Below are 144,179 nucleotides of genomic sequence, written 5' to 3' on the forward strand. Positions count from 1 at the left end.
AATTCAAATCTAACACTCTATTCAGGTGCATCCGTTTAACTGGTGCAAAAAACGGACACAAACAGATGTCCATCCATTCACATAGACATCATCATCCTTTTTTTGAAGGACACAAAAACGTAGTATACCATACTTTTGCGTCTGTCTAAAAAAACTGCAGAGACTGACCCGTTTTTTTTTAACATTGATGTCTATATAAACAGATGACCATTCGTTTGCCTCAATTTGCGTCCATTTTTTACATCTATTAAACCGTCTGCTAAAGGTATGCAAAAAAGTGACTGATGGAGCCTGGGGTCATCAGGAACTAACGTAGATTTCAGGTATATTAAGGCCAACTTTTTGGCATGAGTTACAGTAAATTTTTGGCCAATTTTTCGCCAATGATGCTCCACATTTATACCAGTAAGGTTCCATTCAGATCACAGTTTTTACATCTGTTTAACAGAAGCAAAAAATGGATGCAAAAAACAGACTCAAATCCAGATAGATGGTCAGTCGATGACATAGACATCAAAGGTAAAAAAAAATTGTCCTTCAAAAAAGGGACAGAAACAGATCCATTTTTTTTAAGATTGATGTCCATTTGTGTCCATGAAATCCGTTGCATCAGCATAAAAAAATCAATTTGGGTCCAGAAAACCTCTTTAACCTCTCATGTAAGAATAGAAGCATTGTAGGAGTTTAGCTAAACAATTTGGTGTGTTTGGGAACATGCACCTGCAGAACTATGAATGCAGCTCTGGATTACAACACTTGCACTCTATGTCACACCTATAGGATATCCTCAGGTATCACAATCACCATGGCCACCACACATAGATATGAGTAAAATGTGAATATATGAGGGTCACTTACTTGTATGTAATATCATTATGATCCCACTTTAAATCTCCCTCGAATGTCTGAAACTTTCCCACATCTGGGACGCCACATCGGGGGCTATTCATGGCCTTCATTGTTTCTGAGTCAAGTTCTCCAGTTTCTTTAAGTCCCATTTTCTTCTGCATTTTGGTAAGTGCCTTCTGCAGGGAGTTATGACTTGAGTCTCCTTGAGACAGGGCCAAATAACCATAGCGTGAAAGATATTTCTGTGGAGAAACCGAAATGTCACATAAGGACCTTATTTATAACATAGTCAAAAGACATGGTATTGAGTAGCCATATGGCGAGATAAGCAAGATATGGCTTCGCTTTACAGAGAGGATATAGAGTAGCCATAGGGCGAGATAAGCAAGATATGAACAAAGTGGGTATAAATTACATAGGATATCAAGATAGAGATAAAGGGGTGTAAAGTGGTAGAGGGGAATATAGTATTGGTGATGTCATGTATAGAAGGTGTATATAAGATATGAAGGGTATTTTACCTCCGCTGTCTCCAGGTCACTTAAGTTGCTCCTTATGTCCGATGGGAATATAACAGATACAGGTTTAAGGTTAGATGTTGGAGCCGAATGACTCCAGGCACACAAGGTGCCAAGAAGAAGCAGTACAGCCAGCATTCTTAAGGTGACAACCAGCTCCTTTTCCTTCCTTGCCTCCTTTCTGCATACTTCTGTTTATCTCCACTATATATACACCTTATTGGCTGAATCACTAAAACCTCAGACCACAAGATTGTAACACATGGTATGTAAGGGGCGGGGGAGCAGTGTGTCACACTTGCACACTCGTACGGATGGAGGGGAGGGCTGTGTAAGTGTGTCACACGGAATAAAAATAAAAACTACAGACATTTCATCATTGTTGTGTCAATAGAGTGGAGTCACATCCTGTTATGTATGCAATAAACACACAAAATACACTAAATCTGTTAAATCCAATTTGTAATACCCTATATGGGAATTTTAACGAAATAGGGTAGAATCCCCAATTCTGGACCCCCATTGATTTACCAGCCTGGAGACAAGTTACAAAAACTTCCCATAATATGGAGACCTGGAAACTGAAATGCTTTATTTCCCATGCGATTGCACTATGTTTCCCACATGGTAATGTCTTATGTGGATATGAAGATGCTATAGGGGGTCAGAGATCAAGGTTTAAGAGATAGGATGGGGACCTCTACCCGATTTAGCCCAGGGGCTTTAATCCAATACCAAATTCTGAAATTATTTTAGGTGGCTCAGGCATCATATAATAGGGATTTTTCCAGAACATAATACGTGATGATTCCCCCATTGTCTATGTACTGGGACCCCTTCTGGTCAGCAATGAAGTGGCCACAGTGCACTATGGGAATGGAACTCGGTTACAATACCAGGCACAGCCACACATGTATTACAGGGCTGTACACACAAGAATCAAAGAAGCTTTATTGGCAAGTCCGAATAGATATTTGGCATTGCCAAAGGAAGTAAGGTGGGGGGGGGGGAGTTGGGGTTGGGGGGAGGATGGTGGGTACTGAAGAAAACATGGCACGTACAGGGTGTGTACCTGGATCAGCTTTGACCTGTAGGAAAACCCAACAGCAGTTGTTCAATTCCTCTATAGCATGACCATATGGGCAATATAGTATAAATAGTTCCCATAGAAGTCAATAGGCGGTCTCTGTAATGCACAGACATGTAGAATCCTCCATATAGAGAGATGCCCTTTGCAGTAGTTTACCGCTCAATCTTATAGGGGTTTTCTAGGCTTATATGACTGATGTCCGATCCTTAAAACAGGTCATCAATCAAAAATGTTTTCTATATGGCCGTGCTATATATATAGTAGTTGAACGTTTGCTTTGTGGATAAGCAGTCTGAAGAAACAGCGACATTCTTTGTACACTGCTTCTGCTTCACACGGGATGTAATATCATATTCATTTCTCAGTCCCATCCAAGTGACTGGGGCTGAACTACCAAACTACTGCTAACACTGGGGAAGGTAATGAAGGAATGGTGACATGGCTGTGAGGAGGGGGCTATGGACAGTATGTGAGAAAGGAGGGCTATGGGGAGCAGAATATGTGAGAGGCAGAGAAGTAGTTATTGAGAAGAATTGAGCAAACTCTGAATTTGAGGTCCCATGGTCTCAATGGTATCTGCAGGAAGCAGAGATCTCCTATTTACACAGCAACCCATGCTAGAAAAAAAAGAGGTCTTACTGTGATCTGATGACTTATTGAAGAAGGTGAAAGCATAATAAGACACTGTGAGCAGACACTTATTACTACTGATGGTCTGGACCATTCCTTGGAAAATACAATCAGAGGAGTTTTCTAATCCACTGCATTTCTTTAAGGAGTCTCTATGGACAAGGGACATATCACTTAGAATGACCTATTGTACTGATGTGAACCCTATTTAGATCATTGCTCTTTTTTCAGGTCATATCTTAATAAAAAAAAAAAGAATCCACAACTTATTGTGAGAATAGAAGGAATGTTACAAGGCTAAAATCAGCAACATCCAACCACAAAGACCCTTACTCAGCAGCACACAACCATGCACCCCCTTACTCAGCGATACATAGCCACACACCTTGTCTCAGCACTACACAACCACACTTCTGAACTCGGCGGCACAAACACACAATAAGAGATGTAAAAATCCTGGCGAAAAAATTCCTGTCTGCTGAGAATACAGAGCACATCCCTACGTCTGCTGAAATATAATTGTCAGCGTATGTGTCTCAAGCGGTTTCATCCTGTGCCTGTCAATGTCTGTCTACAGATGTGCCAATCTGGGTATGTATATGTCAGACCGTATTAATATATACAATGTGGGTCAGTGTAAAGCAGTGTGTCTATGTCTGTATGTCTGACAAGTATTAACATCCCTGCGTCTTGTGTCTTTATAGTAATTGTTGATCTTATCTAGAAGTTGGCTAGAAGCAGATATTGTCTAGCATAAGAAAGTGGTATAAACTACTTAAAGACATACATACTATAGAGGTGTTATTTACTAGAGGACCTGAAGCAAGGCAGCCCAAATCAGGTTGCCCCATATTACTTCCCCCTTAGCAAATAAGGGAAGATCAAAACAACCCAAGTTCCTTTATTTCTGCAAAAGATTGGCGAGAGGAACAAAAACATGTATGGTGACATGAACCATGCCAGCAGGAGGGCTACCACTTTCTATGTGACCTTTCTCCTTTGTGACCACTCATGGTGCTACCTGTGCTTTATCACGTGGCTCTTCTTTTTCTTTGGTCAAGTTCCAAAGTCAATGTAAATCTAGTGGATCTAAATGAATGTGTGTGTGCCCATGGTCTTCAAGAGTGGGGGCTCAACTCTGTGGTCTACCAGGTAGGAAGAACCTGTGTAGGACTTCTTTCTTCTGAGGAACTGCCCCAAACTGTAAACACTGGTGTGGCTGCAGTTAACGTCAGCATCCCATGTCCTCCAGGTCTCAACAGCTCAGGAAGCTGAGATAGGGAATTTTCTTTGTGGTGGTCAGCACCAGACACCTCAACCATGTTATTTTTTAGACTAGGAAGTCATCAGTGACCACCAGCCCTTCAGTGTAAGAACCTCATTATCTCAATATCCTGTGGTCCTGATAGAGTGACATTTGATTTGCAGAAGGAACTTAGGTCACCAAGGTCAACTGCAATTTTAAGTGAAGTAAAGACCATCATTTTCAACTCTCTTGGAACATCTCGGAGGCTCTTGCAAAAAGGGGTCACCTCTTATCACCCTGGAAGAGTGGGTAAAGCTCCTGTATCCACCAGACTCCCAGTCATATTATGGTTGACTTGGGCACTTTATGTGCTAGTCACATATTTTGTACCTTGTCATAAAAGAGGACATGTAACATCGCAAAGGGAGCGGTGACACCTCCCAAATTTAAAAAGGGATGTGGTTATGGGAAACATTTTCTTACTGTGCTCCAAATGTGACAGCCCCTGGACACTGTCATGGAAAAGTTGGATAGTATGGTAAAGTCAGGGGTTGCCTACAATTGTCACATTGAAATCTCTGTTTATTCTGCCCTTAGGAGTCCAGAGGGTGGTACTACTTAGGCACTGACATATATCTTTATATACATACTCTTACAAGGAAGGGTGTCAATCACTGAGTAGGACCGCCCACTGGACTCCTAAGCACAGAATGAGCAGAGATTTAAAGGTGGTGGGAGGTCAATCCACTCAGCTCCTTGTGGTTTATGGTTGACCATAGATCAGACTGTGTTTTCAATATAATAGATTCCCTTTCAATAAAGTCTCTCTATCATGCTACGCTACCAGACATAGTTGGATTGTAAATAGCACAGGTACAAGTTATGACAGGTGACGAAAATCCTTTCCAGCCCTCATAATAACAAAGTAATCAATCACGCTGAAAAAAAATCACCCTATTAACCGGAAACAAACATAGCACAGGTACAAGTATGGGCACGCAAACCGATAAGTTACCCATTAACAGTAACAAACAGAAGAGGGAAATCCCTCGTAGTGACAAAGTAATCAATCACAATGAACGTCTGCGGAAATGAAAACGCCATAGGGTGTGAAACTTACCATATGACAGACAGACTGTCTGGTTACTTTCTTTACTTTCACTTATATGAACACCTTCTTAACAAAATATAAAGAAGGCAAAGAACTAATAATGAATGATGTCATTGACGAGCATTAACCCCCAAAATGAGAAATGACTGTATGTATACATATTAGATTTATGTCATCAAATCCTATTCATTTATGTGTATGGTGACCAGAGAGACCAGTCAACCCCCTACTGTATGTATATGTTGGCCAGCAGGACAAGTCAACCATCAAATGGGAACAATAACCAGCAGTAGGACGAGCCAACTAATGTGTATGGTGACCAATGGGACCAGATAACCATCTGATATGTATAATAAGCAGCTTGATCGGCCAACCATCCAATTGGTAGGGGGAGTCATGGGACTAGTCTACTTTCTAATGTGTATGATAACAAGCCTTCTATGTGTTTGATGACCAGTCAACCATCTTGATGTATGGTAAGCAGTGGGACCAGCAAACCATGTAATACATATGATAACTAGTGGGACCAGCCAACCATCTTTATGTATGGAGACTAGAAAGACCAGTTAACTTTCTAATGTGTATCAGGACCAGCCAACCATATAATGTGATTGGTGACCAGTAGGACCAGTCAACCTTCTAAGGTTCATGTTAATCAGAGGGACCAGCTAACCAACTATGTCTATGATGACCAACAAGACCAGTCAACCATCTCTGTCTATGGTGACCCCCTGCCTCTCCACTAACATATGATGTGAGCGAAAAGAAGGACTGGGCTGTTGTATTTCAACATCTTATCTTTTTTTGTTGCCAGATGGATGAGCCACCACCATGGATATCTGACATCAATCTATTCCTCTTTTCCAATCGAAAACACATGACCTCTTGGCGCACCAAGATTCCATGTCTATGGGAGAGTTGAGAGCTATAGATGTCTTCAGAACAAGTGTTTGGACAGCAGCTATTGAAAGTGTATGGTTCATTTAAGACTGGCCAAATATCTAACATGACCAACCTAACTTACCATCAGATTGTTGAGCACCGTATTGACAGGTCATTTGCATAAAATCTGAATACAGTCAACAGCCATTTGGACAAACGTATCTCTTCTGTACAGAATTTACACACAGCCAAGACAGCACTATTGTGTGCAAGTGCAGGATATCTTCCATGGTAACCACCAAGAACATTCATCTTGTTCAATGCATTTTGGTAGAATAATTAATCCATACATTGTGAAGAGAGCCTGAGATTACAATAGATTCTTAGAGGTCACCCTGGGTTTCTTTGTGATCTCTAAAGGAACTGTACATTTTTTGCACAAATCTAAGGCTTTTCTTTCTGTACACAAGTGAAATCAGTGGAGAAGTTCCTATTGAAGGATGGAAAGAACTGGAGATCAGATGGTGAAAGGTCCTAATTAAAGAGGTTGGACCAGAATCAACATTCATGGTATAGGTAATGAATATCTGATCTTGGGGATCTCAGCTGATCAAGAGAACTTATGACTGTATTGGGGTGGTAGAAGAGCACATGTCCTATTGCTCCATTCAGAGCCTATGGTCTACTGACAATGACAAGGCTCAAGAGGACCCTTGTTCTAGCAACCGGTGAACATCCCAGCAGTGGAGCAGTGCTACCTCTTCAAACAGCTAATATTTTGGAAATCCACTGTCCTTAATATTTCCGACCAATCCTAAGGACAGGTCATCAATATTTCAGTCTTCAAAAATACCTTTCATGAAGGAAAACACACCCAGCCAGGATTGAAATGGGTTTACTCGATGGTAGTTTTTAGGGTTTTTTTGTACTGCAGCCCGGTGCTTTCCTAGTGATGTCACATCATACTACCATAATAGCCAATCATGAATGGTATGGTCCTGTGATACTACGTAACAACCAGTTGTTGGGATCATGTCATGTGATGTCTTAGTATACGCGATTTTCCAAAATCCCAAGAAACCCTTTAAGCTACCTCTCCAGGAAGAATTATCTGACAAGAGTGCTTATGTACGCTCTGCACTGTCTGATCACAGAGTGCCTATTATCTCTAAGCTTGTCATCTCTCCCTATCCAATTCAGATCTCGCTGTGTGATTGTCGAGATGGAAGCTAATTGGATTTAGTCTATGGATGGCGTATATATATCTAGGCAATTGATACTGTTGGTACTTACATAGGAATTCTGCAAAAGAAAAGAACACAACGTGGTTATTATAAGCACACCATCAAATTGGGTCACATGTACTGGGGGGTGAGAGGAGGTCACTTTTAGACCCTATTTTTTCATTAGGCTTATACACAACTATGCAGATGACTTACGCTGAATTCATTCCGAACATATACCTGGATTGCCCCATTCACTTTAAAAGGGCACAGAATTAATCTTTGGACTCTCTTTGACCTGCTTTCTGTCTGTTTCCTTTTCTGTCTGTTTCCCGCTTTTTTCACTAGTCAGCATGGAGTAGCAGCAGAAAATCATGACTTTCACTCCGCCTGAAAATATTTATTCAAACATAAGTAGTTAAACTTTTTGCAGCATTTCAAAGTTTTTCTCTAAGCATCTTAGTGGTGACATCTATTGTCTTGATCGGTTTCCCATGGACATGACCATGAATGGAAGAACTCTCTATGGTCTGGTATCAGCCATGATTTCCTTAGGCTGGATTCACATGGGAATTTTTGGACCAGATTTTGACATGGAGGCCGCCCCAGAATCCGATCCAAAAAATGGCTAGCAGTGACTGGATCCTGGTGCAGTGCACCAGCATCTAGTCGCGGCATTCCACTCCAGATTAGGCCCAAAGGAATGGGCCTGGTCGGGAGGGGAGTGACGCGCTGCGGACTCTGCGGTGGATTTTGCCAAGGAATCCATGGCAAGATAGGGCAGGTCGCCTCTATTTTCCGTGAGCAGGAAGAAAGCGCTCGCGGAAAAAGGAAGTGAAAGGCTGCCATTGAAGTCAATGGGAGGCGTTATTTTGGACTGGATTCTGAGGCGGACTCCGTGTCAAAATCCGGTCCAAAAATCCCTTATTGTGTCAGAGTTATCTTCTTATACATGTAGTGTCCCTGCCTGATAATCTGTGCACAATAAGGAAATCATGGCTGTGTTTCCGAAAAGCCCCAGACCGTAGAAAGTTCCTGCATTCATGGTCATGTCCATGGGCAACTGATCAAGACAAAAGATGTCACCACTAAGAAGGTTACAAAAATTTTTTAAAACTCTGCAATATTTTTAATCATTGCTGCAAAACTGTAAAAACTGCTTTTAAAGAGTCCATGTTTAAAGGACATTTTCCATCCACGTGTCAAATATTTTTCATCCTTTTCTTGGCCGTCTCACCGTTTTTATGGTTCGCTTGCAATCCATCTTTAAGGATCTGAAACGAAAACAGATGAACTTCTTTGCTCTCTTTTGACCCAATTTACGCTAGGTTCACACTTGCATTTGAATCTCCAATGACAGAGAGCCTATTCACTTACTTAGTTTTTACCCGAAGACACCCTCGGATTCTATAGACTATAAAGGAGTCCGACCAGTGTCCATCAGGTTTCAGTATAAAATGTCCTTCTCCTTGATTTTAGGTGGAATCTGTGGCGGAGTCTCCTACATAGATGTGAAGCTAGCCTAACTGATCAATTGTTAATGTTAGATGGACGTTAAGAATGGACCCATTGACTAGTATTGGTTCCATCAGGAGGTGAAAAAGTTCATGTCCGTTAATAGATGTATGAATATAACCATAGGCTTTCATTGTTTGGGAAACTGCTGTCACTGTCATGTGCATGAGGCCTAAAAGAGTCCCCAGGAAGTGACGGCATACTGAAAACATGAACTATCAGCCCGATGTGTGCTCTTCATTGTGATATAAATAATTTGGGATTTCTTTTAGATGGATATCTTATACCAATGAATAGAAAAACACCATCAATTTTTTTTAATTATAATAAAAAAATTTCTGTCCTATGATATTTCCCTTTAAGAAACAATCTAAATGTAGAGAAATAGAAGGTAGGCGACTGTAGTAACCAGCTTTATATAAAACGCAGGACAGTCTCTGTTTGTTCCATGCCGGCCGTATCTCTTTTCTAATTATAATCTGTCTGACAATGTATTTTTGTCCTGCGTCTGTGTTGGACATGGTTGAGCTCTGCAGGCAAAGTAGGAGCTGTAGAAGAGCGTTAGAAGGTCAGATGTGACCAACGGGCTGTCCTTTCTACAACTCTACCCTACAGGATTTATTTCCTGCATTTGACAAGACAGTATGTTCGGATTCATTCCTGCTATTGGTTGCACAATCCCTAGAACCTGGTCACATTGCGTGTTATTTCACACTACCTTGGCATGTCCAACAATATGGCAGTTCTCTAAAAAATGACTGCCGGAAAATAACAGCAACAAACGTAATTTATTGTGGCAGCTGTGGCCGTACGTAGGTGACTGTCTCCTTAAACCAGCTTTATTGATGCAGGAGTGAGGACCTATATGGAAATTATGTTATTCTATATGCTGACTACTTGGCTTGTCCTGACTTCACCCCGGTTAGCTCATCATGTTTTGCCTGATACATGTCACAGACTCATTGTTCTGTAGCTACCCATATTTTGTCTGACCCTTCAGTGTTGGAAGAATATGCAAATCTGACTTCCATGATGTAATTAGGAATCCAGTGCCTCAAGTATGCACACCAATAGACGGCGCTCACTGAGAACGTGCAAGTCTATCTTCCATGATGTAATTAGGAAGACAGAGTCTCAGTCAAGAAATTCAATAGAGGGCGCTCCCTTTAACATCATGCCGACCTTCTCAGAGGCCTTTGTTTGCAATGATGTCGGGATTATAACAGATACAGTCTTCTCAGCCAAGGACAGCCGTTTCGATGTATTTGCATCTCATCAGCTTGGCGCAGAGAGGACTGATCTGGCAGAGGTGAGAGGCTTAGACAGGGTTGAGGGGATATCGTCACTCCATAGGAAGAGACCACCATATAGGTGTGTGGAGTCTTTTAAGCCATGAGCACTCCACTGCAAAGGAACATGGGAAGAATATGCAAATCTGACTGTCTTCCTAATTGCATCATGGAAGACAGACTTGCACATTCTCAATGAGCGCCCTCTATTGGTGTGCATACTTGAGGCACTGGCTTCCTAATTACATCATGGAAGTCAGATTTGCATATTCTTCCCATGTTCCTTTGCGGTGGAGCACTCATGGCTTAAAAGACTCCACACACCTATATGGTGGTCTCTCCCTATGGAGTGATGATATCCCCTCAACCCCTTCAGTGTTGTGAAGCAAAATCTTTCTGACCCCTGCCGGTTGACATTTACAGCAGGACCACTCCTAGAGGAAGCAACATGGAAGTCACTAACTTATGCCACTGGTTCCATACCAGAGGCCACTGATCAGTCTCACCAGTCATGTGAGCCGCCTGCTTCTATATATAACGGACAGGGGACAAGACCATACAACGAACCCCAAGGGACAGGTGAGTATGACTTTTCTTTGTTTTACACCACCCTGGCCATCCTAGAGTTTTCTGTAATTCATGGCCGACCCCTTTAAGGTGGCCATTACATGTCTGCCAGCTGAACCTGCCAACTCATTTCATGAGGTCATTTCATTCTCCTTTATGTTTCATTGGCATGAATACCCATATTTACTTTGGTCGCTCTGAATACCAATGCGGTCCCATGGCGGCCCGGCTCTGTTGCAATACTTGGCATGCTTCTAAATGTCTTACTTTGGATAATCCTGGGTAAATCATAATTCATATCCAATTCATTTGAGAAAAATGGTTGTGAGAATAAAACTGCTTCTGTCTGAATGAAAACAAACAGGTTTTTAGACCCATTTTCAAACTCGGTTACTGCGTAGGAGTGGACGTGATGGCTTTATACTTCATGTGCTATCTCCACATTACATGCTATGTCTTCTGCTATCTTTCCAAGGATGCTTAAATCTAATAGAACCAAGATAATGAAGATACTTACTGTCATTACATTTTATGTACACAGTTTGCAAATGACCCATTAACAGGCCTCCTGTGGATTAAGAAGACGGCTGCAAATCCACCAGAGAGAATAAAGTCACTCTGCTTCTGCCCAATATAGAAACCGTAAAATCTTGGCATTAAGAGTTGAAGTCTCATTTCTGAATGGCGTACTTCTCTCATCATCCTTCCTTTTCCGTCTTCTCCAACACTGTAAAACTAAGAGTTCATTTATTGGTTTTATGAGTCCTTTTTCATCTTGTGCTTACCGGTAGATAGATGTGATGTATATAGATTTATATAAATCTGTCCTAACTCTATGACCACACATGCTTTGTTTCCTAAATGGAGGTCCTGACCAAAAGGACATCCTATAATATTGACCCAATAGGACATTAAACTGGGGCAGCTTGAGAGGGACATTAAACTGTGGGGTCAGCTGGTGGGGACATTAAACTGGGGCAACTAGAGTGGGGAATTAAGGTCCCTTTCCAACTGTCCTGTTTAATGTCCTCCTCCAGCTAGCTCCTGTTTAATGTCCCCCTCCAGTTGCCCCCAGTTTAATGCCCCCTCCATCTGCCTCCAGTTAAATATCCTTCTTTATCTGCCCCCATAGTTTAATGCCCCCTCTATCTGCCCCAAAGTTTAATGTCCCCCTCATATCTCCCCCAGTTTAATGTCCTCCTCTATCTGTCCCCCCTGTTTATTGTCCACCCTCCTTCTGCCTCCATAGTTTAATGTCCCTCTTCATCTGCCAGGACCCTCTTCATCTAACGTGAAAAAAACACTGATACTCACCTCTCCTTGCTCCTCTGCTGCACAATTTTCAGTCTCTTGTCCCAGAGTGTTCAGGGAGCTGCAGGCGCGTTGTGAGTGATGTCATCACATCGTGCCTACAGCTTCTGGAGCCGGAACACATGGGGGCACAGTGTTGAGGTGGGGGCTGTCCGTTCCTGCTTCACCACAGCATTCAACTCATCTACATCCTCTCCAGATGCAGATGAGTTGAATCCAGGACATACCTCCCGCCGACCATGACAGTGGGAAAGGATCGAATCTGGGACTGTCCCACTGAATCTGGGATGGTTGGGAGGTTCCGGCAGTAATTATGATAAATTTGGTGGGGCCGATGGCCCTACCCACTGTACTAGCTTGCAAGACATAATAAATCTTGCCCATTAAGTCTGACAGTGAGAGGCACACTTATGCCTCGTTCACATCAGGACCCGCATGAGGACCCCTGAACAGAATACAAATGTAATTGCAAGCACTGTGCTGTAAAAGCACATGGACCCCATAGACTATAATGGGATCCATGTGCGTGCCACCCGCTGCCTGCACGAATCATGTGGACAGGAAAGTAGATGGGGTGCGTTTGCTTTTACTGAACCAGCGCTTGCACTTGCATTCGGTATTACGTTCGGGGGGGTGGGGGTCCGCATGCGGACTCCCCTGGACGGAATCCAAACACTGATGTGAACGACGGCTTACGCCAACCCCCCTTCTTTAATGGTTTCTATGTCTGTCAACTCAGACACAGTGAACATGAAAAGCAAAACAGGAACAAGTCTTAGTCCGCAGTTTAACTTGTAAAACAAAGTCATCTACAGTCATTAGTTCTGACTAATAATCCTGGGACTTTCCTGATGATTGTGTCCCTGGATAAACCCTACAAACTGCTGCATTACTAGAAAGGAGCATTAATAGAAATGAGCATACAGATATCACACCAATGGACATGAGTATCTAATCATAGTAACCCGCTGTGACACGCCTTTTATTCTCCAAGGTATTCAGAGCCCTCCGTACCTTCTGAACCATCTGCTGCTGTGAAGGTAGCTTTGGCACCAGAGCTCTTTCTTTTTTCAGGCTGACTGCCCCAGAATCCTAAGTGCTATTGGTTACTGCTAGATATGGAGGAACCTCTCAGGAACTTTTTTCTGTTCGAACCGTTTCGGGATCAGGTGGTTCGTTTCCAAGATTTGTTTAGGTTCAAACAAGTTCAGTATGAACCACACCTTAAATTAGCTTAAAACATAGTGTAGAACATTGTCAGGGCTCCTAAGAACCTATTATGAAACATAGTGTAGTACACTGTCAGGGTCCTAGGAACCTATCTATAAAATATAGTGTAGAACACTGTCAGGGCTCCTAGGAACCCATCTATAGAACATAGTGTAGAACACTGTCAGGGCTCCTAGGAACCTATCTATAAAACATAGTGTAGAACACTGTCAGGGTTCCTAGGAACCTATCTATACAACATAGTGTAGAACACAGTCAGGGATCCTAGGAACCTATCTATAAAACATAGTATAGAACACTGTCAGGACTCCTAGGAACCTATCTATAAAACATAGTGTAGAACACTGTCAGGGTTCCTGGGAACCTATCTATAAAACATAGTGTAGAACACTGTCAGGGCTCCTAGGAACCTATCTATAAAACATAGTGTAGGACACTGTCAGGGCTCCTAGGAACCTATCTATAAAACATAGTGTAGAATACTGTCAGGGCTCCTAGGAACCTATCTATAAAACATAGTGTAGAACATATAAGGGCTCCTAGGAACTAATCTATGAAACATACAGTAGTACACTGTAAGGAGTTCCAGGAAGTCATCTATAATACATAGTGTAGAACATATAAGGGTTCCTAGGAACTTAACTATAAAACATAGTGTAGAATACTGTCAGGGCTCCTAGGAATCTATCTATTTATTATGCTTACTTATATAGCGCCATCATATTCCGTAGTGCTTTACAGACATTGACAGTCACTGTCCCATATCAGGCTCACAATCTACATTCCCTGTCAGTATGTCTTTGGAGTGTGGGAGGAAACCGGAGTACCCGGAGAAAACACACGCAAACACGGGGAGAACATACAAACTCCTTGCAGATGTTGTCCTTTGTCCAAAGCTGCAGTGCTAACCACTGAGCCACCATGCTGCCCACATCTATAAAACATAGTGTAGAATACATTCAGGGCTCCTAGGAACCTATCTATAAAACATAGTTTAGAAGACTCCTTGAAACCTATCTATTCAATTTCTAGCTTTCTAAGGCAAAGTGAAAGTGTATTTTGTTCAAAGAGGTGTAAAAGAGGTAACGGAAGTTGAGTATAGGATCGGAAGAGAACCCAGAGTATAATGCAGTGGCCATTTTAGTTCACAAGACACGAATCTACACTGAAGAAATTGGAATTTTCCAGTCCATTGAAGGTTTTCCACACCAAGCTCCCCTAGCCATGACTTTATGTGGCACATTGACACTGGAGCAGAAAAGGGCCTTCCCCAAACTGTTTCCAGACAGTTGGAAGCATACAATTGACCAAAATGTCTTGGTATGATGAAGTATTAAGACAACCCCGTAGCATTATCTCTCAACCAATCATTTTTACTGCTGACACAATGCAGTCAGGTAAGTAATGTTCTCCTGGCATTCACCAGACCCAGACTCATCCATCTAACACACCAGATAGTGAAGTGTTTATTCATCACTCCACAGAATGTATTTCTACTGCTCCAGAGTCCATTGTGCATTGTGTTTTACACCCTCCATCTGACATTGGGCATTGTGCTGGGTGATGTAAGGCTTGCACAAAGCTACTTGACCGTGGTGGAAAACAACACTATTAACTTCCTGGGGCACTGTTTGTTCTGTTGGTAATGTCAGAGAAGGTTGGAATTCTGCAGTTATTGAGTCGGCAGAGCATTTTATGCACCATGTGCCTCAGCAGTCGGCGCCCAGTTCTAGAACTTTACATGGTCTACCTGCACTACACGGCGAACAAAATGGTATTTAACAGGGACAAATGCAAAGTTCTACATCTGGGTAACAGAAATGTAAAAAACATATATAGTATGGGAGGAATAGAACTAAGTGATAGCATAGGGGAAAAGGACTTGGGCATAATAGTAGATCACAAATTCAACATGAGCCAACAGTGCGGTGCTGCTGCAAAAAAGGCTAATAAAATTCTGGGATGTATTAAGACAAGCATTGAATCTAGATCAAGAGAGGTTATTATTCCGCTGTACTCTTCCCTGGTCAGACCACACCTGGAATACTGTGTACAGTTCTGGGCGCCTCAATTCAAGAAAGACATCGATATATTGGAGCAAGTCCAGAGAAGAGCAACCAAAATGGTGGAAGGTCTGCAAACCATGTCCTATGAGGAGCGGCTAAAAGAACTGGGATTGTTTAGTTTGCAGAAGAGAAGGCTGAGGGGAGATTTAATAGCAGTCTACAAATATCTGAAAGGTAGTCACAGTGCAGAGGGATCTACCCTATTCTCATTAGCACAAGGAAGTACAAGAAGCAATGGGATGAAACTAAAGGGAAAGAGATACAGATTAGACATTAGGAAAAACTTTCTGACAGTGAGGGTAGTGAGAGAGTGGAATAGGCTGCCACGGGAGGTGGTGGGCGCTCCATCAATGGAAATCTTCAAGCGGAATCTGGATAAACATATAGCTGGGATGATTTAGGAAAACCTGCACTCGCAGGGGGTTGGACCCGATGGCCCTTGAGGTCCCTTCCAACTCTACCATAATAAAAAACAAAAAAAAAAAAAATGATAAGAGCTGGGGATCAATACGTCTTTCCATGTTGTGTGGTCTGTAGTAATTTGTTACACAATTATTTTGACACCGACATCATGTAATAATGTGTAACATCATGCAGTAACTTTACTAACAGTTTGGATTATGAGCAGAGACATTGCTCTATGTGTAATGTTTCTCAATGGAGTTTGAATTATCTTGTGACATGGGGGCTTCTCTTTATGGGCAACCTGCCTCATCCATGGGCAGCATGAAATACTGACCCACATTATACAGAACTATATTTGAGTTTGAGACTTCGTGCACTGGCAAATGTGGTCCGGAAAACCTGTGGCTGGGACTCTGATCTATGAAGCTAGGAGTCCTTGCCTCCTTGCAGGTCTACTGTCTCATACAATATACAGTATGGACAGTAAAATGGCCGAGAGGTCACTAGATCAATATGATGCAAGAAATTCTGGTTTCCAGAGCACATTCAGTCCAGGAAATATGGACAATACAGTCAAGACTTTCCAGATTGTATTTGCCCATGTACTGGCCATTTGGATAAAATGTCTATTGGGCAGCTTCTCTTTGACTAACCATTGACAGGTCTCACCCTATACGTAAATAATGGAAAACTTGTCAGAGTTCAGGAGTAGGAGGTAAGCATAGATCTTTGCTATTTGGAAGCCTGTCATGCTGCCCATCATTAAAGCACCAACAATCTACTGCCAGGATCCCTTTAACAATGCTGTCTTCCATAATTTTTGCCATCTTTCCCTATTTGCACACTTTGGAGCATGGCTTTTTGTGTTGAATGCCCTCAGAGCACTCGCTGGTTCCAGAGGGTCTCACTGCTAGTACCATTGCTAGTACCATTGGGAACAGCTGTTATTACTGGAAGGCCACAGTAAAAACATGAAACATGGAATCTGTTCAGATTTTCATCAGGATTTGCGTCAAAATTCTCTGCAAAAATTTTGATGCTGAAATTATATATTGTGTGTCTATACCCATAAAAATCAGTAGAAATCTGGATTACAAAGAACCAAACCAACCTCTAGAGTTAGGCTGGCCATAAGACTTTGGATGGCTTCCATACAAAAGATCCCACCATCAACATCAACTTTGTCTGCAAGCAATGTTCACAGCATCTAAGGGAGCCTTCACACGGAGTAAACACGCGTGTATTTTTGCAAAATACACGTGTAAAAATACACATTTGTGCAGGCCTGGCTTTGCTGAAGGATGCTCAATGAACCCAATGTGTATTTCTCTAGCTTCACTGAAGAACTGTGCCAGCACCTGGAGTACAAGTACATATACCCCTTGGTCTATAAGGACCTGTGGTTGGTTTAGTGTCCCAAATCAATCTGATATGTTGCCTTTAAGTGCCAGAAAGACATTCAGGAACTCCACAGAGTCCAGGGCCTGGTATTGTCTGCTGCCTCTGCACCCCTATAGCTACACCCCTGGAACAGTGGAATTGTAGTAGTTTAGGAACTCACAGCATCATAACTCACTATGTTGCTATGAGTTCAGCTCAGATTGGCTGCAATTGGTCCAGTTAAGCCAGCCATCATATGGATCATCACTGGCGTAACTAGGAATGGTGGGGCCCCCCGCACAAACTGCATTCCAGCACACAGTATTATACCCCATAGTGGCCCCTTCACACACTATTATGCCCCATAGTAGCCCCTGCACATATTATTATGCCCCAGAGTGGCCCCTGAACACAGTATTATGCCCCATAGTGGCCCCTGCACATATAATTATGCCCCAAAGGGGCCCCTGAACACATTATTATGCCCCAGAGAGGCCCCTGAACACAGTTATTATACCCCATAGAGGACCCTTCACACACTATTATGCCCCACTATTCAGACCCCATAATACAATGATTGAAGACCCAGGGGAGGATACAAACATAGGAAACAATGTTACTTACCTCTCCCTGGCTTCAGCGCACTCACTCTTCAATGTTAGTCCAGATGTCACCTGACCCAGGCCGGCGTCGCAACGCATAATGAACCTGGTCTGGACTACATGACATCTGCGACATCACCAAACAGGCCCAAGCCTACCAGAGCACAGGAGAGGTAAGTAACAGTGATTTTTATGTTTTTATGGTTTTTTTCACTTCCCCTGGCCCAACGATAATTATATTCAGGGGTCTGAACCCCCCCCCCTTCCCCCTGAATATAATGATAGCATTGTTTGTGAGGGTCTAGGACCCGAGGACTCACTTACCAATCCCCGCTCCTGATCACAGCCGCATCTGCAGCAGTGCTGGGAAGCGCTGGTGGCCGTGAAAAGGGGATCGGTAAGAAAACAGGACCTGGAGTAACCCCAGCAGGTAATGACCTAAAAAAGCAAACAAAAGGGGCCCGCCAGGGCCCTAATGTCCCAGGCCCTGTGGCAGCCGCTACCCCTGTAGTTACACCCCTGTGGAGCATATTTTTTCACCCGTTCATGTCTGATTTAGTTCGTTAATATGACTAAGTGAGAGCAGTCTGATAAGTGTCTCCTCCCAATACTTCTATGTAGTCTTGTAATTGGGTTTTGTAAGAAACAGGCTAATACTACAGGGTCAGAGGAGGGCTGGAGTAAAGCAGGTGGGCAAGAAAAAGTTTTGGCAGCTATCAGAATATATGGATATATAACGTTTCCTTCCACCTTGCACGCTCTCCCCACCGCTGCCTTACTCCAGTCCTCCACTGACCCTGTGGTTTTAGCTTGTTTCTTAATATTCTTGGAACCGGCTAGAAAATGAGCATGTCTTGTTGAGAAACAGCTTTCTGAATAAGACAGGAAAAGTGCAATAGATGTCACTGTAAGAGTGTGCCAGCCCGTTGCAGTGTGCCAACAGGTGTTTATACTGCCCATAGAAATCCACCGACGACCTGTATAACCTCCAGGAGTTGCAGCCGACAGGCTCAGGGAACTTCTTCATTTGAAGCTGATTCATGGGGATTTTTCCCACTTATGGAAGTGGCCGCACTCATGGGAAATGACAGGGGGAAAAAATCTAATTATAGTAATGAGTCGGAGAGGGCTCGAAAGAATTAACATCTGCCGTCCCATCAGAGCTGTGGGAGAAAATGTTGCAACGCTGTGATATTTTCATAGGATTACATTTAGTTTTTTTAGCTTTTTTTTCCCTTTTGACATTGATAATGTTTATAAAACAAGCACAAAGGGAGATTTTTGCAACACAAGGATTTTCGGCATTACATATCCCTTAAGGGAAAAAATGAAAACCAGTTTGCTAATACTGTATGCCTCCCATCCTCATATGTAAAGGGGCTTTCCAGATTTACATAAAAAGATTGACCATCATATAATGACAATTTTGCAGCTTTCTAATATACAGGATGGGCCATAAGTATGGATACACCCAGATAAAATGGAAGTGGTTGCTGATAACACCTTATCATTTGTGGCATATTACTACATGGGAGGGGGGAAACATTTGATCCCCTTCCCATTGAAAAAAAGTAAAGGTGGATCCAAAATGGCGGCTTTACAAATGGCCGCCATGGGCCCAACCCGGCCTCAAATGTTTCCTCCCTCCCATGTACTATATGTCACAAATGGTAAGGTGATATCAGCAATCACTTCCATTTTAACTGGGTGTATCCATACTTATGGCCCATCCTGTATTTAAGCTGACCATAAGCCAGGGTTGAAAAACTATCTCTCCCTACTGTCCCATACATTGGCGTAACTAGGAATGGCGGGGCCCCGTGGCGAACTTTTGAGATGCCACACCCCCCCCCCCCCCGACCGACGCCAAAGACCTCGACCAACCGACCCCCTCTCCCCCCCCCCCCCCGCGCATTTCTGCGCACACTATAATGCTCCATAGTGGCCCCTGCACAGTATTATTCTCCATATTGGTCCCTGCACACAGTATTATGCCCTATAGTGGCCCCTGCACACAGTATTATGCTCCGTAGTGGACCCTGCACACAGTATTATGCCCCATAGTGACCCCTGCACACAGTATTTTGCCCTATAGTGGCCCCTGCACACAGTATTATGCCCTATAGTGGCCCCTGCACACAGTATTATGCCCTATAGTGGTCTTTGCACACAGTATTATGTCCCATAGTGGCCCCTGCACATAGTATTATGCCCCATAGTGGCCCCTGCACACAGTATTATGCCCCATAGTGGCCCCTGCACACAGTATTATGCTCCATAGTGGTCCCTGCACACAGTATTATTCCCCATAGTGGCCCCTACACACACCAGTATGCCCCATAGTGGCCCCTGCACATAGTATTATGCTCCATAGTGGTCCCTGCACACAGTATTATGTCCCATAGTGGCCCCTGCACACAGTATTATTCTCCATAGTGGTCCCTTCACACAGTATTACGCCCCATTGTGGATACCCATGAACAATCATTATACTCTGGGGTCTTTTTAGACCCCAGAGTATAATAATCGGAGAGCCAGGAAGATAAAAACATAAAAAATCACTGTTACTTACCTATCTTCCGGCTCCGCTGCATTCACCGCCACTGTCGGCCATCTTCAGTGACATCCGGGACGTCGTGTGACCGGGGGGCTTGTGTCGCGACGCATATGGACGCAGGACCCGGTCATGTGATGTCACGCAAGTAGGCCCGAAACATGCCCGGAGTGCGGAGAGGTAAGTAACACTGTTTTTTATGTTCTGTTACCTCTCCTGGGTCTCCCGAGTATAATAGTGCTTGTGAGGCCCGCGGCGTCACTTACTAATCCCAGCCCCTGCCAGGATCGGTAAGTAACTCCAGCTGGTAACGGCCTATTTAAAAAAAAAAAAAAACGCAGCGGTAGCGGCTGTCGCCGGGCCCATAATGCCCCAGGCCCTGTGGCAGCTGCTACCCCGGTAGTTATGCCACTGGTCCCATACATATGAATGAGTGATAAAGAAGCCAGAAAAAAAATTATATAAATATACACTATAAATATACAACTTTTATTACGGCACATCAGTGTCATAAAATGCAAGTTGAAGAGTGAGTTCCACAAAAATAAATCACTATATCAAGCGTATGTGAACGTGGCAAATGATTCCCTTACAAGCACATGGTTTACATAATGCACCTTAAAAGACGCCTTGAAAAGATAATTGCAAAGCACATCAATATACAGTAAATCTTAATGTCAAGTGCGAATCACTAACCTGGCATTATAATCATGTATTCAGCAGCTTGTAAAGCTATAAGTACTGTATACAGGCCGACATGACCCTACTATTATATTGTATATTCAGTACATTAATTATTCATTGTACATAGAGGCTTATAACAAGATGGATGTCTACCAGCGGCATCCTGCTCCTGATTAGGCCCGAATGAATGGCCCGAATCTGCAGGAAGTCTCGAGACGCAGACCCCGCGGCTGAACTAGCCGCAGAATCCAGGGCAAGAGCAAGCAGGACACTTCTTTTTTCCATGTCCTGCTGCAATCTCTGCCTCCCATTGAAAATAATTGGAGGCGGATTGCGGAAGGAAGAAAACTGCCCCCAAATCCACGGCAAATTCCTCCGTGTGAACAGACCCTTAGGCTGTAAAAACACTGTGATTTTGAAGTCGCCTGCGACTTCCATTGAAGTCTATGGTAAAAAAAAGTTGCAACCTGCAACTGAAATCCAACAAGTTTGTATTTCCTGCGACTGTTACTTTGCAGTCACATGATGTCATATATCAAAATATGACATCACAGAGATATATTGAAATTTTTGTTGTCTGAATTCTGTGCAACATTTTGGTGCAAGACACTTATAGCCCTTGAGGTTGTCCAGGTATTGGACCAACCCCTATGTAGCCTGGTGAGTATATTTTTATATTTTATACCTCCCCCAATTCCTGGACAGCCCCTTTAAGGCTATATAGCAGGGCTTAGGGAACCTTTGGCTCTCCAGCTGCTGTGAAACTACAACTCCCAGCATGCTCCATTCACTTCCATGGGAGTTCCCAGAACAGCAGAGCCAGTATGCATGCTGGGAGTTGTAGTTTTGCAACAGCTGGAGAGCCGTACGTTCCCTACCCCTGCTATATACCGAGGCTCCATAGTAACATGACACATATATAGTTGATCAGAAAAGTTGAATTACAATGAACTGATTGAAAAATAGTTTTGTAGAAAAAGATTTTAGTGTATGTGAATGGTGCGAGTCCAGGCAGTCTGACTCAATGACTGACAGCCTTCCCTATATGCCTGCTAGAATTACCATATGAATTCCACTCCAATTAACATATACCATGCTCTTTCTGGCGGTGGCATCTGCTGGCTTCTTTCAATTAGGGGATCTGATAGATGCCCTTTTTTTAGAGGTCTGTCGTCATGACAGATCCTATTATAGCTTGAACTACCTGCTGACTTATGCCGCGGTACATTATAATATTGCATCAATGATAAATCTTAAATAGCGGAGTGTGGTATTCTACATTCAGATCATGTCTGCGAAAGCAATGGTGAAATGTCAGAGTGGAGCACAGCTGCTGAAGGGGTCGGTCCAATACTGGAGCTCTGGTAGGCAGCACATAGCGAAGTCTATGGAAATAGAAGCCCCCGCTGGATTACACAGACATTTAGTAAATGTCTTTTATGAGAATATCTAAAGACTCCCCATACACTTGGGCAGGATCATCTGTGGTCGGAACTTGATGGTCGGTATTGGGGAAAGAAAGGGTCGTGCATGCTGCACCCCCTCCCATCCCCAGGAAGCTATAATGAGATACAGCTCCTATTCTCCATATTCCTGCACACACTGTTATGCCCCATAGTGGCCCCAGTGTACTCCTCACAGATCTCTTCAATGTTGGACCAGACATCACCTGACCCAGGCCAGCGTCGCGATGCATAATGAGGTTGGTCTGTACCACGTGATGTCACCAAACAAGCCCAAAGCCTTCCGGAGCAAAGGAGAGGTAAATAACAGTGTTTTTTATGTTTCCTCACCTTCACTGGCCCAAGAACCATTACACTCTGGGATCTGAAAAGACCCCAGAGTATAATGATAGCAGTGTGCTGGGGTTCGCGGGCCTGTGGCCTCACTTACCAATCCCCGCTCCTGATCACAGCGTCCGCAGACGGGGAAGCATAGGCAGCCATGAGCAGGAGTGAGGATCGGTAAGTAAATAAGGTCCATTACCTGCTGAGGTTACTACAGTAGGTAACGGCCTATGAAAAAAAAAAACCCATCAGGGGTCCACTGGGCCTCCTAATGTCCCGGGCCCTGTGGCCCCGGGAGATATGCCCCTGAGTCCAACCTGTTCTTTATCTATACATTGTACTTAGGCTAACTTTTTCCCACGATTAAATTAGAATTCACTTGATATACCATGAGCTGAGTATGTTTGTGTGACTTCTCAATTTCTGATATTTGATTTTAATTTCTACAATATACTGTACTTAAGAGGGAACCATTGAATAGGGTCAGCCTCCTTGCAGGACTTTTCTCTGCACCGATTATAAGCGGATTCTCCTACAGAGACTCCATCACGAGTGTGAGTCAAGCCTTAGCTGTGAGAGACCTCATACTCATATCTGTTGAAGAAAGAGCAGAACATGCGAGACTTGTGGGTGCTGTTGTGCATAAGACCAGATTGTCCTTTCCTGTACAACTTCCATCTACACATTTTAACAGATTTTCCATTCCTCTTTCCTTCTCTATCTGGGCCAAGACCATCATGAATACTTGTTTATGACATGTCTGTGTCCATCGTTCCCATCCCCAGTCTGTGCCCCCACATTGGAATCATGCCCTCTTTAGCACCACAGCCTCCACCCCCAAAAATTCCTCCTTAACTATTCGCTAAACAACTGATCTTTTTGGCATTCAAAGGTTAATTTTCTCATTTCTGACGCTGGAAGTCTGTGTATCACAATGAATGTCATCTGAATGCATTCCGCTATAAAATCGGTCCTCCCTTGCCCTGCACCCTTCATTGTGTTCGTGAGGCCTTACTGTGGTCAGGGTGACCGTTGGATCCTCCTGGCTTATGGGCCTGGTAGCAAATGGAACCCATATACTTACACTTGTGCTTATGGACCCCCTAGGGCCCACGTACTCTCTGCACCCCTTTTAATGCAACAATGTATGTTGGTGGGGGGTAGTCTGTTATAAATTGTAAAGACATAAAGTCCACAAATACGTTTCGAGGCCGACAACGTGCGTCTCTTTCGCTTCTTTCCCTTGTAATACACCATCTCATAAGTTGACATTTATTCTTATAGTGTCTCCAATGACCTTGGGCTCAATAGAGCCACCAGGACGGTCACAAGTCGCGCATACGCCATTTATTTTATTGCTTTGTTGCTTACGACGAACGGTCACATAGTCACCACATTGAATAGAAAAACCTCTTTCCACTAGGTTTGACAGAATACAGAAATGTATAATTAATATAATGAAAGCCTTCCTGCCCTGTATGCAGCATGTAGACCAATCCTACCCCCCTCTAGGTATCTAAGTGCTTTCTGTGTGCATTAAGTCACCCCCTACTGTATTATTTAACCTTCCTTGCCCAAATCAATCATGGCCGCCGCATACCAGTGACGTCAGCAGGTAGGAAAAGAAACCAGCTCAGAGGGCCCTGCGTTATCCCTCCGCTACTTAACGAAATATAGTGCCAAATATATTCTTAACCAGGAGCTTTGGAGAATTCACTTAAATTATTGGAAATGACATAAGACATAAAATTAAGCACAATACATAGTGTAGGTAAGAAGAAGAACCGTGTTTACTAGAGATGTAGTTCCGGGCGGAGTGATCTGTTGGTGCCCTCGAAGGTGCCGGAGTGAACATCGCAACAAGTCCCGTGTAAAGCGTGTAGCTACAGTAGGCGACATTGGCGGTAAAATAGCGTCGAAGAGACACCTGGAGGAAGGTATGGAGGGGGCTTTCTTTATGGGGTAACGTTTGAAATCTGTGTTAGTTTTATTTCTGGATGGTTGCAACAAAATGGCGGTTAGAGGCAGGCAGTGGTGGGGCAGCCCCGAAGGAGAGGACCCCGGGGGGAGTGAGGGACTGTGGACGGGGTTATAGGAGAGATGGTGTGAGGACTGGAGAGGGAGAGCAGTGTGATGGACCCTGTGGGGAGACATAGAACGTGGGACCTGGGGCTGCGGCCTGTGCACGTGTGGTTATGGCGGGCTGGGGCTGCGATCAGGCCGTGCTGGGAGGTGTAGTGCCCGGAGGGGAGCAGGCTGGACACCCCCTTGGTTACATCATAGGGATAGGATCCTGAAGAGTCCCCTGTAAATGGATCATCTTGACCCAAAATGTCAGCCCCTCTAGGGGGGGGGGGGGGGGGAATACACTAAATCTACACCCTTGTGGTTCTACTTTGCACAGAACCGCATGTGGCATACTGGCTGTAGTATGAGAAATCCACCTAGTAGCCCGCTGCGTTATTACGGCTGCGGTCACACCTGCATTGGTTTTGTCCGTTTTTCTGCTTTCTTGTAGACACAGAACAGGCTAAACCTACAGTCACACAACGTATGGTAGTGATGGCGACATTTACAGACCAAGTGCCCAAACTGCAACCCAAAACCCTATAATTTATCACAAAGTGCCAACGCGGGAATTTAACCTTAAGGGCCCCTTAACACGGAGTTTATGCTCGGTGTATTCTGTACATTTTACACGTGTAAAATGTAGTTAGCCATTGAGTTCAATGGCATATTCATATAACGCGCGTTACCTACATTTTATACGTGTAAAATGTACAGAATACACAGCGTGTAGACCGAATTCACGGAGCGTAAACTCCGTGTGAAGGAGCCCTAATACTGTGCGGATCCACAATTGTGGACAATTAAGGACCCCCCAAATACGGTCGTGTGAAGGGGCTTTAATGAGCTTTCTGTATAGCAAAAAACTTTGTACTGCATTTGGTACTTTTGAACAATTAATGCTCACTATTTACATTGCCCAGATCTGTTTTATAGTCACCACGCAATGTTTTTATGACCTGTAATAATATCACATCTGCTATAAAACAGATACTGTGTGATAGAAATAGTAAAGGGTCCCCACACAGTCCAATCTGCTCCACAGTGAACCCCACACAGTCCAATCTGCTCCACAGTGAACCCCACACAGTCCAATCTGCTCCACAGTGAACCCCACACAGTCCAATCTGCTCCACAGTGGCTCTTACATGTCACTTGTTTATGGTGGAAAAGATCTGCGGTTGTATGAACTTGGCTCCTGCTATCACCTGATTGGTGGGATACCCCATATATCTAAATCCTGAAAAATCCAGTAATAAAGTGGCAAAACCTTTCCTCCCATATATTTCAATGGGGGTCAGTGACTGATTCTTTCAATGTTTATAACTCCTACCTATCCTTATGTGGATTCCTCCTAAAATTCCTATAGGGCAGAAAAGGTTAAAAATAGAAACTGCGTCAAAAACATCGTACAAGCAGATGTTTGTGGTGTATTCATGCAATACAAGTCATCGGGTCTGGTGTAAGAGCCTATACACACTACTATAGTCCTGGTTGAAGAAGCCGAATGAATACCAAGCACAGCGCAGTAACTATAAGGGATGTGCTTGGTATTGCAGATCAGTCCCATTTACTTGAATGGGACTGAGCTTCTGTTGTAACATATGACTAATAAATCTCATGATAATTCAGGGAAAGGGCCATGGCCCTCATAACCACCATAGCCTTTTCAAAGAGCTGGTTGTGAGGGTCCTGGGATGCCTAAGGATTTGTCCTCAATAAATATATCCCTTAAGTCTGCTGTATCTTACTTAGCACCCTTACAGATGACTGTATACTAGGTCAGTGTACTGTTTATGATTTTACCCGAAGAGCACACTGACCCGTTCGTTTCTATGGCCTGTACACTACCATGAATTACATGGCCACGTGTGTGCGACGTAAAACATGGAGCAGGTCCGATTTAGCGTCCCTACTTCCACGGCTCCTAGTCATTAATAGAAGGGGGAGGGGATTGTTTCCGATTACTTCTACACAATAAAGGTTTTATTATAATATCAAACTGCATTAATGTGAATGCGAGCTCATTTCCATGTAAAGAATGGTATTCATGTCATTTCCATCTCTGGATTCAGCAGCCATTGAAACTCGCCTGCTCTTCTTTCCAGGAGATCGGGAGCTTACGTGGCAATTTCCTTTCCAAAGAATAGCATGATAAAGTAATGGCTTTAGGAAAAGAAGTGTTATTAGTATAAAAATAACCCATACGCCGCCGCGGGGAAGGGGATAAGGGAACGCTAATCCCTGGATGAGGTTTCCTATCTGTATATTAATGGCACATTTCTCATCTAGACGGGGTTGGTCGGACTTATAGGACTCGTGCACCCATAAAGGGACGTCTGGTGTCGCACATCTGCCCTATTACACAGGCCGGGTGGTATCTGGTCTGCAGGAGGGGAAGCAGAAAACCCATTTAGGCTACTGGTGAATTGGTACATGGATGTCCATATCGGACCCGTGTGTGGCCAAAATCAGCCGGTTTGTGTTGCGTGTTTCACAGTCCATTTCGCGAGTAGCTTGCCTGGGTATTGGGTTGATCTCCATGACCAAACAGCAATAATTCACCTGCTGTGGGCACTAAACCTGCAGAGCGAGACACCTTACACTGTGGGGTGTTCCTACAGTCTATAATTGGGATTTCTTTATATTCCATTCACTTGCACTGAGTTAACCCCTGGTGATCGTCTTGGCAAACTCGCATATCCATAGGGTAGCGGATAACCTGCAGGTCAGTGAGGGGTCTGAGCCCTTAGACAAAAGCCCAAGTCCCCTGAAAAGCCCCCGTTTTGAATAAAGTGTCGGTCGGTCATTCATTTCAATGGGAGCACTTAAGGTAACCAAATACTGTACTATGGAAGGTGATCACTTACTTTTGTGGAAAAACCCCTTTAAGGGAATTCTGTAAGATTTTATAGATGGCACTGATCTGTATGGGAAACGTTTAAAAACTTCATGGTGGCTGGCTAGGATGTGTCCAAAGGCTAGTTGGTCTTGTAATGGGGTTATCACAGAATTTAAGGACCTTTCACCATTTTGCCCACAGGCAGTTCTATATACTGCCGGAAAGCTGACAGTGCGCTGAGTTCAGCGCACTGTCGGCTTTCCCGATGTGGGCCCAGTGTCAAGAGCTTACGGTGCCGGTACCGTAGCTCTTCTATGGTCGTGCTGTGCTGTGAGAGCCGGGAGGAACTCCCCCCTCCCTCTGCTCGCAGTACTCGTCCATAGACGAGCATTATCAGGGAGGGAGGGGGGAGTTCCTCCCGGCTCTCACAGCACAGTGCGATTGGCTGTGCTGTGAAGAAGGACGTCTGACCATAGAAGAGCTACGGTACCGGACCGTAAGCTCTTCACACCGGGCCCACATCGGGAAAGCCGACAGTGCGCTGAACTCAGCGCACTGTCAGCTTTCCGGCAGTATATAGAACTGCCTGTGGGCAAAATGGTGAAAGGTCCTCTTTAAAGGGGTTTTCCAGGCTAAAAATATTGATGACCTATCCTAAGATAGGTGAGGTTCCGACACCTCCACCGATCTGCTTTTCTCAGCTGCTGATACAGAGAGAATTGAGCAGGAAGCAGATAGTGCTGTTCTTTGCGTAGTGGCCAAGCTAGGTACTGCAGATCCCTTCCTATTCTTTTGAACAGGAGCCAGGCTGCAGACACTCAGCCATTACACTGAGAGCAGCGCTATTTGCTTCCTGCACCATTCTCTGAGGGTGCTGAATGTCAGACTCTCACCAGTTTAGTATTAGGGACCTGTCTTTAGATTAGATCCTCAGTATCTTTAGCCCAGAAAGCCCTTACAAGGCTAATGCCCCATGAAGCAGACCGCAGTAAAGAAAAAAAAAAGCGCTGCAGGAAAAACCGTGGCGACAATGCATTGAGATTTTACCTGAAGCGCTTCAATTACACCTATAGCAAAACCGCCGGCGTTTCCATACGTATAATTGACATGTTGCAATTTCCAAAACTGTGATAGTTTTAGAAATCGCAGTGTGAATTTTCCTGTAATGTGTGGATGGGATGCAACTTTGCAGGGACTGTTAAACTCCACGTTTCTTTTTCTGCGGTGTTTTTGCTGCGTTTACGCCTTGTGGGGCCCTGGTCTTACACCTAGCAGTGAATACTTGGCCAATACCACTATAATATGGCCATATTTGAAGAGTGTTTATAATAGTCTATGGGAAACCCAGACATATACAGTCCTATGAAAAAGTTTGGGCACCCCTATTAATCTTAATCATTTTTAGTTCTAAATATTTTGGTATTTGCAACAGCCATTTCAGTTTGATATATCTAATAACTGATGGACACAGTAATATTTCAGGATTGAAATGAGGTTTATTGTACTAACAGAAAATGTGCAATATGCATTAAACCAAAATTTGACCGGTGCAAAAGTATGGGCACCTCAACAGAAAAGTGACATTAATATTTAGTACATCCTCCTTTTGCAAAGATAACAGCCTCTAGTCGCTTCCTGTAGCTTTTAATCAGTTCCTGGATCCTGGATAAAGGTATATTGGACAAAAAATTCAAGTTCAGTTAAGTTAGATGGTCGCCGAGCATGGACAGCCCACTTCAAATCATCCCACAGATGTTCAATGATATTCAGGTCTGGGGACTGGGATGGCCATTCCAGAACATTGTAATTGTTCCTCTGCATGAATGCCTGAGGATTTGGAGCGGTGTTTTGGATCATTGTCTTGCTGAAATATCCATCCCCGGCGTAACTTCAACTTCATCACTGATTCTTGAACATTATTCTCAAGAATCTGCTGATACTGAGTGGAATCCATGCGACTCTCAACTTTAACAAGATTCCCGATGCCGGCATTGGCCACACAGCCCCAAAGCATGATGGAACCTCCACCAAATTTTACAGTGGGTAGCATGTGTTTTTCTTGGAATGCTGTTTCTTTTTGGACGCCATGCATAACGCCTTTTTTTTATAACCAAACAACTCAATTTTTGTTTCCAAAATGAAGCTGCCTTGTCCAAATGTGCTTTTTCATACCTCAGGCAACTCTATTTGTGGCGTACGTGCAGAAACGGCTTCTTTCTCATCACTCTCCCATACAGCTTCTATTTGTGCAAAGTGCGCTGTATAGTTGACCGATGCACAGTGACACCATCTGCAGCAAGATGATGCTGCAGCTCTTTGGAGGTGGTCTGTGGATTGTCCTTGACTGTTCTCACCATTCTACTTCTCTGCCTTTCTGATATTTTTCTTGGCCTGCCACTTCTGGGCTTAACAAGAACTGTCCCTGTGGTCTTCCATTTCCTTACTATGTTCCTCACAGTGGAAACTGACAGGTTAAATCTCTGAGACAGCTTTTTGTATCCTTCCGCTGAACAACTATGTTGAACAATCTTTGTTTTCAGATCATTTGAGAGTTGTTTTGAGTAGCCCATGATGCCACTCTTCAGAGGAGATTCAAATAGTAGAACAACTTGCAATTGGCCACCTTAAATACCTTTTCTTATGATTGGATACATCTGGCTATGAAGTTCAAAGCTCACTGAGGTTACAAAACCAATTTTGTGCTTCAGTAAGTCAGTAAAAAGTAGTTAGGAGTATTCAAATCAATAAAATGATAAGGGTGCCCATACTTTTGCACCGGTCAAATTTTGGTTTAATGCATATTGCGCATTTTCTGTTAGTACAATAAACCTCATTTCAATCCTGAAATATTACTGTGTCCATCAGTTATTAGATATATCAAACTGAAATGGCTGTTGCAAACACCAAAATATTTAGAACTAAAAATGATTAAGATTAATAGGGGTGCCCAAACTTTTTCATAGGACTGTATAACCCTATTGAGAATCATTTTTGGTGGCCTGTCCCCCTATGTGGACAGAGCCTTTGCTCGCAGCTTTTTTGCATGCTTTAGTCTGACATTTTCTCATTTTTGCTGGTAAGTTGCCTCACTTGGATATCCTCTCACGGTCAATGTTGAAAGCACTTCTCTTAAATGTTTTTTTGGGAAGTGGTTTCTAGATGGGGGTATAATGTAACAGTCTCTTTCACCACTTGTTGTGAAGTATATTTAGAACCAGGGCTGGGTTTATGACTTTGGGTCCATACAATCTTTGCTTCCTAATGTTCATCACCGCCTTATAAAGCGATTACTGGCTCTGTATACGTTACATTTTTTGGCAAACAATCGATGCACCCATGCCGCCATACACATTGCCAGAACAGGCATTCAAAGGACAAAAGATCTTTCATGTAGTAGTCAAGTGGACCATAAATAGTCAAAAACTAGAAACTACATAGAAATTTACGATACCCATAGTTGGGACCTATTGTAGTTGCCTGAATGCGACCTTAGACTAATATACTGTATAATATATTCCTATACATGCATATAGTGTAACTAGTGCAATACACAGTTGCTGAATATACTGTAACTTCTCTGTAATTTCCAGCTATCTGCAGGTTGCTTAGCAGCTGCTTGTATTTCTGTCTGGGTGACCACCCATCTAGTACATGGACTAGTAGGTACAGACATGGTGGCTAGTTCTATGACCTGCAACTTGAGATCCTTCTGATTACTCAAAGGAAGACAAAACTAGAAAAAGGCGGAAAAATATTAAACAAGAAAAAGTTCTGGATGAGTAAAGATTATAAATGATGTGCAACTTGTTTACTGAGAGCGAGGCGTCGGGGCAGACTTATCAATACCGTCGTAACAAGAAAAAAAAAATCATTACTTTAAGCGACGTCTGAAACATATTTATTAAGATGCCACATGGCGGAAGAAAAATGTGTCTGCACTGTCACTTTTTGTTACAAAGTTGCAATTGTGACAATTCCTAGTATAATATAGGAGCTGCGCTCATGTCGGGTGTAACCAGTTTCTAATTTGCGAGTCCAAATTCTGTTGTAAAATATCGATTAAAATCTAGTGTGAACAGGTATAAAGGATAAGTGAGCTCAAAAAATGTATTGATCAGTCATAGAATAGAAAGTGATCGTCATCATGTCGCGTGTCATCATCAGGTAATGTAAATATTAAAGGAAACAAAGTATTGTGGGGGGAGGGGTTGTTTGTTTTAAAGATAATGTCATCCTTAGGGTAAGTTCACACAGAGTTTTTTGCAGCGGATTTTGACGCAGAATCGGCCTCCAAAAACGGTTCCCATTGACTTCAATTGGGAGGCGATCGCTTCTTTTTTCCGCTAGCTGGTAGCAGAGAAAAGAAGCGAGCTGCTCTATCTTGCCGCGGCTGGCTCAGACGCGGCGCGAGGCTCCCTCCTAATTGGGCCCATTCTTTGTGGCGAATTCAGAACGGAATGCCGATATACTGCACCAGTTTCCCGTCACGGCTAGACACGCGGAAGTGTTCACATGTGGAATGCAAATTCTGCCACGTGAACATACACTTAAAGGGAATGTGTCTATTTTTTAAACCAAGGTTTTATGGGGCGCATATTTTTAAAGAATTTTTTTAGTTTATTTTTCATTTTACATTTCACTATATATAAAGAAAAAAAGGACTATACTCTGCAAAATGTAGCTTTTTTTTTTTTTTCTAAATGTAGTTTGTGAGCCCCATATAATGTACTTTTTTTTTTCTCCTATCAGCATGTCTTTGTAGAATGGGATGAAATCCATGCAAACGCGTGGAGAACATACAAACTCCTTGCAGATGTTGTTCCTGGCAGGATTCGAACCCAGGACTCCAGCGCTACAAGGCTGCAGTGCTAACCACTGAGCCACCGTGTTGCCCCCAAACTTTTGCTTTTATCATTGAAATCAATCCGATGGTGGCTCCTTATGTTTAGAGGGGTTGACCAAGACCCAAAATGTTTTCTACAGAATAGGTCAGCAGTATCTGATCATTGGGGGTCCAACAATTTGTTCCAAGTGAATTAGAACAGAGCTGCAATTCCTTGCCCCACCACTATGAGTTACAGAGCTTAGTGGTGGTGCCAGGAAACTGTACCTGAATAGGAGCAGAGTTGCTTCCAGCGCCCAGTGGCAGCCGTATCAGCTGATCGGTGCCCAATCTAGGTGTTGGACCACCACCGATAGGTTATCAGTATCCAAAATACAAAGGGTCTTGGAAGTCATGAAAGGCGCTCAATCTTGATCTCCGCTGCCTGCAAACTTTTCACTGCAGCAGTCATTCTGGTATGGAGAGTTGGGGACCACAAGGGAATTAACATGTTGATGTGGGAGAAACCCACGGCCATCCTCACCTCATCTTAATACTCCATGATTCTCCTGTTTGTCACTGCCAGACAGTAGCTTTGGGTTCAGTCTGAATTTATTGATATCACATATTTATTTATTATACTTACTTGTATAGCGCCATAATATTCCGCAGCGCTTTACAGCCATTGACAGTCACTGTCCCATATAGGGCTCACAATCTACAATCCCTATCAGTATGTCTTTGGTGTGTGGGAGGAAACCGGAGTACCCGGAGGAAACCCACGCAAACACGGAGAGAACATACAAGCTCTTTGCAGATGTTGTCTTGGGCGGGATTTGAACCAAGGACCCCAGCGCTGCAAGGCTGCAGTGCTAACCTCTGAGCCACTGTGCTGCCCTATTGCACATATTGTACTATACTTTATATAAATGAATGCCAATATAAAATAGATATTAATGTTTCTTTGTGGGACTCTGGTAATAAGTACATAGTGTTTCATACCTTTCTAGACTGTGAGTACATCTTTGCTCTTCCTTACTGTTCGCTCAAGGTTGATCTATTCCCTTGCAGCACCTGAATGAGGTTTACTATATTTACACCTGTCCTTGTCATCGGACATGCTGGGATGGAGGGATTGCTGGGCTGGCAGCGAGTCAAGAGTCTGGACCTGGCTCATTCTGCTTATACACCAGAAGTGTAATTCAGCTTTTACTGGTAGCATAGAGTTCTCGCTTTTTATCTGCCTGAGATTCTAGGGCTGTTGCCTAAAATTCCCGGTTACCCAACCCAATGGCACTGGACCTCTAGGGTCATACCCAGCTCTCCCGACTCATAATATTGGGGAATAAGGATCATCCATGTTGATTTGCTTTACTTGATCCTTAATTTACCACCACTATTTTTAGGATTGGTTATTAGTATGTTATTGGTGGGGGTCCACACTGGGTTAAGAGACCACAGCATTCAGTTGAGCACTGTGGTCTTGTTACTGAATACCAAAGACAGCACTGTATGTTGTGTAGGTTGCGTACATGGTATTGCTGCTCAGCCCCATTCACTTAAATGGGACTGAGCTGTTGCTGTATGAAGTGACGCATGGGAATAGGTCACAACGCTTGTGAGAGCTGCAGCCTCTTCATACATCTGATCCGTGGCGGTCCTGGTGTTGGACATTAAAAATAGGCCATTAATATGTAATTCCTGGAAATCCTCTTTAGGATAAGGCTCCATGTTATAGAAATTGTAGAAAAAAATGCTGTGTTTTACAGTAGAAGCAAAGTGAATGAGATTTTGTTTAATCTCACCCACATATTGCAGAAGGAAGAAATGTTCATTTTAGCTGTGGAGTCGCGAGTGGTTTCCCTATAGATTTAATAGGGGAAGAAAAATTCTAAGAAAAAGGCAGCGAAAACTCAATGAAAAATGCATCGGAAAAAAAATCTGAGGGAACTTGATGAGGGCGAAATTGTGATGGCTAAATAACTGGGTCGGAGCGTCTCCATAATGGTGTAGTCTTGTGTGGTGACCTCTATGTGCAGTGGTCCAGGAAGGACAACCGGTGGATACCAAAGCTGATAGAAGAGTTACTGTATAGAAATTGTGTAGTTGGTCAAACTACTGACTCCAACTCTTCTATTTCTCTGCAGACTGACTCCGAATCTTCTATTTCTCTGCAGACTGACTCCGACTCTTCTATTTCTCTGCAGACTGACGCTGTCTCTTCTGTTTCTCTGCAGACTGACTCTGACTTCTATTTCTCTGCAGACTGACTCTGACTTCTATTTCTCTGCAGACTGACTCTGACTTCTATTTCTCTGCAGACTGACTCCGACTTCTATTTCTCTGCAGACTGACTCTGACTTTTATTTCTCTGCAGAATGACTCCGGCTTCTATTCTCTGCAGACTGCTCTGACTTCTGTTTCTCTGCAGACTGACTTGAGACTTCTGTTTCTCTGCAGACTGCTCTGACTTCTATTTCTCTGCAGAATGACTCCGGCTTCTATTCTCTGCAGACTGCTCTGACTTCTGTTTCTCTGCAGACTGACTTGAGACTTCTGTTTCTCTGCAGACTGACTCCGACTTCTATTTCTCTGCAGACTGCTCTGACTTCTGTTTCTCTTCAGACTGACTCTGACTTCTATTCTCTGCAGACTGACTCTGACTTCTATTTCTCTGCAGACTAACTTCGACTCTTCTGTTTCTCTGCAGACTAACTTCGACTCTTCTGTTTCTCTGCAGACTAACTTCGACTCTTCTTTTTCTCTGCAGACTGATGCCGACTCTTCTTTTTCTCTGCAGACTGACTCTGACTTCTATTTCTCTGCAGACTACCTTCGACTCTTCTGTTTCTCTGCAGACTGACGCCGGCTCTTCTTTTTCTCTGCAGACTGATGCCGACTCTTCTATTTCTCTGCAGACTGGTGCTGACTTTTCTATTTCTCTGCAGGCTGACTATGATTCTTCTGTTTCTTTGCAGACTGACTCTTCTATTTCTCTGCAGACTGACTCTGACTCTTCTATTTCTCTGCAGACTGATTCTGTCTCTTCTATTTCTCTGCAGACTGACTCTGTCTCTTCTATTTCTCTGCAGACTCCGGCTCTTCTATTTCTCTGCAGGCTGACTCTGACTCTTGACTTCCTAAATCGCTGACAGCCATGATCTGTCAGAAGCTGTAAAAATTCTCCAACTCATTAAAAAGCAAACGATTGCTTTCCTAAATATGTAACAAACTATACATGTAATAATTATACAATAATAATAATCCTATAATATATTTTTATTTTCCTATATATATTCTAGAAATGATCCTTTTATTTTGAAGGTGGAGTCTCTAACTGTCCGTCTCCAGCTAAAATTGGCCCCGACTCCTGAGGCCTGCTGGCTCTGATAGGAAGGTGCCGGAATTGGCTGCATTGCAGCTTTGTGTGTAACCATAAGGTATATAATATTAGGTTTTAATGTTCTGGCTAATTGGTGTACACGACGCAAGTCTTATCTACATAGTGTCCATTAAATGTCTTAACAGTGGGATTCTCCCAAATAAGATACGGCACCATTTGTATAACAAGGTGCCAGCCTTTTACTCTCGTCGTGTCACCGGGGAGTCTTGGCAGTCCTGGGCTTGGCACAAGGCTTGGTGTTAAATCTAGCTTATAATTCCCATTTATTCCAATGCTGGCAGCCGTGATAACCATAACTGCACGCAGCAGATGTCTAGTCATTTCTATAGCTTCACAGGGGGATGTGACATTTAGACAACCAGCTTTTTCGTCTATCACTTTTCCCTTCTACCTATTATAACTATCCGGAGGTCTGATGTTTCGGTGACAAGTGTCAGCATGCCGGGGTATATGGGAGCGGAATGATTAATAAGCCCAATAATAGCTATTATTACAATGGGATGAAAATGTGACGATCTTCATTGTTTGGGAACCGGCATGGCAGGGTTAATTGATTTTCGTACTCTGCCTATGAGGTTCTCTATAATCATTTTCTATGGAGCAAATTGAGAGTCTTCTTCTTTATTGTCTTTTGTTATTTTTTTTCTTTTTTTCGGGATTACATCATGCTGAAATTTTCCAAATCAAGCGCCAGCTAGGCATGTGTCTGCTTCAGTATTCTAGGCTCGAGAGCACATATGTCCAAGAGCTGAGCGGTCATCGGTGTCCATGGACGAGCAATACATACCGTATATACTCGAGTATAAGCCGACCCGAATATAAGCCGAGGCCCCTAATTTTACCCCAAAAAACTGGGAAAACTTATTGACTCGAGTATAAGCCGAGGGGGGGAAATGCAGCAGCTACTGGAAAATTTCAAAAATTAAAATGGTCAGAGTTTTTGGGTGCTGGGAAAGGGGAGGGGGTGTTTTGGTTGTCTGTTTGCCCCTTCCCTGAGCTTGAGGACTGGGGTTTTTCCCCCCACTTGGAATTCAGTCTGGCTGAATATAGGGGATCTGCAGTGCTCCTATTAACCCCTTCCTGACAGAAGAGGAGCACTGCAGATCCCCTATATTCAGTAGACCGGGCACTCTCAGACACAGGGATACCTAATGTGTATGTGTGTCACAGTCATGTTCTACTGTTATATGTATTCTAGGGAAAGAAGGGATTTAGAACTGTTATTTATTTGATATTTTTTTATTATATATTTTTTAAAGCTTTATATTTTCACTATTTTATGGGAGATTCTATACATTACTATTGCGGCTAATCATAAACGCACCCCCCCCCCCCAGGGGAGCCGAGCCGAGGGGAGCTGAAAAATTTGGCTTGTACTCGAGTATATACAGTACCTGCTGGCCATCTACATTTAGATATCACAGCTATTTGGAAAGAAGACAAACGCAATGTAAACATGAAGGTGGAGCTTCAGTTTAAAGGGAGCCTGCCACCAGAATCCAGGAAATCGATCCAGCTCTGCAGATAGATAGGTCAGGGTCACCTGACTCATGGGATGTTTTCCCCTTGTGAATCGCTGCCAATAGGTAAGCGGCAACGCCCTCATTGTTCCAAAGAGATCATTTGCACATTGAAAAAAAACGTGATATCTCAGCAATGGAGGCAATGATTCACGTGACCTTATCCTATCTATCTACAGGCCTGGGATGCCAAAAATGCCAAATCTTTCACTAAACTTGCAAATTCTTCATCCAGTTCCACGTTGGCCAGCCAGTCTCCTTTCATTTCAATGGCAAAATCTGCCAAAAGTTCGATCAATATGTTCAATAACTGTTTACCAGATCAGAGCAGGCAACCAAAGTTATATTTTCATCGTGTACAAAGTAATGAAGAAACCAGATGAAGCCACCTTTCCAATCTAGACGCGAGATGGACCCGAGGACCCCTGTTTCCAGTGGATATTCCGTAAATATCCAAGATGGTAATAGCCCTAGCCGAGTTCCTCTAACACAGTGGTTCAGTAAAGTTGGCCATAAATGTTAAACGTAGTTGCCGTCCTGTCTCCCTCCTCAGTAGAAAGAGGGAAGAAAGTCGGTGTCAGATCCCTTTGGTGGTGGCTCATCAACGCATGTTGAAATCCAAGATAGACCCTTTTCTCCCCAGACATCTGCCATCAGCTGGGGGGCTTCCATACACATTAGGTGTTTGGCCTATGTCTTTACATTTATCTAATGGGTATGGTCAGCTTTATTTTTTTCTGAATCCCCCATATATATTAGATGGTCGCCAAGTCCTGGTGAAGTTATCAGGTTCACACTGTACACTTGTAATGTGTATGTTCATCCTATGGTTTGTCTACTAATATCACCATTTTGGTACTTCTACGTCAATGGTGTATAGTGGTGGACGTAAAGTTGACTAGACTACAAATACTCATATTGGTGTCTGATATAGTGCGTGACTGCCATAACTGAGTAACACAAAATATAACGCAAGTTAATATTACATCATGATCACTGGAAGGATGAGAAAAAAATTTCTCTCTAATTGTTACATAAGCAACAAAACAATTGCATCACTGGGCCGGTGGGAAAAACAGGAAAGCGTTGCAACATTACATGATGCAGAAGAGAGACCATCAGAAACCATAATGCAATATGCCAACAATCTTTTACATAAAAAAACTAAATTATGTGATTTATCATATTACATATATGTTTCGCACCTTATTCTCTGGAATTTTGTTAATTTACTAGTTCCGGCTTGATATGAAACAAAAGCAACTAAAACGTACTAAAGCATGAATATTAGGGAACATTTCACATATACAGTTCACATTACTAGTGGCCTCAATGGGATACCCACCAATATTAACATGGACACCCAATAGAGTATTTGCACATGGGTTTTGTAACCCAGACAACTACTTTAGGCTGAGGCTCCATGTTGTGAAAATGCAGCTTTTTTTTCTCTTTTGTTGCAGATTTTCCTTAAATTTTTTTTTTTTTTTTTTTTTGAGCCAAAGCCAGCAGTGGATTGAGTAGAAGGGAAAAGTAGAAGGCCCAGTTCACATCTGCGCCCAGTCTCCGTATGGGCATTCTGTTCACCTCTCTGCATGAAAAATGTGGAGAGAAAAGTGCTTTTTTCTCTGCTTTTTTCCGAAACCGAACAGAAACCATGTTGACCCCATTATAGTATATGGGGTCTGTGGTTTTCCTAAGGTAACCACTTTTTTAAGCGGATTAGATTTGCATTCTGGGCGGGGGGGTTTGTCTCCAAGCAGAAACCTGAATGCAGATGTGAGCCGGCCCTAAGAGCTTCCTATATATTTAACTTTCCTATTGTAGCCATTCTTGGCTTTGGCTCCAATAAACAGCAAAATCTGCAACAAAAATGCTGCATTTCCACCATGTGGAGCCTCAGCCTTAAAGAGGATCTTTCACGTTCTCGGGCACATATGGAGTAATACGCCGCTAGAAAGCTGAATTCAACGCACTATTGGCTTTCCCATTCTGTGCCCCGCAGAAGAGCTATTGGTGCTGGTACTGTAACTCTTCAGTGTCAGAAGGGCGTTTCTGACAGCCATGACAATGTGCGGTGAGGAACGCCCCTTCCCGAGTACTAGTCTATGACCGTGTATTGTCGGGGAGTGGTGGTGGGGTTTTCGTTCCTCACCACCGCTCCAACTGCGGTCTGGTATATGTGTGGAAGAGAAAGTATTATGTCAGGGGACATAAAGATAGTCATACAATACCCCTGTCTTGATATATCCCCCACCAAGTGTTCCAAGAGATATACTTTGCTATCACCGACCATGCATCAGACTCCTGAGGAGGCAGACTGTCAAAAACAGTCAATGACTGCAAAAGACCTGCAGTAAGATTTGGTGGCAGCTGGTTCTGAGGTTTCAATTGACACAGGAAGGTGCCTACTAAACATTAGACCTTCCACCGGAGCAATGGTCCCAAGCATACCTCTCTCTTCCCCCTGAAAGGTCACTGTTGTTTGATGTACAGAGGCGTCAATACTCAACTCATCATGCACCATGGTTGATTCCTGATCTTCCTGACATATGCACAGAAAGCAAAAGCAACTGGAGACATAGAGCCATATGGACAGCGCATGCGCCAGAATCGGAAGTGCAACATCACAGTGCATGTACCTGGATTTCGGAGAAGCTGCTTTACTAGGGTTCTGGAGCTGATTTGGGGTGTCAGGGCCTTCTGGCAGGCTCCCTAGTCATCACTACGTAGCATTATGCTGTAAACTGTGCTGGATGCGATTTGGAAAAAAACATTTACATATAGTATGAAAAAAAATAAGGAGAAGGTGCCGCAAATCTCAACCCTGATCTCCTATGTTCAGTTTCTTGGCTTTGCTTTCTTGCGGTTTCTCAGTAAAGGGCAACAGACAGTTTGTGACAACTTCCTCTGCCCCCTCCCCTCTCCCTCGTCTGCGTTCTGTCATTTTTGTTTGGAAGACGTTACTCTCTGAATGCATGCATAAATGCCAGTAGCAATTGCCATATTACTTGCTCCAGTGAGGTGAATAAAATTTCATCTGCAAAAGCCAGTCGTACAACCGTCGAAACGCACAGCGATGGGGAGATCCGAGCTCGGTTCTGGCCAGGGCTAATGGAGGGCTTCGTCGAGCATGTCCTGTTATTTAAAATGGGAGCGTTTTGGGGTCTGCAGCTCCTATTAACACATTAACAAGAACATTCTCGATGGAGAGTCCCTCGGGCTGGTTTTCAGTATCGGCTCACTGGTGTGTACACAATGGCTTTGCACATTGCTCCTTTTTTTTTTTCCAAGGCATCTCTGGGAGACATGTCAGACGGGTCATACATTGGTGACATTTTATGTATGCATTTCTGGATTCGATCCTTCGCCTCTCACATTCCAGTTTTCCTTTTTTTTTTTTCATTTATTTTTATATAATATTTATTATTTATTATATTATTTATTTTCTTTTTTCACTCCTTGGTGTTTTTCGGTCCTGGATGATTCAGCAGCTGTCTAGAATGCCTATTAATATACAAAAGTAATGTTTGTAAATATACGGTAACGTTTCGTTCAGACATGTATATAGATTGAGGAGGGGTGGTGACTTTTTCTGAGTCATACCTGCGCCCGGATCACTTCCTCAGCAGTGATTCACATACGTATTGGATAGTTGTCACAGAAAACCAGTCACCAGCCATCATTTTGGAAAACCCCAAGGACTATTAGATGGATAGGAACAAAACTGTCTCGGCCCTCTTCCGGTTTTTGTCATTTAAGGTAATAAATTGATATAGTATGTCTGAAAGACAGAGACAAGTCATTTATGTCCACATATCCTCAGGGTACAACTTTCTCCAGACCGTTTCCAATCCTTCATCAACCTGCGTAAACCTGACAGATCTCGTATCTGTGCCTCACAGCTATATTGTAGGTAAAAAAAACAAACCTATTAAACAGTACAAAGTAACTCATGATATACCTACAATTTATACGTATATTTATACACCAGCCAGTCATGACCACTGACTAGGTTCACACTAGCGTTGCCTCTCTTTTGTTCAGGTCCGTGGGGGGGGACCCTAACAATGGAGAGGCAGCCCAATAAAGCAGCAGTAACACTTGGAATCCGATGGATCTCATTGACTATAATGTGTCCATCATTATACACAGTCCAGTCACATTAATGTAACCACCTGTCAAAATCCAGAATAACCACCTTTGGCAGAGCGGACCGCTGCGAGACGTGCAGGAAGAGAGGGGATGTTGTGAGGATGTTCACTGGGATGTTGAGCCATGCCGACTTCAGTGCCGTGGCCAGCTGCGCTAGGTTACGCGGTTGAACATCCATGGCGCGATCCACCAGAGTGAAGTGGTCCCACAGATTCTCGATTATGGCTCAAGTCCGGGGAATTTGCTGGCCAAGGGAGTACAGTAAACTCATCCTGGTGCTCCTTGAACCACGCACGTACACTGCGAGCTTTATGACACGTCGCATTGTCCTGCTGGTAGATGCCATCATCCTGAGGAAAAACAATTCACATGTAGGGGTGAACATGGTCCGCAAGGATAGATGCATACTTGTATTGATCCACCGTGCCTTCTGCGATTGGTTATTTAACGTTGACATCAAAAGTAGGCGGTGGTCACATTAATATGACTGGACTGTGTAAAACATGGCAGACTCTGCAATGGAGACTCCGGAGCAGATGTTAACGTCGCCTGGAGGGAATAACCATGATAATGGCGTGCCAATGGCAAGGAGTGGGATATATTCAGTAGCAAATGAACACAGTTTTTGAAGTTGATGTACTGGGTAGTATAGGGATGTGAGCCACTTTAGAGTCTGACTGATGGGGTCAGAGGATCTCGAAAATGGCAGGTCTTGTGGGGCGTTTATAAAGTTGAATACTGGTCAGTGAAGCCCAAATTGACATTTTGATCCAAGAACAAGACCTTAGTGTTCCTGGTTTTCGGTTATTACCTACTAAAAGAGGCCCAAAGAAGGACAAAGTTGAACCAGATTGCCAAAAACGTTAGGCCGGGTTCACACAGGGCTTTTTGGTCCGGAAACTGAGACGGGTAGACAGTATACTGGCAACCAGTCATGCACTCTGCTCCGGATTAGGCCCAATGAATGGACCTAGTCAAGAGGAGGGGGTGTCTTCAGGCGGAATCGCGAGGCGACTGTGCCTGAAGAATGAGCATGTCCGTTCTTTTTTTCCGGGAGCCGGAACAAACCACTCCTGGAAAAAAGTACCGACCAGCTCCCATTGAGTTCAATGGTAGCCATCTTTTTGGTCAGGATTTTGAGGCGAATTTGGCCTCAAAATCCTGACCAAAAAACTCAGTGTGAACTCAGCCTAAAGGGGTTTCCCATGAACACAAGTTCCTTCATTCATGGATGTCTTGATAGGTTGCCAATAGATACAACAGACTGTGACTAAGATAATTAGTGAAAAACTTGAAAATGCTACAAAATTTGCAAAAATGATTAACCATTAATTGTATAGAAACGTAAAATCTATAGAGACCTCACCTCACAATTTACAGAACATACAGGATCTGCTATAGTATAATGTATTTGCACCATAATGTATGATATATATGTAATCTCAGCAGTTACAAACTGTATTGCCATGGTACTGTATGTCAGAGAGTGTGTGAATACTTTCTTAGACTAAGATCTGATGGTTGTATCTGATTTTGGGCTTGGAAAGGTCCAGTTATATAGACCTGAAACATCCCTGTAAACCTAGAATAAAGAGTCCGTTTTCACTCTTGGTATGATTGGAAATCCTGTAGTGATGCCACTTTTTGTTTCCAGATTAAGTAGTTATTATTAATCTATTATTTTTATATTATAGCACTTATTTTGTTCACAGGTATTCCTCATGATATCGCAATGCAAATGCATGCTCAGTTTGTCTGTGTTATCCTTTGGTAGGGTGAGGAGTCTTTCTACTGCAGTTAAAGGGGACCTCTTATCACGGCTACAAGCACCACCTCATTGTATCCCTCAATAGATACCGCTCCACTGATTCCTGTGCACTTGGAATTTTTTCTGTATCCCCCACCATTCCTGAGCAATCATAGCTGTAAGTTTCAGCACAGTTAGGCTATCTGTCTTGGGCATAAAGACGGGTTGCCAGCCTGACAGTAGAGCACATAATTGGGCTGAAACCTACAAATATGATTGCTCAGGAATGGTGGGGGAATAGAGAAAAATGCCAACTGTGCAGGAATCAGTAGAGCAGCAAGTATTGCTGTAATAAGTTGGATTTGATAGAGGTGGTGGAAGGTCATCTTTACTCCCCTATTGGCATACGATATGCCCAATCCTCCTTGTAATAAAGCCATTTTGCAAAATTATGTACTCAAGTTCACATCTTGATTATAATTTTTAAAAAATTGCTATATACTTTTATTTTGTTTGTACACAGATCCGTGGTGCTGAAATGGAGAAAGATTTAGAAGTAGTAGAGCAAACAAGCAATGATGGAGGACAAGAGACTGTTGTTGCGTTAATGGGTGAAGATACCACCAACCAACCTACACCTCAGATGCCTTCAACACTACAAGAAACCAGCAATACTACAGATATATTTAAGCTAAATCTAAGCTCCCATGGACTCGATAGACTGACTTCAGATGAAATTTCATCTCAGAAGCAGGAGTCTGGAGACATTGAAGCGTTGGAGTCAAGGGATGATCCAAATGGACAGCAGAGAGACATAGAAGAATCTGGATCAACCCAGGAAAAAGAGAACAATATGGAGCACAGCTCAGATAATACTGGCACAGATGGCTCAGTATGCAAGGACACCAGTGAAGGTCCAATAGATATGAGCACAGATGTCCAAGCAGAACAGGATCCTGTCACCGCAGAAACTCATAAACTTGATATCACCCAGTGCCTTCAAATAGTAAACCCAGACCTAGAAGACAATACGGCACATCTGGTTACGCAACATCTCAATGCGATACAGATGGAAAATATGGATTCTAATAGTGTTCCTCTAAAAGAAACCACTGATGAACAAATCCACATGGACACGGCAGAGACATCTGTATCTAATGATACAGATAACCCACCTGACACAACCATGCAAAAAATCCCTAAAATTATAGGTGTACAGGAGGTTCAGGACCCAAACTCAAATATTGTGCCAGAGACTTATATGAAGCAGAATCCAGAAAATGTGGATTTTCAACAGTCTGCACTGAATCCAAGCACCGTCAACATGGCAGATGCTGCCGGGAGGCAGAACACAGACATCGTGGTAGCCCCGGTGCCAGATGTCACCATGCATCATGACTACACCGTATGTCCTATACTATGGTTTGGATTATAGCTAAAAGGAAAATAATGAAATAAAGATATTTTGTGACTAGAAGTTGTTGGAAAAACTGCTATATGTTAAAGGGGTTTGATAATTATATATATAGTACCCTTCCTGGTTTCATGCATAGGTCTGGGTATCGGGCCACGGCTGTGCAGTTGGTAATACAGTCTTCTGCCATTTCTGCTTTTGCATCCTCTGACTCCAACTCCTAGTCCTTCAAAAATGGCTGAAGTATAATTTCACGACTCCGACTTCCCAGCCATGTACCGCAAAGGATATTAGAGTGCCGAATGGAAGCTGTATCTAGTTATACAGCCGCTACTGTCACGTCCAAAATGCCTCCCAAACCAATAATAGTGCTGTATAGGAGCCTTTAGTATAGGTAGAAACATTTCTTTGGGGCCACAAATGCAATGCAGAGATGATCATCTTTTCATGAATATGCAAACCGACCTGCAAGTGCACCAGGGGCGGGGCCTAATTGGTGAGATTTACCTGCAGACATTTGTGCTGACAAAGGCTATAAATATGTTTCACAGCTACAGGAGGCTGCGAATCCAGAGGGGACCCAAAGCACTTGCAGCTATCTGTTGAATCGGGCCCCGCCCCCAGTGCACTTGCCAGTTGATTATGATCTATACATTGCTTCCTTGGTTTGTGGCCACACAGGTATGCTCCTGCTCCTATTAAAGGCCCCTACACCGAATTACCATTGGTTTGAAAGCTATTTTGGACCCTACAGACTCCCTTTAACATGGAATAGCTATTCAAATTTGGGGCATTTGAGTACCGCCTCCAAACGGGCATGACTTGGTTTGGGGTTTCCATAAGTCTTGGCCATTTTTAGATTCTGAAACTGAATTTGCCAGGATTGTCTATGAAAATTTGGTATGTGTTCATGTTACTTTGGCAACGTTAGATTTATGAACAGTTCTTGTCTGCTTATATTTACTTATTCTTTTTTCTATTTATTTCCATTTTTCCCCATGATGTTTGATATCAGGAGGCAATATCCAGCACACAGATTCTTCCTTGTCAGTCTGAAGTCTGCTCGGTACCTGGAGTATGCAGCATATGTCAGTCAGTCCTTACCCAGACCCATCGGCCAGTCCTCATACCTTCTGAAGTCCAGGCAACTCCCTATCCAGCCAGCGCGGCCGTGGACCGAATTATACATGGCTCCATCAACCCTCAGCTTATTCAAGGTAAGAGAAGAGAAGTAAATTTACATATTTGAGTCTTTTTACCGTCTATCTGTTATATGTACATTTGTTGTGCCATGACTCAGAAGAATTTGTTCCAAGTGTACCTCAAGCTGTCAGCCTAATGGTGTCCCCGTATGAACCCTGCCGCTCTGTAGTGCAATGTGTTTATTTAGGATTGGCCTCTGCGACCTGAGCGCTCAGTGAGGAAGGATTTGCATGCATAGCATACAAAAAACTCCAGATATTGTGGTGAAAAATCACTTAACTATTTCCCATCAAAACCAAAGGCTAATGATGAGGTGAAGAGGAATTCTGGCCAGACTCTGCCTTCATGGAAACCTTGGCATCTTGCACAATGTGTGATGGCCAGGAAAAGTTGCAGATAAATAATGTTTTTATTGGACATGAATTCATTGAAAATATAATATTGTGGTTCATGATGTGTAAAGTTTAGGCAGGTTGACAAGGTCAGTCTGAAAGAAAATTGGGCTATGGGAATGGGCAGCATGAACAGGTAAGAGCAAAATATAAGCAAGGTAAAAGTAACAGGTAAGGGCAAAATGTAAGCAAGGTAAGAGTAACAGGTAGGGGCATAATGCAAGCAAGGTAAGAGTAACAGGTAAGGGCAAAATGTAAGCAAGGTAAGAGTAACAGATATGGGCAAGATGTAAGCAAGGTAAAAGTAACAGGTAAGGGCAAAATGTAAGCAAGGTAAGGGCAAAATGTAAGCAAGGTAAGAGTAACAGGTAGGGGCAAAATGTAAGCAAGGTAAGAGTAACAGATATGGGCAAGATGCAAGCAAGGTAAGAGTAACAGGTAAGGGCAAAATGCAAGCAAGATAAGAGTAACAGGTAAGGGCAAAATGTAAGCAAGGTAAGAGTAACAGATATGGGCAAGATGTAAGCAAGGTAAGAGTAACAGGTGAGGGCAAAATGCAAGCAAGGTAACAGTAACAGGTATGGGCACAATGCAAGCAAGGTAAGAGTAACAGGTAAGGGCAAAATACAAGCCAGGTAAGAGTAACAGGTAAGGGCAAAATACAAGCCAGGTAAGAGTAACAAGGACAAAATAAACAGGAAAGGGCAAAATGTAAGACAGGTAAAAGTAACAGGTATGGGCAAAATGTAAGACAGGTAAAAGTAACAGGTATGGACAAAACGTAAGCAAGGTAAGAGTAACAGGTAAGGGCGAAATGTAAGTAAAGTAAGAGAAAAATATAAGCAAGGTGAGAGTAATCAGTAAGAGTGAAATGTAAGGAAGGTAAGAGTAACAGATAAGATCAAATATAAGCAATACATCAAAACATATATAATAATAATATAGATACAAACATACGGTAAGCACTTCCAAGATCAGATGTGGGATGGAAGATAAAGAAGGAAGTGAGTGACTGAGCCCTGATCTCAACATCATCCAGTCTGTCTGGGATTACATGACGAGACAGAAGGATTGGAGCAAGCCTACATCCACAGAGGATCTATGCTTAGTTCTCCAAGATGGCGGGAACAACCTCCCTGCCGAGTTCCTTCAAAAACTGTCTGCAAGTGTAGCAAGAACAACTGATGGAAGACTAAGAAGAACGGTCACACCAAGTATTGATGGGATTAAGAGTTCTCTTTTCTTCATTCAGTATCCGATCGGTGGGTGTCTTAGGCCTCGTTCACACAGGGCACGGGACCGTGTATTTTGATTCTGATGTGGGAAGCCGCCTAAGAATAGGACCAAAATGCGCCTGCCGTGACTGTTGGAAGCTGCAACAGGCTTCCCCCTCTGGAGTAGGCTCAAATGAATGGGCCTAGTCTGGAGGGTGCTATCACGAGGCGGACGCCAGGGCGCAATCCACCTGAAGAAAGGACAACTCGCTTCTTTTTTCCGTAAGCCAGAACATACCTCTCACGGAAAAAAGGAAGCTAGCGATCTACATAGACCTCTATTGTGAGGTGGCAGATTGTGAGGTGGATTTGGCATCAGAATCCGCCCCTCTTGACCCATATGAACGAGCCCTTTCTCCTCAAAAAATACACAGAGAATGGAGCAGGAAGCAAACAGCACTGTTCTCTGTGTAGTGACTGAACCAAGTCACTGTAACTTAGCTCCCTTTCAAGTAAATGGGCTGATTTGTTGTAACTTTTTTATTTGTAGGTATAGTGTCTCTTTAAAAATGCCAGGATCACATGAACAGCCACATGACTTGGGCTAAGCAGATACTGTCAGAAACATTGTAACTGTAATTTAATCATTTGTCAAATATGTATGTAGTAAGTCAGATTAATTCTACATTTCAGGCTGCATTGTGACAAGCACCGAAGGCAGAAACTCCGAAATAACCCAGTATCTGATCCTGCAGGAACCTGAGGGCGGTAAGGAAAAATATACTCTTTGCAGAACATCAAACACACTCCCTGTTAAGAAGACCTTTCACCACCTCCACCAATTCCACTTCTTTATATCCTTAGGTGCCGCTCCAGAGATTCACATTGAAATTTTTTCCACCATTCCCATCCAAACATTTCTGTTAATTTCAGAACCCAATATGCTAATTGGGCTCTCTTCTGTCAGATGGGCGGGCTGCTCTAGTCCAAGACCGCCCACCTGATCATAAAATACCTAACTGCCATATTGGATGATGGAACTAACAGAAATGATTGCTAAGGAATGGGGGGAGGGGGCACTAGAGAAAAAAAAAACCACTGCAGCGGATTCAGTGGGGTGAGAGTTGGAGTTCATGGTTGTGTGGAAAGGTCCTCTTTAACTTTGGTTATATAAGTAACATATGTAGAAGTCTTAAAGGGATCCTATCATAGAAACCCTTTTTTTCTGAGTAACACGTCGGAATAGCCTTAAGAAAGGCTATTCGTCTCCTACCTTTCGTTTTCTTCTCTGTGCCGCCATTCCGTAGCAATCCCACTTCTTGTCGTTATGCAAATGAGTTCTCTTGCAGCACTGGGGGCGGGCCCCAGCGCTCAAACAGCACTGGGGGCGTCCCCAATGCTGCTAGAGAATTCTCCAGCGCCGCCTCCATCTTCGTCTGCACCGATTGCTCTGCCGAAGGCCTGAGGCCTAGAAGTCGGAAACCTTCACCGGAAGAAGAGGATGATGAAGACGCTGCTGGAGAGAGTTCTCTGGCAGCATTGGGGACGCCCCCAGTGCTGTGAGAAGACTCATTTGCATACCGACAAGAACTGGAATTGCTACGGAATGGCGGCGCGGAGAAGACAATGAAAGGTAGGAGACGAATAGCCATTCTTAAGGCTATTCCGACGTGTTACTCAGAAAAAAAGGGTTTCTATGATAAGATCCTTTTTGTGGTACAACTTGACTACTTTTTTCTTTTTAACTTTTCTCCACTCTATTTCGTGCAGTGTATCAAGAAATTTTCCACTGCCCTAGTTCCATTAACAAACAGGCTGTTTGTGACGGATCTTGTTAGGAACACTTTTAGTATGTATGGCTTCTTTTGTGTTCAGGAGATTGCACCATCAGATAATGACCTAAATGATGTTTTTACGTTAGAAATATTTAGTAAGAATTCTATTCCGTGTCTCTGTCTGTCTTTAAAATAAATTCAGAAATCTTAGATTTTTCACTCCGGCCATTGAGCCCCATGATAGATTGACTGTCATCTTATCTCCATCACCGACAGGATTACAGTGACGGTTGTCCTTTATATGAGGATTCAAGGACCCAAGATGGAAATAACCTTCCTAGGCCAAATCGTGGATCGCCCAGTTAGGGTAAGGAGCCGCGATGGGCGATCCACGATCCGGCCTAGGAAGGTGATTTCCATCTTTGATCCTTGCATTTGTAACAAACATATCCTCCTTTGTGGGGAAATGAAAATTCCTGCTGCTCATCAACACTCCCATAAGGATTTGTGGTTCCAATAACTCTGTACTGGTCACAGAGGATGCCCAAAAAACTCTGTCATAGAACAGCTACAGGTTAATGATTGTATGCCAAATGGACCAAATCTCAGAATGCTCAGTCAAGTAGGCCGCCCCCATAATGAGTTCAATAAATAATACATAATTTAAAAAACTAAAACAGATTAGAAAAAATAAGCTTTAGTATCTTGTTTTAGTACATATAATACACTAGCCTCTGCCCGCGTCTTCGTCTGCATGTTGTTGGCGCCATATAATGAGAGTGTTGTTGGTGTTGATGATCTGCCTGCTCCAGCGTTTCGGCAGCTGTCAAGCTGGCCTGCCACTAAACTCGTTCCTTGCATTGTGCCCGTGATTGTTCTGGCATCTCAGCAGCTGGCTGGGATGCCATATAATGAGCATATTGTTGGTGTCGATGATCCACCTGCACCGGCGTTTCGGCAGCTCTCAAACTGGCCTGCCGTTGAACTCGTTCCTCGCGCTGTGCCTGTGATTGTTCCAGCATCTCAGCAACTCGCTGGGATGCCATATAATGAGCGTGTTGTTGGCGCCGATGATCCCCGTCAGCTCCGCTTGAAGAAAACTCTGTGACTGTCATTGTTTTAGAGTTTTGCAACAAATTAGATTTTCTTTTTCCCGGCATGTTTAAAAGTAGCAAACTGCCAATGTGGATTAAAGACGTCAGCCTGGAGCAGATCAGATAATGTGCAAATGCATGTACACAATGGACTATGGGTTAATATGTGTTTACACAGAGAGATAACAGACCTGGGACCTTAGATAAGCTGCTGCAAGAGCAGTGTAATATAGTATGTGAACATAAATTCATAACAGTCGTGAAGCCATGTCATTTACCGGGATAAAAAGTAGCCTATGTGTTAATCGAGGTTACAATCTATCTATGTGCCAAATTTCATCCAAATCCGTTCAGCCGATTTTGTGTGATTGAGGAACAAACACACAATAATAATAATAATAATAATATTTTAATACATTAAATCATCATAATAATTTAAAAGTGATACATTTCCTCTAAATTGTAAGACAGCTTGTCAGCTTGTTGATTGTTTCCAGATAGGATCATGATCTTTTGTCTTCGACAAGGTAAAGACAAACTAAAAATTAGATCTCTTTCCAAGATACTACATGAATGTCCAGCACACAACTTCCTCAAGATACATGGTGCAATTTCAAAGCGTAATTTCACCAAATGCGAGAAATTTATGGTTTTTTCCCTGTGGCACAATGTTTGGACGCAAATTGGTTTTTTAAGTCCGATGGTATCCAAGTGTATTCCGTTATGCATTTACCGCTATTGAGGCATCCAATTCATTCTGTTCCAATGAGACTGAACAGGGTAGGACCTTCTCTGTTTTCATCTAAATGGGCCCTCAGATGCAATACTCAGACGTGTGCATGGAGTCTTAACCTTCTTGTTACGTGTATATGAAACATCCATTTTAATTGTTTTTCCAGCCCCCGCCACTTACCCATTGACGGTGAGTCCGATTGCTGTTGGAGAGAGATCTCCGTCGCGTTCCTCTGGTGCTCCTGAAGTAACGTCTGACTTGGAAGCTCTAGAAGGGATGATGGAAGTCGTGGTGGTTCAGCAGTACAAGTGCAAGATGTGTCAATACAAGAGTACGTCCAAGTCCACTCTCCTCCGCCACGTGAAAGAGCGTCACGTCCAGTTAGGTAATGATGTTATATATATTTCGGTGTACCAATTGTTCCCTTTATGTTTGGGTCCTGGCACCACTTATATGATGGAGTCTGTGATACAGAGAGCTGAGGGGCTATCACAATGAGCTCGCGGCCACCTCAGCACCTCTTCTGCTCTCCCTTATCACAGATTAAACTATTAATAAGAATTGAATGACCCTTTAAGACTGCTTAAGAAGTTTAGTTTTTTAGCTTTATGTTTTGTTGCACATTGAGACGGCACAGTATCGCTGAAGCCAGAAGACAAAGACTGGCAGGGGACCAGGGATACGTCAGCACGGGAGCAGCCAATGACTGAATTCTGCCCTATTTTATTTGGGCAATAATTATGCTAAGAGCTAATGCCGGCTAACGCTTTTTCATCTGTTACTGTGGTAACTTATGGCTCCCAAAGGGAGGTGGTAGTCTGAAACCTTCAGCCTATCCCCTGTTTGCATCTATTATTTGACGTCATCGCAGTCCAATACAGGAAAGTGAAGGAAGAAGTCAGGCAGATTCATTGTCTCACTACTAGATAGCAGAAAAAATAGTTACAGATGACCAATATTAAAACCCCAGACACGTAGGGAAGGACTGCACGGACTCCTGTCCACTTTTAATCTTCGATATTTTAATATTATCTAATAGTTAGACAGTCCAAAGTTAGACTGCACAGTCTTAAATAGCACCATATTTTTCAGTGTCGATAAATCTGAATGTCTAGTCTAAGTTTACACAATGCACCAGAACATTGCACTTGATGGTGTTTCTTAAAGGACTTTTTCACCGTCTAATATTGATGGCTTATCTTTAGGATAGGTCATCAATATTAGATCTGTGAGGGTCTGACACCCAGGAACTTCACAGATCATATGCTGTGAGACAGCACAGCCCCCAGTACGGTTTACGTGTCAGGGGCCTTGATACTTACTAACCATACAAATGAGACTGTCCTGCAGTACCTAAAGCTGCCACTACACTTTGTACGGTGAGTGATCCGCACGACTTCAGGAATACAAAGAGTCTCGGGAGACATTGACCCTTTCAGATCAAATATCCCAGTATTAGGGTGCGTTCACACGGAGTAACGTGCCGCGTGACCTGGCACGTATACGCCGTGTGTGATTTTGAGCGCCGTATACGCCTGGATCGTATACGCCGTGTTATTTTGCGGCCGTAAAACCAAGGCCGCAAAATAACGCGGCGTATACGAGACTAACTCCCATTGTAATGAATCAAAATCTCACACGGCGTATACGTGCCAGGTCACGCTTTATGTTACTACGTGTGAATGCACCCTTAGAGAGTGGATTTAGCCCTATAAGTCATGACCCTTCCACTTAGGCCACACCCCTTGGCTCACAATGCATTGTGTCTAAAGCAACTCGTAGTTGTGGTGTAAGACATGTACGTCATTTTTTTGTTTGTTTTTGGCTCAAATTGCATATTTGGCGCATTTCCATTCGCCAATTTACCCTATTGTGCATTAAAATGCAGGCACGGCACATTTCAAATATTGACCTACGAACTATTCTGTCTCCGTTCTTTATACTTCACGCTGTACTGCTACATAACCTGGCAGGGCTTTATTTTTAGCTGCCAATGGCAGGTATTAATCATCCCTCAATGATAAATGTGGGGCTGCGCTGACGATCCTCGGCCCCTTCATTTTCGGTATGGGAACCGTATATTTCATCTTGCTTTTTTGTCTTTTAGTCAATAAAGATGAAAGGGCAGTTCGCAAAGTGGTACGACCTAGAGAAGAGGAGGAGGAAGAGGAAGATGATATTATGGATGCCGGAGCAATAGATGACCCCGATGGTAAGACACCTTGTGTTCTCCTTTGAGGTTTTCTGCAGAAAATTATTTCGCTAAAGCAGTAACTTACTTTTATACGGATTATTCTTAGTAGGGGTGACATTTTTTGTGTGCAATACCATATGTTAACATGTCCTTTCTTCCTTGTCTACAGATGATAGCGACTATAGTCCAGGAGAAGATGTGGTTCGCAATAACCAGTTTGAACCCACTACGGGAGCTCTGGCAAAAGAAAGGCCGCGCAGACGGCCTGGGCGTCCACGCAAGATTCCACGCTTGCAAGGTATTCCATGTTAGTACATTTTTTGGGTAGTCACAGAACACCATACATGTTTCATAGGTATAGTCCCATCTGCACATGTCTCAGAACCCGTTCCCTGACTCCTAATCCGCTCGGTGAGTTGGTTGCTGCATCCGGGTGGAGAATGAATGGAGAGCGCTGAAGACGTGGAACCCACATCTATCTGACATATATGGTATAAATACTGAGGATATTCTGATATGTGTAAGATGGAAATTCCCCTTTAAATAGAACCTATACTCACCCATTAAAATCACCCATGATTTATTTTGAGATATAATATATTTTATATTATTATTCATTTGACACAACTTGTTAAGAGACTTAAAGTTCTGTGACACCAGGTAGCCTGTTATGAATGGTAATAAGCGTTCTCTTCTGACCTCTTGGTGCAGACAAAGCCAAACACCTATTTTCTTTTCGTAGCTCCTGAAGTGGATATTGGTCCTCCGCCATTGCCTACAATGGAGGAACCAGTGGAAATTAATGTCATCCTCCCTGACTTTGACAACAAAGATCCCACCACTTGCTCAACCCAAGAAGAGCAGAAAATAACTTGCCGACCACGAGGTCGCCCCCCCAAACACTTCAGAGGGCGAAAGTATCATCGCTATAGAAGCCGAAGGTGAGTGTATTGTAATGCTGTGCTACTAATTTTGCTTTGCAGATGTACATTCAGCCATATACAGTGCAGGGTCTGAGGTTGTCAGTGAGACATTTGCTCATCTTTAGTCTTCTGCCTCTGTGCAACAGGAGCCAATGGCCCTCTTGCTGTTGCTGAAATACCTTCCTGCCTTCCATGTCCTCCCTCTTTTTTTACACAGTGGCATTTATAGGTCTCCAAATTGTCTGAGAGCAACTGCCCCATAGACTGGACTGCAGTACATTGAATTTGGACTTGGCAAACAGTAGCTTGCCATTGACTATATGGCCAACCCTATTTTAGTTAACGAATATATTTAGCAAACTCTCTTTTGATGTACAGTATATATAATAGTTGTGGTCCTAGAGAGACTGGTCCTGACACACCTACGCCCCCTAATGAGCTCCGCTCTGGACCCCCTCCAGTTTGCCTACCGGCCGGGCATTGGTGTGGATGACGCCATCATCCACCTTCTTCACTGAGCTCTCTCTCACCTGGAGAAACCCGGGAACACTGTGAGAATAATGTTCTTTGATTTCTCCAGTGCGTTCAACACCATTTAGCCAGGGCTACTGAGGGAGAAGCTGAACCTTGGTGTTGTGGACCATCACCTGTCCAACTAGATCCTAGACTACCTGACAAACCGCCCTCAGTATGTGAGAGCCCAGGACTGTGTGTCTGACACTGTGATCTGTAGTACGGGGGCACCACAAGGTACAGTTCTTGCCCCATTTCTCTTCACACTGTACACTGCTGACTTTAGGCACAACTCATCTAGCTGTTACTTACAGAAGTACTCCGATGTCTCTGCTATAGTAGGCCTTATCACTGATGGCGACAATAGGGAATACAGAGACTTAAACCGGGATTTTGTTGAATGGTGCCAGCGGAACCACCTCAGGATTAATGCTGGGAAGACCAAGGAGATGGTGGTGGACTTTAGTAAACGGAGAAGTGCTCCGATCCCGGGGGAGATCCAAGGGACGGGTATTGGGATAGTCAGAACCTATAAATAACTGGGTGTGATCCTCAATAATAAACTAGACTGGGCTGATCACCTGGAGGCGCTGCACAGAAAGGGCCACAGCAGACTCTACCTGCTCAGGAGGCTGAGGGCCTTCGGAGTCCGGGGGACACTTCTTAGGGCCTTCTTCAACTCTGTGGTTCCTTCAGCCATCTTTTTCGGTGTGGCCTGCTGGGGAAGCAGTATATCAACCAGGGACAGAAATAGACTTGACAGGCTGGTTAGAAGGGCCAGCTCTGTCCTGGGGGGACCCCTGGATCCAGTACAGGTGGTGGGTGACAGAAGGATACTGTCTGTGGTGACCTCCTCACCCCATGTATGGGACCTTGATGGGACTTGGCAGCACTGTAAGTGACCATCTGCTTCACCCCAAGTGTGAGAAGGAGCTATCGCAAGTCCTTCCTTCCAACCGCGACCAGGCTGTATAATCTACATCAGACCAAGCGAAGATCACTCCGCACAGAAAACTGAATGATTATGATTATGAAGTCTTCCTTCTTTCTTCTTCTGTTCCTTAGCTGCTATGGACTCCTAGTATATCTTCTCTTCTCAACTTAAGTGTGTCTACGTCTGTAATATATTACTGTGTATTATCCTGTACCTGTATTACTATGCTGCTGTAACATGCCGAAATTTCCCTACTGTGGGACTATTAAAGGATTATCTTATCTTATCTTCCAACCATTTTTCCATTGTATGCGCTGTCCTAATTCACTTTCTTGACAGCTTGACACATACATAATGAATTATGATGGCCGTAAAGGGGTATTTATTTACATCAGCAATAAGTGAGGTTAAAGCATAAACTGTATCCATTTTTGGTATTAACCTAAAAAATGATTGATTCAGCTTACCAGCGAGCAATAATGTGATGTGATTGGACCTTTAAAGGGATAATCCACTAGTTTAACAGTATCCCCTACATACAGGCTAAGGGCTGTAACCCTCATCGATCACCAGCATAATGGCCCCTCTCCCCTTTCTGATTGAAATAGCAGGTTGGACATGATAGCATGTTCATGATACACGTTTGCTACCAGTACTCATGGTTGGTGTGGGTCTCTGTGGTCAGACTCCCACTGATCAGACATTAATCCTTATCCAGTAACTTTAAGTTGCCAAACTCCCCCTTTAAAGAATACATCCTCATAGATGCATTATATACTGCTAGAAAGCATAATTGCTGGGCTGTGAGGATTTGTATTGTTAGTGGGGGGCAATCTTCACTGTCCCCGATGACGCTGCGCTGTAAGAGCCACTTTCTGACAGTAGGGTGATGGATACAGCACCGATATCTCCAGCACCGGGCACATACCGGGAAAGCAGCACTGAATTCAGCACACTGTACGCTGTCTAGCGGTATATAATAACACACATCTGAGGACGTGAAAGGTCCTCTATAATAAACCATGCCTTATCATGTGTACACATTATAGACTATATAGAATTTTTGGTATCCTGACTGTTTGTGCTTGGTCTTCTGTATACACAGGTATTATAAACCGCCAAGTAAGCCCCTGCTCCGGCCTTTCATCTGTCGAGTTTGTGGCTCCAGGTTCCTTACACAAGAAGATTACTCTTTCCATGTAAACTCGCATGACAGCAATGATCCTCAGATGTTTAGGTGCCAACAGTGTAGTTACCAGTGTCGAAGATGGTCTTCTCTGAAGGTGAGTGCCCCCCCCCCATATTTCAGTTTATACACACAGAGGTGTTTTACGTTGCGTCGCAATAGTTACTTCATAACCAAACCTATTAGTCTCAAGGACTAGGGTCCTGTTCTCCTGTACATGAATGGGGAGATCTGTCAGAGGTAGCTATGTAGCAGTTCATTCATGCAGACAGGAAAAGGAGCCCTGTTCTTAATATCAGTGGGGTCCCAGCAGTCAAATCCCAGGGATCAGCGTGATATACCCTATAGGTGTGGAACAAAAAACACAGGGGTTTTCTGTTTTTCTGGGCAAGGGGATAATGTTGTGCAGCCGAGGGGGAAGCTCCTGCTGCAGCCAGTTGTCTTACAGTCATACACTGGGCAGTGAGGAAAAGGGCTATCTCCCTGAATGGTTTATCTCCTCGGACACACAGAAAAAATGTCTTTGTATATTTTTCTATTTTCATTGCAGTATCAGGGAGATGAAGGGAGGGTGTGCTGGGATATTTTGGAGTATTTGTCAACTTATAAAGCCAGGCTACTAAGCATAAGTCATTGATCAGACGCCATGACGAACGCCCAAAAACTGGACCACATTCGGGGTCACGACTATAAATATTCTTTATCTGAAGTCTAATCTTTTTTGTGGACTATTCTATGTTTCTTCACTTTATTCTTATTTCCTATAAGGAACACATGTTCAACCACCAGGGAAACAAACCGCACAAATGTGACCAGTGCAACTACACAAGTGTTTACAAGAAGGACGTGATAAGACACTCTGCTGTACACCAGCAAGAACGGTAAGTTCTCAGCCGCCATATTGGTGTTTTACAACCGTTTTAGATTCAGGGCACCCCTGGGGGAAAAAAATGGGGCACCCCTTACCAAATACTTATCAAACAGCTGCTGAGATCTGCTCACCACTAGATATACACAACAGACTACGGACTACATGACATTCCTGACACAACAAAATGAAGTCGTATATGTGTTTTGTAGTTATTTGCTTGTGCATGTGCAGTAAAACCTTGTATCGCTCGATGACCTTTACATGCAGGATTTCAGTCACTGCCGCCTATTAAGAGATGGAAATATTTTGAGCTAAATAATTTTTTTTCACCGATTCAGCAGATTTTGGCTCTTTAGATAGACTTCATTTGGAGTCATTAGAAGTGATTTACCAGGAATAAAATGTATAGATTACAGCAGCGATGCAAATATTTAACCCATAAGTGTACAAGGACTGATATTCTATCATAACTATAACGTCTTCTTTTCTTCTTTTTTTTTCAGAAAGAAGAAATGTTTAATGGTAAGAATATGATTGTTACTATATGTGTTCTACTACTTTTTGTCTGGTCCTAACACACTACACCTTTAGGCTAAGGCCCCATGTAGCGAGCTGCAGCGAAAAACCGCGGTGGAAATGCATCATGGTTTTTCCTGCCATGCGTTTCTCTTCAAGAGTCTGCTTACGTCATCACGCCTGCATCGGTGCAGAGGTCACACTCTGTAGTTAGTGTAGGCCGCGCGGTACGATGTGAATTTGCACAACCAGCTGAAGGCAGCGATCGCTCACTGTACCGGATTCCCCGTTAGTGGGCGGTCCGCTTGATTGCACGCGTACCATAGGTTCACCATCACTGATATAGTCTATGACCCTCCAGTACTGCTATATATTTTGCTATACATTTTCAGGATAGGATTCTTTCTTCGTTTTAATTTAATCTCCTGTTCTGCTTCTTCCCTACAGATTACAAAAGCCACCACCTACCCCTGCCCCGTATGTAATCGTGTATACACCATGCAAAAACGATTGACACAGCACATGAAGACGCACAGCACGGAGAAACCGCACATGTGTGACAAGGTACCGTACACATATCTGCAGTTGCTGCTGTTTTTTAGATATGTAACTTTTATTTTTCCAACCATCTTGCTGACACGTTTGTGCCGTCTTCTTGCAGTGCGGTAAAGCCTTTAAAAAACGATATACATTTAAGAATCATCTTCTGACTCATCTGCACTGCGTGGAAGAAAACAGGTAACATATCATTTCATGTTTCTCTAAGTGAGCGATTGTCTAATCTTAAAGGGGTTGTCTAAGAGTTTTTATTTATGGCCTATCCTTAGAATAGACCATAAATATCTGATCAGTGGCCCCTGAATGGATTCGCTGTCTGGGGCCACTTTTAATGCTTGTACTATACACTGGCTCCATACCTTGCATGGCCATAAATAAAATTCCTGCAAACCTCATTAACCCATTCTCTCTATATAACAGCAAATACACTGTTGGAGGCAGCACAGACCCTTATCATTTATGCCCTTGGATGCTACAGTAGTAGCATCACATTACAAAATATAAGTAGTTTGACAAAGGGGAGGATTTCTGGGTCACCCTATTGACTATGTTACATGTTCACAGAGTGCCAATGGGTTGCTGTGACCTAACAATTGCTTCCAGGTCTGCAATCTTAGTGCACGTATTAGGCCCTGCCAGAGGTCAGTAGGATATTAGGTTGCCTGTGAGCTTTACACTGATAAGCATAATAAACTGGAATATAAGGGTAAAGAATCAATCACGAGCTTGGATGGTTAAAGGCAGTCTCTTACTCAAACCCAGCCTATTAACCTAGCCCACAGATAGTTTAGGGGAGTGTTTTTCCCTTGTGAGTCTATGCCTCCATTGGGGAGATATCACCACTCTTGTCAGTATACAGATGAGCTCTTTGGAGCAACCAAGACATTGCCATTGCTCCAAAGCAATAAGCAACAACACCCTTGTTACTCCAAATAGCTTATTTGCACTTGGGCAGAGATAGATTTTTTTTTTTTAGAAACAATCTCAGCATGTTTGACTTGATATTGTCTGAAAAGGGGTAGGGTTTGTGCCAACCCTGACCAAACATAGGCAGTTCTATGGCGAGTCTTAAAGGGATCCTATCATTAGATACCCTTTTTTTCTGACTAACACATAGGAATAGCCTTAAGAAAAGCTATTCTTCTCCTACCTTTAGATGTCTTCTCCGTGCCACCATTCGGTAGAAATCCCGGTTTTCTTCAGTATGCAAATGAGTTATCTTTCAGCACTGGGGCGAGCACCAGCACTCAAACAGCACTGGGGGCGTCCCCAATGCTGTGAGAGAACTCTCCAACGCCGCCTCCATCTTCTTCAGGAACGGCCTCTCTGTACGTCATCTTCCACCGCTGGGTTCAAACTTCTGCGCATGCGGCCTTGGGCAGAGCTGACTGCACATGTCCACAGCCATTTTTTTTTGTGGCCGTGAGAGTAAGCAGTCACAAAAAATGGCCGCTGGCATGTGTAGTCGGCTCTGCTAGAGGCCCGGTGGCAGAGCCGACTGTGCATGCGTAGAAGTTTGAACCCTGCTCCAGAAGAAGATGCAGAGAGAGGCCGATCCAGAAGAAAATGGAGGCAGCGCTGGAGATTTCTCTCGCAGCATTGGGGATGCCCCCAGTGCTCAAGATAACTCATTTGCATACCGAAGAAAACCCGGATTTCTACCAAACGGTGGCACAGAGATAACATTTAAAGGTAGGAGAAGAATAGCCTTTCTTAAGGCTATTCCTACGTGTTATTCTGAAAAAATGTAATTTTAATGATAGAATCCCTTTAAATGCCTGGTAAGGTGGGCGGACATAGCCTAGTACAGCTCTCATTGGTTTCTGCCAGCCCTATAGACAGAATGCAGCCCACTGCTACATTATGTTTGTAATGAATGTATACAATGTACATGTTATGGTCATACTCCAGTACCCAACCACAAGACACTGCCCACTTGCATTCCATTCAGTTTAGTATAATATGACATTTCTGGTCACTGCTACACACATATGATTCGCTCCTGGTTTCCTGAATGTGCCGTACAGCAGACAGCAGAACGTAAACAACAGCTGGAGAGATGTAGGATGTCTAAGGTCTTACGAATAGCTGAATTTATCCACATCGCCTCATAATCAGCCTAAATCCTAAATCGTACAATCACACATAAGTCCTAAAAATAAAAATGTTGGATGAAAGGTTTCATGATTTTTTTCACAACACTTTGAGATGCTTCTGCTTATTGAGGAGTCAGAAAAGGGGTCGGTTGTGAATATGCGGAAATACATCTGTATCCCCCCCCCAAAAAAAAATCACAATTTTTTTTTTTTTTTTTTTTTTTCTGTTTTTGGGAAAGCTGAATGTTTTTATTACAACTCCTACAGAAGTTGCCACCCTAAGATACATTAGCAGTGGGGTACAGTATAACTTCGGACTGGGATAAATTTGAGGTTTTAGAAAGCTAGGTACAACCATAGTGGTTGCCATAATAACTTTGTTACTGGTTGTCTATTATATCTTGCTCTGGGAGAGCTGGGTGGCTAGAATTTATTTTCTCATTCAAATAAAAAGTCTTTTTGTTGGGTTTCGGCAGGAGATGTCCCTTAAATCTATTCTCCAGGCTCAAAATATTATCCCAAGGATAAGTCCATTTCGGATTTGTGGTGGTCGGACACCCAGCATCACCAGTGATCATCTGTTCTCAGTATAACTGATACACAGAGAATGGTTCGGGAAGCAGACAGCGCTGTTCTGTGGCTGAACTGAGTCACTTTGACTCAACCTCTTTCAAGTGAACAGAAGCTGATCTGCACTACCGGATCTGGCCACTACAGAGAGAACAGTGCTGTCTGCTTCCTGCTCCATTTTCTATGCATCAGCTGCTGAGAACAGCTGATCGGTGTGGGTTCTGTGTGTCAGACCACCTCTAACTGTAGGATAGATTATTAATATTTTTAGCCCGGAAAACCCTGATTATTCTGGTTTTATTCAGTTTAGTGGGGACACATAGGCACCATTCAGACTGGCATTTTTATACACCAGTCTTTAATTACAGATGGTGACTTATAGTCACCTATAGCAATCATCGTTGGTGTAGGGACGAACAACAGCTAAAGAGGTTGTCTATGAATTACTTACTCTCCTGTTCCTGACAGTCCATTGTGTGGCCCTGATCCCCCTTTCCCTCGTTTGCCCGGGCTTGTCGGCCTGGAAGTGGGGAGGGTGACATGGCTGCTAAACCTGGAGATCAATGGCCATAGTGCTTGCTGTAAAGGTACCAGTGATGTCACATATATCACTACTTCCATACCCAAATCCACTGAGGCCAGTGATTGGTCTCAGCAGTCACATGAGCCTCCCCACTTCCAGCCCGACAAGTCCAGCCCCACCTCCCCCACCCCTGAATTTGCTGTATCATTGACAACACCTTTAATTTACCAATAAGGGATAAGTGTCTGATCCCCGGAGATCTATCTGCCCCGAGATCCTAGACCCTGAGCGTCCACAGTAAATGGGATTGGTGGTGACCACCATTTTATTCACTTCTTTGGGACTTCTCACATGGCGATCTCTATTAGAAAAAGTGAATGAAGCCGTGGTCAAACGTGCCCACCACCACTCCACCCACATTGGGGTCTGTGTCTCAGGGAGTACACCCTTATATCCTATCCTATTATCAGTAGGAAAGCCCCGTTAATATGACCCCCATACACAGGGTATGCTGCTGACCAGGATTTTTCGGATAAGATCTTTAGTGAGGCGACCAGTTGTGCTGTTCCTAGAAGAGGCGGATTTGTTCCTACGGCTTAGACCCACCTGGCATAGACTTGGCACCTGCTCTGTATGATTATACCAACATCAGGTTCTAGCTACAGAAATGACAAGGATGAAGTAACCTCTAGCCAAACATTCCTTACATAAAAAGCTGTCATGGCAACCGTGAGGGGCCGCGTTCATTTCCAGGCTCCTCTTCGTGTTGGGCTTGAATGACCTTCCTCTTGAGAGCAATGACTACATCTCTACCCAGAGTGCTGGATTCATGGCGCCTGGGAGAGGTAATAGAAAGTAGAATGTGTTTTGTTTTTTTTTTTAATCTATTTAAATTAAAATATAAAATTTAGCTATTATTACGTTCTCCTTATGGTATCTTTACGGCTAATTCAGACAATCTTAATGGGACTGCTTTTTAATGTCTATATCAGGGGTAGGGAACCTTCGGCTCTCCAGCTGCTGTGAAACTACAACTCCCAACATGCTCCATTCACTTCCATGGGAGTTCCAAGAAAAGCAGAGCAAGTATGCATGCTGGGAGTTGTAGTTTTGCAACAGCTGGAGAGACATACGTTCCCTACCCCTGCTCTATATTATGGTTGCATGCCCTGGACTGACCAGGGGTCTCCTGGTTAGGGACATATGCAGGGGGTGTTTTGTGACAGCAAAGAGAGCTTGAACTGAAGTAGATCTAAGGCCGGGTTCACACGATGTATTTTGGCATGAAATGTGGCACATAGACGGCGCGGGAGCTTTTGCGGGCCGTATACGCTCCCATTGATTTCAATAATCCCAATTTCATTGATCAGTCCATACTGTCATAATGATCTCATTTCCCCCCCCCTCCCCCTCTAATTTACAGCTGTACTTTCTTCTGGCCGCCATTGTTTGCTGTTATGGTATTTTTGTTCCATTTATTGATTAATATGTGTTTTTCCTGCCTTATTTAATGTGATTTTAGTAATGTGACTGTTTCGTGGAATGGATCATTAACTACTTTATAATGGATCGGCCTTTAAATATTCCCTTATATTAAAGGCATCGATTTCCTGTCCGCGGGCGGTATATTTTTCCGATTATTTTTGATATCTTCCTGGTGCACACGACCTTGGATTTCGTTATTCTTAATATGTATTGACCACATATCAATGACTATTTATGTTGTCTGGGGTTGGTGTCGTGCTGTATTGATCTCGCTGTTAGTTTTGCTGTCCGTGTCAGATCATTTTTGCAGTTTTGATTTGGTTAAATCCAGCATATCACATATCCGTGTTACTCCTGTATAACAAGCGTGGACCGGCTCTGTGATATCTGTACACACGGGAATACCGCAAAATGGGATTATGGGCTGTCCATATTCCTTCATTACTGCTGTCTGTTAACCCCTTAGGTGGGCTCTGGATATGTGAAGTGCTGTAATCGTATTGCTTCAGAGATGGGAGAATAGTGGTGTATGAACTTGTGTACTTTCTGCTGATCCTACACCATTGAGGAATGACAGCGATCATATCTGAAGGCGGCAGAGCTCTCTCGGTGTCACGGTTTCGCAGGATGCCGCCCCCACCATTCAAAATTCCTAACATGTCAACATGACATATTGTTTTTTTCAATATTAAATTGGAAAGACTCGGGCTGCACGGCGACTTTGGTAGCACGACGTGAAGATCGCAGTGTCACTTTGTGACATCACATCTGATAAATGTCAATGTGAGACATGCAGTGTAACACAACTGCAAAATGACAGCTGCAAAAAGTCCTCATTGTCCAGCATAGACCTTGATGTAAGAGAAGTTGTAGGTCAAAAAGTTTAACAGCTAAATCTCACTTCTAATACAGTCGCACACGGTAAGTTGCAGACGGGTCGCATACATTTGTCGCTCCCGCCATGGCCCTGCCCACATTCTTCAAAGGATGGGTAGAAATATATATATATATATATATATATATATATATATATATATATATATATATATATATATACACTCACCGGCCACTTTATTAGGTACACCATGCTAGTAACGGGTTGGACCCCCTTTTGCCTTCAGAACTGCCTCAATTCTTCGTGGCATAGATACAACAAGGTGCTGGAAGCATTCCTCAGAGATTTTGGTCCATATTGACATGATGGTATCACACAGTTGCCGCAGATTTGTCGGCTGCACATCCATGATGCGAATCTCCCGTTCCACCACATCCCAAAGATGCTCTATTGGATTGAGATCTGGTGACTGTGGAGGCCATTGGAGTACAGTGAACTCATTGTCATGTTCAAGAAACCAGTCTGAGATGATTCCAGCTTTATGACATGGCGCATTATCCTGCTGAAAGTAGCCATCAGATGTGGGGTACATTGTGGTCATAAAGGGATGGACATGGTCAGCAACAATACTCAGGTAGGCTTTGGCGTTGCAACGATGCTCAATTGGTACCAAGGGGCCCAAAGAGTGCCAAGAAAATATTCCCCACACCATGACACCACCACCACCAGCCTGAACCGTTGATACAAGGCAGGATGGATCCATGCTTTCATGTTGTTGACGCCAAATTCTGACCCTACCATCCGAATGTCGCAGCAGAAATCGAGACTCATCAGACCAGGCAACGTTTTTCCAATCTTCAATTGTCCAATTCGAAGAGCTTGTGCAAATTGTAGCCTCAGTTTCCTGTTCTTAGCTGAAAGGAGTGGCACCCGGTGTGGTCTTCTGCTGCTGTAGCCCATCTGCCTCAAAGTTCGACGTACTGTGCGTTCAGAGATGCTCTTCTGGCTACCTTGGTTGTAACGGGTGGCTATTTGAGTCACTGTTGCCTTTCTATCAGCTCGAACCAGTCTGGCCATTCTCCTCTGACCTCTGGCATCAACAACGCATTTCCGCCCACAGAACTGCCGCTCACTGGATGTTTTTTCTTTTTCGGACCATTCTCTGTAAACCCTAGAGATGGTTGTGCGTGAAAATCCCAGTAGATCAGCAGTTTCTGAAATACTCAGACCAGCCCTTCTGGCACCAACAACCATGCCACGTTCAAAGGCACTCAAATCACCTTTCTTCCCCATACTGATGCTCGGTTTGAACTGCAGGAGATTGTCTTGACCATGTCTACATGCCTAAATGCACTGAGTTGCCGCCATGTGATTGGCTGATTAGAAATTAAGTGGTAACGAGCAGTTGGACAGGTGTACCTAATAAAGTGGCCGGTGAGAGTGTGTGTATATATATATATATATATATATATATATATATACTTCTACATTTATACTTATATATTATATATATATATATATATATATATATATATATATATATATATATATATATATATATATATATATGCTTCTATATTCTATGTCTGCGGTGATGCCCCCACCCAGCTTGAACTTTGCCCCACTACGGCTTCTTCTGTGGTATAACTACTGGCCTCTGCTATACTACTCCTATATACATAGTCCCTGACCAAATCTACAAGCATATTGTACTGATGTCAGACTAAAACACCATTACCTAACGTTTCTCACATCTATTGTTCTCTGTTTCGCAGGTATAAATGTGAGTTTTGTGAGTACATGTGTGAAGACCGAAAGCAGCTCCTGAACCACCAGCTCACGCACATGAACGACAAGCCCTTTAAATGCAACCAGTGTAAATATCACACGTTCCGACAGGACTTCCTGCTCACACATCAGGCGACCAAGCATGCAGGTAAGCCTAGTATTACATAATACAATACATAAGTATTACATGGCCATGTCTTAGGTTTCTAGATTTATCAAGGAAGATGACTTTCTTCGCTCTTGTTCTTAGCTGGGAAGCCTTTTGCCTGCGAGTACTGCCATTTCACCACCAAGCACAAGAAGAACCTGCGCTTACATGTTAAATGTAGACACGCGCAGCTGTACCAAGAGTGGGTGCAGCGCCACCCAGAGGAAGCGCCATGCCGACGGCGGCCCTTTTTTTCTCCCCAGCAGATTGAACAGCTCAAGCAACAGCATGAACAACCAGCGGTCCAGACTCCAGCGACACAAGAAGCAGAGGTCAGTGATGTGCAGGCCATTATGTCATGTGTATGTCTATATGACCTGATAAGTGGGGCCATGCCGTGTGCTCCCCAAATGCATAGTCTGTTTCTGACTGTATATTGTACTACATTACTACCTTTTATATATTCAGTGTTTGACATCACTGCTTAAAGGGATTTTCAGGACTTTTTAATTGATGACTGATGCTTTGGATAGGTCATCAATTGATGATCCGTAGGGATCTGACATGCAGGATCACCACTCCCCATGTCATGTGATGCAACCTTTGTTGGTCACATGGTCTGATCGTAGCTCAGTCCCTTTCATGTAAAGGGGCTGAACTGCGACTATTAAGCACAGACGCTGCGCAAATGTATGATGCTGTGCTGAGTAAGTACTGAGGGGACTACAGCGCTGACCCAAACCCAGCAGCCTCTTCAAACAGCTGATCAGCTGGGGGCCAAGGCATCAGACCCCCTTCTGCTCTTTAAACTAGTGTCTTAAATTTTTAAGTCAAGTGTGAAATCCTATTCCTGTTGAATTAATGGTTGAGTTCTCACAAAAGTCCATTATGGTAATGGGGCAGCACGATAGCTCATTGGTTAGCACTGCAGCGCTGGAGTCCTGGGTTTGAATTCCTCCAGGACCAACTACATTTGCAAAGAGTTTGTATGTTCTCCCCGTGTTCGCGTGGATTTCCTCACATGCTACAAAAAAAAAAAAAAAAAAAAAAAAAAGACCTACTCATAGAAAAGTGAAAAATAAAGGACAATTATAGAGGCAACAGAAATGTGACCGGGATTTTTCCTGTCTTCATACAGAATCCCCCCAGAGAGCTTACCTATCACATGCTGCACCAACCTACCCAGGACGGAGGGCAGACACAGAATACACTAGAAGCTGCTACCATAATATATGAACAAGGTGAGACTTTGGATCATTTCTTTCCATGCTGCATGGGTTAAAAAATAAAACCTTTGCAGTATTCACTGTCATCTGTACGGTGGTATAGGCAGAAATCCAGTAGTTTACCCTTACTGTACCCCCTTTTCTTGTAGGTGGAGAAGGTGATGAACTGGCAACTCAGGCCGCCCTAGATCTGCTCTTGAACATGAGCGCCCAAAGAGATGGTCCCGGAGGACCCTTACAAGTAGGTTTACCTTAGATGTCATGTATAAGTACAGGGTAGAGTCTAGCTCTATATGAAGGTTACATTGGAAGGTATAGTTAACCCTGAGAATTCATTTTTCTTATTTCTGCAGGTGGCTGTAGTAAAATCTGCACCATGCATTGACGGCCAAGAGGCAGAAACCTCTTCTCAGGAACCTCAAATGGCTCAGGTTCTAACATTGCACATGGATGAAAGACAAGTGGCAGAAGTGCAAGAGGCTGGGTATGAAGAGGCTGGCATGCAGGAGGCAGGGTACGAGGGCACCGTACAGCAGATCACCATCAATACAGCCTTCACCACTGCCGAATACAGCCTGATAAATGCAGACAACATGCAGGCCCCATTGTGCAGGTACACCAGAGGCTCATTGGGGATGGGAATGGAAAATGTGAATGGCGGTGATGGTAACCCATATTCTTGTGGTTTCAGTGATAACGAAGCGCCCACTAGATCTCCACATACGCTATTGGCAGAAAGTGTGAAGGACAAGAATGCTGTACAGCTCCTGAACAAGCCGCAACAACCACAAGTGAGACCCCATACTAAGTCATTTGTCATTCTTTATTGTATTTCCAAAAGGGGTTGACCCATGAAAAAGATTTCTCAGCTATCTGTGGGATCGGTCCTATATATCTGAACATGGGACATCTCAGTGCTGGGTGCATGGAGTGATAATGGGACTGACGGAGATGGCACCAGGGTCTTCTCTATCTGTCCTATGGGAGTAAGTGGAGCTGTGGTCCCACATTTGCACTACTACTCCTTTCACAAAGTAAGGGGCCCCCATTGTGTCATTGCTAGAGTCCCAGCGATTCAGTGAATAGGTTATAAGTGCTCTTTATGGGGTAGCCACTTTAATAACTTTTCTTTTTCACCAGGTTGCCTCCAACCAGCCCGCACCTACAACCAAAAAATTTTCCTGTAAAATTTGTAATTCATCCTTTTGGGGCCGTGCGGAAATGGAGAGCCACAAAAGAGCCCACATCGAAGGGGGCAGTGGATTTAAATGTCCGGACTGTGGGAATTTCTTTGCTGAAACCTGGGCGGATGTCAGGGTAAGACTTTAGGACTGTACTCCCAGCAGCCTGGCCGTCTGTCCCGTTTCTTTGTCATATTTGTGTTTTCAGCTGCTATTCTGCTGACTTTCTTGGACTTGTTTGACTTCCTGCTAGGATCACATGACTCTTCACTCTGATCTCCGGCCTCACCGCTGCAACCAATGCAGTTTTGCCTCCAGGAATAAGAAAGATCTAAGCAGACATGCAATGACACACACCAACCACAGGCCACATTCATGTCACTTGTGTGGACAGAGGTAGGACATCCAGATTTAGAACATCCTCTCGTTGTATTTGTTTATACACATTCCTTCCTCTTTTTTTGCCTCTCTCCTTATGACACAACTCCTTTGGTAATGTACAGTATACAGGAGAAAGCAGTGAACTCCCATAAGCATATTCCATCTAGCTATGTCTTATAAGGTAACATATACGTGTTGGCATGGATCCCAGATGTCTTCAATGTTTCTGATTTCTTGCAGATTTAATAGGAAAGGTCACCTAAAATTCCATATTGAAAGACTACACACTGGAGCAAATGTAGAGCAGCCGCAGCGAACAGGTGAGTGTAAGAACCAATGCATACCCTTAAGAATTAAAGGGTCTTCCCGGAATTATAGGATGACCTATCCTTAGGATAAGTTATCAATGTGGATCGGACACCCACAGGTCAGCGGTTTGAATAGGGTGTGACACTTACAAGAAATGTCACCTTTTCCCGGGGCAACACGGTGGCTCAGTGGTTAGCACTGCAGCCTTGCAGCACTGAAGTCCTGGGTTTGAATCCTGCAAGGAAAATAAAAAGGAGAGAATTGTCACCTTTTCCCTGTCACATGGTACATCGATAGCACAGTCCCAATCAAGTAAATAGGGGCTGAGCTGCAGTGCCAAGCAAAGACCTGACACCGTTTACAGTACTATGCCTTGTGTATACGCTGCAGCCTCTTCAACCAGCTGATCTGTGGGGGTCTCATGGTGTTAGACTGCCATCGATCACATATTAATCACCAATCCTGGGGATGTGAACAGTAGGGGAAAAAAACCTCTAATTATAGACATGGGATCAGTCATCAGTATCTTGGATCTTGGCCCAAATCCTGTGCAGATCAGCCCTGTTCCTATTCAGGTGAATGGGACCAGAGCTGCAGTTTCCCAGCACCACCACTACAGTATCCTTTGGATGGGAAATCAGTATAAAATATCGTCCGATCCTGGACAACTCCTTTAATAATGGAATGTTAATATTGAAAGATTCAGGTACATTGCGCCTCATTTGTCACTTTTTCTGCAGAACTTGCATCTGTCCCGGGCCTGGACGAGGAGCACATATTCCTGGCTCAGGAGGAAACTGTGAGCAACCAGGTTAGACTGTGCAGCATTGATGTGCTTTATGATAAATTGCTCTTCATACCCCTTTTTGCGGTGTTTGCAAAATGTATGAATATATTTTACATAAATTTTCTTGCAGGTCATTTATTGAGTAGAGACTGGTGGGAAACTTGTAGCCATTGGAGGTAGTTTTTTGGGATGCTGCATTATAATGAGAGCTATAGATGGTTGGATAGATAGGAGAATGGGTGCTTAGATGGTTAAACTCGTTGCAAGTGACATTTTTACGTCACCCTTCGCCACTGCTCTTAAAATAGGCTGGGCCAGTGGCTGCACCATCTTCACACCAAATGGTGGAGGATATACCTGATTCACGATGAAATCTGTGCGAATCCTCTGCTATTGCGGGATCATCAAGACCGCTGAATAATATGCCAGTCTTGATGGATCTGCCCCCAGTACCAGAGAACTCCTTTAATACAAATACTTGTAGAACATTTTAAGGTTTTAAGATGATTTTTGTACACCGCCCATGCCTCCAAAACCCATTGATTTATGTCAGTGAGCCTGGGCCACAAAATTGGCAGGTTTAGGATCCATCCTGAGTTTTGCCCCAAGCTCAAGGCCCCACAGACACAGGCCTGTGATAATACACAGATGAGTATACACAGTCAGAGGGCTAGCCATGAAAAAGATAGCTAGCACACTGACAATGCACAGTTGTATGCATGGGGTTCAGGGGTGAACCTACCCCTTTTGCCCCCCGAGGCGAACTACAGGGACTCCCCCGGAGGAGGGGGCGAAGCGAAGGGGCGGGGCTTAGCGCCATTCGCAGGCAGAATGCAGGCACGGAGGGGACCTGCTCTCTGCCTGAGCGTGAAGGGAGGCTGCTGGAGCAGCGCTGTTCCAGTGGCCTCCCCAAACCACCGCTCGGTGCTAAGCCAGTCCAGGACAGCTTGTCCTGGACTGGCTTAGGTAATCAAAAATGCCGCCCTCCCTGGGGTCCTGACATAGCGCCGCCTGAAGCGCTCGCTTCAGGTCGCCTCATGGGAGGTGCGGCGCTGATGGGGTTACCAGGTTATCAAAAACATGTCTACTTCCTCCCAGGCACTGCACCTGCCCATGGCTTCTGTCTGGTATTTCCCCTCCGCTCCATTGAAGTGAATGGAACTGAGCTGCAGTACCAGACACAACCAGTGAGATGGAATGGCGCTGTTTCGTGGAGAAGGTAGACGTGTTTTTCTTATCCTTGTCCTTTTTTGGTAGATATTTTGAGACATACCTTAAGTTTGGTCAGATTTCTGTCATTATGAGCCTTTGTTCTTATGAAATGTTCCCCTTGGTCCCAGATCTTGAAAATATTATTTTGGTCTTGTATTTTTAGGAGGATACAGCTTACATTCAGGAAATCACGACTGCAGATGGACAGACCCTACAGCAGCTGGTAACCGCAGATAACCAGGTAATTTGTGTATTACAGGAAGCTGTGGGGCGCCCCAGAGCAGCGCCTATCCCTCATCTGCAAGTTTGGTGACCCTTAAATACGTCACCATTCCTGACATGCCTGCTGCCCATAATATAACAACTGTGGAACATCTTTTCTTGAACTCTACGTTGTGCGGTTCCTCTGTTATTCCTCCACGAAATATTGAATAAATTGACATTCAGGTGTTACCTGTCGGGAGGTGTCACTGCACATTGGGCCGCTGTATAGTTAGGGACACAATCCTTTGGTAAGGGGAATGGTAACACTCAGTGGTTAATCTATTGCTACGTTTTTAGTAGGAATTACAGAAGAGCAGCATGATGCCGAGTTATACGACTTATGCACCTCTTGCTTATAGTTTCCCCCTTCCCCAATATTCTTTTAACCTGACCCTGTTATGTGCTGGATCTCTATTTGACTTCATGAACTTGTCTGACAGTCTGTGCTGACAATACTCCTGTCTCTAGGTACAATACATCATTTCCCAAGATGGAGTGCCTCACTTGATTCCACAGGAGTATGTTGTGCTCCCCGAAGGTCACCATATTCAGGTAAACTGTTCTATCACGGTATTCCTGTGTAGTCTTGTGAATATTTAGGATGATAACCTTCCTGAAGTAGTTTGAGGTTCCATGCATTGTCCGTGTGCTAGCCATCTTTCATGTCTAGTAGACTGACCCATTACGTTGTAGCGGCCCCACGTGGACGCACGTCTGTGTATTATTACAGACCAAAACTCAGGACAGGTCCTGTCCGTATACATTGGTGTGCATGTAGGCTGAGGCTAAATGTTGCAAAAAAACTATGGGTATTTGGCACAGATTTTGCTGCGTTTTTTTGAGCCAAGAGGAGCAGAAAGGAGGAGTAGAAGTGCTTGCGTTTTATTTGCCATTCTTTTTAAAGTCACTCGTAGCTTTGGCTCAAAAAAAGGCAGCAAAATATGGAACCAAAAATGCAGCTTTTCTGCGACATGTGGCCTCTACCTTAGGCTGATATCACACATTCAGCCAGCGCTGCTTAATCCAGTCATCTTATCTACTTTTCTCTTACAAGGATTTTCAAGGGCGTGGGTGTTGCTAGAAATAGCGCCACTCGTTTTCATGGGTCATGTTTGGTACTGCAGCTCAGCCCATATCATTAAATAGGGATGAGCTTCAGTTACAGATCAAACGGTGCTTTATATGGAAAAAAGAATCAGATAAAACTATATAAAAAAAAACAAAATCCAGTCTGTCCATCATCCAGATTTCCCAGTCTAGAGATCCGCACTCTATGGATCATATAGCGTTCTATTCATGCAAATTTCCATGCTGTAGACCTACCAAAATTTGATGCCAAGATTTATTAAAACTGTTGTTTTGTACACCAGTCTTAATAAAGAGCCCGACAGGGACAGGACATGTCTAATTTTTTTCAAGAGGCTCTGGCCATTTCATCGAGCGCACACCCATAGGACAGAATGGAACTCTATACCAGTATATTTTCTGTATGACTCTCTGGCATGGGGTATAACAAGTATGTCGGGTGCAGACGTCAGTGCCCTGCATCATCCATGCTCATGAAAAGTGTTGAGCGATGCGCAAAGTGGGGAATGTGTGGCATAACAAAGGGCCATGTGTCAAATGTGCACTAGACTATCACGCATGGCGTAGATGTAATAATAAATTTCCTACCCTGTGTGAACATAGCCTTAGCTATCCTCTGTGTCCCTTTCCGCAGGGTTGTCCTGACTACACTACCCTGTTTTTTTTACGTTTAATGTGTGTTCTGCCTATACTTTGCTTTCACCACCATGTTGGTACAAATAACCTTAGTCTTACCTTTCTGCTTCCTTTGACCTATAGGTTCAGGATGGGCAGATTACTCACATCCAGTATGAACCAGGAGGACCGTTCATTCAGGACCCGCAGGTGACTATATGTCTTCTTTAGCACTTGTGGCGTTCCAGTAACCTGGGCACCACAATAGATCTGGACTAACCTACCCATCCTCCATATTATTAGAGCACTAATGGGCATAGCCTGGTTCAGTGAGCCATGTCTTCTAATAAAGGTCAGCAAGGGAGAGGCAGAGGGCCCGGGGCAAATTGTTAATTAATGATTGGATTTCTCCTCTCAGCAGATCCACTTTGTGCCCATGTCACCCACGCAGCAACTTCTGACTCAGGAACAACTTGAAGCTGCTGCCCACTCTGCCGTTACAGGTTAGCAGCCTTGTAAGATACATGAACATGAACATATGTGTTGTATTGACTTGACCCTAACCCTCATTTTTCGTCTTTCAGCTGTGGCAGATGCAGCAATGGCTCAGACTGTCTACACCACCGAGACCGAGCCGGCCCTACAGCAGGAGATACAGTACGATGTGATCACCCTGGCAGAATAACGTCAGACCCCGGATCTGTGTTCGGACTTCTTTGATGTCATCGGTCGGCACAATTATACTTTGCGTATTTACGTGGCATCACTTTGCCTGCCGGGCGGATGAATGAGCGCATTTCCATGGGTCCTACAGAGCAGTGCTTTGATATTCTGTGTCATTCATTCCTTGGCTTCTCTCGGCGTGCCAGCAGTTGTTAGCTTCGCTCAGTGCGCGTCGAGCAGAGCCCTTGACAGTTGCTGAGGAAACGTCAAGCGCGGCCTCCACTGCCCTGGGCCCGATCATCGCCAATGTTTTATTTCTCTGATGCAAGCGTTTGCTTTCTGCTACTACAGCCAACATGGAGACAGACCGGGGTCAGGAACAATCCCATGCAGTGATCAAAATACATTTTACACTACAATTTGGCCTCTTCTGGTGCAGAAACTGGTGTCTGATCTGTGATTTTACTCCCTCTTCTCTTATCAGATTAAAGGGATTAGGGCAGATTTTGGCATTTAATCCCCCGAGTACAAGGATAATCATAAAATCGGGTAATCCTCTTCCTCCTTTTTCCTCTGCAATAAACACTTGTCCATGGCATCTGGCTACACATTAGCCATTGAAGCTGACCTCCACCCATTGCAGATAACAGAAAACAGCCTGCTATATTTTCTGTCACAGGCGACCTTTCTGGTGGGAGGGGGTGCGGGTAGGAATTCTCTCCTCTCGCCCTGCACTGCGGTCGGGTTTGTTTTGTTTCCTGCGTCTCTATCAATTTGTCAGATGTTGTCGTCCTCTATTCGATAAAGGTGTGCCAAATGAGAATCTTCTTTCCGCACCTGATCCCCCGCCGAGGTCAGCGGAGTGTTGTCAGGAGAATCCTGCGCTCTTCATCAGCATCTTAAACTACCTGAGTCAGGACTACTCCGTCAAAGGCGACAGCGCTCATCCAATCCGCATCGGGGCCTTTACCAGTCTGTTGACTACAAGCCAAGTGGTTTCTGAACTTACAATGGATAGAAATGCTGAAACGTCTAGCAGGAAGTGACTGACCTACACGGATTGATCAGGGTATTTTTCTGGAAATCAAGGACCTGGATATTTATGGCTCAAGCTATGAACTTGGAATAAAAACAATTTATTGAACAAAACGTTCCTATTCACATTGGTGGATAGATTGTACTAAAACTTCCTGATACCAGGGAATCCATATTATTTCAATAGAAAATGACAAAAGTAAAAACTGGGTGTGGAATTCTTTAAACATACAGTCTAATGGAGAAAAATATGTAAGACCGGCTCAGAATGGGTTAAAAATAACTCCGCTACTCTAATTATGACGTCTGCCTGGGCCCCTGCTGGTCTCTACTTCCTGGTCCTGTCGCAAAGCACTGGAAGCAGCTGCTCAACCAATCACTAAAAGAGGCGGGTCCACACTGTGACCAATGATTGGCTGAGAACTGAGAGGGCATATCGTATGTGTGGAGACCAGCAGGGGATCAGGGAGGTGAGCACTGGGTCTTTTTTAACCCTTAATGACTATTTTCACATTTATTGACAAGCATAAAACATAAATTGTGTAATGACAGAACTATATGACCCCGTATACTTTCTAAAAGCTGGATGATTTATGCCGTTTACATCATAGTGTAAAGATTTGTGAAAAAAATATATGCATAGAAATTATTTACTACTGAAATTGCGGAGACTAAGACCAAGATCAGACATAGTAGGGGAGATTTATAAGGGCCAGCGGATTTCAATGCAGGATTTCATGTCTCCTTCAATGGTGGAGGGTGTACCTGATTTTTGAGGAGGTACATCCTCTGCAGGGGCCGTGTGCTGGCATCGAAATCTATGTTGGTTCCTATGTAGTGTAGTTCATGCATCATGTACATCAATATTCTGATGTAAATGATAATAAATGACCCCACCCCCTTGGTATGCCCCTTTTAGGAAGGTGGTGAGGGCAGTGTAAGGGGGACGTATACGCCGTATACGCCGCACGTATACGCCGTGTGAGATTTTGAGCGCCGTATACGCTCCCATTGATTTCAATGGGAGCCTGGATCGTATACGCCGCATTATTTTGCGGCCGCAAAATCACAGCCGCAAAATAACGCGGCGTATACAAGACTAACTCCCATTGAAATCAATGGGAGGGTGTACTCGCTCAAAATCTCACACGGCGTATACGTGCCAGGTCACGTGGCACGTTACTCTGTGTGAATACACCCTAAGGGTGCATGCACACTACGTAACGCCGGGCGTGTATGAGAGCCGTACACGCCGGCGTTACAACAGGGCTGCCGAACACTTCCCATTCACTTCAATGGGAGCGCTCGTAAACGCCGCTGTTACGAGCGCTCCCATTGAAGTGAATGGGAAGTGTTCGGCAGTCTGCTGTAATGCCAGCGTGTACAGCTCTCATACACGCCCGGCGTTACTCAGTGTGCATGCACCCTAAGGGTGCATTCACACTGAGTAAATGCTAGCTTATTTTGTAGAGTAAAATTACACTTGTAAATTTTGCTATCCCATTGACTTCAATGACATTTTACAGGCGTATTTTTTACAGGCGTATTTTTTACAGGTGTATTTTTACACTTGTAAAAAAAATATAATTGGGATAGCAAAATTCACAAGTGTAATTTTACTCTACAAAATAAGCTAGCGTTTACACAGTGTGAATGCACCCTAAGGGTCCACTCACACAGAGTCTTTGGGCGCTGAATCCGTGTCAGTATCCACATGGAAAGAACGCCTCCCCATAGAGTTCTATAGGTTCCGCTCGCTTTATTTTTCCACTCACAGACTTTCCGCTAGCAGAAAAAAAAGCTTCCTTCGGGCGGATTCCGCAGATTCCGCCTGCAAAAACCAACACAGTCAACAGGAGACAGAAAATCCATGTCGTGGATTTGGGTGTGCTAGCAGTTTTTTCAAGGTCCATATACTGTGCTGGAGGGGAAAAAGAACAAAAACTAAAAAAAAAAAAGCTTCAAAAAACCATTTCCTAATTCCTGAAGCGGATGTTTTCCTTGCCAAAAACTGTGAATGGAGCCTCAAAGAGAGAAAAAAAGGACTGTTTAGGGGGGTTGGCAAAAAGTGTAGCTATTTCTTGTCTTAGACTACCATAGGAAAAACCTTGTCAAATGTCTTGGTATTTGCTGCAGGTTTCTCTATGAGCCTCTTAGTCTTTTGATTGTGTTCCCCAAGTGTTTTTGTACTGTAGGTTTAAGTTGTTATACATATATCAGGTTGGGGTCCCCGGCCCCCCCTCATCTGCCCATATTTGTGGACAGTGACACACGAGGTGCAGAATGGGAGATGTGGCAGATATATGGCATAACAAAGAGACTTGTGTCACACACATGCAACATTATCCCCCAGAAAACTGGTTGAAATGGGATGATAAATTCCCCCATTGTGTCCAGAAATGCGGGGGCGATTATATGTGCAGCTATTCATCTTCTCACTACTGCCCCCTATATGTGACAGATGGTATATCACATCTCAAAGAGCGTATATCCTTCTTAACTGGTGAGAAGGGGAATACCATGAAGGAGAGTTGTCAGCCTATGATCTTTCTTCCTAATGTCACTTGCATTGTTCACCCCTACAGTTTTCATGTTGACAGCGGGGTGTTACCATTTTCCCTGTCATAGGTAACAAACTGGTAACACCCAGTTGTCAATTTATTCATATATTTCTAGGAAGTATAACAGAGGAACAGCACAATGCAGAGTTGTCACTTTTTTGGGCCTACTCTTGGTGTCTAGTGGTTTCCATAATGATGTCATGTACCCGGGTCACTGCTGAGGCCTGTGATGCTTAGTGTGCCCAGGTCCATCTGGAGGCCCAATTACAGGCCTCAATGGTGACACCGGATGCATGAGGAGAGCACCAAACGCAGTCAGGAGGCCCAAAAGAGGAGAAGGAAGAAGAGTATGAATGGGTTTTTTTTTTTACTCTTTTCCTTGGCCTCCACCGATTATGTTCTGAGGTCTGAAGAGACCACATAGTATAATAACTTACCACAATATAGATTGTATAAGAGATAGAAGATGCCTGATGGAGGTATTTACTAGAGAAGTGTTAGCTAACATTGCCCTGCTGTAACCTTCATACCTAAAATCATTCCTTCTAATCCACACTACTTAAAGGGATCCTATCATTAAAACTCAATTTTTTTTGTCCCTACCCTTAGATGTCTTCTCCGGGCCGCCATTCGGTATAAATCCCAATTTTCATAGGTATGCAAATGAGTTCTCTCGCAGCACTGGGGGCGGTCTCCAGCGCTCAAACGCCACTGGGGGCGTCCCCAATGCTGCGAGAGAACTCTCCAACTCTCTCTTCAAACTTCTAGGCCTAGGGCAAAGCCCACTGCGCATGCCCACAAGCCACAAGAAAATGGCTGCTTACACAGTATTGTATTGCATATCGAGGAAAACCAGGATTTATATGGAACGCGACACGGAGAAGACATCTAAATGTAGGAGAAGAATAGCCTTTTTTTAAGGTTATTCCTACGTGTTAGGGACAAAAAAATTGAGTTTTAATGATAGGATCCCTTTTAAAGGAATTCAGTGTAGAGACAGGGAAAATTGCTTTAAATTACTGTACATGTAATGGTGTCATCTTTAGCGTCAGTTCACATGTAGCAGACTTGTTACAGAAATGTACGCCACTGAATATCCATTCGTCTAAGTGGGTTATATGTACAGCATAGATATAGTTTTGTGCAAGTCGCGTAAACTTTTGCAATGTGTGAATTGACCCTTAGTCCTCCTGCTCATAGGGAAATTCATTTGTATGTCCCCAAACATGTCAGTGTATTTTCCTGAAGCTGTGAGCCCAGGGCAAAACTTAGGACAGGTAGAGACTCTGGGACTGTAGACACACAAGATACATACCGATGTCAGCCACGTGCCGTGGTTTATCTCTGGAATGACAACACCGTCCCCTTAAAGTCAATATGAAGGACCTGCCATTTCTGACACTTCATGTTTCAGAACGATTTTCTAATCTTGTAATAAAATCTAAGAAATCGGCATCACCTCTTCTTAGACCTCTGCATTGTGCCGTTCCTCTGTTATAGGCCACAGACGGCAGGTAATAGAAGTGCAGGGGTTTGCAATATACTGAAGGGCAGTAGTATGGCAGTATATTGTATGAGCGATCAAACCACCTAGGGGTTAAAACCAACAGGGGAACTAAAAATAAAGGTTTAAAAATGTTTTAAAAGTTTCAAGTCACATATTAAAAATAGACAAAAAAAAAAGCCCAAACGCATTGGAGGGATTTATAAAGATTAGTGTTTCCTATGGCGAGCGGGACACAGTACAACATTGTGGCTACTAAATTCTCCCCATTAGGTAGCCCCACATATATATATATATATATATATATATATATATATATATATATATATATATATATATATATCATATTTTTCCAATACTTGGGAATGTAGTAGCACAAAAAAAATTAAAAGGTAAAATTGTTTTGGCTCAAAAAAATTTGTATAGAAAGTGATAAAAACATCAGATATGGTATCAAAAAATTGTGGATAGTTCTATACACATATATATTATATATATATATATATATATATATATATATATATATATAGCATATATATCTAATTTTTTATATTTTATATAAAGTTATTTAAGAAAATGCTATAAATTTGGTAACCTTACATCATTTTTGGTGCATGGCGAATGCTGTATGATGAAACCCATAGAATATTCCCAGTCCATTATACAGAACAGTATATAGTGCCATTAGAAAGTACAGTTTGTTCCACAAAAATAAAATGGTCCAGGTCCTTACAAAGGACCTTCCAGGTGGGCAGACAGCGGCGGTGTTATATACTGCTAGCAGGCTGAGGGCCTCTACTACGTAATGTATGGTCTTACCATGTACATATAATTATCTACCTCATATTTATGTATATTCTGCTTTGTAATGTAACTATATGAATGTCACACAGGAGGGATGGCATAGAGAAAAACTCAAGGAAATACACGGCTGCCTAGTAAGGATATCAGTGCCACCAATACCTTACAATCCATGATGGCGGCCATCAGATGGGCCATACCATACAGTGTGAATGTATCCACCCTGGGGCATAAGTGATGGACACATCTGGAAGAAAGGTTCTAAGATCTAGGTTGGCCACTAAGCATTGGATAGGTGTCAGCCACATCCACCAATTTCAGCGTCACCAGCCAACCATCTCGTGTGGTGGCCTCTTGACTCTCCCCATGGCAGATATTGGGGGGGGGGTGATAAGGATCGGGGTGTTAACCTTCTGGATCTTTTTTTAGTACTCCAAGGTGTCTGGCAGTGTCCTACTTCTCTTTCCCCCCAATAAGAACATATACTGACTTGGCAAGGCCAAGCATTCATGTGTATGGGGCTGTTGGGTGAAGTAACTGCTGGCTCCAAGCTATCTAATATATATGGCCGGCCTTTATCCTCATTCAGATGGATGTAATGTATTCACATTCGAGTGTCTGTTTTATATCCTAAGGGTTGTCCCATTAAAGACACTTGTGGCACAGCACTGGGGGTCTCCCTGCAATGAGGAGAACGTTCAGACCCCCATGCAATCTCCATGTGAACGAAGTGCCAGTATACTTGCATGACTAGAGCTCCATTTACTGCTATGGGGCTGCCGGGCTGTAATCTTGGGCAAGCAAGTGCATTTGGCCTTAATTCACATGGAGGCCCTGGGGCGGGGGGACACTCTCCATCACCCTTAGGGGGTAAGTGTCTTAAATTACCAGACCTAACATCATCTTAGATCCCTACTTCAGGTCAGGTGTGCACCGGGTACGGATACTAAACTGTAGCTGGGTGAGGCCTAAGGCTTGTACACATGTCTGTGTAATGGAGCTATAATATGGCGCCCGTAGGCTTCTGTGGGCCCCTATTGTACCTGTGTAGGTCTCACATTTCTGTATAAATCCAACAGGAAGAAATTATCCATTGGACGTGCATTATGGGAATGATTCTAGGGGAGAATATATGAAAGATACGGTGCACTGTATGGCGGCACACACATGCCCAGGGTTATGGGTGTCTCTGTATGACCACTGGACCGGTATTATTGTCACATAGAGAACAATAGAGCCAGATTTCATTTCCTTGAAGTGTTATTAGCCCATGGCCTTGGTGTCCGATGTATTCACACGCATGCTTACACGTCATACATTCTGCAGGTTGTCAGTGTCTATATGTATATACTTGTATATAGTAAGGAGCTATATGTATGTGCCTAAAGCAGGTCTCTGTATAGAAGCCATAGAGAATGGGCTATACTTATAACCTCTGTACGGCGGTATTAAACTGATTTATAAGACACTTGTGTTGTGTGTTATATGCCTATCATACGGTTACGGATACGGTTTTTTATGAACAATATACCAAATCTATCACTATATTCAGCCTAGACCCTCTAGGTTTAGACTAACTTTATTTAAAGGGAGTCCGCCAGCTGCTTCATGCCTAAAGAAACAATAACGGAGCAAGATAGCTAAGTTTAAAGAGGAACTCTAACCAACTCCATTTCTTCGCATCCTTCATTGATTTAGGCCCAGTTGGAGTTATTTCTCTAGACCCTAGTGTTCCTGAGAAATCGGGGATCTTCGTTTCAGTATCCAATGTGCCAATTAGACTCTCTTCTGTCAGGTAGGTGGTCCTAGACTGTTTCACTCCAGGACCACTCACCTGACAGTACACAGCCTAAATAGCCTACTGAGTACTAGGACTAACTGCATTGATTGCTCAGGAATAGCGGGGACTAGAGAAGAAAATTCTAACTGGGCCAGAATCTGGAGCGTGGTCTATGGAAAGATGGAAAGAGTCAGAGTTGGTGGAGGAGGTGAAAGGTCCTCTTTAAATACAAACCCTTGTGGTCATTGATCGAGTTATCGTTCTAGAGAAATGTGGCCCCCAGCAGATCAGCTGCTCTGGTGTTGGGCTCCATGCACACGACTAGTTTAGGTCCATGTCTTATCTGTTATTATGGCTAGCATACAGGACCAGTCATTTTCATGGCCCCATAAAATCATCTGTAGTTTTTATGGATCCCAGTGGGGGCCAAGGGACCAAACTGCAAAATATTGAGCAGGCCCTATTCCTGTCCAGTTTTGCAGATGGAGCAATAAGGACATTGCAGATGGTCCAAAGAGACAAAAATGGTGATATCTGGACAAAGGAGGCAATGATTCATAAAGGGAGAACTCCTCTTTATTCATGTGACCCTAACCCAGGGGTGGGCAATTAATTTTCCCATGGGGCCGTATAAGAAATTGAAACTATGCTAGAGGGCCACGCCATGGCAAATTTAGCTCCACCCACTTCTACGTTGACTCCGCCCATTCCCAATCATCTTTTCATGTGCCCCCACACAGTATAATCCTCCTACAGTCACCCGTACATTATATGCCCCCACATTGTAATGTTCCCTTCCAACTGCCCCACAGTATTAAGCCCCTCTCCTGCTGCCCCAGTATAAACTGGTGGAAACTAGAGGGGACATGAAACTGGAGCAGCTGGAGGAGGAGATTAAACAGTGGGGGTAGTTGGAGGGTGGCAATAAATTGACAGCTGGAGCGGGACATGAAACTGGGGGCAACTAGAGGGGGACATTAAAATCGGGAAGCTGGAAGCAGACATTAAACTGTAGGGGTAGCTGGAGGGTGACATTAAACTGGGGGCAACTAGAGGCAGACAGGTCCCCCTACAGCTTCCTCCACGGTTTAATGTCCCCCCAGTCTGTGCCCTCTTCATCTACCCCCAGGTTTATGTCCCCCCCCCCCTCCATTTCTCCCTCAGTTTCATATCCCCCTTTATTTTCCCCATTTCATGTCCCCCCCCCCCCTCCATCTCTCCCCCAGTTTCATGCCCCCCCCTCCATCTGCCCTAGTATAACATTCCCCTTCCATCTCTGCCCCTAGGTTACTGAGACACACACACACATATATAGACAGACAGACATAGACAGACACACATATAGACAGGCACACATATAGACAGACACACATATAGACAGGCACACATACAGACACATAGACAGGCACACATACAGACACATAGACAGGCACACATATAGACAGGCACACACATATAGACAGACACACATACAGACACATATAGACAGACACACATACAGACACATAGACAGGCACACATACAGACACATATAGACAGGCACACATATAGACACATAGACAGGCACACATATAGACAGGCACACATATAGACAGGCACACACATATAGACAGACACACATACAGACACATATAGGCAGGCACACATACAGACACATAGACAGGCACACATATAGACACATAGACAGGCACACATATAGACAGGCACACACATATAGACAGACACACATACAGACACATATAGACAGACACACATACAGACACATATAGACAGGCACACATACAGACACATATAGACAGGCACACATATAGACAGGCACACACATATAGACACACACACATAGACACATATAGACAGACACACATATAGACACGCACACATAGACACACTCTCTCTCTCTCCACCCTGCAGCTCACCTTACATCTCTCACTACTTTATGACACGCTCCACATCTCCATCTTCGGCCGGCACTAAGACACGCCCCCTAGACACGCCCCCATAGACACGCCTCCCTAGTCAAAGCTGTGCGGGCCGGACTGAATCAGTCAGAGGGCCGGATATGGCCCGGGGGCCGGACTTTGCCCAGGTCTGCCCTAACCTGTCTACCTCTGGGGTCGGAGGATATTCTGGGTGCTTTAAGCCATTACTAATTAATCTGCCCATTGCTTATGATGATCGTACAACACTTTAGGGTACAATCCAAGGTTGTGCTGATAGAAAACCACACTTGTGCGATGAGGTTTTTAGATGCTGCCGGTATTGATTACAAAATTGTGCCCACTTGATAACCTTTATGACAAGCTCCCCTATGGCACATGAGTGCACTTTATGGCCACCTAGGGCTGTCACAAAATGGGGTTGTACCCGAATTCTCACACTGTTTTCATGTAAAGGGGGCTTCCGTATTCAGGACCCTTATCAGTTATCTGGAGTGAAGTGAAGTAACAGATAGTCCCTCTGGAGGACCTGACATGTCTATATATTAGAGGACCAGGCAAGCCGAACATAGTCCTCAGGTATGCCCTACATGGGGGGAAGAAGAGAGTGAAAATAAATTAAGAAAGGTAAGGAGAGGTGCGAATGGCATGGAAATAGTCAGAAGGGAGTGGTATAGAATCGGTCTCAACAAGCTTCCAGGAAGGATGGTGTAGAGTAGATGAATATCCAGCTGGAGAAAGATGAAAGTCCTATTGTTACCTTAAATCCTAGATAAAACGGCAAACGATTGACAAGGGATCTGAATTCTTGTGGAGCCCTGGAATTGGGACAAAACCAGGTCTTCTGAAATGAGTCACCTGTAACATGGATTGAGGCAGTAAGGTCCACCATTCACTGCACCTTCTGGACCCTGCTGAACTAGCGTCCAATGGTCAGCATGGAAGGCTATCTCCACAGTGCAGGAATTGTTGATAAGGTGTCAAACCACAGATCTCCGGTATATAAAAAGAATATGATGCTGAGATGAAGTAGAAAGAGGCCCAGACTGAAAGGCAATGGTGGAATTGGATCTGTTAGCTCAAATTTGTCTTCAAAAAGGAACAAGAATTGAGTATTTCCAGCCAAAGTAGTGCAAAGGTCCTTGTCCTCCTCAGTGGGAGACTGATGACATTAGGGAATGCAAGTGGACAGGAACCTATACCACCTGGTCAAGTTTTTATAGCCTCTTGAACTCCGGACAAGAGACAAGATTTGTGCATGAAAAGACAGAGTCTGCGTATTGGCTTGGGGTCAAGTCAGCTTCCCCATCCTGAAAGAACTTGGGGAATGTGGTCAAAGACATGAGGATATTATATGGCCAAGAAACCATGGTGGATTGGTCCCATCGAAGTGCATAGTAATTCTAATGGAACGGATACCCTCACAAACTCGCTTGCCAATTTGAAAGTGGCCAGATAGTGGTTGCGCTGGTACAGCTGCCATGTGGGCAATGGCACAGGATCAGTACTTGTCGTAAGTTGCAGCGTATTTATCATCTTCCATGCGGTCCGTCTAGAAACGTGGACATCCTGAATCTATTGTGGGCGAGCCAAGTTCTGAGGAAAAGGTCCGGTTCTCTAGCATCAGGTATTTCCATTTTTTGATCCATTTCTTTTGATGGAAATTGTCTTCTTTTTTCCTCAGGATCAACTAGGAATGGATTTGGGAAAACAGATAAAGCACGGACAGAACGCGGCTGACGTCTATGTGCTTTCCTTTCTTTTTATTTTTCTCAAGGATCCATAGACCCGCACGGCTGAGACAAGCAGAGAAATGGGAGAAAAAAAAATAGAGCATGCATTATAATGGGCAGAAAAATCATTCATAGGACAGAACCTTTCTACATGGACCCCGTGACCAGCTTGTCCATGGTCACCAAATACACATGTTCCCACATGGTGTGTAGATAACAATGAGTTGTATATCATGAGGTCTGCGGGGAGCTTCAGGTAACACTTTTATGTACTTAAGCCATTATGCAGAATGTACCGAGATGTTCTGACCTTTGTTTCCCGCACAGCGAGAGCTGCTTAATGTGAATGTCCTATCCTCAAGGGGATTTATTTATAGCTCCCACTTCAGCCACAATACTGCTCTCCTTTACATAATATCAAATATACCCGTAATCTCTGACTATATTTTAATATATTTAACATGCTTGCAGTGCCCTTGATATCTACAATAGGCTGAATGCCAAGGGCCAATATGTGCCAAGGGAGATGAAAAGTGTCTATTCGGTGCATTTAGAAATTCAGATTTTTTCCATGCACCATTCTACACCTGGCCTAAATCCTCCATGTCACTTATTGATGCTAGTATTTATTGTTGCAGATGGTTGGTACTCATTGGCTCCAGCTTATTGGACCGGACTATATGGTGATTATGATGGATATAAGCGTACTTTTCACCTCCTCCAAAAACTCCAATTCTTTGCATTCTTTAATATTCACAGCTCCACTGATTCCAGCACAATTGGATTTGTTTCTCTAGCTCCTACCATCCCTGAGCAATCAGTGCTGTTAGTTTCAGCACATAATGTTGTAAATATGCTCCCTACTTTCAAAGGGAGTGTTCTGGACTGGAACAGACTGTCTGGGGCTGCCCATATGACAGTAGAGAACCTAATTAGCATATTGTGTGCTGGAGATAAAAACACATATTACTCCAGAATGGTGGGGGCAAGAGAAAAAATTTCCAACTGTGCTGGAATCAATGGAGAAGCGACTAGTAAAGGATAGAAAGAAGTGGAGGTGGAGAAAGGTCCTGCTTAACAGACTGAGTGCAGGAAGAATGGAACTGTCTCAGACTACCCTGTGCACATTGGGTCTCATTTATTATTGGTGGGTGGGGGGGGAATCTGCCGTTAGCAAAAACTCATCATATTCCATTAGGCTGTGTTCATATGTGCCTTTGTGTTGAAGTGTGCTCTTGCTGTCATTGTGGAAAACCATATGATGAGGAGACTTTACCAGTGATCTGAGACTACCAGAGCACAGTGTGCATAGACTAGTCTGAGGCGCTACAGGTGAGAAGCAGTTAAAGGGAGTCTATCATTGGCTCTGCCTATAGCTGTCCATGTGATATTTTGCTCATGGGATTGGTAGCAGAGCATGGAACTCAAGACCTCAATAAGTTAATATAATATCTGATAAGTAGTTGAGGATTATATGGATGTGTTCAAGGTACTGTGCATGAAAAATTGGTGTGGGGAAAAATCAGATTGGGGTGCAGGGATAGAAAAATGTTTTAAAGGGAGTCTATCATTTCCCCCAGCTACTCCCATAGTGCTGTAGATGCTGTAAGCAGAATACAAACTATACCTTTGTTAAGTTTCAGGTCCCCAGGGATGCATAGAAAAAGAACTTCTATTCTTTATTCAAATGAGGATCTTGGAGCACAGCTGGAGTTTTTTTTACTGAGCACTGCTGCATCATCACTAAACACGCCCATCCTGCATTCAGCTCCTCCCCTTGGGCAGTGTTAGTTGATCCTCACACTGCCCAGAGGGAGGAGCTGAATGCAGGATGGACGTGTCTAGTGATGATAAAACAGATATAGTAAAACAAATGTCCTTCATTAAGGGTCAGTGCACACAGAGTTTTTTGGCACTGATTTTGACGCTAAATCCGCCTCAAAATCAGCCTCCAAAAAAGCCTCTCGATAGAACTCTATTGGGAGGCTTTTTTAGGCTGATTTTGAAGCGGATTCAACGTCAAAATCCGCGCCAAAAAACTGTGTGTGCACTGACCCTAATAGTTGTGAGGAGATGGGGAAGGGCAGTTGAAGAAGCTGAGGCAGCTTCATTGTGATTGAGGGTTATCTCACTGACACTTCCTGTTCTATAGAGATCACTTCTTATCACATACTATGGGCTACTGAGACAGTTTTGCCCCAATGGGTCATCTCTAGGCTATGGGTTCCTATTGTCTGTGTGGCTGCTGTAAAGCATATCTTTGAATGCAGCTCAGGCAAGTTGGCCACTCCATGTACAGAAAATAGAATAAAAATGTACAATGACAAAATAATTAGGTTTCATTTCTGTATATACTCTATCATTCTAAGCAAAGATTGATATTTGTCTCTTGTATCTAGTCCTCTTTGCCTGCAGCTTTCAGGGGGTACTGCACACCGAACAATGTCCACACGTCTTTTCCTGATATCATGTCCTGACACTGCTCACCATTGGGATGTAATATACAGCAAGAGGCTCATACCGAAGCCGAGGAGACCATGGGCAGGAGCATGGGTAAGTGGACATTGGCTGCTACTTCCTGGAGTAATCCAATAGCTAGCGGTCCAATATAACTAAAAGGGGAATGATCAAAGGACCACATACAGTGTGAGGGGCCAATAAAGGTTGCAGTATACAGTAAGGGGCCAATAAAAGGTCAAAATACTGTATAGGGGTCATTAAAGGGGGGGTTATACTTTTAGGGGGGCATTCACTGTTTTCTATGGCCAAATCTACAGAGGACAACACCTGTAGGGTGAAATGAGTGAGGGCCGTGTAATGCTTGGTCATGTCAAGTACTCCCAAGGGAGAACAGTTTTTGCAGCAGTTCTCTGCTCTGTTTATTAGGGCCCATTCAGACGGCCACAAATGAAGAGGAATTGATGCAGATTTCAGATTCCTCATTTTTGGACTTTCACTCACTGATCAGCTCTAGATGGGGTAAGTTTTCCCATGAACATAATCATATTCAGATTTATGGAGAATTAAAAAAATTTTTGCAAATATTAATAATTAGAAATTTTGCAGAGTGTTATAGATTTTCTCTAACCATCTTAGTGGTGACATCCGTTGCCAATGGACATGACCATGAATGCAGAATCTTTCTATGATCTGGGACTTGTCAGAAACCCAGCCATGATTTCCTTATTGTGTCCGGGTTATCCGGGTTATCTTCTTATACATGTCGTGTTCCTCCCTGATAACCTGTCCACAATAACGACATCATAGTTGGGTTTGTGACAAGTCCCAGATTATAGAAAGTTTCTACCTTCATGGTCGTATCCATTGGCAACTGATCAAGACAACACATGTCACCACTAAGATGGTTAGAGAAAAATTTTAAAAAAAAAATTAAAAAACATTTTATTTGTCCCATTTTGGGACCAACATATCTACAAATTTTATTCTGTTTATTTGAATGGGAAACCTGCCTGCTAACTGGAGAAAGGAGCATTTTTCTTTGGTAAGATCTATTACAATTTACCTTATATTCCCTTGTAGTATTGACTTATGCACAGTTTGTGACTATTTAACCCCTTCCCACCGTAAACATTCTTCAATTTTTGTTTTTTACTCCCCATTTTCCAAATGCCATAACTTTTTTTTTTTAATCTTCATTTCACAGTGCTGTACGAGGGCTTAATGTTTGCGGGACAAATTGTACTTCTTAATGACACCATATAATATTCTGTATGATGTACTATAAAGCTGGAAAAAAAAAATCAGAATGGGGTGGAATAAACTTTCCTATATGATTCCTTTTTTTGCCATTTTTATTAATGTAGATTGTGAGCCCCATATAGAGATCACAATGTACATTTTTTTTCCCTATCAGTATGTCTTTGTAGTATGGAAGGAAATCCAAGTAAACACAGGGAGAACATACAAACTCCCTGCAGATGTTGTTCCTGGCGGGATTCGATCCCAGGACTCCAGTGCTGCAAGGCTGCCGTGCTATCCACTGAGCCACCGTGTTGCTCCCTGAGCCAAAGATTTTGTTCCTGCCCTTACTCTGCATCTAAATACATACAAGTGGCTTGTTGGCAATTCCCTGATAAATAGGTCCCAGGGCAAATACACTTGTTGCCCCCCCTAACTATACCCTTAATTTACATAGTTACATAGTCCATCAAGTTTGTAGATTAGGGTGTTTTTGGACACAGGGATATCTAATGTGTTTGTGGTTTACTTTATTTTTGTACTTTTATATGCGTTCTAGGGAAAGAGGGGTTGATCACTAATACAATGCACTGCAATGCTAATGCATTGCAATGTATTATAAAATTGCTATGGTTCTATAACAGACTGCCTAGTGTAGCCTGTGATAGAAGTCTATACCAGACAATCCTGGGAGCCTATAGGCTCCAGGCCATCATAGTGATTTTATGGTAAGCATAAAATTATATAATTACTATGTATTATGTAGCCTAAAACCAGACCAGGCTGCAGAAGATGCCCCAAGTTTATTACAGTGACAGATTTGGGACATCTTACTAGATGGTTCTTTCTCCGCGGACTTTCTGTTACATTTAGATCTATGGGAAAACCGCTGATATTTCCGTGACATGCTGTGATTTCCAAAACCGCGCCGGTTTTGGAAATCGTGGCATGTCTGCGCCGTGGTTGTTACTGCAAAGTGGGTCCCCAACCTTAGACACGCAATAAATGTGATGCAAGACATACTAGATTTTGTGAGCAGAATCCTGGTGCATTTTGCTGACACTATGTTCACATTTGTGCCACTCTGTCCATTGTTCTGGTCCATCAGAGGACCAGAACAGTGCACACATGGATTGCTAAAATAGTGGATACCAGCAGTGCCTGAGGGACACCATTGACTATAATGATGGGATCTCACAGGTGTCCATTCTTATAAACTAAGAATGCCGGACCAAAACGTTGGACTTGCTATAGGCACCATGGATTTCCATCCGTTAGGACATCATAACCCGACATGCCAGTAATGTAGGTGACCGTCATAAGAAATACACGTAGACCATGGAAAATAAACTCACTTTATCTGCAACATCATTTTGCTAGCATGGATAATAAAATATACCAGTATACATATAAATATGAGAAGCCATAGCCCTTGCCTATCAGCATACCGGAACGATCCTGAATGACCCCATGACACTTCTTATACTATACTATAGTTTGCACATTATATCGCATTCTCTGTAGTTTTATGTTACTACAAGACTTTTTTTTTTTTGCATATTATAGTTTTATGCAAAAATGATGGTTCCAGTAATACATATGCGGATCTCCCCAATCTCTTGCATGCGTGGTGATGTATACGTTTGTTTCCTCAATGTAACAGGTTGGTCTCAAGGGTTTTGGCTTGGAAATGTCCTCTGAGTTATTTTATTGCCTTTGTAAGTAGAAATGCTGGAATTGTGGATGGATTTTAACTTTACACTTAGGTTGATGAAACAACAGGGCCAAGGTCAAGGCAAAGCTCTGCACTGTGATACGTAGTTCTCCGAGCGTTGCCGTGAATGATGGCAAGTATTTAATAGATATTCCATCGAGGATTTCCTCCTTGTCCTTGCCATTGATGATGCCCAAGGGGGTTAAGAAAACATAGATGTTGTATACGGTGCTTAGAGGGGGGGAAATGGAAGGGTGGCGTCATATGTGCCAGAATGTAATGCTATGGACAAATCTGTCTGAAATCTGTATGTCTAGGGGTATGTTCACACAGAGGAATTGGGAAAGAAGTTTACCTCAAAACCTTCTCCAAAAACAGTCCCTGCTGAAAAAGAAGCGTCCATTACTGCAATAGTGTCCGTTTTTGGAGAGGATTTTGAGGCTGCCATGTGAACCTACCCTGACGTTTAGGCCCAGCAAGTTGGATGGTATTGTGGGGGGAAAAAGTTGCGTTTTCCAAAACTTAAGTGTTTTTGAAAAACGCAACGTGTTATTTTTAACCGCAGAATTGTGAGCGTTTCCATTTTTACCTCCATTTTGTTACTTGGGGCCTTAGACTTGGACATTCTATGCAGATTTCCATTGCAAAGGGTGGAATCCGTAGCCATTCTGTGGCCAATCTGCAACAAAATCCACGTCAGGCAAATTTGTCCATATTGTGAACTCTGATACGTGCGAAGCCACCCGGTCAGTACCGCGGCACCAGTATACATAGCAGCTGATTACGTAAAACCATACTAACACTGCAGCTTTGTTAGGATGATTATATGGAAAGGAACATGACAAACGTTGCGGATGCCAAAAATAGTAGTCGGAATTGATCAGTACATTATGTGATATAGAATAATAATGGGGATGGAGAGTGGGTGGGAGGATCGGATTGTCAATGTGCGAGCACAGGCAGTCATGGTTGTTATTATTGATGATATGGGTTATAATGCAGATGGAATAGAAATGGGGCATGGGTTTGGCACACCAAAGTGTATTAGAGGCATAGGCTTGGCACCGTCAGTGAGGGTGAAGGGATATGCTGGTGACACAGTTTTGACACAATCAGTGTTGACTGTACAAGACTCAAGTTGTCAGTCAGAAAGGCAGGTAGCTAGCTCATGGCAGAAACAATAGCACAAAAGACTGAGAATTAGGGTGCATGGCACTAGACTGACCAGGATGATGCCTAGTAGATGCCCAGTCATCATGAGATAAACACCAAGGGGCAGTGAACTGATATACACGAGGCACAGGAAACCTAGCAGGATTCGCGGCACAGGCCTGCAAGGACAGCAACGTGGAGGAACACAAGATCCAGGAAGCCATGCTAGACTTGATGAGATCTTCACTCTTAGGATGTCTAGCACCGGGGTTTGCTCACCAGGCTCTGGAGCCTCATCTGAGACCTCCATGATAGTGATGACTAGGCACTCGGAAGAATTAGGACACAAGTCCCCGGGACTCAGAAGCACTTCGGGTGCCACGGTGCAGCCACGTCTGTGGATCCATTCATGGCAGCTGAGTTTGGATAGCAGGCCACTGTCATCTGGTAGAAGGTGGACATCCTCGGGAAGTGCAGTTTCTTGACGGCAGAACGGACAACATATTGTAGCCGGTGGGCTTTGAGCCCAGTTCGAAGCCATCTTCTTCAGGCAGCGAGCACACATGCGGTGATCACAACCCAGAACTTTAGGTCGATGTTGCCTGGTATCAAAGCCATTGTAACAGATCTTGCACTCCAGCTCGAGAGGACCAAGTAGTGGCTCCAACGAGTCCCCATCACTGCTGGTCATTTTGGCAAGGACTATAGAGCAGCACAGGCTGGTGGTGAAGGACAGGCCCTGGGGACAAACAACAAGAGAAAAAGTAACAATCTATTATAGGAGACGAGATAGCTGATGGGGCTGATCAGGGGATGGACATGGGAGGTTAGGATAGCCCCTCCGTACATGACATGAGCTCCTGACACGCACTCCCACATCCAGCAAGCACGCTCCTCTCTAACCCTGATCCACCTACACCAGATGATGGAGCGAGGGGTTTGTTTTAGGAAGGGAGGGGGCCGCCACCTACCTCCTGAGTCGTCAGCAGTAATCCGTTTTCATAGAGGGAGAGAATCGGAGGGAGATGAAGTCAGGAATGGGGGACAGTGAAACCGGAATGGCAAGAAGGAGACAGTGATAAAAAGTGGGCTGGAGCGAGAGTAATAGGTATTGAGGGAGGATGGAGGGTGTTACGTAGAGCGATGCAGCTCAGCTCCGTATCACGCCAACATGGAATAAGCCCAGTGGTCGTCATGGAAACAGAGAGACGAGACCTAGCCATCTCATCATACTGCAGTATCTGCGGCCAGAAAGCAGGGAGGACATATACACTGACCTATATACACCACTCTGTACGGCTGGATATGACCGCTACACACAGGTAACACTGTGACGGATATTAACCTATTCAATACTGGTATCAAAAATAAATTTTTATTTTATTTTCGTCTCAGCGCACACAACTACACGAGACAGTAAAACAAAATCTCCTCGCTCCGTAAGCACAAAGTTCTGGCGGCCGTCCAGTACACAAAATCTTAAGCTGCGGCTGTTTATGTGGGATGGAATGAAAAATCGGAGATTGTAAAAAATGTGCTAGTTTTATGGAAAAAAAAATTTGTATAATTAAAGTTCTGCTTCTTTCTGTTACATTTTGTGTTCGAGTTATTCACCATATTCATGTCCTCTGCTTGTTTTCAGTGATTAGAAACATTGAGGCTCAGGCCACGCGTGGTAGAAATGCCACGGAAAGAAATGTGGTGTTTTACAGTCACAGTAAAGTGGATGTGATTCTAGAAAATCCCATCACCTCTATGCGGTAAAATATGCGCGGTGGACACGCTGCGATTTCCAAAAATGTTGCGGTTTTGGAAATCACAGCATGTCAGTTATATTTACGGAAACACTCGTGGTTTCCCTATAGGTATAATGGAAGCAGACAGACTGCAGATGAAAGAACTGTGATGCGATGTCGCCACGGTTTATCCCACATTGCTTATTTGTTGCAGGACACTATGAGGGACCTTAGCCTGAAGGCATACCTCTGAACTGTCCAGGATTGTGAGTCCTCTCCTGCAGTCCCAGTCAGCGGGAGGTATGTCCCGGATTCAACTCATATGCATGAAGAGAGGAGAGGAGAGGAAAGTATCAGTGTTTTATTATGTTAAACTGTGGGGGTAAATGGATAGAGAATATTAAACTGGGGGCAGATGAAAAGGGAACATTAAACTGGGGGCAGATGAAAAGGTGACATTAAACTAGGGGCAGATGAAAAGGTGACATTAAACTGGGGGCAGATGAAAAGAGGACATTAAACTGGGGGCAGATGAAGGGGGACATTAAACTTGGGGCAGATGGAAGGGGCATTAAACTGGGGGCAGATATAAAGGGGACATTAAACTGGGGAAGATGGAGGGTGGGACATTAAACTAAGGGCAGATGAAGGGGGACATTAAACTTGGGGAAGATGAAAGGGGCATTAACTGGGGGCAGATGAAAAGGGGACATTAAACTGGGGGGCAGATGGAAGGGGCATTAACTGGGGGTAGATATAAAGGGGACATTAAACTGGGGAAGATGGAGGGAGGGGCATAAAACTAAGGGCAGATGAAGGGGGACATTAAACTTGGGGCAGATGGAAGGGGCAATTAAACTGGGGGCAGATATAAAGGGGACATTAAACTGGGGGCAGATGAAGGGGAACATTAAACTGGGGGCAGATAGATCATGACATTAAACTTTGGGTAAGTTGGAAATGGACATTAAATTGGGAGCAAGTTGGAAGGGGACATTAAACTGGGGGCAACTGGAGGAGGACATTAAACCTTGGGGTAGCTGGATTGGGACTTTAAATCGTGGGAGTAGCTGGAGGGTGACAAGTCTGCCACTAGTTGCCCCCATTTTCATGTCGCCCTCCAGTTGTCCCCTCAGTTTAAACTGGGGCACAAGGAGATGGACTTCATACTGTAATTGGAGATGAACCTTATAATGTGGGGGCATGTAATGGGTGAGTATAGGAGCATTATACTGTGTGGGGGCACATATAAAAAAAAAAATGAATGAAAAAAAGTGTGTGTAAAAGCATCCCCTCCTCCGAACCACAGCGCCAACACAATGGAGAGGAGGGTGGGAAGAATCTGTGCAACTTAGATGGGACATAGTACCATCGAGTGAGGATCTTGTAGCCCACTTCCTGATACTTACAGGCCACCGAGCTCTTGTGGGCAAGCTCTAGGATCCTGGCGCAATGCGAGTCCGTGAAGGACATATTTAGGTCCGCCTCCCATTTACACAGGAAGGCAGGGTTGCCCAGGATGGGGAACATAGGACAGGGGGAGAGGCGGTCCTTGTGAAGAAGCGCCCTGCACACCTTAAGGGTAGGGCCAATAGAGGGGTGCGAACTCAGAGAGGGGAGGCGGACAGAGTCCAGCCAGGGACTAATGTCAGGGGAGTAGGTGGAGGGGGAGGCTCGAAAAGGGGCCCTCCAGGGAGATCCACTGTTTAAAGGGGGAGTGGGGACACCAATCCATCACCCTTTGTAGCAGGGCGGCCTCATAGTAGTGACGAGGATCCGGGAGGCCCAGACCCCCCCCACCCCCACTGCTTAGGTAGAGTCAGGTTCAAACGGGCTAATCTAGCCTGCTTGCCCTGCCAGACAAAGTGCAAGAGGTCACTAATAAGGGTTACTAATATGTGGGACACATGAGGGTATGTCACAGAGCTGAGGTATACGTCTTCCTCCGGATGGTCTTTTGAATCAACACGGACGCAAGAGGTCGGGAGACAACAGCAATTTATTGTAATCCACAAAGTTAGTAGCCGGCGGCGGTCACATCAACCGTAATAACAATAAGTCCACAGAAGTCACAATCCAATGATAGCTTTGGCTCCTTGGTCCTGTAACTAAATCCTGGCTCTCTGTAGAGCTGTGCACAGGCCGGCTAACACATACTAACTCCTAGCTACAACTATATACTAAGACTGTTACACCTATATCTGTGGGTGGGAAGGGCTGAGTCACAGATCCTTCCCCCCTCACCTATACCAAGGAGAGCAGACTCCCTGTCTCCTGTGGACAATGCACCATCCAACATCTTCTTGGAGACACTGATCAGATTATCTCCACCCATTGTCCTCACTGGTCCTCACTAGTTAGAGGTATTTGCATACAATGTGCTAACACACTAGACCCTAATCAGCCAACTACACATTGATGTATAATAACAGGTTAGAGAATACATTCCACACCAAATATATATTACACATTGCCTATAGTATAGACTCTAAACACCCCGTGACAGGGTACTAATAAAGGACCCTAATTATGAAGATACCTAATTATTACCTCCATGTCTCTCTCATATCAGTAACTCTTATGTGTGGAACACCGGGGGTTAATGTGAGGGAATTGATGGGGTTAACTGCTATTACTATGAGGCACATGGAGTTACTAAGCTGTAATACACATGACCAGATTTTTTATCTGCAATGGTGGATTTCCCCCTTCGGCTTATACTCGAGTCAATAAGTTTTCCCAGTTTTTTTGTGGTAAAATTAGGGGTCTCGGCTTATATTCGGGTCAGCTTATACTCGAGTATATACGGTATTACTGTATTATCCATGCTGCTATAGTGAACTGAATTTAACCATGGTGGGACTATTAAAGGATCATCTTATCTTATGATATTTCTTTAATCTACATTATTTCATAGTTTTGGTGACATTTTGGGCCTTCAGAACTAATGACTAGTTTTTGTTACAGTTACAGACTCTGGATACAGTGATTGTCTCATAACCAATTAATATAGTAGCTCAAGGGACCACTGTATATGGCTATAGGGCTGTACATAGAATTGTAGGTATTTAGTATGCTTATCCTGTTACTGGGATTGGTGGTTAAATAATACATACAAATACATTGAGAAAAGTTCCCAGGAGTAATATTAGGAGGAAGGTCCCTAGTAAAAAGGTTTTCTTGAGATTAAGAAAAGGATCTCTTGTTTTCTTCAAAAACACAGCCTCCCACGTTTATAGGCTTTGTCTGCTGGTGCAATTTAGCTATATCTTAGCCCGATTTACCTGACTTGGTATAAGCTGCCATAATTGGACAGAGCCAATGGAGAGAAGTGGTGCAAACATTGATTCCTAATGTCAGAAAACCCCTTTAATTTACTTAAGTGTTGAAAGATACCTGTAGTATTTTAGAAGCAAAAGAGGAACATGTATCAGAAATATGCTCTCCATGTTTACACATAGGCTATCCTGGAGTTGGGCTCACTGATCAAACATTGATGACCTGTTCTACGGAGAGAACCACTTTAAAGTTAGGTTGACATAAATATATTGTTGTTGATGTCCAGCCCTTTGGTGACATAAGATAAGATAATACTTTAATAGTCCCACATTGGGGAAATTTCAGCATGTTACAGCAGCATAGTAATACAGATACAGGATAATACATAGTAATACAGTATATTACAGACGTAGGCACGCATATGCTGAGAAGAGAAGATATACTAGGAGTCCATAGCAGCTAAGGAAGAACGGAAGAGAAAGAAGGAAGACTTCATGGTCATCGTCATAATCATTAGTTCTCTGCGCGGAGTGATCTACGCTTGGTTTCATGTAGATTATACAGCCTGATCGCGGTTGGAAGAAAGGACCTGTGATAGCGCTCCTTCTCACACTTGGGGTGAAGCAGACGGTTACTTACAGTGCTGCCAAGTGCCATCAAGGTCGCATACATGGGGTGGGATTTGTTCTCCCGCATGGAGGTCACCACAGACAGTATCCTTCTGTCACCCACCACCTGTACTGGGTCCAAGGGGCTCCCCAGGACAGAGCTGGCCCTTCTGATCAGCCTGTCAAGTCTATTTCTGGCCCTGGTTGATATACTGCTCCCCCAGTAGGCCACACCGAAAAAGATGGCTGAGGCAAACACAGAGTTGAAGAAGGCCCTAAGAAGTGTCCCCCGGACCCCGAAGGCCCTCAGCCTCCTGAGCAGGTAGAGCCTGCTGTGACCCTTTCTGTGCAGCGCCTCCAGGTGATCAGCCCAGTCTAGTTTATTATTGAGGATCACACCCAGATACTTATAGGTCCTGACTATCTCAATGCATGTTCCTTGGATCTCCACCGGGGTCGGAGCACTCCTCCGTTTCCCAAAGTCCACCACCATCTCCTTGGTCTTCCCAGCATTAATCCTGAGCTGGTTCTGCTGGCACCATTCAACAAAATCCCGGTTTAAGTCTCTGTATTCCCTGTCGTCTCTGTCTGTGATAAGGCCTACTATAGCAGAGACATCGGAGTACTTCTGTAAGTAACAACTGGATGAGTTGTGCCTAAAGTCAGCAGTGTACAGTGTGAAGAGAAATGGGGCAAGAACTGTACCTTGTGGTGCCCCCGTACTACAGATCACAGTGTCAGACATACCGTCCTGGGCTCTCACATACTGATTGCAGTTTGTCAGGTAGTCTAGGATCCAGTTGGACAGGTGGTGGTCCACACCACCAAGGTTCAGCTTCTCCCTCAGTAGCCCTGGCTGAATGGTGTTGAACGCACTGGAGAAGTCAAAGAACATTATTCTCACAGTGTTCCTGGGTTTCTCTAGGTGAAAGAGAGCTCTATGAAGAAGGTGGATGATGGCGTCATCTACCCCAATGCCCGGCCGATAGGCAAACTGGAGGGGGTCCAGAGCGGAGCTCACTAGGGGGCGTAGGTGTGTCAGGACCAGTCTCTCTAGGACCTTCATCAGCTGGGATGTCAGTGCTACAGGTCGGTAGTCATTGTAGCTCATCGGGTTGGGTTTCTTTGGGACTGGTACCACGCAAGATGTTTTCCACAGTCGAGGTACCACTCCCAGCTTTATTACATGTGCGTAATAATACCACCTATCTGGTCACTGCACATTTTAACAACTCTTGCGCTTATACCATCAGGTCCTCCAGCTTTGTTGCTCTAATCTTCCTCATTTCCTTACACACTAGAGACTCCTGCAGGATCAGATATTCAGATTGCAGTTGACTGCAGGTCGGTGGGGGTTGGGTCTTGGTGTGTGAGGAGAGGGGGGTTGGCTGACATGCTGGTGGAGGGAGCATTGGCTTGGAGTTGAATCTATTGAAGAATAGATTAAGCTCGTTAAGCCACTTCCTGTCCCCTACTGTTCGATGACCTGTCTTTTGTTTGTGTCCAGATATAGCCTTAAGGCTATCCCACACCTCCGACATTCTACCCTCCCCATCTGTAGTTCCATCTTCCACCTGTATTTGGCTTTCCCTTCTCTGATCAATTGTCTTAGCTGTTTCTGTACCACCCCCAGGCTATTTTTGTCCCCAGACCTAAAAATTCTCTTTTTTTCCTTGAGAAGAGTTTTAATTTCAGAGTTGATCCATGGTTTGTTATTGGAGAAACACCTCACCTTTCTGGTTGGTACCGTGCTGTCCACACAGAAATTAATGTAGTCCGTTATGCAGTGGGTGAGTCCCTCAATGTCCTCTGGAAATGAGTCTTGAAACACTTCCCATAATGTTATATTAAAACAGTCCCTTAGAGACTCAACACTTCCCTCTGACCAAATTTTCACTGTACGGGTAATCGCCGGTTCTCTGCGCACCAGTGGAATGTAAGTGTGTCGCAGATGTACCAGTTTGTGATCTGATCTGCCTAGGGGCGGTAGGGCAGATGAGTTATATGCATCCCTTACATGGCAGCCTGTATAGGGAAAACCTACAGATTATGTTTTCATCTGTGAATTTAGAGGGAGAATCCTGATGAAAAAAAACTTTGATGGTTCCCAGATTTTTATGTTGACTTGATGGTTCCCAGAGAAGTAAGGTTGACTTGATAGTTCCCAGATATTGATGTTGACCTGATAGTTCCCAGATATTGATGTTGAGTTGATGGTTCCCAGACAGTGATGTTGACTTGATGGTCCCAGATAGAGACATTGCAGAACATTGTAAGGCTACATTCACATGTTGTTTTAAGCTTATGTTTAGCAAATACGCCATCCAGTGGCAACCACCACCTTAGGGTTCCATTGTGGATAGAAGAATAAATGTATACATTTAATGGATGGATGAACATACTTTACTATACTTTTCCAACTTGTTTTTTTCTGGGTTTTGAAAAGAAAGTGAGATCTGAGATCATCGGTGTATAAGAAGAGATAGAGTAGGGGTTAATGTCACTTTTCTATGGAAAGCTCAATGGGTTACATTATTAGAATTCACTGCAGGCAGGGAATTCCCTGACCAGGGATGTCCTATGATGTGATCAGCACCCCAATGACACGTGTAGGTTTCCTTCTGTAATTGCCTATGGGTAGGAATCAGTACGGTATGCACCAACATCTGTCTCTGTATTTAGTCTTACACAGACTAATGTACCAGCATATAAAGATGAAGATCAGCAGAAAGATAAAATTAAATATGTCCTGTACTCGACATTCACATGAGCAATGGTCACGTACGCATGGTCGCTACATTCAAAGACTATGGGACTGACAAAGACAGGCGAGCGGTGTATTGTGCTATCTCCCTTAACCCCCTTAGAGACAAAATGGAGCAGCAGATCCCCTATGTTCTTAAAGGGGTATTCCCACCTCACATACTCATCAGTCTTTACTGCTGTAAAATCTTCTTTCTTCCTGGTTTCTTGAATCATTTGGTGGGCGGGGTCTCACATGCAACCTGTCGTTTAGCTCCGCCCCAAATTTGTGTTTAGCTCCGCCCACCCATATTGGACTATGAAGTACAGGCAGCAGCAACTCCATTCTGTGTTACATACAGAGACTGCCTGTCTCTGTCATAATGAACACAATTGAATTAGCTAACCTGATAACTGGGAGAACAGAAGATGAGTTCAGAAATGAAAGCAGCTCCTCTCCCCTATCTGATAGCAGGGCCTAGGTCATGTGGTGTAGACACAGGAATAGCTAGATACACAGGCTGGCTCCCTGCACTTAGCCCCTCCTCCCTCCCCTGAGAGCAGCAGATACATCACTTGACTCATGAGCAGCTAAGTCAGGGCTGTGGCCACAAAGAATTGAATAAAGTAAGATAGTGGAGAAACAAAGCAGTTTTGCTGAAGCAATGTATTTAGGAAAAGTCTTACATCCACATTAACAAGCAGTATAGATAGGATCCTTGTGATGGGACAACCCCTTTAAGATCGAGGCGGGGTCCCAGCCTTGGTTAGACACTTATGGGTAGAAATTGCAGAAAGGAACTATTAAAAAACATCCAGCGTTTAGTCAATAAGTGTATATAATAAATGAATATACTTCCACTTCCAATTATAGGTCCTCAAGACAAACTTGGTAGGGTCCTCAGACAAGGGCTTAACTCGAGGCTTACGGACCCTGGTGCAAAAGCTCCTCTTGCACCCCCTGCACAACCTCTCTTGACTGTTAGCTGTGTCCCTTCCATACATTGTAGGTAATATTTCTCTACCTGTTCCCAAACTGCTATGAAGACTTGTTCACAACATGTTTTGCACACAAGCTTCTCATCTCTTGTTGATGCCCCCACACAGTAATTGTGCCCACTTGTGCTACATATTTGTCATACCAGCAAGCAGCTTTCCTGACTGTGCTCATATTTCTCTCTTTTCTGTGTCGGGGATCTTCTTAGCTGTATTTGCAGCCCAGGCTTCCTGGATTCTCTGTATTAGTTTCTCTTAGTATTTTGTTTGCTATAACAGTTACTCCTGGCAGTGAGACACCAGTTGTAGTAGTAATGGATATTGTGTATTGTAAAATGTGTTGTAATCATAATGAGGCTATAGTCAGCAAAAAAAAAAACCTAATAGGACCACATGTACAAAGGCTTATAAAGTCATAGAGCAGATCACCAAGCAAATATTTCAATGTTTCATGAAAACTCAGGCACCCTTTAAAGGTTAATTTTCTCATTTCTGACAGTGGAAGCCTATGTATCCTAAATTGTCTTCACAGCATCTTACTCCAGTGCACCAGAGGGCAGAGGTAATAAATGTGATGAACAGACTGGCAGCCATGAAAAAAAAAATCAGAACGTAGACTAAAGAAGTTTAACAGGAGCCGTGCCTGCGGCATGACTTACAGGTCACAGCTGTATTATAATCCTTTGATTCTTAGATCACGGCATCTGGGTGGTTTGGGGGCCATGGAAGACATTAAGGCAAACCTTGAGAAACTCCACATCTAGGACTGAAGGAGAAGACATCTGGAGTCAGCCATGAAGGAGGAGGGAGCCGTACTATGAAGTTCTGTATGTGACTAGGGATGGCAGATTTTACATGAACTTTTTATTCTCATCGACTTCACTTTTGTAACTTGGAGTGGGAGGATATTTTTAATAATAATTTGATTCTGAAGACTTCAATGATGCCGACGCCGTGGAGGATATGGAGCGGGGGGGGCTGTGAGTGGGCTGAGCAGTTGTGAAGGCGCACAGTGCACCGAAAAGAACATACTTAACCCATTGTTAGTGTGTATATTGACTTTTGTGGCTAGAAGTTAACATATAAATCTATACTGTGTATTGTGGGAAAGTTAGCTGGGTAGAGGCAGTGCTGCGTACCCAAACAGTCAAGACAGGGACACAAAACGTGCAGCAAACTGGTTTATTGAGAAAAAACTGAGAATAAATAAACCTTGTCTTCCTGCACAAAATGAGCAAACCAAAATACAGCCTTAACTTCAGGCAAAAACAAATTATAAACCTGCTCGTCCGAGCGCTAACTAAACAGTAGCTTACCGTAACTATACGTGTGGCTTACTTCCAGCCACACAAACAAAACAGGAGCAATATTGTCTCACCGGACTCAGGGTTACAGGACAGACCCACACACCTCCTTTCACCTCATGGAACTGCCCTGGTCTGCAGGCTCTGGAGCAATTTCTGGCCCAGTAATGAGCCAAAGATCTACACCTGGGCTGAGGCCTACTCTAGATCCGCCCTGGACCACACACGTCAGAAACCTGGTGCTGATATATCTGGACTCCCGCACTTTGCCTGTTACCTTCTCACAATATACACTATATATAGGTTTGCTTGAGTGTGTCTATACCTATGTGGTGAGAGGTCTCTTGCTATTGAGCAGAGAGGCTACAACGCACACACATAGCTTTACTCATTGAAGGTCCACACTTGTGTACCTTTGTAACTCCTTTAGACTCTAATATAGGCAACTACCACTGTGCCGTTTAGTCACCTCAAGATGGCAGCAGCCCTTGTTCTCCTCAGAGGTGGGAAACCGACCTACCACATAGTTTTTGAGTTTTTTTGTAAAATAAAATCTGTTTTATGGGGTATTTGTCAGGTGTGTTTGGAACACTAAACCATCAGCAGGTCCTTAGTGTTCCAAGATCCTCTATGGTATATCTGTCCATGCTCGGGATGTTCAAATCAAAATCTTACCGGGCATTGACTGTTCCTGACCTGATCTTTAGTACATGCACAGTGAAGTCAAGGTCTATGCCCCAGCTTCACTGGAGTCAATGAATCAAAGGTACCGCATTCTTCTCAATGATGGGGTGTTGCGTGGTAGGGTTCCCGAATCCAACCCTAAATGACATAACACCATGACACTCTTGTGGACAACTGCCCATGCACCAGAAGTGAACCCAATGAGATCATTAAAAACCCGGGCACAGGCAAGCATAGTATCAAGATATTTGGTACACTAAACCAGCAGTAGGTTCTTATAGACCAATGGATAGATTCTCAAAGTTACCCTTCACTTTATAGGGTTATTTCCACTTCAGCAAGTCTCCTGATATGAGAGTAACTACTCCTAAATCCTAGGTTTCTGAAAGTCCCAGACCATAGAAAGTTCTTCCACTCAAGACAAAAGATTGACCCAACTAAGATGGTGAGAGAAAATCTTTAAAGCTTTGCACAATTTTTAATTCTATATATTTCCAAAAATGTTTAACTTTTCATTTTTTTTTTGGCGCCGCCCCCTGAGGGGCTTGGCTGCCTTTGATGCAGTGCTCCAAGCTGGGAGCAAACTTTTTCTTTCGTTTTTCACTCTTTTTCTCTATATCTTCAAGAATCCGGTAACCAAGCAATCTAGCACTATGAATTTAGCAACTATAAATCGAATGGAAGACCCTGTGGAGTTTTTTGTTCCTTTTGTTTCCATTGTAAAGCATGGACTCAAGACCTGGTTCAGCTGGTTTCCACATGTGCCTGTTACCATCCCCCCAGCTAGGACAGCATGGCTCAACATGCGGCATGGAAGAGAAACCTACATGGAAATGCGGACTTCTTCGTTCAAGGAGATGATTTCTGGCGTCAGTTGCTGATGTGGGAAGATGCTACAGCTGACTGGTATTTCTTTCTATTACTGTGGACACGTGGGACACTGTTACAACCTGGGAACCTACCATCACCCACCTACCCCAGGAGTTATGGAAGCTTGGCAAGAGAGCAGCACCATGTATACCTGGATGGTCTCTGACTTCCTTGGGGCAGTAGAACACTGTGGTAAGGAGGAGGAGGAGGGCTTGTGATGAAGGACATTTGGGGCATTTTTTGTGGTTAAAAGGACAATAGTGCTGATGCAAGATACCGAACTATCAGCTGTGAGCAGGAGATCTCACCACCTACCAAAGGAACTGCCACATGTTATCATGATAGCTGCTTATGTCCCCCACCTCTGCAAAATTTCTGCTTGTTATATCCACATGCTGTGACCCCCCTCCTCGTGTCCTACAACCAAGTCGGCTGTATTATTATTATTATAATTATTATTAACATCAATCTGCACAGAGAACTAAATGATCCTGCAGTATGTCTGTGTTTCTTTCTTTTTTAGTTGCTATGATTCCTAGGATTTCTCTATCTGCCATGAGCTTCTATGTGTTTCTCTCTTGTTATATACTACTGTACCATCTATGAAACTGTATCACTGAAATTTCCCCATTGTGGGACTATTAAAGGAATATCTTATCTTATCTTATCTTATTGTCTGCTCAGCTTTGTATCCAGGTCATGTTTATGGGGGCCTCACTGCTGGAAGTGAGAAGGATGGGGCATGTTGATTTCCACATGTCCATTACTTAGTTACCATCAGAGGCAGCCGCTGTCACCAGTCTCCACATTCAGAACATGTGCACCATCGGCCGAGCATACATGTGTGTGGAGAGATCGGAAAAGATAGCTGTTGGCTTAAAGGGGTTGTCCCATCACAAGGACCCTATCTATATTGCTAGTTTATGTGGATTTAAGACTTTTCCTAAATGCATTGCTTTATCAAAACTGCTTTGTTTGGCCGCTATCTTAATTTATTCACTTCATTGTTTACACTCCATTTCTATGGCCCTTGGGACTATCTGCTCATTTGTCAAGTGATGTAGCTGCCTGCTCTCAGAGGGGAAGGGAGGGGCTGGGAGTAGCTCTGAGCTGTTTGTGTCTTTTAAGTAGCGGAGCTTCTCAGATAGGGGAGGTGAGAGCTCTGGGATTTCTGAGCTCTTGTCAGTCGGTTTAATTGAATTTGGCTGATAAGGGCTGAGATAGGGAGTCCGTTACCTCTGTATGTAATGCAAACTGACTCAAATCCAGCTCTGCTACATCAGCTTCACACTGTGGTAATTCATTTAAAACCAATCCTGTGCAAGTGAAACCCCGCCCACCTATGTACCGAGAAAAGCAGGAAGTGAATAGAGCACAACAGCCTGCAGGTTAGTGAACAAGCGTCATGGGAATACCCCTTTAAGACCTTCTCCAGACTATAGCCGGCCTAATACCAATCGTGTAAGCAGATGGTCCAACCTGGTGGAAAAATAAGGGTAGAGACTCAAAGTCAATTAGACTTACAACACAACCTGCTCCGCTTCCTACTGTCACATTACCCGGATTTCTGTAAAGCGTTGGAGAACCTCCTTAAAAACCTTCCTGTGTTTATTTTGTGTATCTGACAGTAGAGAATGGCAATGAAAGGCTTTTAGATGCCCCCGAGGGGCGCTTGGTGCGTGTTTATGATGCAGCTTGTTGTATGTGATGCCTCCATTCAGCCCTGTAAAATATTCATCATTGTGGGATATAGGGATATTCTTCTGTCCAGTCCTATAACTCACATCCGCTCATGGTACCGCTCACATATGGGTAAACAGGCTAGAGAAGGTAATCCACAAGATTTGTCAGTAGGTATAATGCCGCCAGATCACAAAATAATAACTTAACCCCTTTAGCACCAAGCTGTTTTTGCTACATTGTTGCAAGGGACGTGATGCGTGAACATCAATAGTGACAAATGCCTAACTGCACTGGAGGTGAGCGGGGTTCCTGTGTAGCAATACTATGCATGTTATCTGCCGGAGCTCCTCATGCAAGACACAAGTCTGTATAACCTTACAACGTAATTGAATTGCCGTGCAAGCGTCTCTTCCATTTATTACATATTGATTTCCACGGGCCGCTTGATGACCCTAGTGGGATTGCGGACACTGATGTGACAATGGCGATGAAGCATGTGAGAAAGGTTTTACAAATTTGTCTCAGGAGATTGTTATCCCTGGAAACGTCTCTGTCTATGGCGCTGGCCACCTGCAGCCGATTATTAGCCCCTAATTGCTTTTCACATCATTACACGGCACATCTTTACCAGCGTTCCCTGTATATATTGTTCCATGTTCTGTGTAAAGACGTAGCAGAGCGGAGATTGTCATCTCTCGTAAGATTAATGGGCGAGATCAACTATCACGGTGAACAAGAACTGCAGCTCTCGCAAATCTATATAAATATATAATTTCCTGTGTGCAAACAGTATATATCTGTGCCACGCTCGCCATCTGTTCACATACTCGGGCAGTGTCCTTCTCGTCCTCCTCAGAAGGAGCAGCAGGACATGTCTCCGCTACAGAAGCGTGATGTGGAGGAGCAGCTTGTGAGGTTACCATCCCCCTCCAGAATTTACTGCCATATTAACTTTTGATGTATTTGCCTTATATTATTTTTCCATGATTTTAAAGTTTTTTTTTAATAGCTCAATTATTATATCTTCGTATTACTAATACAGGTATTTTATAATATTATGTATTTATTTATTTATTTTTAAGAGGACCTTTGACCACATTCAACTCTTTGCTTCCTATAATAGCTGCTGCTCCACTGATTCTGGTACAGTTGTATGTTTTCTATAGCCCCCACCGTTCCTGAGCAATAAAAAAGTTAGTTTTGGTGTCTGATATACTAACTCGACTCTCAAACGTCAAGTGGGTGATGTCAGGCAGTAGCAGGCAAGGGACTCAGAGCTCTAATTAGCATATCAGGCACCAAAACTGACATCAAATATTGCTCTGGAATGGTGGGGGCTAGAAGCAGTGGAGCAGTGCCTATTACAGGATGAAAAGAGCTTGAACTGGAGGAGCTGGTAAAAGGTCCTCTTTAAAGAAAACCTTTCACCACCTCTGCCAAGTCCAGATCTTTCAATAGATGTCACTCCACTGAGTCGAGCATAAAGTTGGAATCTTTTTTTCTAGCCCCCACTATGCCTGAGCAATAAGTGCTGTTAGTTATTGAGGCAGGAGAGGCAGAAAGTAAAATCGGCATCATATCAATTCTCAGTGTGGATTTCACATAGATCAATGATAGGGGTGAAATTAGCAACAAAATCCACAACAAATCCAAGACAAAATCAGCATGTGGATTTGGGACAGATTTTAATGGGGATTTTGGTGTGGAAAATCAGCAGTATACATTATAACATGTACATATAGCTTAACAAGTGGTAACAAGTGAAAGTGGGTGAAAAGCAGAGGATGTCAGACAGTAAGGGTAAGTTCACACAGGGTTTTCTTGGTCAGGAACCTGAGATGGAGGCCGCCTCAGGTTCCAGACCAAAATACGGGCAGCTGCGACTGGATGCCGGTGCAGTACCCAATTGAATGGGCCTAGTCGGAAGGGAGTGCCTTCAGGTGGATTCGCCTCGTGCTGTGTAAGCGGCCATTTTTTTTGTGCCTATGGGCATGCGCAGTCAGCTCTGCCCGAGGCCTGGAAGTTTGAACCCAGCTCCTTGAAGAAGACGCTCAGAGAGGCCTTTCCTGAAGAAGATGGAAGCGTCGATGGAGAGTTCTCTTGTACCATTGGGGACGCCCCCAGTGCTGTGAGAGAACTAATTTGCATACAGACGAAAACGGGATTTCTACTGAACGGCGGCACGGAGAAGACATCGAAAGGTAGGAGAAGAATAGTGTGATCGAGAAAAAATGGGATTTTAATGATGGAATCCCTTTAAATATGCCCCCAATCCCCGAAATCTCTAGGCTGTGCTATAACATATAGGGAGTACTGGTCATGGGCAGATGTGGCTGGCAGCGGGGAGCAGGAGAGCTGCACTAGATCACAGCGTGGTGAATAACATTATTATAAGACAGTTGTGATTTATAAGAATCCAATGTATCTACAATACATCAGTTACTAGAAACATCTGCAACTTTTGTGGGCGCCTAAACCAGGAAATGAACTTTGTAATAGAAACTGACAGCACAATATCAATAGAAATGGCCTGGTGCATAAATCACTTAGACATCCTGACTGTAGACTAAATATGCTGCAGCTGATGGTGAGGGCTCACTAATGCTTACTTAAAGGGGCTGTGCAGGATTTGGACCAACCTCTGTGGCAGCTGGAGTCAGTCTAAAAGGAAAAAAAAAAGTCATACTCCACTGTTACTGGCGCTCAGTTGCCCTCTCTGGGTACCCTTTCCATCATATGATAGGACTTGCAGCTAAGACGTGAGGCTCACTTGACCACTGAGGCCAGTGACATATGTGAGTGACATCACCGATCCAGCATCTGGTGAGGCCACTGTTGGTTCTCAGCGGTTATATGAGCCTCATGGCTTTCTGCACACGATGGAACTTACCCATCGTGCATGGTGGGCGGGCATTCAGGGTCCGCCGTCTTCTTCATCCACATCTCCTCTTCCTCCGATGTCCTCGGGTCCCGTCTTCTTCCGGCGCTCGCAAACTGACATTGCTAAAAAAAAAAATGGCCTGGGCGCATGCGCAGTAGCCGTAGTACAAACAGCATGCTTCTGCGCATGCGCCCAGGCCATTTTTTTTTTATTTTTTTTTTAGCAATGTCAGTTCGCAAGCATCGGAGGAAGACGGGACCGGAGGACATTGGAGGAAGAAGAGGCGTGGATGAAGAAGAAGACACACCCTGAATGCCCGCCCACCGTGCACGATGGGTAAGTAGATCACATTCTTTTTTAGGGTATTATTTTAAAACTGGGGGGTAGTTTAATATAACTTTAGCGGTGCCTGAATAGCCTTTTTAAAGGCTATTCACGCATATGTGGGGCTCTATCAGCATGATTTCGCTGATAGAGCCCTTTTAATAGCACACTGATCTATTTCCTTCTATACACAATAACCTCTGCAGAGGTCACAGGAAGTCATATTAGACTTAGCGGCAAGAGTTATAATTTAAATATTTTAGGATTTTTTAAAAATATAGATTATAAAATGGAAAATTAAAAATAACCACCAAACATTCTTGATAAATAGGGCAACATGGTGGCTCAGTGGTTAGCACTGTGGCCTTGTAGCACTGGAGTCCTGGCTTCGAACCCCGCCAGGAACAACATCTGCAAGGAGTTTGTATGTTCGCCCCGTGTTTGCGTGGATTTCCTCCCATTCTACAAAGGCATACTGATAGGGAAAAATGTACATTGTGATCCCTATATGGGGCTCACAATCTACAATTAAAAAAAAAAAAATCTTGATAAATGTGTTCAATATAAAGATATGATCTAAGCAATCAGTCATTTCCTGGTGACACATTCCCTTTAAGACCTATTGGATGGACCATTGGGCTTAGACTAAGGAGATTTATTACCACTTGATACTTTTCCATCTACCATGGGCCTAACAACCAAAATAAGATGGAGAGGGATGATAAACCAATGGGCACTAAGGGGTTAATAGTCTGAGAAGCCAGAATACAGTGTATTAGGTTCTTAAAGGGGTTAGGGTCTGTTAAGGCTATTAATAGATTAATAAATGCACCCAAGTACCTTTATCAGTGTTATGAGTGATTTATGGGTTCCTCTGTAAGCTCCTGGCATCTTAAGCATTTGTTTACATGGGTATCTTTCTGTCCTGTCTTCCTACAACTACGATAATGCCTTGGGCCACTCAGAGATAACTCGCTTCCCCTCCCTCTCTCACTCCCTCCTCCTTCCTCTCTCACCCCCTTCCCCTCCTTCTCTCACGCCCTCCCTCTCGCTTTCTCACTCATAACCCCTCCCTGTTTCCTTAGCTAGCCTGCCCACTACTAGCCTTTCCTAACTAACTCAACCTCCCTCCACCCCATCACACTTACCTGTCTTCCGTGCAGGACCTTCTGTGCACAGGACTTGGGTGTGAGGTTGAGCTACTGGGCATGTGTGACCACCAACACGGGACATATGAGGTGGATGTAATGAGAGGGAAATAAAAGAACACTAGAGGGCACACCATAACAAGCAGGTAATTGCAATATCAAGGCACTGAGCATTTTAGAACATTATTCCAAATGTAAAACTGAGAGAGAGATGTAATATATAACTGAGCCAACCACATCTGAATGGTATCTGATGCTGCCTAGCACTGCTATGGATTCCAGGGTATAACTATAGAAGAGTGGGATTTTCTCCTTCCATTGTCTCCGTAGTAGTTATGTCTGATAGACTTGTCCTAAGTGATTTTAAGGTAACAAGTTCAATGTGCTGCTGAGAGGAGACCGAATGGGTCAAACTTGGCCATCCTAATTTTAATGAGAGGAGTCACCTCAGGCAGTACAATGGTTCGGGCCAACCTTTGCTGATCCACGTGTGCTCTAATAAGCCACTAGAGCTTAGATGATTTCCTTTCTACAGACGTGGTGACAGGATCTTCAGCTCTCTCTGGAATTATTTGTGACACCTGTCCCATTGTGACAGAAATGTCCAGTGAGATGTTCTTCAAGGATCTGCAAACTGCTCAAGGCAGCGTAACCAGCAGCATGAACTGAGGTAATTGGCGATAAAAGATGACTGTGCACAATTCTTAGTCTTCATATTAGTGTAGACTGAAGTCAGGGAGTAATGTGTGTAATGTACAGGATGGTGCACATAGGAGACATGGCATATAAGGAGATGTCTATAAGGTCTGAGGTCTAGACAATATAAGGGCTATACAATATACTCTCCAGCACTGGAAATTACACTATATATATATATATATATATATATATATATATATATATATATGTATATCATACCTATACCAGTAGCCACATTTCTATATGATCGCAGGTGACTAGTTATACTGTGTAGTGACTAGGTGACTCGTCATACTGTCTAGTGACTAGTTATACTGTCTAGTGACTATGTGACTAGTTATACTGTGTAGTGACTAGGTAATTAGTTATACTGTCTAGTGACTAGTTATATTTTGTAGTGACTAGGTGACTAGTTATACTGTCTAGTGACTAGATGAGTAGTTATACTGTCTAGTGACTAGGCGACTAGTTATACTGTCTAGTGACTAGTTATATTTTGTAGTGACTAGGTGACTAGTTATACTGTCTAGTGACTAGTTATACTGTCTAGCGATGAAGTGACTAGTTATACTGGCTAGTGACTAGTTATACTGTCTAGTGACTAGTTATATTGTGTAGTGACTAGTTATACTGTCTAGTGACTAAGTGACTAGTTATACTGTCTAGTGACTAATTATACTGTTTAGTGACTAAGTGACTAGTTATACTGTCTAGTGACTAAGTGACTAGTTATACTGTCTAGTGACTAATTATACTGTCTAGTGACTAGGTGACTAGTTATACTGTCTAGTGACTAGGTGACTAGTTATACTGTCTAGTGACTAGTTGACTAGTTATACTGTCTAGTGACTAAGTGACTAGTTATACTGTCTAGTGACTAGATGACTAGTTATACTAGGATGAAACCATACTGTCCATGAACTAAAGGGCATTTGCGCATTTTTAACCTTTTCCTGACATCTACCACAATAGTACAGCAGATGTCAGGTATTTAAATATGACCCAGCACTGATCCCAGGCCTTTAGGCCTCTGACGCCATAGTCAGCTTCGACGCTGCCATTTTGTTGTGCATTACCGGACCCCAGAAGGAGATCCAAGACTGTAATCTGTAAACTGCTATGACAGGAACCTATTGAAGACTCCCAGGCTTGTCTGTCATTTTACAATGCATTACGATGCATGAACATCACAGTGCATTGTATTAGTGATCAGACCCATTGGGGTTCAAGACCCCTAGGGGGGCTAAAATAATAAAAAAAAATTAAAAAGTAAAAAAAATTAAAATTTGAAATTACAGATGATGATGTCACAGTTGTGGTCATAAAAGGCAATGATTTCACAAGAGGTGCCAGCCCTATAAATTGAGCATTGTGAACAGCCCCACAGATAAATAGGTTAGGGCCACCTGAATAAGATGGTGTTTTTCGCTTATGAATCAGTGCCGTTGTGGGTGTCGCTACTTAGCTCTTTGGAGCAATGACAATACCCTCATTGCTCCAAAGAGTTAATTTGCATACTGACAAAACCACAAGGGGAAAACTTCATTTGATTTAGATAACCCCACGCTATCTATCTATGTATGACACCGGGTTTATACATAGGGTCCTGATAACACTCCTTTTAAGCAGTGACGGCACTGAAAGTATGGTCGGGAAGTACGGAGTCCCAAAGGTCTCATAGTAGAGTAGACCACTCACAGGCTAGACATCAGTCTAATTCATCTACCTGGTAGAAGCTCAAGCATACAATATTTAACTCTTCTGGTGTCTAAGGAGTAAATAACGTGAAATGAGCACCGAGAAGGCGCTTATTTGTACATGAAGAAGAAGCTTGGCTGCACGCTTGTTAATGGAGGATCCTCCATCTGGCAATAAGTTGTAAGCAGAGGGCCTCAGGGTTCTGTCCTAGATAAGCTATTTTAACGCATGTATTAATAACTTACAAGTAAGAATTGAATGGATTTTCTTGGTGTTGGCATATCGCAATGTTACGTAAAGCTGCGGGTTCATCTGCGTGTCTCAATTCTGTAAGATCTGAGTTGCTATTTATACATGATAAACCTGTATAAATATATAAATGGACCATACGGGAAATATGGGGAAAAGCTGTTCCGTGTAAAATCCCCTCAAAAGTTTTCTAAAGGTTTAATCCCAAGAGCTGACAAGACTTCTTCACTGTAAGGACTGTGAATGAGTGGAATAGCCTACCCAGGAGCTGCTTCTATACTGTAAGGAATGTGAATGTGTGGAATAGCCTACCCAGGAGCTGGTTCTATACTGTAAGGACTGTGAATCTGTGGATTAGCCTACCCAGGAGCTGCTGCTAAACTGTAAATATGTGGAATAGCCTACCCTAGGAGCATTAGATGTCTTTATAGAGCTCAATTACATTGATGCTTATGGAAATGTATAGATTGTCATGACTTTTCCCATCCCCTGGAAATTACATGTTTTTTTTTTCAACTGTACTAACTATGTAACTATGTATGTGTCATGTTATAATTCCTTATGAAGCCTTTCAGTGTGTGTGTTCTGTCTATCCTTGCAAGCTGTGTCCCCCTTATGTTAGTATTATGGCCTATAATTCACCTAGATAGATCTCCATGGTCTTGTAGAGATATTGGCCTGCATCATCCAAACTTTAAAAACTGACAGAGTGCAGGGAATTGAAGTTTCAGAGCAGGAGAGTCTTATAGTAATCATGCAGATCATTCATCTCTGTCATAAAGAAAACTTTGCAACTGTTGAATCACAGTTCTCAGTATCCCATCTAAGTAGTGATCAGATCTGTGTGATCAATGCAGTGAATTAAATATTCTGTTAAAGGGGTTGTCCCATAACAAGGATCCTATCTATACTGCTAGTTTATGTGGATTTAAGACTTTTCCTAAATGCATTGCTTTATCAAAACTGCTTTGTTTGGCCGCTATCTTATATTATATATATTCACTTCATTGTTTACACTCAGTTTCTATGGCTACGGGGCTTATCTGCTCATTTCCCAAGTGATGTAGCTGCCTGCTCTCAGGGGGGGAGGGAGGGGCTGAGTGCTGGGAGCAGCTCTGAGCTGTGTATGTCTGACAAGTAACAGAGCTCCTCAGATAGGGGAGGGGGGAGGTGAGAGCTCCGAGATTGCTGTGCTGTCTATCTTCAGCTCTTCCACTTATCAGCCGGTTTAATTGAATTTGGCTGATAAGGGCTGAGATAGGGAGTCCAGTACCTCTGTATGTAATGAAAACTGACTCAAATCCAGCTCTGCTACATCAGCCTCTACATCTGCTTCATACTGTGGTAATGCATTTACAACCAATCCCTCATTACTAACTGCAAACATAGCATATAGCAGAGCAAGTGAAACCCCGCCTACCAATGTGCCGAGAAAACCAGGAAGTGAATAGAGCACAGAGCCTGCAGGTTGGTGAACAAGGGTTATGGGAATACCCCTTTAAAGAGCCCAGACTTAAAGGGTTTTTCCACTACATACAGTACACTTATCACCTATCCTGTGCCAGATTGCTGAGTAACTTATTATTATCCTGTGCTGGGGTCCCTTCAAACAGCTTATCAGCAGGGGGTGGCGGTTGTACATTCACTACAATGTATAAATTTACTTACTGTATAGAAAATGGTTCCTGACACCCTGATGATTATCTTGGCAGAGTGCAGCTAACACTCTGACAGTCACATGACTGAGTCCACTCTACTCTATGGACCTGCAGCCAGGGTAGAGCAGGGTTGGTGATGTGATAGAACCAGCAGGGTTGGCATGAAGAGGAATAAGACTTCTACCTAGGGTCGGATTCCGATCGGCGATCGAGCAAATTTCACAATCGAGATCGGCTGGAAAATGATTAGAAATCGGATTTTAATATCGATCTTGAAATCTCAAGATCGGCTCAACCATACTTCTACCCCTTCCCCAACTGCACTCTGCAAACTTGTCATTGGTGTGCAGGGGGAACCATCTTTTTTTGTGGTTTACTTCCTACAGTGAAGATATGGTGTACATGCATGTGAATACTGTAGTCACATACCGTAGTAACATATTGAACAACCCCTTTAAATAATGTGTCATTTACGTGTATTGTTAACTATTAGATTAATAAATCTCCTGCAATTTATTTGTTATATTAGACATTGTAGACCATGTTTGAGATACATAGGGGAAACTTATCAATGGCGTTTTCGAAAAGGGACATGGAGTGTGCGGGGCCATCTGTTCTGGCAGATTTATCATCATTTATGCTTTCTGGTGTTAATGATAATTGGAATCTATGTCATCTCTAAGTGCATGGACTGACCGAGGACATGCTTCATCTATGATGAGCTGCATGTGCAGGGAATATCAAGTGCGGCCATAGTTTTCTCTCTCATTGTCTGCATAGACAGTACAGAAGTGTGTGTGTGCATGTGCTTTTTGGCAGCTAAATGGGATTTATGGTTAAAAAAGTAATAGACTAAGCCCTCATTCACATCAGCGTTTGGATTCCATCATGGGGAGTCTGCATGGGGACCCCGACCGAAAGGAATACCAAACGCAATTGCAAGTGCGGTGCTGTAAAAGCACACAGACCCCATAGACTATAATGGGGTCCGTGTGCCCGCACGAATCGTGCGGACAGAAAAGTAGATGGTGAATTACTTTCCTGTCCACACGATCCCTGCGGAGATCTGGCGACAAACACACAGACTCCATTATAGTCTTTGGGGTCCATGTGCTTTTACTGCACAGCGCTTGCACTTGCGTTTGGTATTCCGTTCAAGGGGGTCCTCATGTAGACTCCCCCGGATGGAATCCAATTGCTGATGTGAACGAGGTATAAAACAGGGGTGGTAAAGGGTGACAGGGGATACATATAGGACTTATCTTAGTGTATTGTCTTGCTGTTCTACATTATGTAGACCACCAGCTATATAATAGATCTGTTATTTGCTATCCCCTTCTCTATAGTAAAGAAGAGATGGCTCTGCTGACCCTTCTCATTCTATATAGCAAAGCTGAAACGTGGGCAACGTCGGCTCATTCATTTGAGCCGACATAGGAGGGGAAAGCCGCGACCGCGATGGTCGCGGCAGGCGGGTTTTGACCAGAGAGAGACGCGGCTATGTCAAAACCCGCGTGGGACTGTGAACATGTGAACGTACCCTTACTGATCCAAAGGAAAAAAAGTAATATTAATGTAATATTTACTACACAATGAATACTGTAAAAACCAAATCCAAAAACAATGGTGGAATTGCCTTTAATATATATTTTTTAGTTTCACAATGCATTGTGTAGGACATTAAAAAATACAACTTATCCCACAATGCATTGTGTAGTACTTGCTTTTTGTGAGATAAGTTATATTTTTTAATGGCGCCCTTTATTAAAGGCGCCGTTAAAAAATACAACTTATCCCACAAACAGCAAGTTCTTATATAGTTATGTCAGCAGATAAAAAAGCTGTCCCTAAGGGGTTTCGCCACAACAATAATACATCACATGTCTGGAGTCCCCAGCTTTAGGCCATATCCGTAAGACTGATTCCCAACCAGGAAACATAGTCTGCAAGACGTATTTCCCGGCTGAACTTGGCCATGTGAGCGGAACACACTGCATAATAGTGAGATAGGGCAAGTCCACACAGCGGAAAATGAAGAGGAAGTTTTCTCTTCACTTTCCGCCCCCCTCTGCTCTTGTGCGGTTTTCTGCTCTTGATATCTGACCACATCTGCAAGGAGTTTGAACGTTCTCCCCGTGTTTGAGTGGGTTCACAGTGTGAACGTATCCTTATAATGCAGTGAGCTCCCGAACTGCCGAATCTCTATAGTAATGGAGCACATGGAGCGTGTTTCCAAGACCGGACTCATTCATGTGAATACAGCCCTAATAGGTTCCAACAATACCCTTGTTCCCAGTGCCTTTGGTTGTCGAGGCCATTTGCATCCTTACAGCTCTCCCATGGAGAATACTTTCCTACGGTTCGGTTTTTAGATCCATCCAGCATAGTGAGAGTTTAGTGTCCTTGGTAACCATCAGTGAGGAGTACCAGAGAAAACCTCACGTCATATTGTGCCCCAGTTTTATGCTTCAAAAAAAGCTTCTTTTTAACTTATCAGAGATTCTTTTTGTTGTTCCTTGCCACCAAAGCCTGTCATTACATTAACCAACGCAAAAAGCAAGGAAATGAAGTATGACATGGAAAAGAAATGAATAATGGGAATAGTGGAGGCCTGGATGACAGCTCGAGTCTAGAAAAAGATTTTTTGCGGTTTTACTTTTTAAACTGTTCACAAAAAAAGTACAGAAAATGTAGGTTGTACGGAGGAAATAGATTTACTGAGAGGCGACCCCTTATTATTACAGTTTTTAGGCTGACACCAATTGGTGACCCCTTTAGTTTAGGAATTGCAGGAATGGAATAGCACAAATGTCCCAGCTGGTGTCACACCGCCAGGTACCAAACTCTTCCTGGTTTCCATGGCCAATGTAAAAACTATTATGGGCCGAAATGTTGGACAAATGTGAATTTAGGTAAGCCATGCCATCAACCCACTCCACCCAATCATAACATGCCCCTACAAAGAAGGCTTCCTGTTACACCATTTTATCTAGCTCCATCCTCCAAACGCAGATAGGGTTAGCGCTGGGACAGCGAGTGAGCACTCAAAATCCTGGACTGTCCTGCTGAATCCTGGATGGTTAGGAGATGTGCTTAGATTTGGTTGTGTAAAAGTATGTATTTCACTTTAGTTTGTGTCACTTCAGCTTCCATAACTTCTATAGACTTGAGTCAGACCAGCTATTAAAGGGAACTTGTCAGGGTGATTTGGAACACTAAACCATCCACAGGCCATTATGGACTCAAACCAACCTGTTGTAAAGCCATTTGTGCCCACACTGAAAAGGAAAAACCTTTATTCAGCGATGCCAGGGAAGTATACCTCAAATTCAGTGCACATGTGCCAGACCAGAGGAGTACACCTCGGCAGTGTGCATGTGCCAGACCAGAGGAGTACACCGTGGGATCACTGTGCATATGTCAGACCAGAGAAGTACACTGTGAGATTACTGTGCATGTGTCAGACCAGAGGAGTACACCGTGGCTTCAGTGTGCATGTGTCAGACCAGAGGAGTACTCTGTGACTTCAGTGCACATGTGCCAGACCAGAGACGTACACCGTGGCTTTAGTGCGCATGTACCAGACCAGCGACGTACACCGTGGCTTTAGTGCGCATGTACCAGACCAGAGGAGTACACTGTGGCTTCAGTGCACAAGTGCCAGACCAGAGACGTACACCATGGCTTTAGTGCGCATGTACCAGATCAGAGGAGTACACTGTGGCTTCAGTGCGCATGTGCCAGACCAGAGGAGTACACGACGGCTTCACTGTACATGTATTAGGCCTGTGGGTGGTTTAGTGTCCCAAATTGACCTGACAGTTTCCCTTTAAGTAGTTTTTTTGATTATGGAACATCCCCATTGTATCAGTCTTGTCTGGAAATACTACAAAGCTGACAGATCCATGCAGAGTTCTCAAGGAATGTCTTGTAGGTTGACTGAAATTATTGGTGTTAATTAATTTATTTATTTCTCTTGTTTATATAGCACCAACATATTCTGCAGCACGGTACACACATTGTCATCACTCTCACATCTAAATGCCCATTTGGCATGTCTTTAGCGTACATTTTACAGGGGGTCTGTCACTGGAAACCAGTGTGACAGATAGGTTAGGGTCACCCGTTTTCCCCTTGTGCATCAGTGGCTCCATTGCTGAGAAATTACTGGTTTTATCAATATGCAAATTAGCTCTTTAGAGCAACAAGAGTGGTGATATTGCTCCAAAAGTTCAGCTGAAGACAAAACAGTGACATCTCGACACCAGAGGCAACGATTCACAAGGGGAAACCAATGTTAGCTAGGTTAGGGTCATCTGAACCTATATACAGGGCTGGATGACATGCTGGGGTCTGATGACAGACTCTGCCAATGTCCAATCGGACTGGATGACAAAACACACCGGACCGTGGGTGACGAGCCAAGCTACAGTTACCAGCAGGCAGACATTTCTATTAGGGAGAGTCTGACTGGTGTGACAGATTCTCTTTAAAGGCATAGTGTCAGCATCTCATAATATCATGGCTGGGTTACCTCCTAATCAGAATAAATGAGGCGACACATTTAGTAGCGATAAGCGTAAGAAGGATTAACGGAGGACACAAAAGAGAAGGATATAGATTATAACTTAAGGACAATCCTTTCTGGAGAAGTAATGTGTGATGTCGGCTGCCCATGCTGCCTGCCACTACTTCTAAGTGCTGCCAGAACATGCAGTAGTCAGATCCTTAGATAAAATTATTAAGATTCTTATGCACAATAGATTCATGGGTTGGTTTTTTTTTTTTGGTTTTTTTTAATCCGATTTATTGAAAATACCTAAACTCTTTTACACCCCAATCCAGATCCCTGAAATGAATACAGAGCCCAGATTAGATTACTACATTTAGTCAGTCTTGTGGTTGCTCTTCACTTCCAGCTGCCGCCATATACAACGTTGTGTACTGAGCCCTGATGGTGATTTTATTCCTGATGCCAGACCTGCCATCCTAGGAGCATTAACACATTAATATCCAGTAGTATCCAAAATTGTACCAAATACAGTGCAGAACTAAAGATGAGCGAACCAGTTTGGATCACACCGGATTTGACCCAAATTTTTCAAAAGTTTCGAGCTAGACCTAGACCCAAAACTTTGAAGTTCATCACTCAGAAATCACTATTAGGGTAAGTTCACACAGGGTTTTTTGGATCGGAACCTGAGGCTTGGAACCTGAGGCGGAGGCCGTCTCAGGTTCCGAACCAAAAAATGGGTAGCCGCAACTGAAAGCTGGTGCACTGCACCGATATCCAGCTGCGCACTCTGCTCTGAATTAGGCCCAATGAACAGGCCTAGTCCGGAGGTGGGAGTTTCTTCAGGCTGAATCGTGAGGCGACTCGGGCTGAAAAATGAGCGTCTCGCTTCTTTTTTTCTGAGAGCCGGAAGACATGACTCCCGGAAAAAGCTCCTGAGCGGCTCCCATTTTTTGATGGGAGCCGTCTTTTTGGTCAGGGATTTGAGGTGAATACGGCCTCAAAACCCTAACCAAAAAAACTCTGTGTGAACTTACCCTTATACTCTGGGGTCTCTCCAAAGCCCAGAGTATAAAAAGTGTTGGCCCAGAGAGGTGACGTAATGGACACTTACTCACCTTGTCTCACCTCTCGTGGCCTTTCTTGCGGTGCCCAATGGTGCCTGGTGCCCTCTTCTAGTCTCCCAGCTGATGTCACACAACTGAGGCCTGTTATTGGGCCTTACAGGTCACATAGGTCATCCTGATATGGCGCCTGTATGACATCAGGCAGGAGGTTGAAAGAGGACAGCAAGGGATCACCAGACACCCCAAGGGAGCACAGAAGAGGTGAGGCAAGGTGAGTATAACTTTTTAGTATATTTCCGCACCTCCCCTGGGCCTCCATTTATTATAGTCTGGGGTCTAAAGACCTCTCCGACTCATGCCAAACAAGGTCAGCCCGACATCGACCAGCCAGACAAACCTGACAAATATGTCAAAATGAATCTTGTGAGGTTTGCCCTTCTCTATTCAGAACTTTTTACGAAAAAATTTATTGAACTGTATTACATTGGCAGACTGTGATGTAATAGATACAAAGCTGCTCCCTAGTTCTAATCATGTTTTATTAAAAATATAGATGACTGTATTGTGCGATGACGCCATGGCCATCAGCTGCCATCTGCAATGTTCATCCTGATCTTACTGGAGTGGCATGTTTAGATAGTATTACAATCCTTAACTTTATCATTGTCCCAAACATCCTGTATGGCTGTGAAGTCTGAGACACTTATACCCTGAAGAGCCTAAATGGTATACCAACCAAGAACACTTTTCCACCTGGGATTCTGGAAGTTTCTCAAAGTCAGAGTACCTTTTACAATGCCTGTAGAGTCCCACTACAATTTAGCCAATCAATTCTTGGTCCACGTACACAGTAGCAATCCAGACTCTTTCCATGATAAAGCTTTGCTACAATACGAAGCTCAAGCAGACCAGGCACCAGAGTCTACAAGGAGACTACAAGACTACATATTGGCCCCATATCTGTAAAAACTAGCAAACCCCAGAGTTGGACAGATTTTGAACCTGTATGGACTAAGTTGCCCATAGTATTGTCATTGAACCAGGGCAGCAAAGATAGACCAACAGTACAAGCCCAGGACGAGACATTTGTGCCAACAGTGGGACCAGGATAATGATGCCCAATTCTTTGTGCGATGAGGCCCATTTCCATGAGGAAGGAAGAGCTGATATTTTACTCAACCGTCCCTGCTCCAGTCCCTGGCTCATCTTTAGGGGTGTTGCACAGTATGTCCTGACACTAGAGAACTTGAGGGACCGAAGTTGTGACATTCTTCAGTGTTGTAACGTACTGAGCAGTGTCCCCTGGAAGTCAAAGCATAGGTCAGCCTGGACAAAAGCGAGTATGGGCGAGTAAAATATCATCCGCTACCTGTTCAAATAATCCAATAGGTAGTGGCCTCACGTCACTATTTGTGGGCCAAAATGAAGGGGGCAATATGTTGGGGGGCGGGCAAAAAAAGAGCAAAATACTGTGTATGGGGGCTCAAAAAAGGGGCAATATTCTATGTGGGGCTAAAAAAATAGAAATAGGCAATATACTATATGGGGGCCAATATACTGTGTAGGGGCTGACAAATTAGGAATTTTACACCTATAAATGGGGGCAACCCTGGTAAGGAGTTGTGTGACCTATAAATTTTGATTAGGAGGGCTTTCAGACATAATTTTGCTTGGGGCCCCCAAAATGACAAGTCCACTGCATATCTGTTATTTCCAACTTGCTTTGGTAATGCCAACCTACTCTATATTTGGCCCTACTAATAAAGCTTATTGGATAGATAGATAGATAGATAGATAGATAGATAGATAGATAGATAGATAGATAGATAGATATAGAAAGATAGGTAGATAGATAGATAGATAGATAGATAGATAGATATAGAAAGATAGGTAGATAGATAGATAGAAAGATAGGTACATAGATAGAGATAGATAGATAGATAGATAGATAGATAGATAGATAGATAGATAGATAGAGATAGGTACATAGATAGATAGATAGATAGATAGATAGATAGATAGATAGATAGATATAGGTACATAGATAGATAGAGAGATAGATAGATAGAAATAGAAAGAGATAGATAGAAAGATAAATAGATAGATCGATATAGATAGAAAGATAGATACATAGATAGATAGAGAAAGAGAGAGAGAGAGAGAGAGAGAGAGATAGATGATAGATAGATAGATAAATAAAGATAGGTACATAGATAGATAGATAGATAGATAGATAGATAGATAGATAGATAGAGAGAGATCAGTAGGAACCTGACATAGATAGAGATGTGAGAATTTTAGATACGTCCCCATGTTTTCCGTGCTATGTGCTAATTCCATCCAGCAATTGTGTAGTTGTCTATTAAGCTGTGAAGTGAATTGCTTCTTCTTTGGATGGAAATATCTTTATTCCGAGATTGAAGCTAAATAATGTAGCTGGCAGTGTAAAACATTTAAGAAGGATTAGTTATATTCTATATTACCCCTGGGATCTGCCTTATATTCAAAGACTGTGACTCTGGCAGCTCTGGCAGCCTTTGCCGCGCCTGCTCTCAGACAGCTCTGTCTTCCAGAAGGCCTCTAAGCTTTCTATTAGAGATGAGCGAACACTAAAATGTTCGAGGTTCGAAATTCGATTCGAACAGCCGCTCACTGTTCGAGTGTTCGAATGGGTTTCGAACCCCATTATAGTCTATGGGGAACATAAACTCGTTAAGGGGGAAACCCAAATTCGTGTCTGGAGGGTCACCAAGTCCACTATGACACCCCAGGAAATGATACCAACACCCTGGAATGACACTGGGACAGCAGGGGAAGCATGTCTGGGGGCATAAAAGTCACTTTATTTCATGGAAATCCCTGTCAGTTTGCGATTTTCGCAAGCTAACTTTTCCCCATAGAAATGCATTGGCCAGTGCTGATTGGCCAGAGTACGGAACTCGACCAATCAGCGCTGGCTCTGCTGGAGGAGGCGGAGTCTAAGATAGCTCCACACCAGTCTCCATTCAGGTCCGACCTTAGACTCCGCCTCCTCCGGCAGAGCCAGCGCTGATTGGCCGAAGGCTGGCCAATGCATTCCTATGCGAATGCAGACTTAGCAGTGCTGAGTCAGTTTTGCTCAACTACACATCTGATGCACACTCGGCACTGCTACATCAGATGTAGCAATCTGATGTAGCAGAGCCGAGGGTGCACTAGAACCCCTGTGCAAACTCAGTTCACGCTAATAGAATGCATTGGCCAGCGCTGATTGGCCAATGCATTCTATTAGCCCGATGAAGTAGAGCTGAATGTGTGTGCTAAGCACACACATTCAGCACTGCTTCATCAAGCCAATACAATGCATTAGCCAGTGCTGATTGGCCAGAGTACGGAATTCGGCCAATCAGCGCTGGCTCTGCTGGAGGAGGCGGAGTCTAAGATCGCTCCACACCAGTCTCCATTCAGGTCCGACCTTAGACTCCGCCTCCTCCGGCAGAGCCAGCGCTGATTGGCCGAAGGCTGGCCAATGCATTCCTATGCGAATGCAGACTTAGCAGTGCTGAGTCAGTTTTGCTCAACTACACATCTGATGCACACTCGGCACTGCTACATCAGATGTAGCAATCTGATGTAGCAGAGCCGAGGGTGCACTAGAACCCCTGTGCAAACTCAGTTCACGCTAATAGAATGCATTGGCCAGCGCTGATTGGCCAATGCATTCTATTAGCCCGATGAAGTAGAGCTGAATGTGTGTGCTAAGCACACACATTCAGCACTGCTTCATCAAGCCAATACAATGCATTAGCCAGTGCTGATTGGCCAGAGTACGGAATTCGGCCAATCAGCGCTGGCCAATGCATTCTATTAGCCCGATGAAGTAGAGCTGAATGTGTGTGCTAAGCACACACATTCAGCACTGCTTCATCAAGCCAATACAATGCATTAGCCAGTGCTGATTGGCCAGAGTACGGAATTCGGCCAATCAGCGCTGGCTCTGCCGGAGGAGGCGGAGTCTAAGGTCGGACCTGAATGGAGACTGGTGTGGAGCGATCTTAGACTCCGCCTCCTCCAGCAGAGCCAGCGCTGATTGGTCGAGTTCCGTACTCTGGCCAATCAGCGCTGGCCAATGCATTCTATTAGCCCGATGAAGTAGAGCTGAATGTGTGTGCTTAGCACACACATTCAGCTCTACTTCATCAGGCTAATAGAATACATTGGCCAATCAGCGCTGGCCAATGCATTCTATTAGCTTGATGAAGCAGAGTGTGCACAAGGGTTCAAGCGCACCCTCGGCTCTGATGTAGCAGAGCTGAGGGTGCACAAGGGTTCAAGTGCACCCTCGGCTCTCCTACATCAGAGCCGAGGGTGCGCTTGAACCCTTGTGCAGCCTCGGCTCTGCTACATCAGAGCCGAGGGTGCGCTTGAACCCTTGTGCACACTCTGCTTCATCAAGCTAATAGAATGCATTGGCCAGCACTGATTGGCCAGAGTACGGAATTCGGCCAATCAGCGCTGGCCAATGCATCCCTATGGGAAAAAGTTTATCTCACAAAAATCACAATTACACACCCGATAGAGCCCCAAAAAGTTATTTTTAATAACATTCCCCCCTAAATAAAGGTTATCCCTAGCTATCCCTGCCTGTACAGCTATCCCTGTCTCATAGTCACAAAGTTCACATTCTCATATGACCCGGATTTGAAATCCACTATTCGTCTAAAATGGAGGTCACCTGATTTCGGCAGCCAATGACTTTTTCCAATTTTTTTCAATGCCCCCAGTGTCGTAGTTCCTGTCCCACCTCCCCTGCGCTGTTATTGGTGCAAAAAAGGCGCCAGGGAAGGTGGGAGGGGAATCGAATTTTGGCGCACTTTACCACGTGGTGTTCGATTCGATTCGAACATGGCGAACACCCTGATATCCGATCGAACATGTGTTCGATAGAACACTGTTCGCTCATCTCTACTTTCTATATTTAGCCCCTCCATCGGGCCTTATTGTGCATTTCATTGCTCGGTGGTTATGTTCAGCAAGCTGTCTTTCTGTTTGCTGTAGCCGACACCTGAAATCTTATATGTGACATTTCAATTACCGCTGCCTTCTACAGGACGCACCGCACATCTATTAGCAGTTATCTTAGCACTGCCATACCTGACCATGGGCCAGCTGCCTGCTAAAATGGCATTAAATCGGAATTTGCAGGATGCTGGGTGAAAACTGGCAGATAATAACTACATACAAAATGAGCCCTTTCTGGGAGTGAGTTCTGTACCTGCATTCTGGGGAAGGTTTCATGTATTTGGGAGATTTATCATTCCCCTAGGCCAGTGGGATGTGTACTCTAGTACCGTGTACAGGGTGCAGTCTTATGGGGTACACGCTGTGTCCCAGTGCTCTGGAAGTGATAGATAAAGTGACTGCTCGGGTCTGGGGCTCTTGGGGTGCTAGTGTCGCCCAAACCACCCACCATCTTCTAATACTGAGGCACAAAGGGGCAACAGGGTGGCTCAGTGGTTAGCACTGCAGCCTGGCAGCGCTGGAGTCCTGGGTTCGAATCCCGCCAGGAACAACATCTGCAAGGAGTGTGTATGTTCTCCCAGTGTTTGCGTGGATTTCCTCCCATTCTACAAAGTCATACTGATAGGAAAACAGGGCTCAGAAGCTGTAGGGTCAAGGGAACAAGTCTCCTCTGAATAGACAGATAAGATCAATGGCGTGAAAAGCTGGTTGAAAGCTAAAAGACCCTTAAAACTAAACAAATAGTATGTGCCTGCCCTATAATGGATTGAGATCTGTCACATTATTGTGGATACACAGTAAGAACTTTTTCAAGGGGGGTACTTGGCTTGAAGAGATTGAGAAACACGGCCCTATGCCACTAGAAGTCACAAACCAGGGTGTCAACTTTTATTTTTCCCTGCCCTTGACACTTTTGGAAAGGAGCCGTGTTGAGGGGTTTTTGTGGGCGAGGGAAACAACCCCATGAGCTCTATCATTACTCATGTCAGTTTTCGGGTGTAAATGACGAGTGTAAATCATCATCATCTTTGTTGTGGTAGAATTTCATTATATGATCCCAAACAGGGATCTCATCCTATTGTCTGTGAGCTTTCAGTACTGAAGTACCCCTTGGAGATGGGGGCAGCATGTGTATGAAGTCTCTCAGAGCGACCCCACAGTCATCCCTTTATTTATAGTATCAGGCTTTACAATATACAAGTTCCATCCAATGGGATTGATACTTTGTCCAATCAGAATTGTGATACCATATGCGGCATGTATACATTAGCTACATTATATACATAGACAAAAGCACTATGGCTCACATTTCACTATGAGCAGCAATAGACAACAGAAATAGCTGGCAGAGGATTGATCGCAACATATGCAGAGCGAGGGGAACGGAGCAAACTGTTCAGCATAGTAAAATGAATGTGTTTAACCCCTTTATACTCCATACTCCTCAGACTACCTCATCAGCGCTGTCTAGATTACTGGAGGACCCACCTAATTTATGACAAGGCCTGTGTGATAAGTAGATATCCACCATCCTTACACCTTGAAGTATTGGCCGGAAAAAACAAAGCTAGCGGTCTACATAGACCTCTATTGTGAGGGGGCAGATTTCGAGGTGGAATCGGCGTCAGAATCCGCCCCCTCTTGCTCCATGTGAACGAGCCCTTAGGGTCCATTCAGAGTTTTTTGGCGAGGATTTTCGCACTGAAAATCCACGTGGACAAAAAGCCACCCATTGAAGTCAATGGGAGGCTTTTTTTTCAGCACTGAATCTGACGCGGATTCCACACCAAATTCAGCACCATTTTCCTCTGTGTGAATGCACCCTAAGATGTCCTTTAGTCTTAAATGGTTTTCCCCAAAAGACATTTACTGGAACAAGCCAGACTTTTTCTGAAGGCCAGTGTAGGAGCTGACCATAAACCTGTGAGATATGGGAATTTCTGGCTTAGGACCACTACGCTCACATTAAGGAGGTACTGAGCATTCAGGTTGTCTACTGTCAAGTGAACTGCTGTAGCTGAGCCTTACTATAACTGAGCAACTATTGTTGAAGAGCCACAAATTGATATTTCATTCTGATGACCTATCCAATGCAGTACATAAAGATTGTTCGTATACTGCTCCCCTCTGCTAATTCCTCAACTGGCTTTGGCTTTAGGAAAAAAAAAAAAACACAATTCCAATCCAGGCTACTGACATAGAAAGACTATGTGTACAGAGCAGCTCACACTCCTTCATGTATAATGAATTGAATATTCCACCAACCACTTGTAAATTGGACTTTATGACAGTCTGGGAGAGATCTTTAGACCACAAGGAATTTGGCCAAATGGCAAGACTGTTGTACTGTCATTAAGAAAAGTAGCTGCCAGTATGAGTACTACACAGGACTTGTATGATTCCAGCTAAACTACCTCACACATATCCTACGATCTCCCCAAGGATGTTAGACTAATGCTGAACCCCCTTCATATTCGGTGGACTTGCCGGTGCACATAGATAGTTTGTAACCTCGATTAAAACATAGGCTACTTTTTATCCTGGTATAGGACATGGCTTCACAACTGTTATGAATTTATGTTCACTTACTATATTACACTGCTCTTGGCAGCAGATTATCTCAGCCAGGTCTGTTATTTCTCTGTGTAAACACTCACTAACCCTCAGTGAATGGTGTACACTCATTTGAATATTATCTGAATCTGCTCCAGGCAGTGCAGACAAACTGACATGGGAAAACACCTTTATTCCAAATTGGCAGTTTGCCAATTTTAAACATGCCTGGAAAAAGAAAATCTAATTTGTCACAAACAAGGAGAGCTATGAAAGTAGTCAGAAGTCACAGAGTTCTCCTCAAGCGGAGCTGAGGGGGATCATCGGCACCAACAACACGCTCATTATATGCCGTGCCAGCGAGCTACTGAGATGCCGGAACAATTACAGGCACGGTGCGAAGAACAACTTCAGTAGCAGGCCAACTTGAGAGCTGTTGAAACGCCGGAGCAGGCAGATCATCAACGCCAATAACACACTCATTATATGGCGTCCCAGCGAGCTGCTGAGATGCCGCAACAATCACGGGCACAGTGCGAGGAATGAGTTCAGCTTGAGCGTTACCAAAACGCCGGAGCATACGGATCATCAATGCCAACATCACACTCATTATATGGTTTCCCTGCGAGCTGTCAGAACAATCACGGGCACAGCGCGAAGAACGAATTCAACGACAGGCCAGCTTGAGAGCTGCCGAAACACCAGAGCATGCGGATCATCAACACCAACAACACACTCATTATATGGCTTTCCAGCGAGCTTGCTGAGATGCCGGAACAATCCCAGGCACAGCGCGAAGAATGCGTTCAGCGACAGACCAGCTTGACAGCTGTCGAAACGCCGGAGCAGGTGGATCATCAACAATAACAACATGCTTATTATATGGCATCCCAGCGAGCTGCTGAGTTGCCAGAACAATCACAGGCACAGTGCGTGGAACAAGTAGGCAGGCCAGCTTGAGAGCTGCCAAAACGCCAGAGCAGGCAAACCATTGACGGCAGCAATTTGCTGAATATAGGCGGATCATCGATGCCAACAACCTGTAGACGAAGTCGCGGGCAGAGGCTAGTCTGTAATAACTGCACATCTTCTGTTGCCCTATGCACTCTTATTTTCCGGTGGTCTCTTTGCTTTGCACCCATTGTTATCTTGTTCGCTGCTGTATTGTATACCTGATATGCTTTTTCATTCAATAAATACAGTACCTAAACTAAGAAAAAAACAAAAAACAAAACACTTTTTTTTTGCAATGTGTGGCCCTTGTCACAATAAAGGGTAAATGCAGGAGAGGGCTGATATGGAATAGCAGCATGACCATTGTATAACTGGTATTTCATGTCGAATAGATAGAGAGCTAATATATTAGCATGGAAGGAATCAGCAGAATATAACATGAGCCACACTTATAATAAATGGATCGAAAAAGTCAAAACAAGATCAACAGCAGCGCCATCTTCTGGTAGAGAGGAAAAGCGTGCAGCATAACGAATCACGCTTCAAGTGTTAAGAAGGGGGCAGGGGGCGACCTACAAAATTTTAAACATGAGACATGACGCAAGTTGTGGAAAAATGGGTCACATCGTTTGTGTCTACGAGAAGAAAAATTATGCTAATCTGAAGCAATGTATATGACAGCGTACAGTAGAAAGTACTTAGAGGATAAAAGAGAAATGTGAATTAAAAGACAAGAAAGCGCTTCTGTGTATAAACAGCGCAGAGCGGGATACGGCTAATGAGCAATTACATAAGAAGATGTCTTACCCGCTGCAGTCTGACAATGGCCCGCCGTCTATATACTAACCACAAGCTAGAGCTGCTGTCATTCTATAGGCACAACTGAGCGAACAGGACATATAGAAATGCAAGAACAAGTGTATGAAGGAAAAAACAGCGCCACACCTCTGCATGGCTGGTTACTGCTACTGCAGCTCTGCCTCATTTACTGGATTGTAGATGAGCCACAATACCATGCATAGCCAGTGCACAGGAATGGCGCTGTTTAGTGAAAGAGAGAAAGCTTTTTATCCCTAATTGCCTTCATCCCTTTTCAGGGGACTGTATGTCATATAAAAAAAACTATGAAATAAATGTGTGAAATCACAGCTTTTAGCTGCTACATCACTATAGGTTTTTCTGCAGATAGATAGAAAGATACGATAGATAAATGACAGGGAGGGAGATAGACAGAGAGACAGAGATAGATAGATAAATAGATAGATAAATTGAGATAGATAGATAGATAGATAGATAGAGAGATAGATAGAGACAGAGATAAATAGATAGAGAGAGATAGATAAATAGAGAGATAGATAGAGAGATAGAGAGATAGATAGATAGATAGATAGATAGATAGAGATAGATAAATAGAGAGAGAGATAGATAGATAGATAGATAGATAGATAGATAGATAGATAGATAGATAGATATCAGTAGGAACCTGACACCAGTCAGAGTAAGGCCTCGTTCACATCTGTGTTGGTATTTCATCCGGGAAAAGCCACATGGGGACCCTCCAAATGGAATTCCGAACGCAACTGCAAGCGCTGTGCAGTAAAAGCACACGGATCCCCATAGACTATAATGGGGTCCGTGTGCTTGCCGTCAGATCTCCGCAGGGATCATACGGACAGGAAAGTACTTCACAATCTACTTTCCTGTCCGTATGATTCGTGCGGCCAGCACATGGACCCCATTATAGTCTATGGGGTCTGTGTGCTTTTACTGCTCAGCGCTTGCAATTGCGTTTGTTCGGATCCACATGGGGACCGTTCGGAGGGTCCCCATGTGGATTTCCCCGGATGGAATACCAACACAGATGTGAACGAAGGGTAAGAGCAATGGGGCAGATTTATGAAAGCTTGAAGACTGGCATTCAGTCTTTATAACCCCTAAGTCAGCAGCCAGTGCACCTTATTTATAAAGCAGTGCACCATCTGCCGGATCTCAGGTCAAGTGTCAAGAATGGCGACGTTGCCTAAAATCATATCCATAATTAAATGTGTGGACAGACACATTAGAAATCCGATGACTGTGATGTGGCTGTCCGAATGATGATGGGATCATCTGTACAAACAATCCCACCATCCACATTAACAAGTAGTTTGTCCAATCAGTCTCAGCCAGGAAACTTGGTGTGTGTGGCCTGAACGGTATGCAGGGAGATGGACTCCTATCACTTTACGGGTAGCCTGCACTGCATCGGCATCCAGCCGCGCACTCTGTTCCGGATTAGGTCCAATGAATGGGCCTAGTCCGGAGGAGGGAGTGTCTTCAGGCCGAAACGTGAGGTGACTCTGCCTAAAGAATGAACATCTCGCTTCTTTTTTCCGGAAGAAACGGCTCCTGGAAAAAAGACCTGCGCGTCTTCTATTGATTTCAATGGGAGCCGTCTGTTTGGTCAGGGTTTTGAGGCAGATAGGGCCTCAAAATCCTAACCAAAAAACTCTGTGTGAACTTACCCTAAAGCTGCCCATACACTTCAGATAATGTTGGGCCTCGGCCTTCCAGAGGGAACACGGCCCTGTGAATATTCCATGACATGGGGGCAATAGGACTTGGAATGCTTACCAGGGCAGGTATGGAGATCCTTCAATATGCAATATATATACAATATAACACCAATAAACCTCTCACGACTGGTAACGGAAATAAAAGAAGAATTCTGTCCGTGCTTACCCTATGGGTTTATTAAACTCCAAATTCTGAGATTAAGAGCCATCAGTATCAGGTTTCCAGAGTCTCCGATCGGATTTGCAGGGAGAATAATGTGTCTTTTCATTGTGGCTGGATTAAAGGTGCCGCACGTAGTTGCTAGTAAGTGAGCATGGAGCAGATGGTGCGGTATCAGCCACCCTTGTGAATCCTGCAGCATTATGGCTTTAGTAATAATGCTTTTATTGCTAGAGAGCAATGCAGCTTGTTCCTAGGACCGGCTGACATCCCGTGACCCATACTTTATGTCACTGCTAAAAATAGAAAAGGAAACGGTTAGTGGAAATTGGATTCCTAAAAGGTAGGTTATGAAGAATGTATGCCGGTGGCTTGTATAATTAATAGAGTGCGGAGCGGCGAGGTGTCATTTCTTTTGTGCCACCATTTACAGTATCCCGATTCCTTATTCTACACCTGAGCAGTGTGTGATGTGTCAGCCGTCCTTATTACTTTACAGGAACACAGCGGAGCACCCCAGGGGCGCGTACTGATGGATTACAGCCATGTGGATCCTATCACCAAAGCCTTGTAGAGAACCGCAGCGCACACATAATACATGAAAGGGGCTGACGCTTGTCATACACGTTACATGGATGTATCAGACAAACCTGACAACTATCTATGGCTGGGACCACACCCGCACTAGCTCAATGTATGTGGGGTATTGCTCTTAAAGGGATCACCTCTCCCAAACAAATTCATCTGTCACCACCATGTTACAGAGAACATTACAATGATAAACATACATTTTTATACATGTCACTTTTGTAAACTTATGTAAATGAGGCAGTGGGTGCACTGGGGGCGGGCCTTCAGGGAGCACTACTCTTGCTGCTCAAGTATGATAGGGGATGTTAGAAAAATGGAAGGATCAACTGTAACCGCACCCTGTGGCACAAACAGGAGAAGGTAGGGGTCTGAATGGCAAGAGCAGTGGTCCCAGAGCAGAAGGCCCGCCCCAGTGCACCATACATACATACAAGGGTATGTGGTCTATCACTAATGTGTAATATGCTTTTGATAGTTGAATATGGTTGGGGGAAGTGATAGATGCCCTTTAAAGGGGTTATCCAGGACCTTTGCTAAACTCAGTTTCCCCAGGTTCTACAATATGTTGGACAAACTTCTGTCTTCCAGACTGGTGTTCTGTTCATGGAGTCGGAGCCAAATGCATTAAAAAGCGGTGAGCAATGAAACCTTGTGGACGCCATAAACTATAATGGGGTCCATGTGTTTTCTGCACGCTGTTCGCACGAATCAAGTTGGAGGCAAACGTACTGCTTGGGGGCCCCCCAAATGCAATACCGAAAGCAGATTTGAACCAGGCCTAAGGCAGGAGTAAAGACTTTTCAGAATTAGCCATCTTGTGTGTACATAAGGAGTAACACTATTTCTAGTCTATGACTTGTATCCTGCATTTATCACCTGTTTTCTCCTCTCCCATACAGAGCATGTACAGAGAGGAGGAGATCCTGCTCCCCTAACTCACTGCAGCACAAACTCCGGAATAGCATAGAGGACATTGTACTGAGCAGTATAGCTAGGAATCGTACACAGTAAAACACATATTATTTGCTCTTCCTCTTCCATGTACATGACTACTCAGACTTAACAGAATTCACTACACCATAGGAAGTTATTATGCAATGAGCTCCCAAAAAGCCAGATCTATCTATAGCTTTATGTCAGTTCAGTGCTTTAGTGATTTGGCCGGTCAGGGGCTCACGGCACCGTAACAGACTGAGACGCAGTGACGTCCATTCACACAGCTGGGTTCAGTCCAGGTTGTACAGCTCACACACGCACTGTGTTTTTCCAGACAGAACTCAGTTAAGTGAATTTAGCTTTGGCTTTTTATGTGCAATCACTGTAACCAGACCCTTAAGGCCCTATTAGACGGATATTCAGGGCTATTATCAGTAATAAGAAACGCTTACAGATGTTGTTCCTGGCGGGATTCAAACCCAGGACTCCAGTGCTGCAAAGCTGGTTAGCACTGCAGCCTTGCAGCGCTGGAGTCCTGGGTTCGAATCCCGCCAGGAACAACATCTGCAAGGAGTTTGTATGTTCTCCCTGTGTTTGCTTGGATTTCCTGTCATTCTACAAAGACATGCTGATAGGAAAACAATGTACATTGTGATCCCTATATGGGGCTCACAATCTACATAAAAAATAAAAAAAAGAGAAATGCTCACTGCCAATAATATCCCTGCCTAACACTGCTGCCGATCAGCTGACCAATGATTGAAGGCCTGTTGGCTTAAAGATTGTTCAGATGACGCTTCTTTAAAGGGGTTGTTCCATAAAAAGGATCCTATCTATACTGCTAATGTGGATTAATGGACTTTTCCTAAATACATTGCTTCAGCAAAACTGCTTTGTTTGTCCACTATCTTAATTTATTCACTTCATTGTTGACACTGCATTTCTATGACCCTTGGGATTATCTGCTCAAATGTCAAGTGATGTAGCTGCCTGCTCTCAGGGAGGAGGGAGGGGGGTGCTAAGTGCACGGGAGCGAGCCTGTGTCTGTAGCTGTTCCTGTGTCTGCACCACACGTGACCTAGCTTCCTGCTCTCAGATAAAGGAGGGGGGAAATGAGTGCTGCTTTCTTGTATAAAACAGGCTAAATCCTAGTGGGCTAAAGGAACTGGTCCCTTAGCCCACTAGGATTTAGCCGACTCTATATAGGACAAGCTAAATCGAAGTGTTATAGGATGACATCACAGGCCCTTCAGTCGTCCCATAGGATCACGCTATGTGGTGGGCGGAGCTGCATGCTAATTTGGGGGCGGAGCTAAACTGGAGGTAGTCAGCCAGTATCGCTTTGCATATGAAACCCCGCCCACCAATTGACGTCGAAAACCAGGAAGAAAGAAATCTTTGCAGCAGCAAAGACTGGTGAGCAAGGGACATGGGAATACCCCTTTAAGGTACAAGAACCATCTCATGTGCTGTAAAATATACCTTGCATTGAATACAATTGATAGAAAGAAAGTGAACAATGCAGGGATAAAGTGCTCCAGGCATACGCAGATTTATTTATTTACATGGTAGCTGCCATATTGTTTGTTCTTGTCAATTAAGATTTTAAAAAAAATGCATCCATATAATAGCAGAGAAGTGTGACAATAAATTATTCATACAATAGACTTGTATATGACATACCATACTGTAAGGGAGCTGGAGCCATACAGTGCCTGTAAACCTCTTACACCACGTGATAGTTACATATCAGCTCTGTTCATTATACATAACGTGACCAGAATTCAGAACATGAAACCATATCTTCAGGATACAAAGGGTTGACAACGTAGGGGGTACATATTACATGAGCAGATTCTCACTCAGTGTATACGGACGTTCCTGTGCTTTTTACAAAGAATACATAACTGATACATAAAACGCATCAATTCAATCATCCAATGGTACTGACCCGAAATACACTATTGTGAACCTGGCCTAACGTATAATGCACCCACACGTTATTGAAGATATGACAAGAGGATATATTGTGGTGACGGATGAGGTACACGGTACATAATATTATATTCCTTCTATTCCTTATGGTAAAAATATCAAATACAGTTATAGGACTGAAGCACGGTAAAATAGATGCCAAGAGCGCTACACCAAGAAAGACTGGTGGAGGAGGGAAGGAATAAAGCAGAGGGGATGTAGCCATGTATAAGCCAGCAAGAAGGTATACTGTGGTGACTGAGGAGTGATGGAGAGATGTAGAGATCTAGCCCTTCTTTACAATGTTGGTATAATGCCACAGTTACTACAATTCTCCTATTCATACCCTAGTACTGCTCCATATGGACCCACTCATAGCATGGACAACAACATACCCTAGTACTGCTCCATATGGACCCACTCATAGCATGGACAACAACATACCCTAGTACTGCTCCATATGGACCCACTTATAGCAAGGACAACAACATACCCTAGTACTGCTCCATATGGACCCACTTATAGCAAGGACAATAACATACCCTAGTACTGCTCCATATGGACCCACTCATAGCATGGACAATAACATACCCTAGTACTGCTCCATATGGACCCACTCATAGCATGGACAACAACATACCCTAGTACTGCTCCATATGGACCCACTCATAGCATGGACAATAACATACCCTAGTACTGCTCCATATGGACCCACTCATAGCATGGACAACAACATACCCTAGTACTGCTCCATATGGACCCACTTATAGCAAGGACAATAACATACCCTAGTACTGCTCCATATGGACCCACTCATAGCATGGACAACAACATACCCTAGTACTGCTCCATATGGACCCACTTATAGCAAGGACAACAACATACCCTAGTACTGCTCCATATGGACCCACTTATAGCAAGGACAACAACATACCCTAGTACTGCTCCATATGGACCCACTTATAGCAAGGACAATAACATACCCTAGTACTGCTCCATATGGACCCACTCATAGCATGGACAACAACATACCCTAGTACTGCTCCATATGGACCCACTCATAGCATGGACAACAACATACCCTAGTACTGCTCCATATGGACCCACTTATAGCATGGACAACAACATACCCTAGTACTGCTCCATATGGACCCACTTATAGCAAGGACAACAACCTACCCTAGTACTGCTCCATATGGACCCACTCATAGCATGGACAATAACATACCCTAGTACTGCTCCATATGGACCCACTTATAGCAAGGACAATAACATACCCTAGTACTGCTCCATATGGACCCACTCATAGCATGGACAATAACATACCCTAGTACTGCTCCATATGGACCCACTTATAGCAAGGACAACAACATACCCTAGTACTGCTCCATATGGACCCACTTATAGCAAGGACAACAACATACCCTAGTACTGCTCCATATGGACCCACTTATAGCAAGGACAATAACATACCCTAGTACTGCTCCATATGGACTCATAGCATGGACAAGAACATACCCTAGTACTGCTCCATATGGGCCCACTCATAGCATGGACAACAACATACCCTAGTACTGCTCCATATGGACCCACTTATAGCAAGGACAATAACATACCCCAGTACTGCTCCATATGGACCCACTCATAGCATGGACAATAACATACCCTAGTACTGCTCCATATGGACCCACTCATAGCATGGACAATAACATACCCTAGTACTGTTCCATATGGACCCACTCATAGCATGGACAATAACATACCCTAGTACTGCTCCATATGGACCCACTTATAGCAAGGACAATAACATACCCTAGTACTGCTCCATATGGACCCACTCATAGCATGGACAATAACATACCCTAGTACTGCTCCATATGGACCCACTTATAGCAAGGACAACAACATACCCTAGTACTGCTCCATATGGACCCACTTATAGCAAGGACAACAACATACCCTAGTACTGCTCCATATGGACCCACTTATAGCAAGGACAATAACATACCCTAGTACTGCTCCATATGGACTCATAGCATGGACAAGAACATACCCTAGTACTGCTCCATATGGGCCCACTCATAGCATGGACAACAACATACCCTAGTACTGCTCCATATGGACCCACTTATAGCAAGGACAATAACATACCCCAGTACTGCTCCATATGGACCCACTCATAGCATGGACAATAACATACCCTAGTACTGCTCCATATGGACCCACTCATAGCATGGACAATAACATACCCTAGTACTGTTCCATATGGACCCACTCATAGCATGGACAATAACATACCCTAGTACTGCTCCATATGGACTCATAGCATGGACAATAACATACCCTAGTACTGCTCCATATGGACCCACTCATAGCATGGACAACAACATACCCTAGTACTGCTCCATATGGACCCACTTATAGCAAGGACAATAACATACCCTAGTACTGCTCCATATGGACCCACTCATAGCATGGACAACAACATACCCTAGTACTGCTCCATATGGACCCACTCATAGCATGGACAACAACATACCCTAGTACTGCTCCATATGGACCCACTCATAGCATGGACAACAACATACCCTAGTACTGCTCCATATGGACCCACTTATAGCAAGGACAATAACATACCCTAGTACTGCTCCATATGGACCCACTCATAGCATGGACAACAACATACCCTAGTACTGCTCCATATGGACCCACTTATAGCAAGGACAACAACATACCCTAGTACTGCTCCATATGGACCCACTTATAGCAAGGACAATAACATACCCTAGTACTGCTCCATATGGACTCATAGCATGGACAAGAACATACCCTAGTACTGCTCCATATGGGCCCACTCATAGCATGGACAACAACATACCCTAGTACTGCTCCATATGGACCCACTCATAGCATGGACAATAACATACCCTAGTACTGCTCCATATGGACCCACTCATAGCATGGACAATAGCATACCCTAGTACTGCTCCATATGGACCCACTTATAGCAAGGACAATAACATACCCCAGTACTGCTCCATATGGACCCACTCATAGCATGGACAATAACCTACCCTAGTACTGCTCCATATGGACCCACTCATAGCATGGACAATAACATACCCTAGTACTGCTCCATATGGACCCACTCATAGCATGGACAACAACATACCCCAGTACTGCTCCATATGGACCCACTTATAGCAAGGACAATAACATACCCTAGTACTGCTCCATATGGACCCACTCATAGCATGGACAATAACATACCCTAGTACTGCTCCATATGGACCCACTCATAGCATGGACAACAACATACCCCAGTACTGCTCCATATGGACCCACTTATAGCAAGGACAATAACATACCCTAGTACTGCTCCATATGGACCCACTCATAGCATGGACAATAACCTACCCTAGTACTGCTCCATATGGACCCACTCATAGCATGGACAACAACATACCCTAGTACTGCTCCATATGGACCCACTCATAGCATGGACAACAACATACCCTAGTACTGCTCCATATGGACCCACTCATAGCATGGACAATAACATATCCTAGTACTGCTCCATATGGACCCATTCATAGCATGTAATAGATCATACAACAGCCCATCTCCTGCTTCTTCCTGCATAGGTCACAGAACATGCCTGCAACACTCTCCCATATAAGTCAATGGGAAAGATTTTTTAAGGCTAAGGCCCACATGTTGCGGAAACGCAGCTTATTTTGTTGCAAATTTTGTTGCGGTTTTCTGAGCCAAAGCCAGGAGTGGTTACAAAAGGAATCAGAAATATATAGAAAACTCTTATACTTCTACCTTCTGATTAATCTAGTCCTGGCTTTGGTTCAAAAAACTGCAACAAAAAAAGCTGCGTTTCCGCAATGTGGGGCGCCTCAGCCTAAAGGGAGTTTTCAGGCTTTAAAATCAATGACCTATCCTTAGGCCTGGGGTCAGACATCCAGGCACACAAATGAAGAAGTGCCCTGGATCTTCATCTGATGGATAAGGTCATGAATTAATAAGCACCAGAAAACCCCTTTATCACCTTGCCACATTGCTGCCATAAACCTCAGGTTTGCAACTTTCTGTAACAAAAACATTACAACTGGGGTTTTTTACTCTGGCCTTGTCACTTTCCATAAACGGGGCACGGTGAGGGTGTACTGGGAGCGGGGCCGATGGCAGAAAACTGGTGTAGATGGTGCCTGATATCTACGCCAGCTATGAGCAAACCTAAATTTTGGCACAGAGGTTACACCTGATTTATGAAGAGATGCGCCCCTCGTCACCAAGCAGCAACACCCTCCATAGAGGCATATTCAACATTGATCTCCTCTACCGAGTCATCTCCATTGTACAGGTTCCTATGGTGCATGTAGCTACTGTAAAGCATGTCCCTGAATGCTGTAAACAACAGCTCGGGCAAGATGGCAGCCCCCATAAATCTTATGCAGAGAACAGATATGAAAAATAAATGTGTCAGTATCAGGTTAACAAATATATAGTTTATACATTTCCTATAATGGTATCAGTGCAAACGTGTTGATCACAGGGCAGGGATCATTTTGTCTACGTCTTTGAGTTATCGTTAAAGGGTTCGGCGAAATGTGCGGTCACCAAATCTATTAAGAAAAACGCTTCATTACTGGAACAAACACAAAAGTGTAAACATAATAGAAAATAGAAGAGCTCAGCAGACAGAAAGCAGACAAATCAAAGGGAACAGCAGGTGCTTGTCACAAATGCAGGGGAATGCCACAGCCGGCCCATATGCTGACATTTAAGCGTAATGTAATACTTGTTACAGCAAAATGATCACTGAAGAGGATTAGAAGAGTAAAATGTTCTCCGCTGCCGCAGCATTTTGGGAGATGATAGGCCTCACCGATGCTCCTACGTGTGTGCGGTTTTGCAGGAGCGTCGTTTATTTAGGCGTACGTTTTGTTTTTTTTAGTTAATACTCAGAGACGAGAATCAAAAATAGACCTTTTTACTGTTTGATAAAAGTAATAAAATGGTTAGACATTAAATTAATGACAAGGAATAATTAGCACGACGTGCACCAATCACAATACCGGGGAAAAAAATAATGCACATACACACGTAATGCAAGGGAAGAGTAAAACATGCCAATCCCTAACAACACCGAGAGCAGATACAGAGCTATATACATGGGGAAGCTACATACATCTCCTTAAGTGTCTATATCCACAGAGTCAGACATACAAGCAGTGCACCACACACACAACTTCACACATCGGAGTGATTTCCTCTCTCCGGCGCTTCCACATAGGACAACGTGGCCTCCCCATGGCAGAGGATTGATAGCAGGTATATAAAACAGACACATGGTATCACCCTCTACCTAATATCCATCAGCCTGGGGTAACGTGTCTGCGTCCTACAGAAGGGTACAAGGAGACCAACGCCGTGCCCACTGTAACCGATAGAGTCTCCTCGTCAGCTGTACAGTACAAAGACTAAGGGAGACCAGAATAATGTCCTAGTGAATGGAGATATACAATCTGCCCTAAGGACTAGGACATGTATTGCCCACAGAAATGGGAATGTCAGTCTTCCGTCTAGGTTTCTAATTATTCATACTGTCCTTGCTGGTGCCCTCCTCTCTCGTGGGCTCTTTCTCAGAGGACCCAGTGGAGGAATTGGAAAACCTTCCCGAGTGTTTATAGGCCGTACACAGCTCCTGAACACGCTCCGGGGTAGGTCCCCACTTCTGAAAGCCGCCTTCGTTTTGTAGAAACAGTACGGCGGTATTGTGTACTGCCTTGTAATACAGTTCATCTCTGTGACAAGAAGAAACAGGAAAAAAAAAAATCAGTATTAGTGAAATGTAGCAACAAAATTCTGCAAATCTGGTGGAGTGGAAGAAGAAAAAAAACTATAGATAGGCAAAATCAAAATCAAGAGTAACAGGGAGCAGGAAAGCACAACTATGTTTTAAGGGATCTTGGTCATATATTGGTACATCCACAAGATATACCATAAATATCCAAACTCCCCATCTCATGAATAGGTCATACATATACCTGAAATGGGAAAACAACTTTAAAGAGTTAAAGGGGTTTTGCCACGAAAAGTATTTCCCCTTAATGGGACACCTGATCGGGGGGGTCTGACCGCCGAGACCCAAACTGATCTCAAGACCCGCAGTCAGGCTGAATGTAGAAGTGATTGGTGGTGGACATTCAGCTTGACTGCGGTAGTGGAGGAAAGGACGTCCCTTTCTCACTTTGTGGCATAACCGTTTTAAAGATTAAACAAAAAAAGGGGGGGAAAGTCACATACAGTAGTTTTCAGAAAAAATGTTATACTGCATGCCCAGCATGACCTGACAGCCAGAATGTTTCATATAACTGTGGCTGCTGCTCCATGAAATCTCCTCAGTTAAAAATCAGTCCCTCCAAAAATGGCTACTCACAAAGTGTTAATGCACAGCCATGTCTACACACCTCTTACACACGTGCTGGGAGCCGCTTCGATATTCATGCTGATAGGCCGGGAGAATCAGCTGGTGCCGCTTGAAGCGACTTTCTTCCATTCGGGTGAGAGCAGGAGTCGGGGGGTCCCTCCATTCTGGGATGAACACAATGAAGGACAGGGGCTGATCTGAACTCTCCAGCAAGCTCTGTAAAGATGACGCACCGTCACAAATTGCAGAAACACAGCATATAACACAGACACAGCAACACAGACACAGCATATAACACAACACAGAAAATAAAACAAGGCATTTAGCAGTTCAGGAAAGTGAATGAGTTTTATTGGCTCACACTAACAATTTGGGCAGAATCCGTTGTGCATGTTAATTGTACCTTTGGACACACAGTGGTTTCCAACCCAAATAATGCTGCAAAAACAGTGTCATTTCACCCCCACCCCCGGACCAATTATTTGTGCGGAGCCACTTCTGGCATCCGTCCTATAAACACTATGAGCCCAGAAGCAGAAAGATCTGTCCACTGTATAGCGCCCGGCACCTTCACTGTAGCACAGCTAAATGGGAGCTGACCTGAAGTGAAGACGTGGGGCCGCTAGACAACGGATGGAGCTTTCTGCTTCCAGCCCTGTATTGTGTACTGGAAGTGTTTCCTGTTTTTTTCTGGGTTTCGTCCACCTTTAGATCATATATTTAAGGTCTGAGAGTAGGCCATAAAAAAAAAAAAAAAAAAAAATCCCTGGACAACCTCCTTAATCTAAAAGCAGAGACGATGTCATTCTTGTACCTCGAAATGTGTGACCATGGCGTCCATCAATTCCTCACTGAAAGGAGGATTGGCTTCGAAAGAACCGCTAACTGGAAAAAAACTGAGGCATGGCCTAAAAGGAAGAAAAATAAAAAGTTAGAACAAAAAAAAATTCAAGTTGCTCATACTGCGGACCACCCTCCATAGTGACATTATACAAAGGGCCTTCTCTACGGTAGAAGATGTCAGTCGTACGGCTTTATCCTCATGACCCACATTCTGATTATTACTGAGGGTGTCCGCTAAGTTATTCACATGCTGAGCTGACTCTTATCTTATGTAGGTGGGATTAGTCTCAGCCACTACTTTCCTCAGACTGGGTATAATGAATAATTGATAGAGTAACTAAAATTGATATATCCTGCAGTGCATATGGAGACTTGAACACTCACCCCCTGGAGCCAAAATATCCATCTGTGTCTGGGAATGCAGAGCAGTATTGCTTGAAATAGCAGTTCAAGGGAGAAGCAAAGCACTCAGAAGTAACACCAAAAATCCTGTGCAAAGCCTGAAACACATGGACTGGGAGCGCCCCCTGCAGTCCTGAGCCTTCAAACTGTGCTGTTCCAAACATCACCTGCATAATACAAGACAGGGACATTACATCATTTCACTTTCACTATGCTAAAACCCTTGGCTACCCCTCCCAATTCCTTGTGGATTCTCACAATGACCTACGGTTGCAAGGTTCACAATGTGGCAGATTTGTTGCAGTAATTTTGCGCTTCTCAGCCTGGGTTTACATCAGCATCAGTTCTGCTAGGGGACCCGAATTGCTAAGACAGCGGTTACCCACAGAACCCATAAACTATAAAGGGGTTCATCAAGTGGCCACTGTTTTTATATTGAAATTGATGTTCAGGACTTTTCACTTTGTTGAATCCCCAAAAGAGATCCCGGCGCAGATGTGACCCCAGCCAGAATTGGATTGTCTCTGCAGCATACACATGGATATCTGCAACTCAAGTAAATGGGGTTTGCAAACATTTTGCAAATCTGTCATGTGTGAATTCACAGCAATAGTACCTAGAATGGCCACAAATATAATTCAGAGCTGGTTCGGTGACTTAGGGTAGGCACAGACAGAGGCAGATATCCTACTCTGATTCCTCTACACCACCCAAAGAGCGAGGAAGACCGTGGGTTATAAGACATCTCTACTTTGGGGGTTCTTGGTTGGGACTTTTTCTCACTTCTCTTCACTTGAAAAGGTTGAGGATAAAAAGCTGATTAGTGGAGGGTCTGACTCCTGAGACCCCCATCGATCCAGAGAATGGAGGAATTGTAAATTGTGAATGCAACTGCGCTAAATGTAGATGGGACGCATCCATATAGTTCAATGGGAGTGCTAGACAGCCAGTCCACTCTGGAAATCATAATGAAGTGAGAGGTGAAGAGAGCTTGGATGCGCACAGTCCAGCAGGAGCATGCCTACATTCAATAATGGGGGGGGGGAAGCACCCCACATGTCCTCAGGATCAGTAAAGGTCTCAGCTATTTATGCTCTCACCTATGGATATAGGGTAACTATGCTTTGGGGTAGAACCCTTTTGATGCTTAAATGAATCGCTCCCTAAACTATATTCACCATACCTGATATCTCCGCAATAGACACCACACGCGAGCCAAGAACTTTTCCGATCCTGGATCATCTGTGCAACTGAGACGATAGAGTTGAAACTGCAAAAACAGTGGGGCAGGCTTATCATTTGCAGAATTTTCAAAGTCGTGTTTGGGTTGGCAGACTTGGCGCCAAAGTTATCAACTGTTTGATCAATTTGGCGTATCTATAAATCTGACACGTCTATCTGGAAAGGTTGACCTACTTTCTACGTCACTCCCTGACTGGAGCGAGTTTGCATAACCACTTTCCCACCTACTTTTGAAAAGTGGCGTGAGTGATGCAGAAATCAAAACGGCACAACATTTTTGCACATGT

General features: G+C 43.8%; 4 protein-coding genes across 4 annotated transcripts in view; 1 reads left to right on the plus strand and 3 right to left on the minus strand.

Moving 5' to 3' along the window:
• The window catches only part of MMP9 (matrix metallopeptidase 9), a 10,508-nt gene extending 8,982 nt beyond the window's left edge, over positions 1 to 1,526 (minus strand). The window contains exons 1-2 of the mRNA XM_075277383.1: positions 1,371 to 1,526; positions 859 to 1,091 (exon numbers count right to left, since the gene is read on the minus strand). Coding sequence (XP_075133484.1) covers positions 859 to 1,091; positions 1,371 to 1,505 — 368 coding nt within the window. The 5' untranslated portion in view covers positions 1,506 to 1,526. The remainder of the gene's footprint in view (positions 1 to 858; positions 1,092 to 1,370) is intronic.
• Positions 1,527 to 24,770: 23,244 nt separating this feature from the next.
• Positions 24,771 to 75,301, plus strand: ZNF335 (zinc finger protein 335). The gene is made up of 28 exons (XM_075277418.1): positions 24,771 to 24,876; positions 44,019 to 44,900; positions 45,925 to 46,126; positions 48,412 to 48,486; positions 51,487 to 51,705; positions 53,428 to 53,532; positions 53,684 to 53,812; positions 54,257 to 54,455; positions 56,990 to 57,167; positions 57,839 to 57,951; positions 58,445 to 58,463; positions 58,905 to 59,021; positions 59,119 to 59,195; positions 66,300 to 66,460; positions 66,563 to 66,792; positions 67,599 to 67,701; positions 67,836 to 67,927; positions 68,040 to 68,299; positions 68,378 to 68,477; positions 68,827 to 69,003; positions 69,121 to 69,263; positions 69,489 to 69,568; positions 70,298 to 70,368; positions 71,720 to 71,797; positions 72,289 to 72,372; positions 73,666 to 73,731; positions 73,943 to 74,024; positions 74,106 to 75,301. Exons 2-28 carry the CDS (start codon positions 44,034 to 44,036, stop codon positions 74,204 to 74,206), a joined length of 4,128 nt encoding a protein of 1,375 aa, XP_075133519.1. The 5' UTR covers positions 24,771 to 24,876; positions 44,019 to 44,033; the 3' UTR covers positions 74,207 to 75,301.
• A 16,327-nt stretch (positions 75,302 to 91,628) lies between these two features.
• On the minus strand, positions 91,629 to 93,213 carry LOC142208730 (E3 ubiquitin-protein ligase RNF182-like). Its single transcript, XM_075277412.1, has 2 exons — positions 93,072 to 93,213; positions 91,629 to 92,839 (listed from the first exon to the last, which is right to left on the minus strand). Exon 2 carries the CDS (start codon positions 92,789 to 92,791, stop codon positions 92,090 to 92,092), a length of 702 nt encoding a protein of 233 aa, XP_075133513.1. The 5' UTR covers positions 92,792 to 92,839; positions 93,072 to 93,213; the 3' UTR covers positions 91,629 to 92,089.
• A 45,171-nt stretch (positions 93,214 to 138,384) lies between these two features.
• PCIF1 (phosphorylated CTD interacting factor 1) overlaps positions 138,385 to 144,179 on the minus strand; it is a 37,383-nt gene continuing 31,588 nt past the window's right edge. Inside the window, exons 12-16 of the mRNA XM_075277358.1 lie at positions 143,834 to 143,920; positions 142,633 to 142,817; positions 142,220 to 142,313; positions 141,446 to 141,621; positions 138,385 to 140,779 (exon numbers count right to left, since the gene is read on the minus strand). Coding sequence (XP_075133459.1) covers positions 140,566 to 140,779; positions 141,446 to 141,621; positions 142,220 to 142,313; positions 142,633 to 142,817; positions 143,834 to 143,920 — 756 coding nt within the window. The 3' untranslated portion in view covers positions 138,385 to 140,565. The remainder of the gene's footprint in view (positions 140,780 to 141,445; positions 141,622 to 142,219; positions 142,314 to 142,632; positions 142,818 to 143,833; positions 143,921 to 144,179) is intronic.

Source organism: Leptodactylus fuscus, chromosome 6, assembly GCF_031893055.1.
Source record: "Leptodactylus fuscus isolate aLepFus1 chromosome 6, aLepFus1.hap2, whole genome shotgun sequence".
Taxonomy (NCBI): domain Eukaryota; kingdom Metazoa; phylum Chordata; class Amphibia; order Anura; family Leptodactylidae; genus Leptodactylus; species Leptodactylus fuscus.

Excerpts from the sequence above, each read along its gene's own strand:
- ZNF335 (XM_075277418.1), top strand. The coding sequence starts at position 44,034 with ATGGAGAAAGATTTAGAAGTAGTAGAGCAAACAAGCAATGATGGAGGA. Across the intron at positions 72,373-73,665 it reads CCGAAGGTCACCATATTCAG|GTTCAGGATGGGCAGATTAC; the intron begins GTAAACTGTTCT and ends TTTGACCTATAG. Across the intron at positions 73,732-73,942 it reads CGTTCATTCAGGACCCGCAG|ATCCACTTTGTGCCCATGTC; the intron begins GTGACTATATGT and ends TCCTCTCAGCAG.
- LOC142208730 (XM_075277412.1), bottom strand. The coding sequence starts at position 92,791 with ATGACCAGCAGTGATGGGGACTCGTTGGAGCCACTACTTGGTCCTCTC.